At 35.9% G+C, this 125,486-nt stretch overlaps 2 protein-coding genes across 2 annotated transcripts; both read left to right on the forward strand.

The window, feature by feature from the left end:
* The first annotated feature begins 67,645 nt into the window (after window positions 1-67,645).
* On the forward strand, window positions 67,646-82,595 carry LOC123549922 (sentrin-specific protease 1-like). The gene is made up of 4 exons (XM_053546925.1): window positions 67,646-67,702; window positions 67,942-68,055; window positions 77,383-77,437; window positions 80,388-82,595. Exons 1-4 carry the CDS (start codon window positions 67,646-67,648, stop codon window positions 81,035-81,037), a joined length of 876 nt encoding a protein of 291 aa, XP_053402900.1. The 3' UTR covers window positions 81,038-82,595.
* Window positions 82,596-93,880: 11,285 nt separating this feature from the next.
* LOC123549921 (sentrin-specific protease 1-like) lies at window positions 93,881-120,736 on the forward strand. Its single transcript, XM_053546927.1, has 3 exons — window positions 93,881-94,392; window positions 95,742-95,809; window positions 119,988-120,736. The coding sequence occupies exons 1-3, from the start codon at window positions 93,881-93,883 to the stop codon at window positions 120,734-120,736; spliced, it is 1,329 nt and encodes a 442-aa protein (XP_053402902.1).
* Window positions 120,737-125,486: the final 4,750 nt, after the last annotated feature.

Genomic DNA, 125,486 nt, shown 5'->3' on the forward strand with positions numbered 1-125,486 from the left:
AAATGTATATCTTTTGATCGAACGTATCCCGTCAGTGTTCCTGGATTCTATACCAGTATCAGCCTGTTCTCCACAAGTAACTGTCAACTTTTCTACATGAGTCAGACGTAGAGGACGAATGGTTTCAGAAACAATTGTATTTTATCAAACCATCACAGTGTACAAACTCCTCACCCATGAATCGAACTCACGACCCAGCTAATAAAATGGACCGCGGGGTTGTGAGTTCAATTATGTTGGTAAATGACATCATGTCTGGAACTATACGTCTTTCACACCTGTTCCATCATTATAACCAGTTTGTTCAATAATTCATGTCCCGTTTGTTTATTAATCATAATCGTTTGTTCCATTATTAAATCTGCCGCATGAGTTCCATTATTTCACACATATGTGTTTGACGAGCAGAAAAGTTCTGTTTGTTGTAGCTCTTCGCGACTGCAATAATGTAGTTTATGCCAAGACCCGCGGTCGAAAAATGATCAGTAACTGGGTGAAGTCCGTACATATAAGAATTTAAAATCCAGTTGTAAGCTATGTCGCGCTTCTTAATACCAGTTGAGAATTTTTGTTCCATTTTCTTTAAGAAAGAGGGCCAAGGACTAACCTAGGGAAGTTTGATTTTTAGCCATGGAATTCCATATCGGACAATGTAGTAATACTCTTTCAAAACTAGTCATAGCAAAAATCTGAGTTGTGGTGCAGAAATATGAACAGCGTTCAAGAAAATATATCGTATTCCATATGACATACATGTATCACTGTATAACACCGCACGTTCGGTCGAATTGTTATCCTAGTGTAGCAGGTAACGGCTGGTGAAAGTGTAGTCTAAAGCTAACCAAAGTGCGAATCACGTGACTTATGTTGGGCGTGAACTCATCTTCATTCAGTAGGCAGTCAGTAAAGCACGGCGAAGCATCGAGGAAGGACAAAGGTAAATATATTAAAAAAGAAATGTTTAATTACTGTTTCTCTTGTTAGACTTCTATTTGTATTCGATTTTTTTTGTTTTTTTTTTTTTTCATCACTTTTCAGATTTTTCTCGAGGTGATTTAGGGGGAAGAATTTTTTTTGAGATGTTTAGGCTTGAACCAGTTTCATGGGGGCAAAGGTTGATGGTAGCGGAAGTGATTTTGGGGGAGAGAAATTTTAGAAATTTTTTATAAGCTTTATTTATGCTGGGTGACGCAAGGCATTTGGGTTAAAAAAATTTTTAAAAGTGTTTTAACGGGAAAGGCGAACTTTTTTGCTTTACTTTTTTCAAAAAGATTGGGGTGACCGCGTGGAACGGTCCGAAAAGTCACAAAATAGCTATATAGCAAATTAGCTATATATACTAGAAAAAAAATAAAAATTGTTTTAAATATGTGTATACAAATGTAAAATAATCATTATCCCATTTAAAAAGGTTTTTGAACAGGAACAATCCAAAGAATGGAGATCGCGATTGTCATTTATAAATTTGTCTTAAAATTTCAATGATAATCACAATTTAAAAAATTTAGTGATATTTACGCAAAAAAAAAGCCCCCAGTTTTTGGAAAAAGTGAATAAAAAAATCTTGTTTGTGTTATTGTCTTCCCTTTTTTTTTTCTTTTTGCTCATCGATTTTTTTTTCACTGATTTTTTTAAAAAAAAATGATGAGTTTTGTCATCCTTGGGGTTGTCGGGGGCTGGGTCGGCGTCGGGGTTTCGTCGTCGTTGTGGTTTGTTTTTGTTTTTGGTCAGCTTTTCTCCTAAACTATCAAAGCTATTTCTTTAAATTGGAAACTGTTCCATATAACTACCCCGTTAGCAAGAAAAAACCCATCTTTCTTTTTTCAAGATTTATGGCCCCTTTTTTATTAAAAAAATATCAGATTTCTTGGTTAAGTTTTATGTTTTGGGCAAATTTTCTCCTAAACTATCAAAGCTATTTCTTTGAAACTTTGGAAATACTTGTTCACATCATAACGCAGACCCTGTAACATAAAGAAAAATAACTCCATCTGCTTTTTTGCAGAATTACTTACCCTTCTGGATTAGAAAATCAGTTTTCTTGGGTTAAGTTTTATGTTTAGATTAGGTCAGTTTTAATCTATACTATCAAAGCTATTGCTTTTAAAAACTTGCAACACTTGTTCACCATCTTAAGCTGACCCTTGTACAGCAAGAAACATTAACTCCATCCTGCTTTTTGCCAAGATTTTGGCCCCTTTTGGTCTTAGAAAAATATCAGATTTCTTAGGTTAAGGTTTTATGTTTAGGTCAACTTTTTTCTCTTAAAACTATCAAAGCTATTGCTTTGAAAACTTGCAACACTTGTTCACCATTCATATAGCTGACCTGTACAGCAAGCACCTAACTCCATCCTGCTTTTGCAATAATTATTGCCCCTTTTGGACTTAGAAAATCATTTTCTTTGGTTTGAGTATTTATGTTTAAGTACTACTTTTTTCATAAACTATCCAGCTAGCTATTGCTTTAAAACTTGCAACAGTTTTTTCACAATATTAAGTGGAAATGTACATCAAGAAACATAAACTCTATCTGCTTTTTGCAATAATGATGGCCTTTTTGACTTAGAAAATCATGGGTTAGGACAATATTTCTAATTATACAAAAAAAATAGATGAGCGTCAGCACCCGCAAGGCGGTGCTCTTGTTGAAAAAAAAAATGATGAGTTATTGTCATCACTTGAGCGGGTTGTCGGCGTAGGTGTGCCTGGTTAAGTTTTTGTTTTAGGTCAGGCTTTATCCTAACTATCAAAGCTATTGCTTTGAATCTTGATACTTGTTCACCATCATAAGCAGACCTGTACATCAAGATAACATAACTCCATCTTGCTTTTTGCAAGATTTAATGCCCCTTGGGGACTTAGAAAATCAGTTTTTCTTGGTTAAGTTTTATGTTTAGGTCAGCTTTTATCCTTAAACTATAAAGCTATTGCTTTAAATACTAGCAACACTAGTTCACCATCATAAGTTGACCTGTAACAGCAAGAAACATAACTCCGTCCTGCTTTTTGCAAAGATTTATGGGCCCCTTTTGGGACAGAGAAAATAATCTGATTTCTTGGTTAAGTTTTATGTTTAGGTCAACTTTTTCTCTTTAAACTATCAAAGCTATTGCTTTGAAACTTGCAACACTTGTTCACCTCTAAGCTGACCCTGATACAGTAAGCAACATAACTCATCTGCTTTTTGCAATAATTATTGCCCCGTTTGGACTTTAGAAAATTCATTTTCTTGGTTGTGAGTATTATGTTTAAGGTAGTGGGATCTAATGGACTGTTTCTCCAGATTTCTATATCATATAACATTTTAAAATCTATATGCAATTTACAGAGATTGTATGTGAAATATTAAAAAGAATTTCACCAACAGTTACGGAAAAAAATACGATTTAATTTGCCCCCCTATTACTGTAAAATCCGTATAATTGTTACCACGCGGGTGCAGTTGCAAAATGGACTATTTTTTATGAATTTTCACCCTTTTTATTTAGTATATGATTCATTCATTCAAAATACATTATATCTAATAAACAAGTGCAATTAAAAGCAACAAAACTATGGTAAACAGTATTTTTGAAAAATTTTCCACCCTTTTTATATATTATATGATTTCATTTCATTCACAATACATATAATCTAATGTAACAAGTGCATATTAAAAGCACAAACTATAGTAAACAGTATTTTTGAGCTAAACGGCATGGTTACCCAAAAAAATCACAGACAAATTTTCACAAATAATCAAAAATACATGTTTTTTTAATTAAAAAAAATCAGATATTTAATACTAGTCAATTAAGGTACCTTTCTATTTTTTAGTTATAAATTATTATTTCAAAAAAAACTGTACAAAGAAAAAATGTTTTAAATCCTGTTCATTTAAGGAAATATAATTTTGATTTTGGCTACCCCACAAAACAAGATTTTCACAAAAAATGACGGAAATACACCCCCCCCCCCCCCCCCCCCCCCAATGTCTCAAATACTGATCAAACTATGATTAAGGAAAGCAACATTTTCTACTATGTAATATATATTTAACTGTTTAAGTTATAAAAAGACAGTTAAGATATCAAAATATTTAAAAATTTCATTTCCTGTTGACATTGTAGAGATCTGGTCATCAGTGTCTTTGAAAAATTAGTGTGAATTTTGGCCTATTAGAACTTCATAAAGAAGTTGTGTTTCAATGATACTGACCAAGTTTCATTCTTTGGATGAATTGACATTATGTCTTGTTAATTACATGTATCTGAATAAAATAGAGAAAGTCTCCTGACTGAAAACAAAAACAGGGAAATATTTTTTTCCACGCTGGAAAATACTGAGCCAACTTCAGGCAAGTACAATGAATTTGACCTCTTCTAAAGACAGAAAAAATTCTGAGTTTTAGTTTCATGCATAATTATTTATTTTTTTTAATTTGATTATTTCACTGATAATCAGTGCAGATTAGAATTTCATGTCTAATGAAATGGTTACCTGTTTAGGGGGTAACGAGGCTCTGCCGAGTTAACACATTTATACAGATAAAACGAGAGCCGGATATTCTATCAACATCGAAACCAGAGATCGAATCTTTTTCTTGCTTACCATATTCAAATAATAATAATAAAAAAAAATGATCAAATTCTTTCTTTGTAAGGGAACTCGTTCTGTATAGTAACTAGTTCTGTATAGTAGTGTATTCCTACAAAGTAGGGGAAACCAACATCATAAACAGGCAAAGACATCACAACATTTCGGAAGACAAGTAAACAAGATCTAGTTCCAGTTTTATTTTATCAGTTTCTGCCTACTTTCTGTATTTTGTGATAACAATAGTGTTTCTTGAATTGAGTAATATACATCAATCATAAGCACAAACAGTGTCTTCTGACACCCGAGGTGCAGGATAGAATTTCCATCACCAGCAAAAATACCGGAAATCTTGGTCTTGTATGCAAGAAAAGTTACATATTTGGCAGCAATTATATTTGTTTTCTATTAAAAGACTGAATCTTGCTTTTGTATACACCTTGTAAAAATTCATAATCAAAATGCCAAATACTTCAAAATATACTAATCAGCTGTCATCGGGATGATTCAAATAAGGTTTCTTTCTGAATACAGATCTTTCATACAAGTAACCTATGTCTATGAGGTACATTTGATGAAAAATACTGACAAAACTTGGGAACAGTTCCTCTAGAACTTTTTTTGTGTTTGTTACTCTCGGTAGCCATCACAGGTTACAGCTGTTAAATGTATCTCTAAGTCCATCTTCACCTTGAACACTAAATATAACTTTCAGATGTTCAACACTCAAACCCAGAAAGCCTGCAAGTTTCTGCTGATGGACGTTTGCATATCACCTTGCTTATTAATGGATCGAAGGAGCGCAGATTTTTCGATTTTTTCACAATTGAACAGTAAAGAATATTTCTCAGCCACAGGAAGAAAAACTGAGTTTAGGAGATCAGACACTTCCATAGTTTTAGAAGATGTTCCAAGGCCTCAACATCAGCCTCTGCATTGTGGGCATTGTATGTCATACCAGAAGTTGTACGTGCAAGGAGTTCCTGTTTTAATGACTCTCCAGGGTACTTACTTTCTAACACAGAATACTTCGACAAGCAAAATACTGATTTGCAAAAGACATCTGTGGTTTTTGGGTTTCTGTACAGCGTCATGAGAATTGGAGTCAAATCCCCTTCGTTATGAGCAATGAGAATCACATTGGAAAAAATGGTCAAGCACATGCACGTTTCTCAATTGCAGACTGAATTGAATTGACTCTACCAGATTTCCATTTCACAAACATATCCGCCGTTGTCATCAACACATTATTCCAGTTACCTTTGGGGCTTCAGATGTATAACTGTCATCTTTGGTTTTGTGTAAACTGCAAACTGGGCACCAGACTTTACCTCCACTGCTGCAGCTGTGTGATGTGCGGCCATAACAGAAACCAAGTACTGAAGCAAACAATGTGAATGATCAGTACAGAAAACTTGTGAAGAATTAATTCTATCGAGGAGATTTTGTTTGGTACAGTGTAAGATCCGAATTTTTCAGGTGAGTGAACACAGAGCATTATTTGCACAGTAGTGTAACCGCAAGATTTAATGTACACAGTGAAATATATCTTATCTTGCAGGTAAAACAAAAAGTTTTCTTTTTTCTGTTTAAAATTGTATTTCCAGTGATTAGAAAAATATTGTGATAAACAAAAAGAAGGGTATAGGTATTTGTTAGAGTATTGCAATACTGACCAGCAGACTGAATTTAGAATAAATTTGACAAGAAAGAGGAAGTGCTTTATCCGTTTAAATTTTTTGTTCTTATTTAGATCTGTAGTTTCCAGGTCTATGGCTATGATGAGGTTTGTCCCTATTACACTTTCACGGGTTGAAAATTGCCACGCGGGACAGCATATGGAAGTTTCTCATTATCAAACTGGAGGAATGGCCAACTTCTGCAATGACAATATCTTTCAACAAAACCTTAACCACAATATATTAGATTACAATGCAGCATTTTAAAAAGTCTAAGATCATGTACGATTTTACTTTTTTGGAGCACTTGCTATCTGGTATTGCAAAAATTAAGACTTTCAGTTACACCAAAAAAAAAATAAAACCACATCAACATTTCTGGTTGTTATTTAAAATTATAAAACAACTCATTACCCAAGGGATTGAAATAATTCTCTATTTACGTATAGAAATAATTTCTTAATATTACAATGTTGCAATTACTTACAGGTTAATCTATCAAAGCCTTTTTTTTGCGCCAGGCAGTATCGACAGCACAAAGTCATCCCCTTTCTGGTCTAACAAGGAATTTCTTAACCAAAAATCTTCTGCTTGAAGAGCCTGTATCTTGGATATGCGTGTTTCTTTGTCTTTTTTCTGACAGACTGTGGTTATGCCATTTGTTCTTTGGAGTCTAAAGGAAAAGGTTCAGTTTAAATTAACATAAAAATTACTGCATTTCGTGTCTATGGATATTATTACAATTTCTCTGGTTAGCAACTTGCATATTTTCCGGTAACAGAGGCCGTGGTAAGTGTGTCTGTGTTGTTGTGTGTTGGGGGGGGGGGGGCATCCAGGGTGCTGACCCCTAACAAATCTAACCAATTATGGTAATTATCAAAGTAATTTTTTGGACAGCGAGTGTATGTCATTTATCTGGGTCTGTTATAAATCGACTCTGATTTCAAAAATTGTGAGTGCCCCCAATCTGAAGATGCATCTATAGTCTGGGTCATTTGGAATATTTCACAGCTTATACTGGAGGAGAATGACCAGAGATTAATTAGCAAGCTAGAATGGCAAATAATAATCTTTAATTTTTCTACACAAAATAGATTAGTCAGAACCTGGAAAATAAATTGTTTTAAATTCACACAAATACTATATGATATTTAAATCTGTTCACCTGAAGGGATCGTCTGTAACAGGTCTATAGCTCTGAATGTTGACAGCTGGACATCATTTCTTCTTCAGTCTCAGACTGAACATCAGTCCAGCTCTGACTCCCCACTCAACAACTGATGTATCTTGTAACAGTCAACTTGAAAAAAACACAAAATGTTCCTCAAATTCAAATTTTATATGTTTTGCACAGTTTTGTACAACTTCAGACAATATATTACACAGAAGTTTAGATGCCTATGGGCAACATGTGGAGCCTACTTTTGTCCCCCATAACTGTGACCTTGACCTCTGAAATATTAAACCTAGGGTTTGCAAATGACAATGCTCATGAGTTAAACATTCATGCCTTCCTCATTGAAATGTCAAATTTATCCATCGATTTTGACCTGACATGACTCTGACCTCAACTAAGAACTTTTACCTTGTAGAGAGATACTAGAACCTGGGAGACTGTGTGCATGCACTGTCTCACTGAGGTTAACATTCACATCAAATATAAACAAGATTGCCACCATTGCATGCCAAAGTTATGAGTTCGGACAAAGAAATAGGATGGAGGACACACACACACCGAAACAGCCATTTAGACATCTATGTACTATTTCACAAGCCGGGCTTAACCAAAAAAGGGCTATAGTGATTTCTAGTAATGTCCACAAGTTTAAACATGTGGCCATAAATTTTAGATGGCAACAAGTTATAGTGTAAAACTAGTGATATCTAGATTTTTTTTCTTTACTATAGTACTTTGTGTATAAAGTCACACACTCACCGAAGGATTGGTTGATTTTCTGTAGTGGACAAACCCCAAGATCATCCAATAAATCCTTCATTGAATTTTCCGGGTCCTCTTATGATTCTTGATGTGCCCTATGTCTCTGTAATTAATTGAAAAAAATTTTCCAAGTCCATGTAATCTATGAGGCAGAAATCTTTTTATAACATTTTAGTCACTAATAATACTACAAACTGGGAAAAATTTGCCCCTACAGACTGCGCTCCGATTAAAGTAGCATGTAAAGTTAATATCACATGTCAGTGAGGTGAATTGAATATCTTTTATTTATAATAAAATTTTGGAGAACATTTTATTTCTTCTTTAAAGCCGTTTTTGCAAGTTAAATCTCAGGTTTACATTTCATTCACTGTATCACATTTCATGGCATTTCATATTTATATGATAATTGCACTTACTCAATTTCTTTCTAAGAATGCTTGGAGAGCAGCTTGGATTTGTTAGAATGCACAGAAGTGCCTAATGGCCTCGCCCTGCCACGTTCCTCCATTTTCTTCAGAATCCTGTTACATATAGCTTGGACATTTTTAGAGTGGATAATAAATTGTTGACACGGACTGTGGCCGCCCAAACTCGTCAATCATAGTGAAAAATAAACAATAAAAAATATTGCAAATTTATTCCCAAAAACTAGAACATGACTGCAGGCATAAAACGCAATCAATATGAATAAGTCATGCACTGTTATTGCTATGTGTCTAGTTATTGTTACTTTAATTACAAACAATATTGACTTATTGAAGTTAGAGTAATTAGATAAACACAGTAAAGATAAGCTTGAATGAAGGTCACACTAGCAATTATCATACACACAGGTAACATTTCAGTAAATACCATATCTCAATAACAAGACTTTATTAGCTTTAAACCTGGACTATTATACTTGTACCTTTTTTTGACAGGACTCTTAGTCACTACCAATTATGTTGATTATTTATTTAAGCAATGATGAGGTACATTGCCTACATGTAGCAATCAAAGAAAATGAGCCGTGCCATGAGAAACCAACATAGTGGGTGGGTTTTCGGACTAGCATGGATCCAGAACAGCCTGACGCATCCGATGTTGTCTGGTCAGGATCCATGCTGTTCGCTTTCAAAGACTATTGTCATAATTAGAGAAGGAAACCATTAGCGACCAGCATGGATCCTGACCAGATTGGGGAGATACGCTGGCTGGTCTGGATTCATGCTGGTCGCAAAACCCACTATGTTGTCTTTTCTCATGGCACGGTCAAATACTCCTGACATTCTGACCTCTTGTTTTAGTTACATATTAGTTGAAGCTTATACTAAACGTCAAAACAGCATGTATCATCATCATCATGCTTCTGTTGCATAACAGCGACCAAAGGTTAGTAGCTGATTTTGGTGGTTGGACTATAGTATAGGTTTAATGACATTTATAAAAGACATACTGGAATCGAAAAACACAAAGCCACATTATGTTGCGAGGTAAACAAACAGTCTCATTCGGTGGTGGTAATGTAGCACGTGACAAAGGGTAATGGTTCAGCAATGGTATTGTTAGCAAGGGGTTGTTAGCTACAGTCCAGGTGGCCTAAATTTTTCTCCCAATGAAACAAGAAATACTGCTCCCACTATTCGAAATGTTTCAAAAAGAACGAATGACCTTTAAGTTTATTATTTAAAACAGCCCAGGCTGCGTGGCACTTCATCTGTCCCATGGAATTTACAAGTGGCATACAAAATTTATTAGCTTCTATCGTAGGGCATAGCAAGAGTCGGGCCATTGAAATGGGGTCCTGGGTTGTGAGTGGTAGAACCAAACATTTTTCTATCTCTTTATACTGGCCTTACACCCTCTCACGAGTATTATGGCAATTGCTTTAAACATGATAATGCTATTGATTATTTATTATCTATAACATACCTGTACCAAGTTTATTTTGACATCAAAACATGGCATTCCATTTGTTTTTCATCCGGTTGTTACTTTGCATATGCCAAACTCTGTTGACGAAGTTGCAGTCAGGATTTGGCAAACACATTAAATTATCCACCAAGCCCCCTTTTGCAACTCAACCAACAACATTATAAGCTGTCAACGGCAACAGGTCGTCTAACTTCAAGAGCGACATTACTTAAATTGTTCAACATAATGTCAAGTTCAATCAAAGTCTTTGCCTTCCCTCCACCATCACGGCGAACACTAGCGCCAAGTTCAAAGTGAAAGTTGCTGCAATGGTAGCAGTGCAGTCACTACTGTTACATAACCAGTTTTTTGTGTAATTATGTTCAATAGAATTATTCGCTTGGATACTTCATTTCTCCTCTTTTTCTCACCAAATTTGCGGTATCTTCCTCGCAACCGTCTCGATCTTTCATGTTTTCACTTTCATAAGGAATTCCTTGTATGACGTCATTCGAGGGGAATCCCGCTATCATCCGTTGGAATATTTTCAAAAAAATGGATTTTTATGTTTTAGCATTATTTGGCAGCTTTTTTACCAAGATAAATAATGAAATTTTATAAGACTTTTGACAAAAAAACAACGTTTAATTCGAAATTATATTTATATTCCGAGTCATGCGTCCATAGACGAAAGGTTCCGATCACGCCACGAAAAATAACGACATCGCCCGATTACTGCCGATTCCATTAGGCTCCCGCTACCTTAAGTCAACTTTTCTCATAAACTATCAAAGCTATTGCTTTAAAACTTGCAATAGGTTTTCACCATCATAAGTGGACACTGTACATCAAGAAAAATTATTCTACTCCTGCTTTTTGCCAGAATGATGGCCCTTTTTAGACTTAGAACAATTCTTGGGTAGGACAATATTTCTATTACACAAAAAAATCAGATGAGCGTCAGCACCCGCAAGGCGGTGCTCTTGTTTTTTGTTGGGTTTTACGTCGCACCGACACATGATAGGTCATATGGGTCTTTCATCCTATAAACCTTTTGGACGTAATTATGACCATTTTGCATCTTGTTTTCACATATTTTGCATTACTGGTATTGGTTTTATAGCTACTTCTAGCTTTTTATAGCCTATATTTCGCTATATAGCTATTTTGTGACTTTCTGGGACTGTGGAAAGCGGCATCATTTGAATTTTTCGTTATAATAGATTTTTATTAATCACAGGTGGCTTTTCATTGCATTTGTTCTCCTTGGTATAATGTTATCACTTGTTGAACCTTGCCCTTCTACCATTTTGTCTAAGTATTACTGTACTGTAATTGAGCAGTGGTTTAGTATACGAATAATTTAATAGAGTTACGAAAAGGAATTAGTTCCTTTGTTTCCATTTGTTTTACCCGTATTTACAGATTTTGACCTGCTAGGGTCAATTGATATACTCGTGATTATGAAGACAGCTAAAGTCATGATTTATTTTAGTGTGTTATGATTTGTATAAACATCTGATTTTAAGAAATACAGGCATGAATTTTTGCAACTGACTGTCAGCTCATTTGGATCACTTTTTTTGTGTTTGAGACATCAGGTTCAAACATATCTATTAAATGTAACAAATTTGGTCACGAGCTAGTAAGAAGTGATAGTGGCTTTTTGTGGCCAAGGACATATTGTCCTCTAGACTGCAGATAGTACAGGTCCATGATCCTTTATCCGCTTATCTTTCGTGTGTTGGTGTTCCTGAAACCCCCGAATTAGCTGCGCTACTCTATAGTTATTTAATATGCTAGTATATGTGGTGCATCGTGTGTAAACTTCATCTGTTAGCAAGGGTAAACGTTTGTCTAGTGTCTCTCCCGTACATCTATGTAAATGAAAAGGAGTCTCGGTTGTGTAATTGTGAATTTGTTCCTTCTTATTTCCATAAATCAGTATTCTGTAACTGTTTTCAGTACTTCGTAACACCCTGATATACCTAGTGCAATTGCATAGTGTTTGTTCTTGTTACAGTGTTCTAGCGCCTAATTCGAAGGATATGGTCATATTTTGGGGATCAAAGGGAATTAGCATGTCCAAACTGTAACATTGACATGCATGGAGCAGTCGTCATATTATTTCGCATAAAATACTTACTGAGTCAGTGTTTACATTTAGGAGTCAAGTAATGTAAGATATTGTCGGGCCATAACTTTTACAGGTATAGCGCATTTTTAGCTGATTTTTAAAGAAAAAGTAGAGCTTTTCACTCGCCCGTTGTTAGCATGGGATCGCCATTGGTTAAAGTTTTTGATAAAGTCAAATATCTCTGTTACTATCAAAGATATTGACTTGAAACTTATTTACCATAAAAGTCTACACCAGGAGAAACAATACCCATAACTCTGATTTGAATTTTGACTAGTTATGCATCTTTTTAACTTAGAGTTTTAATTTGGTTAAGTTTATTGTAGAAGTCAGTATCTCTGTTACTATCAAAGTTATTGACTTGAAACTTGAAATAGTTATTAGCTATCAACAGTGTACACTTGGACAAACAATCCCCATAACTTTCTTGGAAAGTTGTCAGAGTTATGCACACTTTTTAAATTAGAATGTTTGTTTTAAGTTTACTCCTGGCAAAGCTCTAATTTTGGAGTCAAGCATGAGAAAAGGATTTGAGCGCACGACTCTTTCGGACAGCTCTTGTTAGCTTAACTGTTCAAAGAAGAGTCTTAGTTATTCTGTTACCCAGGCCATTGGCTCGTGTCTCACCTTGGTTAACTGCATGCAATACATGGCTATCATTTAAAGGCATATTTTTGTACTTTTTTTGCTTTATTATTTCTTGTACTATGTCAAGTAAAAAACCCTCCGTATATAAGGTCATGGTCTATAAAATGACTGTTATTTGGCCAAATTACTCCCCCTTTGGACTTAAAAAAAATCCGTTGGGGTTAAAGTTTAAACATGCAAGTTACTATCTCCAAAACTAATGCTGATATTGAATTGAAACTTCACATTGTCCTTCTGGGTTTAATAAAACAAAGGTTGATAGAATCAAGTCCCATAACTTGACCTGCATTGACCAAATTAATGCCTTTAAAACTCTGGTTTAAAATTTTGCATGCATGTATATTCTAGCTACTAAACAATATGCATATAAGTTTTTATGAAACTGTTTTTTTTTTACTTTTTCCTAGGTCAATTTCCAACCATACTGGGTCAAGTCACATAGTATGCCTCTGAATTGTTTGTATTTTGGGCAAGATTTTGTCCACTTTTGGGACATGGAAAGTCCTGTAATTTAACTGTCTCAAAAGCGACATTGAATTGAAATTTTCACATGTGTCTTAGGTTATAAAAACAAGGTGATAGCATCAAGTCTTGTAAGTCTGACATGCGATTTTGGACAAATTATGCCACTTTTGTGCTTAGAAAATCGATTTAAAGTTTTAAATGCACCTCACTATTCCAAAACTAATAATGCAGATATTGTTTTAAAAAGTCTAGATATCTAAACTTCAGGTTACATATTCATGCTTCTGGGACGTAAACAATTGAATAGTCAAGCATTGGCTCAGTCTTAGTAACGTGCTTTGTCAAAGGTTTTCTTAAGTGCCATGTTACTTGGCGTGCAGATTAGTTCTACCCTAAAGTCATTGAATTAGATATTTATCCCCCAGTTATGGAAAGAACATATGTCAATGCAAAAAAAAAAGTTGTCAAAATACATGCATATTGTAGTTATGACATAAGAAATGTATAATAAAAGTTACTAAAATAAATTCAGATTCTCTTTTTAAGCTTAAATTTAAGTACATGTACAATGCTGTTTCTACCATATCGCACATTGTATATAAAACGGTTTAACCAAGAAAGACTGTGAAAATGAACAATAGAATGAAATGACTAAACACTAACTTTTTAACTGTAAAGGTGTTTCATTCTTCCTCATACAGGTGTATACATAGTACAAGGTATATTGATTAAATATCTAGTACTATGTCTACAATGTCTAAAGCCATGTTCAAGAACAATAAACAATTTATTTTCAGGGCTGAAAGTCTATGGATTGGTGATCTACACCTTCTTCATAACCAAAGTTTTTTCTGATGTCCGCATCATTCCAGTTGACTCTCACAGTGTGTGAAACTATAAAAGCTGTCAGAATGGGAACCAGAACAATTCCTCAGTGAAAGCCAAAACATTTTCATGTTCAAGTGGAGTACCATGTAGATAAGTTTGGACAGAAATCTGTATGCTTTTCTAGAGATGGTATGTAAAAGTCGATGTCTTTACTAATATTAGCTCGACTATTCGAAGAAATAAGAAGAGCTATCTACTCACCCGGCGTCGGCGTCACACCTTGTGTATGTTTTTCGTACAGTCCACATTTTGACAAAGTCTTTTGAGATAAAGCTTTTTAAAACTTTCAACACTTGTTTTACCATCACATGACCATTTATAGGGAAGAGCCACATTAACTCCATCAAGAATTTGGCAGAATTTATGGACCCTTTTAGACTTAGAAATCTTGCGTTAAGTTTTTCGTTACCAGTTTATTTTTTGACAAAGTCTTTTGAGATAGAGCTTTGAATTTTTCAAACACCTGTTTACCATCACCAAGGTAAGTTATATAGCAAGAGAACATAACTCCATCAATGATTTTGGCTGAATTATGGCCCCTTTTGACCTTAGAAATCTGGGTTAAGTTTTTGTACCAGTTCATATTTGACAGTTCTTTTGAGGAAAAGCGTTGGAAACTTTCACACACAATTTTTTTTTGTTTTTTGGTTTCTGGTTTTTTTGTTTACCATTCACCATGTCCCGTTATAGGCAAGATACATAACTCATCAAGGATTTTGGCTGATTATGGCCCCTTTTTGACTTAGATAATCTGGGTTAAGTTTTCCGTACCAGTTAATAATTTTGTGTAAAGTGTTTGACATATGGCTTTTGTGAAACTTTTATCACTTGTTCAGTATAATAGTCTCTATCGTAGGAAGAGTACATAACTCTGTCTCTGTTTTGGGATGAAATTATGGCCCTTTTTGGACTTTGAAATTTGTTCTGTTTTCATACAAGTCACGTTTTTTGTCAAAACTATTTGACATATTGCTTTATACTTTCATCAGATTTCAATCTGTAGGCAGAGGACATAACTTTGACAACTTTTTTGGCTAAATTATGGCCCTTTTTGGACTTTGAAATTGGTTCGTACATTGCCATTTAGTGCAAGACTTATCGAAATCCACAAATGCAGGAAAATTATTTGTCTTATCTTTTTTTTTCTTTTTTTTGAATATCTGTGGTAATAGTTGGGCCCCATTCTTCAATCAATTCTTCGAATAGTCTAGCGCGTTGTCATCTGACAGCTCTTGTTTTTTATGCCCCCAGCATCTGCTGATGCGAGAGGCATACAGTGATTGTCCTTTCTGTTTGTCCGTCCGTACGAGGTTATTCAGTTGAGACCGTTTCGTCTAGCATCAGTACCCCTTACTAGAATGACTTGATACTAATGCAGATGTAACCTGTGATCATTCCTCATCTTCAGACATCACCTGACCTTTGTTTGACCTTGACCTCATTTTGGACATTAGATTGCTTAATATGGGCCATCTCTTGGTTAACCAAATGGGGACCATTTCATCTTAGTCAGTACCCTTACAAGAATGAATTGATACTTATACAGATGTATAACTGTGACCATCCTCCATCTTCTGGACATTGCCTGATCCAGTTTGACTTGACATTGACCTCATTGTGCGACATAGGCATCGTGCTTTATATGGACCATCTCTTGGTTAATCAATGGGACCATTTCGGTCTAGCCTCAATACCCTACAAGAATGAATTGATACTAATACAAGATTAAACTGTGGACCATCCTCATCTTCAACATCACCTGACCCACAGTTTGACCTTGACCTTGTGTTGGACTTCGGTGCAAATCTATCAGCAAGGATATACCACTGGGGGCTTCAAGCGTTTATTGACCAGCTCCTATGTTTTTAGCTGGCAAAACTCTAATTCAGAGTCCACAAAGTACTGAGAAATGTCAAGGTGCTGTCTTATGGGATAGTCTTTTTAACTTTTGTATTCATTCAATTGAGCAAGGCTATTGAATAGTGGAGGCATTGCTGCAGCCATACAGCTCGTGTTAATGAATTATGTTCCCCTTTTTAACTTCGAATTAAGGTTAATTGTTGATGCATTGCACTATTTTTATAGTTATATCTAAAGGGATTTGATTAAACTTGAAATAGTTGTTCCCAACTCGCCACACCATACGGCACAGGTGCATAACTCTGCACCAATTATTTTATGATTTAAGATGTTACAGCTCTCAGAAGATTGCTAATTTTTTATAGAACCACTATTAGTAAATTTATTTACTACTGTATACCTTTATTCTACAAGCCAAACCAATGCAAATCATGTGACACTTGCTGAGAGTGCATGTTATTCAGCAGACAGTTGGTAAAGGACCATAAAAATAACCACAAAGCAAGGAAGGAAGGTAAAATGATTTAAAAAAGAATGTTAGGTTTTGCTTTTTTAGACTTGTATTTGTTGTTCAGATTGTTTTTTTTTTCTAGATTTTCTTAGTAGTGATTTGGGGGTTAAGTAATTTTATTCTGATAAAGCGCAGTTGTTATTGTGTTGGCTTGAACCAGTTTTCTGGTAAAATCCCATGATTATTGCTAAGTTTATGTCTATCTAATTTAATGTGGGTGTTAGCTTTGACCTGCATGGGGGGAGCAGTATTTATTTTTATTTAAACAGATTTATTTGCCTGTAGAGCACTGCAGCAGGCTCCTATTTCAAAGGTTTGGTCACACTTAAGGAGTAATCAAAGGGATTACAGCTTGTCCAACTGCAACAATGAAATGCCATGGATTGTCTGCCATATTATTTCTTGAGGTCAAGGTCACATTTAGCGGGTTAAAGTTCATGTAAGGTCTTTGTCAGGGGGCCATAACACTGTTTGCACAGTGAATAGTGTTTCGAGTAAGATGCAGGTTTCTATCTCAAAGGTCATGGTTTTTTTCATTACTAAAGAGGTCAAGGTCAGGATAGATCTTTTTGAGCTGTAACTTTGGAAGCATGGAGCGTCTTTTTTTTTTTTTTAAATTGGTATATTTTTGTCCTCTCAACAAATAAATAGAGTGCCCTTTTGGCCTTTGAAAATTCTGTGTTTCATCTAGATACCATGTACTATATCAAATAATTGTTGAATTCACTAAGAATTCATAAAACATATAAGAGGAGGAAGATAAACTGGTAAATATCAATTTAGAGGTTATGGTTCTTAGCCTATTGCATTTATTCTCATTGCCATCTGTCAATATATTCAGTGTAATTGAGTTCTGTTTAGCCTACCATTAAAATTGTCATCACACAAAGGGGAGATTGAAACTGTACTTTCCTAAAATTCTATTATGGTTCAAGGTCTTTGCATATGGACCATCATTCTATTGGTCCATACGAAAGGTGAATTCAATGATTTGTATGGTTTTGTGTTTACTGTTTTAATATTTCAAGGTGCAAGTAGTAGTTTATGTAGACTGTATATTTTGAAGATTGTCCAAGAAATTTAATTACATGAAGCAGTTTGGTTTTCTATTAATATTGATACCATATTGGATGTGGGAAACCATTAAAAGGGCCATAACTCAATTTTTAAATAGCACATGTATATGCTGATTATATGATCAGGTTTGTTGGTAAATAATTTTTTATTTGTTTGGCCCAGTTCATTTGAAAACTATGACATAGGTTATCTGGAAAGCAAAATGCAAATTTAATTTGCGAGTGGAACGGAAAAAGTATCCTCACAGTATATTAATTGGAGAAAACATATCAGTGCTTTTAAACCAGTGTACTTAATTAATTTATAGTCGTTGTCTTGATTCTTGCAATAGATCAGAACCAGTGTACTCTGAAATATTAACTTGGGTAAAACAATTGATGTTGTGAACATTATCTTAATTAGATATAGATTATAATTTTGTTTGCACTAGATCTGAAACTAGTTATCCTTCAATAATATCTTAATTGGGAAAACCACATCAGGTCCCTAAACCAGTATGCTCTCAGTATTCCAACTTGGTTTACAATAGATTTGAACCGTATCCTCCTTAAATCTAAGTTTAATTGGGAAAGGAAAAAACCATGTCAGGTCTCAACACTCTTACTGTTCAGTCAACATGGTTTAGAATAGACTGCGTGAACCAGTTATCCTTAAAGTTAATTGGGGAAAACATGTCAGGTCTTGACCAATGTCTCTCAATTTCAAGTTGGTTTACACTATATTTAATCAAGTACCCTCAAAAGTTGGGAAAAATATCAGGTCTAACCCAGTATGCACCTCAATAGTTAATTTAATTTACAATAGAATTTGAACAGTATATCCCCTAAAAGTTAATTGGGAAAACCATGTCATGTCTCAACCACTATTCTCTTCATTAGGACAACTTGGTTTACAATAATGTGAACCAGTATCTTTGGGAAATCCGTGTCAGTTCTGTAACAACTATGTCTCTATGTAAAATTGGTTTACCTATATTTGCTAAGCTTATGGGAAAAGTTATGTCAGGCTCTGAGCCAACAATATCACTTTTGAAATCATTTACTTGCACGGTAGGGCTCGAAACAAGTTAAATTTCCTTTGAACAACATTCGTCTTAACTGGGAAAACAGATTTTGGGGTTCCACAATCTAAAAGCCATTGTCATAATTTGAAAAGATTGATTGGCTCTCTGCAACCAGTATCCCTGTTTGGGATTTTATCTTTCTTTATTAAATCTCAAATAGTTTCGATTTTGCAAATTGGTTACACTTTATAGCACATTTTAAGCTGAATTAAATTGCTCTTGTGCTGTTTTAGATAAAAATAATATTTTGTAAAAAATATCAACACTTAGTTAATTGTAGGCAGGCTTTTTGCATAATTTACATCTGCTGTACTTATCTTTTTATGGTTCCACAATTTTCTAAGTTCATTATACTACAATTTTTTTTTTGAACCCTGGGACTTTAGTTTTCCTTCCCTTTGATCTTCCCATGGCATGTTCTCCTGCATTGGTCAGCATCCCAGCATGCTCCTTGCACTAGGCATTGCCATTTCTTCATATAGTTCCAATGTCAAGTTTAGTATTATGTACCATCAAATTTCGACTAATTTATTTTCATGTTCTCCTATAATCGCATGTTAGTTTCTCTAAAACATTTAGTGTAATTTAAATGTAATGCTCAGCTTGATGTTATGGTATGAAAACCAGGTCAGTCTGAGGTCAGTTCATCAAAGGTCAATGGTCACTAGTAGTACACATTAAAACGGACTGTAATACTTACTTTGTGTCTCGCAATATTTAAACTTTTAAACTATTCAATGGGATTCCAATGAAACTTTTATCAAAGTTATGCATAATGAGAAGCTTTGTGAGAGTCACGTTATGTCCCCTCAAGGTTAGTGTCAAAGACAATGGCACATTTCCTCTGATTGTTCATTCAGAAATTAACTTTTAAGATTTCAAGGATTTCACACGACTCATTATCACATGGTCAATTTTGAAAATCCTGGTTACCAAGTCAGGGAGCCAAGCATGGTCCATCTGGTGTTGTAGTTAAAATTGATATTTATCACTAAACTTTTGTTCAGGCCTAGCTTGGGATGGATTGAGGCAGTTGGGGTCACTGTATACAGTTTTCTGCCAATTGGGGAATTGAATTTGGTTTAAAACAGTGGGGGCTAGGTTAACCCACAATCAGAGGGTTCAGGTCAGTAATTTAGTCGTCACCCCAAAACATGGTGTTTGCTAGCAAGTTTGAAATTTGAATTAGATATTGCAATGAAACTTGTTAGAAAGCTTTTGAAGGAGAAAAAGAGTATATAAAGAAAGGCTAAGAATAAAAAGGCTTCTAAACAAAGGTTAAGACTGGGGGTCTCCAGGCAAAATGAGGTCAGGTCACCATTACTAAAACAACCTAATAATTGTCACCAAACTTAGTGTTATAGCAAGTTTATAAGCTTATACAGATTGTATTAAGGGTTACTGGAGTTGGGTCACTGGTACTAAAAGTAGAAAAACAGTTTCTGGTCAATAATTACCCAAGGATAAACTGGCAAAAAAGAGGTACTGGTTAAAGATTATGAAATAAAAACCAATAGTGTCAGAATTTTCATTTAACAAGAATATCATTTAAAAGGGACTGGATTCTTTAAATAGCTTGAAAGGGCTCTAGTGGTGTTAGACTATTAAATACTTTTTTGTCAAATTTCTTTACATACATTACATCAGTAGCTGGGGAAGCGCTTCCAATTCAGGTTTAAATTGCATTTAGGGACAATGTTATTCATTTCGGAGGCATTTGTATTCTTTCAACTGCTTTTAAAGCTGGTACTGGGAAATTGTAAAGGAACATGTGTATGTTAGATAATGTATTTTTTGTTATCAATATTAGATGATTAACTAGAAAATCAATACACTTTTGACCAAAATGCCACCAATCTTTCAAAAACACTGAAAAAGTCATTGACAAGGGAAACAGGTGGAATGGCTGCTGGTTCATGTATCTGCATTTAAAGATACCTTCATTCTTTTCCAGGTCAAGATGTGAACTGTATTACAGGTCATTTTTCAGCTGATAAACACAATTTTAAAAAAGTCACATTTCTTCAGAATTGAGTCAAACATTCTCATGGTGTTGATCATCTTTCAAAAATACTAGCAGCTGGCTATAATAGCTAGCTATGGATTAATGTCAGAACAGTTTCAGTGTCAAACAATTTTAACGTGAAGCTTAGCTGTTTTGAATATCATAGGACTGGGTTCAGAAATATTAGCTACTGACTAATATTAAACTACTGTATTTCAGGATTTAGAGATGGTCTGTTTACCATTGGCCTGCCAACCCTTTTTACCACATATAAATATATCCTATATTTATTCAAGATAGTTTTCATACAAGTTAGAAAAAAATCTGTCCTATCTGCCTTATACTTATACTTGTTTGTTATTAGATATTCAGGAAGTAACAACAGATTAAATTTAAGGGGAAATGGCATATTTTTGTTAATGTTTGCTTTAAGAACTTACTTTATTAGTCCCCTACTGGTTGAAAACCAGTTTCGGGGACTATAGGAATGCACTTTTCCGTCATTCCGTCTTTCCGTCATTCCGTCCGCCGCAATTTCGTGTCCGGTCCATAACTCTGTCATCCATGAAGGGATTTTAATATTACTTGGCACAAATGTTCCCATGATGAGACGACGTGTCATGCGCAAAACCGGACCCCTAGCTCAAAGGTCAAGGTCACAGTTGGAGGTCAAAGGTCAACAGGGCTTTTTTCCTGTCCGGCCCACAACTCTCCCATCCTTGAAGGGATTTTAGTATTACTTGGCACAAATGTTCCCCATGATGAGATGATGTGTCATGCGCAAATCCCGGACCCTAGCTCAAAGGTAAAAGGTCAAAATTTGGGAGGTCAAAGGTCAACGGGGCTTTTTTCCTGTCCGGTCCATAACTCTCCCATCCATAAGAGATTTTAATATTACTTGGCACAAATGTTCCCATGAGGAGACGACGTGTCATGCGCAAAACCTGGACCCCTAGCTTAAAGGTCAAGGTCACAATTGGAGGTCAAAGGTCAACAAGGCTTTTTTCCTGTCCGGTCCATAATTCTCCCATCTATGAAGGGATTTTAATATTACTTGGCACAAATGTACCTCATAATAAGACGATATGTCATGCACAACTTTCAGACCCCTAGCTCAAAGGTCAAGGTCACACTTAGCAGTCAAATGTTAACATAGCATGAACAGGTCTGTTTCGTGTCCGGTCCATAACTCTGACATTCATTAAGGGATTTTAATATCACTTAGCACAAGTGTTCCTCATGATGAGACGACGTGTCATGCGCAACCCCGGACCCCTAGCTCAAAGGTCAAGGTCACAATTGGGGGTCAAAGGTCAACAGAGTTTTTTTCCTGTCCCGTCCATAACTCTGCCATCCATGAAGGGATTTTAATATTATTTGGGCACAAATGTTTCCCATGATGAGACGACACCAGTACCCTAGCTTAAAGGTCAAGGTCACACTTTGAGATCAAAGGTCAAGAGGATTTTTTCCTGTCCGGTCTATAACTTTGTCATGCAAAGCAGGATTTAGATATCAGTTGGCACAAATATTCCCCTGGATGAGACATGTCATGCGCAAGAACCAGGTCCCTGGGTCTAAGGTCAAGGTCATATTTAGAGGTCAAATGTCAAATTCAAGAATGACTTTGTACGGAACATTTCTTCTTCATGCATGGAGGGATTTTGATGTAACCTTGGACCAAATGTTCACCCCCATGAGGCACCCTTGTTTTTAGAATACGCCCCTTTGTTTTTACTATAAATAGATTTAATTGTAACTTTTTTATTACTGGCGGTAGAGAAAAATCGAGACCACTTTTCTGTGGTACAGCATGCATGTTACATCCAATTTTTAGGTGTATTTTGACCTATCTCTACCTGGTAAAGAGTTTCTTGTGGACTTATATTATATTATTTTTTTTTTTTTTTTAAAGATTAATTTCCCTTTGTTGTTACTATAAATAACTTACATGATAACATTTTTATAATCAGCCAAAAAAATTCAATATGAAAACAACTGTGGGTTTTTATATATGCACATTTTAATCCAAGTGTGTTGTTATAACATATTGTATATGTAGTACAATATTGTTTATACATCATTGACAGATATCAATTCATTATGTTATACTGCAGTAGAGAAAATTAGGTGCCTTCCAGTAGGGGACTTTGTATTGCATGGCAATACTTCATTCACTTGTTTTGAATAGTATTTCTTTCACAGACATTGCATGGTTCTTAAATTTGTAGGTCATGAATACTCTTCTTTAAAACTACTTTTTGATAATTTAACAGATAAATAAAATAAATTAATACAATTACACCTTTCTTTCATGATTTTTATTTTTATGAAATTCAAAGTATATATTTGTAAGACAGATTCCTGTCAGCAACAACTGAAGGATTTTTAATATAGAACAGTTTTGATAGAGCATTTCTGTCTTTGCAGTGAAAGTGTCTGTTTGAAAATCTTTGAAAAATTAAAATCTTAACATCTTTTGAAAACTGAAAATGCTTTGAGCAAAATTATAGCCGAGTCCAGCACTGACATAAGCAAAGCAAATGTTCAGGTCTTCACTTCCCTTAATGTTACATCTTAGTCTGCTTACTTCAGCAGTATTCATCAGTGTGGTTCAATTTGTACTATGAAATAGAGACCAACGTTTCACTAATTTGTGCTTGTAAATTTAGAGCTAAAAATAAAAGTATGACTTTTAATGAAATTCTAGGATTGACTTTGCTCATAAATTTTTGTCATAATGATTGGGGAATGTTTTTAAGTCCTATCAGTTCAAGGTCAAGGTCACTACATGTGGTATGGTGAGATCAAAGGCCACACAGGCACCATTTTATTATGTGTGCTGTTTTTTCTCTTTTTTTTTCCAATTTGAAAATTTTTCAAGAAGTTGGCACACAGTTTACCAAAGTAAAATGACCTGCAGGACACATCTTTCAGTCATGTTGGTTCAGTACCAAGGTCATATGGTGAGATCAAAGGTCAAATAGGCAGGTTTTAGTGTGCATTAGATATCTTTATATAGCTTAGCAAAATTGTTTGCGTTCTGCACCAGTCAATGTTGTACATTTTGGGGTCAAGTTTACACTTTGAAAGGTCAAGGTAAATGTCATATAGGCAGTATTTCAGGTGTAATTTGTAGTTTTATGGAAATATTTTCAAATAACTTGGGAGACATGCATATTTCATAAGTTACAGAATTGCTCTTTAAATTTAATGAAAAGTGTATGTGTTGAAAATCACAGAAAATGATTGAATTTAGCTTATTAATAAACATTATAGTTTGTCTTGATACAAGATAATATTATGATATGAGAATAACCATTTTAGTGCAGATTTGAAATATTTTACAACAGAAAGAAAATACATGGGAGGTCAATTTTGTATCAAACTGCTACAGCTTAAGTCTTTAAAATGAATATGCTTAAAAATTGGAAAAATGTATAAGAACATTCTGTGGAAACCTACTAGCATACTTGGTACATATGAGATAAGTTTTGAGAGGTAATGAAATGTGCTGTACCTCACATGCCCCCTTAGCATAAGCACTGGTTACTGTAAGTAGGTTTTCGTATATTTTGTTGAATTTGAGTGAAATATCTATTGATCACATGAATTATTGATTGTACTACATGTATTTTGAAAAAAGCTCTATATTTAAAGACTGAAAGATGAGATCAAATTTCTTTATTCTACTCTGTTGCTTTTCTATCAATGCAGCTTGTTCGCTGTGCTTGTATCTGCATTTAGCTAACTTTCCCATCTAACTTCTTTTCCTATCCTATTTCACTATGATATCCACCTAACTAGCTAGCTATCCCATGGTGTTCCCCCATGATGCTACTAGGGTATATATTTCTTCGTGCTATCATATCCACCTAACTCTAGCCAGCTATCCTATGTTGCTGCCTCCATGATGCTACTAGGGTATATGTCTTCAAGCTAACTATAATATCCACAACTATTATATAACTCTAGCTAGCTATCCCATGGTGTCCCACCGTGATACTAGTATGGTATATATTTCTACCTTGTAACTACCATTAGGACCCATATTATATCCATCTAGCTCTCACATGTGCTGCCAGGTTGTATATTTCATCCACCAAGCTAGCTGAAGCTGCTACTGAGAGAGATGCTGAATACTGCCAGCCAGCCCATGTTTCTTCTAGGGAGCATTTAACATTCTTTTCTTCTTATAGCCTACCCTATATATTCCTATAAGCTCATCTATCCTATAGGGTCTTATTGGTAGTATATTTCATTATGGTCTATACATTACATCTAACTAGCTCTCCTGTGTGCTTCCAGGCTGTATATTTCATCCATCAGACTAGCCAAAGCTGCTACCTTGTATGGTTGTATACAGCAAGCTGGCTTTCTTTTCTTCTTACAGGCTGTATAACTTCCAGTCTTCTACCTGTTGCTCTTGACCGAAGTCTTTCAGTATTTAGCAAATTCTGATTGCATAATTGTTTAAACTAGAAGATTATAAGTTAATCATTATGGAAATATGGAACCTATCAAGTTAATATTAAAGTAACACTTAAATTTAAGCCTACCACAGAAAGTAATTCAAAACAATTAAGCCTGTATGATTTTTCCATGTTTGATAGGATCCTTTTTTTAGTAAATGTAAGAAAGCAAAACTTGCTTTTAAAATCTGCATCATAATGGTTGTTTTCTAAAACTTGTATGAGAGCATTATTTTCAGTTATTTTAATAATGAAACTTTACAGGTGATTATATTATAGGGTTATAAAAATAGATGATAGCATCAAATTCCATAACTCTGGCATTCATTTTAGCCAAATTGCCAAATTATGCACCCCCCCCCCACCTCCACCTTTCTTGGACTAAGTAAATCCTGGTTAAAGTTTTGCATTCAACTCTGTAGGTATTTTAAAAATTAGGGTAATATGCCTGATTCAAATAGTAGAGCATTAATGTCTTAGGGACATCTCTTGTTCTTTGATCTCGTGCATACCGGATATTTCTAGGTCATTTCTGATAATTTGCTAGTCAGGACCAGTTGCCCTTGAATAAATCAAAATTGCAAAATTTAAATCTATTAAGAAGAGTATTATAGAAAATATAAATTAATTTGAAGGGTATATATTGTGACTTCTACACTTTTGGTATCTCTAGCTTTGTTTGACAAGTTGCACTTAAGTGAAGTGTTTGTTGCTATTTCTTAGTATTTGTACTATTCTCAATGGCTGATGTTTAAAAGCAAGCAAGGCATGAACTTCATTTGATTCATTTTGGTTAATGGTGCATGTCATTTAAACAGGACTAGGTTGGGGGGGGGGGGGGGGTGGTTACTAGGCCAAGAAAAAAATTAATAAGATAGAAAGTTGCTGTATCCAGGCTTTAATTGGTAATAGTTTCCTTTATGAATCAAATTTACTGAAATGAATTATGTTTTTAAATTCAATGGCATTTGCAATGTCTGTTTGAGGAATAATTTTTTAAGGTAAATTGGCAAGGTCTAAAGTTGATATAATATGGAAAGTTAAGTGGCAAGGTGAATGAGATGAATGGATGCAAGAGTTGATCTTAACTTTCTTCAACATTAAATTTTAATCCTATAGGCAACTTTTTGTAAAGCCAATCAAAATTTTAAGATATTTGTAATTAGATATAATAAAGTATTTTGTTTAAGTTCAGTAGTAGACAAAATTGTTCAAAAACTCACCAAGGTTACATGTTACATATCCTAGAATGTTTGTGATAAGATTTTTGGTAAGATCATTTTTATAAAACCAGAGTTATAAACCTATAACAATCTTATAGAACATAATACAGAATACAAATTGTTGCAAGACAATATAAATTGGCAAGGTTGATCCAATAACCCATGAGTCATTGGCTCTTGAGTAATGTCTTGATAGTGTAATTTCATATTGTTTTCCTGTCCTATTAATAGGAAACCAAATCAAACTATTTTTTTTTGAGAAGCAGATACACAGTGCAGTGTATTTATTTTGTCACCAGCTATAAACTGGGCCAATCGTAAAAAAATCCATGTTAGCACCATAGAGGAGACATCTTCTATCTATCTTGCAGAAAGCTTGTCAGAAATAAAGTCAATATATAAGTTTGGTTATCTTGGGTAAAAAAAAAAAAAAAAAAAAAAAAAAAAAAAAACCTGTAAAAATGGTATTGGATAGAAATCCCATGTAAAGGCAAAAGTAGAGATATTTTCTTCTGGTGTAAAGGTCAAAGTAGAAACTTGGTTATTTTTGGAATTGAATTAAATTTATGTTCAACTTGGGCATCTTGTGTTTAAAGTCACCAGGTATTAATTGTAAAGTAGAAGGTTCAGTTGGAAACTAAACCATTTGAGGTCAAAAACTAGATCACAGAAAAAACATTGGTTACACTCTAGTTGTATTACCTTTTAGACAGGAAGCATGGTCAGGCAATCAGCACTATTGTGACCCACTTAGGTTTTGTAAATTTAATCAGAAGTTTTAAGCAATTTTGGTGTAAGTTTCAGTTTGAATAATTTTAAACTTGATGTTGCATTTAGTTATGGTTTGATAGGGTAAGGACATTTTTTTACTTTTAAGACGGTAGGAGTGAGCTGTTTTCCTTTTGTTTTATTTCTCTGCCAATCTTACAGACTGTGGGAGGAGATGCTGCTTCAAAAGATTGGCAGAGTTGCATTTTGTTACAGCTGCCAGGGCCTGACAGATCCCTTTACTATTGATCAAGACATACTAGCGTGACTATCGAGGACAATCCGGTGCCTATATGTCCGCAAGATTTTGGGGTTGGTGTAACTTGTTCTACAATTCTGTACCGCCAGTGTTTAGATGAAGGTTATTCCTTTGTTTTGAGAAATGGGAATCAGGGATTGTGAGGATTTTAATTTTTTTCAGGTGCACAGCCTGCCAGTGACAACTGACTGTATGTCCCGTCCATACATACAGTCGGCAGGATTTTCTTTCAGCGTCAAGACCTGCCTAGGATAACCTTTATGAGGTGGGCAGGATTTCATCTTTTCCAGGTCCAAGGTCTGCCTAAGACTGCAGAAGATACAGAAGCAGCAGAATATTTCTTTCAGGTTTCAAGGCCTTGCAGATCCCTTAACTGTTGATCAAGACTGCTATCGTGACTATCGAGGACCCGGTGCCTATATGTCCGCAAGATACAAGCGTGTGGGGGTGACTGATCTGCAAACCTTGCCGGCGGGTTGCTAGATGATGAGTTGTTCCTTTGTTGAGTGAAACGGAAATCAGGGATTGCAAGGATTTCTTATTCATTTCAGGTCAATACCCTGCCTATGTCTTCTAATGCATGTTTTACTTGGACGGAACATACATTGGGCAGGTTTTGTATTTTTTTCAGGTTCAAGGCCTGCCAGGACCGGGCAGGATTTTCTCTCTTTCAGATTTCTATGAACTTTTGCCTTCCTCTACCAGGACAGGCCAGTCTTTCAGAATTATTTTCATGTAGCTCACTTCTGCAGTATTGATTTCTTTCCTTATTTAAGCAAACTTAACATGAAATAATTTTGCGTTTTTTTCCCCTGTTTTAGCTTATTTAATTTCAGGCTTGAGAGCAGAGACTTTCATTATTTCCATGCATGGAAACTAAAATGATGACGGTCCTTGTGTAGAGATCTAGGCACTTTGTTCCCAAGGTGATGTGAAATGGTGCAAAGTGTTGTGTATGTCTTCTGCCTTCGTTCTACTAAACCACTACTGCATGGATCTTCAGTATCTTCAATTAGTACCGGTACATATATCTTCTTTAAATTTACTGAATTCAGCAATTTTCTAAAACAGACTTGTCCATCATTCAGTTTGGGCAATACCATTTATTAGTCCCCTACTGGTTGAAAACCAGTTGTGGGGACTATAGGAATGCGCTTTTCCGTCCGTCATTCCGTCTGTCCGCAATTTCGTGTCCTGTCCATAACTCTGTCATCCATGAAGGGATTTTAATATTACTTGCCACAAATGTTCCCCATGATAAGACAACCTGTCATGCGTGAAGTCCGGACCCTTAGCTTAAAGGTCAAGGTCACAATTGGAGGTCAAATGTCAACAGGGCTTTTTTCATGTCCGGTCCATAACTCTGCCATCCATGAAGGGATTTTAATATTATTTGGCACCAATATACCTCGTAATAAGATGATGTGTCATGCACAACTTTCAGACCCCTAGCTCAAAAGTCAAGGTCACACTTGGCAGTCAGATGTTAACATGGCATGAACAGGGTCTGTTTCCTGTCAGGTCCATAACTCCGTCATTCATTCAGGGATTTTAATATCACTTGGCACAAATGTGTCATGCAGAAATCCCGGACCCCTGGCTCAGAGGTCAAGGTCACAATTGGAGGTCAAAGGTCAACCGGGCTTTTTTCCTGTACGGTGTATAACTTGTCGTGCCAAACAGGATTTGAATATTACTTGGCATAAATGTTCACCACTGTGAGACTGTCTTGCGCAAGAACCTCATCCCTAGGTCAAAGGTCAAGGTCACACATAGAGGCCAATGTTCAGATACAAGAATGACTTTGTCTGGAACTTTTCATCTTTTTTCATGGAGGGATTTTGATGTAACTTGGCATAAAAGTTCACTAACATGAGATGGATTGTTGTGCGCAAGATTCAGGTCCCTAGGTCTAAGGTCAAGGTCACACTTAGAGGTCAAATGCCAAATTCAAGAATGACTTTGTTCAGAGCATTTCTTCTTCATGCATGGAGGGATTTTGATGTAACTTGGCACAATTGTACACCATCATGAGACAGGGGTCTAGCTAGGTCCAAATTTTTGGGAGAAGTCACTTCTCCCTCAAGCTGATTTTGGGAGAAGTGGGGAGACTTTAGGGAGAAGTGGGAAGACTTTTTCTACCGCAATATGATGTTGAGTGATTCGAAAGGTGGCTGTAAATTTTCTTGTTTCTTGATAAAAAACATTGATGTGATCATTCATTTTCTTAGTTAGATCATTTCCCATACAGTGGTAATCCTTTCGTTACAAAATTCTGAAAAAAAGTAGTTTTCAAAATTCAAGCCAATGCTGTAAATGTAACCTGCCGAATTTTGGTTATATCTTATATGAAGTGTTTATTATTAACACCGAGCATATTTATTTTTATAGCTCTTTGCACCGAGTCATTCACCAAAGAATGTTAGTATCTCACTCGAATTATAAAACTGAAAGTAAAATGTGTAAACTAGAAATACATATTCAAATAAATTCATCGATGGAAGTCAATTTAACGTAGTTAATAGATTACATGTCGTTCTTTTATCATAGATAACAAATATTTGTGTACCATATTCCAATTAATCGCATGGTTAATCAGCAGTTTCTTTAATAAAACATTGTGTTGTTTTGTTTTTTTTTGCACTCGAACATGTTGACAATTAACGCGAAGAGTCAAACACATAAACGCGGCACTGATTGGCTTAACACAAATAGACTCTGGTGTACCGGATAATTTGATTCGCTTTCACACTTCTCGGGAAAATCTCGCAAGTACCTGAGGTAGGCGGAGCTTAAATTATGCTACCAGCGTGTGTTTGTGTATTTGACACTCATTTATGACACCGTGCAAATTGTCAACAGTCCGGGTAGCAGTAATTAGCGAGTGTGGAAATCAAAGAAAATTGGGCGACTTGCATTTCGCTTTGAGGTTAGATTTGAGCCAAGTTTGAAGTTCTAAAGCGCCTATTTCGCTCAAGTCGCCCACTCGCGAGAGCCCTGGTGTCATGCGCAGGTCCCTTTAGAACTACTTCCCTTTGTTGTTACTATAAATAGCTTATATTATAACTTTTTCATTTCTAGTCATAGGGTAAATCGAGACCACTTTTCTGTAGTACAACTTGTATGTTACATCCAATTTTGAGGTGTATTTTAATCTGTCTACCTCAGGTAAGAATTTTTGTGTGGACTTAGAATTTTTTTAGCTCACCAGAGCCAAAGGCTCAGGGTGAGCTATTCTGATCAGTCACCGTCCGGCGTCCGTTGTCCGTAAACTTTTACTTCAAACGACATCTCCTCATAAACCGCTAGGCAAATTTCATCCAAACTTCACAGGAATGTTCCTTGGGTGAAGCTCTACAAAAACTGTTCAAAGAATTGAATTCCATGCAGAACTCTGGTTGCCATGGCAACCGAAAGCAAAAACTTTAAAAATCTTCTTCTCAAAAACCAGAAGCTTAGAGCTTAGATATTTGGTGAGAAGCATTGCCAAGTGGACCTCTACCAAATTTGTTCAAATCATGATCCCGGGGTCAAAATTGACCCCACCCCAGGGGTCACTTGATTTTACATAGGAAAATCTTAAAAAGTCTTCTTCTAAAAAACCAGAAGCCCTAGACCTTAGATATTTGACATGTAGCATTGCCTAGTGGACCTCTACTTAAGTTGTTCAAATCATGACCCCGGGGTCAAAATTGACCCCACCCTAGGGGTCACTTGATTTTACATATGAAAATCTTCAAAATTTTTCTTAAAATAAACCAGAAGGCCTAGAACTTAGATATTTCACGTGTAGCACTGCCTAGTGGCCCTCTACAACATTTGTTCAAATCGCGACCTCCAGGGTCAAAATTGACCCCGCCCCAGGGGTCACTTAATTTTACATAGGAAAATCTTCAAAAAATTTCTTAAAATAAACCAGAAGGCCTAGATCTTAGATATTTGACATGTAGCATTGCCTAGTAGACTTCTACAAAATTTCTTCAAATCATGACCCCTGGGGTTAAATTGGCCCCGCCCCATGGGATTACTTGACTGTACATAGAAAAATCTTCAAAATTTTCTAAAAATAAATCAGAAGGCCTAGAGCTAGATATTTGACATGTAGCATTGCCTAGTGGACTGCTACAAAATTTGCTCAAATCTTGACCCCCCGCAGGGTCAAATTGACCCTGCCCCAGGGGTTACTTGATTTTACATAGGGAAATCTTCATAAATTTGCTTAAAATAAACCAGAAGGCCTAGATCTTAGATATTCGATATGTAACATTGCCTAGTAGACTTCTACAAACTTTGTTCAAATCATGACCCCCGGGGTAAAATTGGCCCCGCCCCAGGGCTTACTTGAATGTACATCGGAAAATTTTCCAAAAAAATTCTAAAAATCATCTGTTTGCCATTTGAAACATGTAGCTCATATTACTCTGGTGAGCCATCCAGGGTCATCTAGACCCTCTTGTTTGGACTTTTTTTTGTTTTTTTTTTTAGGATTAACTTTCCTTTGTTGTTACTATAAATAACTTATATTGTAACTTTTTAGCTCGACTATTCGAAGAATAAGTAGAGCTATCCTACTCACCACGGCGTCGGCATCAGCGTCGTTATCACATTCTGGTTAAGTTTTTCGTACCAGTCCACATTTTGACAAAGTCTTTTGAGATAAAGCTTTGAAACTTTCAACACTTGTTTACCATCACCATGTCCAGTTATAGGCAAGAGTACATAACTCTGTCAAGCATTTTGACTGAATTATGGCCCCTTTTGACTTAGAAATCTTGGTTTAAGTTTTTTGTACCAGTTCATATTTTGGCAAAGTCTTTTGAGATAAAGCTTTGAAACTTTCAACACTTGTTTACCATCACCATGTCCAGTTGTAGGCAAGAGTACATAACTCCATCAAGCATTTTGGTTGAATTAATGCGCCTTTTTTACTTAGAAATCTTGGTTAAGTTTTTCGTACCAGTCTACATTTTGACAAAGTCTTTTGGGATAAAGCTTTGAAACTTTCAACACTTGTTTACCATCACCATGTCCAGTTGTAGGCAAAAATACACAACTCCATCAAGCATTTTGGCTGAATTATGGCCCCTTCTGACTTAGAAATCTTGGTTAAGTTTTTCGTACCAGTTTATATTTTGTGTAAAGTGTTCGACATATGGCTTTGAAACTTTTATATCTTGTTCAGTATTATAGTCTCTATCAATAGGCAAGAGTACATAACTCTCTCATCTTTTTTGGCTGAATTATGGCCCTTTTTTAACTTGGAAATTGGTTCTGTTTTCGTATATGTCCATGTTTTGTCAAGACTATTTGACATATGGCTTTTAAACTTTAAACACTTGCTTATCATTATGATTTCCATCTGTAGGCAAGAGTACATAACTCTTGATAACTATTTTGGCTGAATTATGGCCCTTTTTGGTCTTTGAAATTTTTGTCAAAATATTTGAACTGTGGCTTTGAAACTGTTAACACTAGTATATCAACAAGATTTCCATCTGTAGGCAGGTGTACATAACTCTGTCAACTATTTTGACTGAATTATGACCCTTTTTGGACTTGGAAATTAGTTAAACTATTCATACAAGTCCATGTTTTGCCTAACATATAACTTAATAACATATTTGCCATCATGGTCACACATTGCCACTTAGTGCAAGTGTTGTGCAGTGAAAAATCAGAAAAAATGTTAAAAGTCAGTTATCACAAAAATGTATATTTTTTAATATAGAAACCACAATAAGGATAAATTATTCAATAAGTTTATATTGCTAAAATTTTAAATAATGAAAATTCTTTATGTTTTCATGACACTTGTCAAAACTTTATTGTTGTCTCAACTTTGACACATTTATGCACTTTAATCTCTGATAGTCCAGAATGTGCTAAAAGGCTTCTCAATCTATTTGTGATAGGGTCATTGTGACTGACTTGATAATTTAAATGTTAAGACTTCCTGACTGATAAGGTGTTGATTGCTGTCAAAACTTCTTAATATTTAAAATACTTGTAATTTTATTACCCTGTATGCTTTATTGAATTTGATTGGTTTATACTGTTAATTACACTTACAGTAAGGATCATTTCAATTGGTCAGTTATGATATGCTGAGAAAAAATATATTTTGAAGACAGCAAGTTTGGGAGAATAGATTTGGATTTCCAAGTAGAAACATCGTGGTTCTCCACTAGAACGCTAGAATTGTTAATACTTAAATCTTTTTTCTAATTGTTATATTCTACGGATAACCGTGTGAAAATTGTTATTTGTTGACTGTGTTGTTTTCCACTGAGGAAAAATAAAGAAGATAATCTGGAACTGTGTTTTATTATTTGGACATAATAAGTAATGCCATAGTGCCATAACATAATACCTATAAAAGCATCATAAAATTTCGGCAATACACAAGACTAATCGAAATCCACAAATACAGGAACATTTTTTGTTTAATCCATTTTTTTCTTTTGTCTGAAAATCTGTGGAAATATTTTGACCCCATTCTTCAATTAATTCTTCGAATAGTCGAGCGCACTGTCATCCAACAGCTCTTGTTTATAATTGACCGTAGGGAAAAACCAAGATCACTTTTCTGTGGTACAACATAATGTTACTTTCAAATTTTAGGTGTATTTTAAGGTATCTCTGCCTGGTAAGGAGTTTTTTTGTGGATTCAGAAAAACAAAAGAATTACAATAATTACTACACAACCACAGACTTGTAATTCCATTTGCAAATAGAGGTGCTAGTGTAAAGAAATTTGCTATGACGTGCGTACATTGTGACATTTTGGCACTCTTGTTTTTTTTTTGGTGTTTTTTTTTTTGGGTTTTTTTTTTTTTTTACTATAAATAACTTATATGATACCTTTTTGATAATCGGCCAAACTATAGGTTTTTAAACATAAAAATTGCAGTCCAAGTGTTTTGTTATAACATATTGTATATATAGTACAATTTTGTTTAAACATTATTGACAGATGTCAGTTCATTATGTTATACTGCAGTAGAGAAAATTAGTTGCCTTCCAGTAGGGGACTTTGTATTGCATGACAATACTTCATTCACTTGTTTATCGAAGGGATGTTAACTGAAAATTTTCTGACTGAATAGTGAACAATGCAGAACTTGATCAGCCTGCAAGGATGTGTAGGCTGATCTTGGTCTGCACTAGCTGCAAAGGCACTATCACTTGCTGCCAGCAGGCTAAAGGTTAAGGTTAATATGTGTATTTGTTGTTGGACTTTGAAATTAGATAATATTACTAATATTAAATTCTTTTATTGTATCTGAGGTTAAATGATTCTTCTTGTTTGATGTATCTTGTAGGAACTGTGATGACACTGAGGAAATATTCTACAATCTTCACCATGGTTACGGTTGAATAGGGATTCCCACATAGCAATTGCTGTACAGTGTAATGCCAGCATGTATGTTTTTCTAAGCAAGCCACAGTGTGTCAAGGTGGAAGCTGTGCATCTGGACAGGTAAGGTTTTTTTTTTAAGAATATCATAACTTTGGCTTGATTTTTTATGTTTACAATACAGATTCTCTAAAACAGTTTGATACTTTTTTTCTCAGCTTGAGTGGCAACCACTAAAATTTAAAAACAATGCCTTTGTTAGGCTAAAAAAAAAATTCTTTGTTTCTGGTAACATGCTAAAAAAAATTAGGGTAGGTAGAGCAAAGGAGGCAATTATCGACCCCTTAAGACCATAATCTACCGTACATATTCTTACTTTCACTTTCGGAGACGAAGTGACACATATATTTGAGACAAACTATCATTGGTCGATTTCAACCAATGAAAACACTTGTTACATTACAGAATAAGGTATGGTCAAATATTCTGTCTCGTGACATGTGTCTGCCATTATTGACCCACTTCTGCTATTATCGACCTCCTAGTTTTAAAAAAAAAAAAAAACACTGAAAACACTGAAAATCATGCATAATATTATTATTAAGTTAATTTTTATTTGTCCTTTATTGTCATAATTGCAATTTGAAATTATGCAACTGAGCATATAAACAAACCATAACTTTACTACGATTTCATGGAAAATATTATTTCATGTGTGTTTTTATTTATTTATAAATTTAGTCTTTCATACTATCACAGTTTCATATTTGGTCTTTTGACTGACAAATTGTAAATATTAGATAATAGTTATTTGTAATATAACATTAGCCACACACAAGAGATAAATAATTCAAACACTCAAACAAAGTTGATTATCCATATTATCTACAGCCTTAACAACATATTTTAGCATTCAATTTTTATACATTTAAAATTAACTTTTCGTAAGTCCTCTGGAGTCAACAAGTGAAGTTCTGGTTGCTTAGTACATTTAATGTGCCACCATCCAGCGCATTCATCACAGCCTTTTCACTCATTTGGCTTCCCATTAAACTGACCACACCCCTGACATTGGTCTAAGCTGTCTGCACTGTCCATCATCATTTTGTCCATCAGAGAAATCGTCAAAATCGTCATAACTGTCACTATCATCATAAATGATAGAAACATCAGACTATGACGAACTTTCAGAGACTCTGCGCTTTTTTTTTCTTTTTATTTAAGGAGATTTTTAATCCTTGTGATCAACTAAAAATGTGCATTCATAACTTTATCATGAGTCATCACAGAACATTAGGGGTTCTAACTGACCAATCAGAGAGCTGCATTTTAGAGTACCTGCCAGTTTCCACTTGGGTATAACAAAGTATATTTACAATGAACATATAGTGACTTTAGAAATAAATATCACACTATTTTAGAAATCAAATCAAGATTTTTCACTGCACATGCTTCAGATGATGCTACAAACAACAAAACTTTGAAGTTTCATTGACATGTTATATTGATTTAATACCTTTATTTTAGTTAAAAGTTTGAGATTTTACACTGAGAGTCTAAGATAAAGTCCGAGTAAAATGTAATCAATACCCAAGTGAAATAAGTATCATTCCACAATGTTTTTGGACATGTTAAAGTTATGAATTAAGTGCTTTTCTCAAAGCAACAAGAAATTATATAAATTTAATTAGTTGGGGGTCGATAATAGCAGAAGGTCATATTTTCAATCTGCTATTATCGACCCCCACATAATCCTTCCAGAAGTTGCAAGAGACTACAAAAATGGCTGCTAGAAATGGGTTCTATATGTGTATAGTAGGATTAAATACAAAATTAAACTGATTTGATCCATAAAAACGGTAAATTTGATTTAACAGAAAGATACCTACCTTAACGGACGATGTAGTGGTTGGCACTGAAATTTATCTCATGCAGTCGCACTGTATGTAAACATTCAAAATGGCGCATGAAGAAAATTTGTGACGTAAAAATGACAGTGAATGACATGATCACATGATTTCTAGGAATAAATGTGATTAAGTATCAATTAAGGGTGGGGGTCGATAATAGAAGAGGGTCGATATTAGACTCCTTTGCTCTAGGTGGGAAAAATCTTTTTTTTGGAATTTTTTTTTATTAAGGGAGACTTTTCAGAAATTATTTTTGTGTCAAAAAATGATTGCAAATAAGGGGTTAATGCCTTTAGAGCATCACTAAGTTGATTTCTAACATCACTGGCCATGTTTAAAGCAGAAAAAGTGAAGTTTTGCAACTTTTAGTTAAAAAGTTGAAAGAAATGTTCTCCAAGGCCATAAAAACATTTAGGGTCGGGCCAAAAATCTAGGGTAGGTCGGGATACCGGAAACAAACAATTTTTTTTTTTACGCTTTATTGCCATTCTTTACTTCCTGCCAGTGTATCTGTAGGCATCCTGTGAATTTGTTATTATTACATTTAATAGTATAGAATTTTAAGCAGCCTTTAGGAACTTTGTGTCAACTTCCAGCAAAATCTTAAGCAAAAGTATAGCTGTTTGGAAATTTTGACAAAGTCCTGCCTTATTATCACATAGCAATTTTAGTGAAGGTTTTTTATGGGACTTTGAAGTTTCAGCTATTATTGTACTGAATGACATGTGATTCTGTTAAAATTGAATGTTAAAAGGATAGGTTTATTTATCTTGGCTATAGCAATACATCATAGGATTTTCTGTAAAATGCAAGGATTTTCAGAGTTACTGCCCTTGAATTACTAAATGATTAGAAAATTGTGTATGCACTTAATACAACTTTTGTATATTTTCTTTGATATTGGTCTTACTTATTTCTGCAAAAATTTAGGTCAAGATTGATAAAAATGCCAGTTTAGAGAAGTTACTTCAGAGTTATATCCCTTGAATTTGTAAACAATAACTCCAGAGCAGATCAGTAAGAGTTACTACATTGATCAGCAGTGTTGATAAATTAATACAAAGAAGGATGTTCTAAAGTCAAAATTAATGTGCTATATGTAGTGACTGGCACTATGTTACTGAATGTACAGATATCATCTGGTTAGGTCTTGAGAATATAATCATGGAGAATTCCATTTTGGTAACTCCAGAAAGGTCTATATTATCTTTCACCAAGTACTGAATCCAAGCTTGCTTTGCTGAATCTACAAACTTTTATTTTTGAGCTTTTCTTTCATAAATGCTTTAAAAACATTTTTGCAATCATTTATTCTCTGATCTTTGACAAGGAACATTCAGTTGAGAATGTGGCATGCATTCCTGCCTTGCACAATACACCGCCTTCCCTTGCACTGCACTTTGCATGTTTGCTGCTTTCTCAGTAGAAATTTCAAGTTGAAGTGTTGGAGAAATAAGTATGCCTACATTGGGAGGGAAGATTTTTCTACTTTCTCATAATTATTTAAATTAAGTAAACAAGCAGTTTTAGTATGCGGTGTTTATCAATCTATTATGTGCAATCTGGAGGTATATTGGTGTTACTGGGCTCTAACCAGTAGTCCTTTGGGAAGCGTTACACACTTAGCTACTAGGTCATCATCCGCCATTCAATTCATTTAAGATCATCATGAAAGTAATCTTACTTTCTCTTATTTAATGTAGAACAAAATGGAAAGTTCCATAAAATTCATATATTTAATGATCAAAACTGCCATTCAATGTTCTGGTTACTGGTTATTATGTCTCACCCAGGAGACATATTGTTTTTGCCCTGTCCGTCCTTCCGTACGTCACACTTCATTTCCGAGCAATAACTGGAGAACCATTTGACCTAGAACCTTCAAACTTCATAGGGTTGTAGGGCTGCTGGAGTAGACGACCCCTATTGTTTTTGGGGTCACTCTGTCAAAGGTCAAGGTCACAGGGGCCTGAACATTGAAAACCATTTCCGATCAATAACTAGAGAACCACTTGACCCAGAATGTTGAAACTTCATAGGATGATTGTACATGCAAAGTAGATGACCCCTATCGATTTTGGGGTCACTCCATTAAAGGTCAAGGTCACAGGGGCCTGAACATTGAAAACCATTTCCGGTCAGTAACTTGAGAACCACTTGACCCAGAATGTTGAAACTTAATAGGATGATTGGTCATGCAGAGTAGATGACCCCTAACGATTTTGGGGTCACTCTGTTAAAGGCCAAGGCCACAGGGGCCTGAACATGGAAAACCATTTCCAATCCATAACTTGAGAACCTCTCGACCCAGAATGTTGAAACTTCATAGGATGATTGTTCATGCAGAGTAAATGACCCCTATTGTTTTTGGGGTCACTCCGTTAAAGGTCAAGGTCACAGGGGCCTGAACATAGATAACCAGTTCCGATCAATAACTTGAGAACCACTTGACCCAGAATTTTGAAACTTCATAGGATGATTGAACATGCAGAGTAGATGACCCCTATTGATTTTGGGGTCAGTCTATTAAAGGTCAAGGTCACAGTGGCCTGTTCATGTAAAATCATTTTTTGGAAATAACTTGAGAACCACTTGACCTACAATGTTGAAACTTAATAGGATGATTGGACATGCAGAGTAGATGACCCCTATTTATTTTGAGGTCACTTGATCAAAGGTCAAGGTCACAGGAGCCTGAACAGTGACTTGAGAACCACTAGGCCAAGAGTGTTGAAATTTAGCGGGATGACTGGACATGCCAAGTAGATGATCCCTATTGCAGCCAACCATCAGTGTCTCTTTGACTTTCACTCCTGGCCCCTATTGACTTCTTGCTTATAGGACTTTGCATTGGGGGAGATATGCGCTTTTTTACAAAAGCATTTTCTAGTTTGTAATTATAATGACAGAATAAAGCAAAGAGATAAATAAACTGACTCCTCTTTCATTGTAAAATACCCAACATCAGTGCAGGTAAATGTATGACTGCATTAAGAAGTAAAGATTAAAAATCCCTAGCCATTGTGTTACAAATTGGAATACTGGAATTATATTTTTGTCCAAAATGGAAATTGTTTTCGTTATATTTTGGCTAGAATTAACGGCTCTGTTTTTCAAGATGATTAATCATTATTCAGGCATTTTTATAATGAATCGTTTAATAAATTCATGTCTGATCCAAATATACTGGCTGCTGTTTTTCAAATACTTGAATGATTAAGGCATTGACTATTCATTATTGTTAAATGTTTTTATGACTGATTAAGGCAGACAAAGAGATGTAGGAATATTATCAATTAAGCATACCCTTTATTGTTACAGGTACTGGCAACATTTTATAAGAACTAATTTTATAAGAATTAACTAAATGGTTACCCTTTATTGTTATTTATTTAAATTGTTAATAGGTACTGGCTATATTTTATAAGTATTAATGGTTACCCTTTATTGTTACGAACTTTGTTAAAAGGTACTGGCTAGTCAGTTTGTAAGCATTAACTAATTTCTTGATGGTTACTTTTTATTGTAACAAACTTTGTCATTAAGTACTGGCTACATTCATAAGTATTAACTTGATGGTTACCCTTTATTGTTATAAACTTTGTCATTAAGTACTGGCTACATTTTATAAGAATTAACTTAATTATTATTGCAGAAATGCTTAGTTACTGAACTGCTATTATAGTATTATGCAGGTTGAGTTTCATGCTCATATTTCATGAAGTACATTTATTTTCAACCAATGGGTTTAATACTGAACCACATCAAGAAAAGAAATATTTTAAGAAAAGTTACAACCACTGTAATGTTTTTAGCAAGTAAATTCATATTTTTGAAGAGTCAGACTGTTAGGAGGAAGGTGCCAGCCATTGCGTTAGGGAAGGTCAAAATTAAGTCACTGTAACAATGTTGACTGTAGTTGTTATATCATATCACCACATCAATTTAAATTAGAGCTGGTTAGGTTGAATAAAGCATATAATGTTAATAAATGCAGGCATTGATAATGTTCTAGATTAAATGCAGTAATCATAGTAGTGTTTTAGGAAAGATGCCTGCCAATATGCTTTATGCCCCACAATTAAATACAGTTTAAGTTACTACCTTATCATTTACTTTGTCAACTCTTATAGATAGCCAGGCTGGTTTAAACAAAGTCAAGCGGAGGCCAGGTATTATAACTGACTACAATTAAGACTGAAAAGCTACGACTTTCTACATTTAAAAATAATCTGATAGGGATATGGTAGGATAACACAAAGGCATACTGGCTAAAGGTTTCTAGAAACTACCATATCACTGCATCTTAAGGGTTGTATTTTTGGACTAAATTTCAGTGGATAGGGATGATAAGGTAGAATAAGGTGTTTTCTGCCACTGTTAGTTTGAAAGAGTACTGTATGATACTGTTTTAAGTCAGCCCTCAAAATAACAAGGTGATAGGTACTACCATATCATACAATGTTTGCATCAGTTGTAGCCAGGCCATTTACTTGGTTTAGTGAAAATCCACACATCAAAATCTGAGGGTTGCTGGTCATATCTTTTTTCTTTTTTTTTGCATTTGTAGGACACTTTTTTTTTTTTTTTTTTGCCATCAATTTTTTACCGTATTTTGGTGTGTATAGGTCGCGGTAATGTATAGTCCGCATCTAATTTTTGCTCTGGAAATGGTCGGAAAATTTAACTTCCAGCGTATTAGTCACAGTTAAATTTCGGATTTTTTCCCCAGCAATATTTAATATTTACCAGCAAAAAAGTTATGGCGGCGGCCATATTGATGCCGCGGACTGAATTATTATCAGAACCTGATTGGTGGAAATCGGACAGTGTTATTTTCGTTCCCAACCGTTTCGTACCAACAGTAGTATCGGTAACAGACTACATCAAAGAAAAGCGGCTTTTTGACACTAATTGGCAGCAGACGGTTTGCATTTTCATTCTGTTATCATGCAAGTGTGAATTGTTTGCACAGCAATTATAGCACCTTTCCGTGTCATGTAATTAACAGCGTTCTTTTGATTCTGAGTAAAAAGATTAACAAAATATCTCTGTTTGGATTTTTTTCTTTTATTTAAAAATCAAAAGTAAAAAATTATCTTTCAAATTTTTTAATACGCTAAGAATTAGTATAAACAATGTTTGGAATGGAGGACGGATCTGTCCGGATTTTATCCAACCTTGAATACATGTCAATGGCGTCCAGTAAAACAAAAGTAGAAACAAACGTAATTCAGACTGCAAAAACATCTTTGAATTAATGTCATTCGTAATTTTAATAGTCTGTATGGGTTATTTACGATATATTTTATTGAAAGTAACCGCTATTGGCTGAAAAGCCGCCAATATTGATATTTTTTATCCATTTTGTTCGTTCGTAACAGATGCACGTAATTTTGCGAGAGCTTTGGTCAGAAAATTGGCCCGAAAAAAAACCTGCTGGCAATGTTCTGTCGTATAGGTCGCAGGAACTTTTTCAGGCAGCAAAATGGGTAGAAAAAGTGCGACCTATACACACCAAAATACGGTATTTGTATATGATTTCAGTGTTCTACCTGAACATTTGTTTAAGTCATAACTCACTAATCATAGTGTGTTTTTTTTGGAATTATTGAATGTCTTTGAGGGTGTATTAAGCATTAATTCAAAAGTGAAGGTTACTATAAGTTTATATTTCTGATCAGCAGTATTATAAACAATGGGAATCATCCAAAACTTGTCCAGAATTATGATAATTATACATCACAGAATCTCAGGGAGAACACTGAATTTCATTGCTAAGACTCTGGTACTGGTGATAAAAGCCAAGGAAAAACTGGCTTCTGGTTAAAATTTAAACTGAACTACTTCTTGCATATTTGATAATTTCTTATTAAATCTATTTATTTCTTTTGTCTGAATATCTGTGGAAATATTTTGACCCCATTCTTCAATCAGTTCTTTGAATAGTTGAGCGCACTGTCATCAGACAGCTCTTGGATTGTACCCCCTCGACAACAAAGTTGTAAGTGGGGGGGGCGGGTATACTGGTTTCAGGTTGTCTGTCTTTCTGTCTGTCTGTCTGTCCGTCCGTAGACACAATCTTGTGCGCACCATCTCTCCTCATCCCCTTGACACAATTTAATGAAACTTCACACAAGTGATAAGTAACAACAGTACTTGTGCATGGGCCATGTTAGGTTCTTTCAGAAAAAAAATTTGCAGAGTTATGGGACTTTGTTTTTTTGTTACTGTACTATATACATAGACACAACCTTGTGCGCACCATCTCTCCTCATCCCCTTGACACAATTTAATGAAACTTCACACAAGGGATCAGAAACAACAGTAGTTGTGCATGGGGCATGTTAGGTTCTTTCAGAAAAAAAATTTGCAGAGTAACAGGACTTTGTTTTTTGTTACTGTACTATATACACAGACACAATCTTGTGCGCACCATCTCTCCTCATCCTCTTGACACAATTTAATGAAACTTCACACAAGTGATCAGTAACATGTGCCTGGGGCATGTTAGGTTCTTTCAGAAAAAAAAAATTGCAGAGTAGCGGGACTTTGTTTTTTGTTACTGACTATATACATAGACACAATCTTGTGCACACCATCTCTCCTCATCCCCTTGAAACAATTTAATGAAACTTCACACAAGTGATCAGTAACAAAAGTAGTTGTGCATGGGGCATGTTAGGTTCTTTCAGAAAAAAAAATTGCAGAGTTATGGGACTTTGTTTTTTGTTACTATACTATATACATAGACACAATCTTATACGCACCATCTCTCCTCATCCCCTTGACACAATATAATGAAACTTCACACAAGTGATCAGTAACAACAGTACTTGTGCATGGGGCATGTAAGGTTCTTTCAACGACAAAAATTGCAGAGTTATGGGACTTTGTTTCTTGTTAACATACTATGTACATAAAGTCTGCGTATGCAATCTTGTGCGCGCCTAATCTTCCTAATACTTGCACTCAATTTAATGAAACTTCACACAAGTGATCAGTACCAACCCTAGTTGTGCATGATGCATGTTACGTTCTTTTAGATAAATATTCTGCATAGTTATGGGACTTTATTTCTGTTGCTATACTGTATACATACGGTCTATATACATACAGTCCACATAATTATGCAATCTTGTGTGCGTCAAATTGCAATGTACTGTGTAAGTGCATGTGGGGGGTACATTCATCACCTTTAGTGATAGCTCTAGTTCCCTTATGTCACAAAATAGCAAATAAAACTAATAAAAAAAAATAACAAAAAAAGAAAAATAAATAAAAATAAAACCTGCATATTAACTTATTAGCCAAATTATCCACTTGTTAACCTGTCCGTTTCAAAAAATAATCCTTAAAATCATTGCGCAAATAACAAATTTATTGCACTGTGCATTTCATAAATTTTGCAGGTTTACCAAGCCTTCGTAATATCCAGCGAAAGACAAAATATAGTTCCAGAGCATACTGCTAGTATTTTATTGAGTCGGGTACCTCTGAAAGCAGTTTCTTATCAAAGAGTTTACCACATTGATGAAATTAAATTATGACAGCTTCATTTTAAATGACCCGAATAAGATATGTGCAGTACATTAATTCTTCCACGAGATCGTAGTTAAACGAACTTTTTTTTCAAGGGATGTAGTACATAATTCTACATGTATTAATTTGTCTTGTCCATGTGCAGTGGAAGAGATTAATGAAAGGAGGATTGATTGAATAACAGCCAAATAGTAAATCCTGGACTCCCCTTGCCATATTGGACCAGAACAAGCATCAGTTAAATATTAGAAAATTACATGGGAGTATTAACGTAGATTTAACTAAACTTCGCGGATGAGTCCTAACTACATTCTGGGCACTTGTCAGCGAACTCACGTGACCTGTTTATAACAACACCTCTACGACTTTGCGTTTGAAAATACTATGAAGATCAGCCAGATAGAAATGATGCAAAATCGCGAGTGGCAAAAATGCAAATGTCTATAACTTCATTCTAAATCATAACCTTTCTGGAATTTTGACTGATAAGGATAATTTGCTTACGATTCAGGTCGCAAAAAAATGAAACCGTAAACCGTTCATAATGACACATGCGTTGAATTTTGCAGTCAGTAAGCGTATAATTTATCGGGAGAAGAAGCTCCTTTTGGTTTGTTTAATAATTACTACTGATTTTGAAAATGATTTTATTTCTTATTTTTCAAGAAATAAACAATCTGCGAAACATTAAATTGTATTTTCTTGTAGTTTTCAAAATTGAAAGTAGATCGTCTGTTAGACTGTTTTGAGGAAACTAAACAACTTTTTTATGAAATGATTTAAATAAGAGGTAATTTCTGCCGATTTTTATAATTTATATAGTATTGTGTTTCCAATAAATTGCTCTATAATGTGCCGAAAACCGCATCTAAAAATAACCAGCGGTTACGGAACTACATATGGAGTAACATTACATATTGAACGCCCCTCGTAAGTTAGAAATCACACCAAACGCTGTATCATGGGTGTACATTTTCAAAATTTTCTTGTGATGATACCCCAAACCCTACTTGCAGGAGGCAGTATCCTCCCACACCCTCCCCCCCATATTCATAACTTTTTCATGACATCAGGAGTTTTAACTGACCAATCAGAGAGCTGTGTTTTCAAGTACCTGCCAGTTTCCACTTGGGTAAAATGAAGTATTTTTACAATAAATATATAGTGACTTTAGAAATAAATATCAAACTATTTCTGAAATCAAATCCGCGCTATAAAATTTCAATATTATTATATAAATTGTCATATTCATATTTTATCATGTGCAAATATATACCAGCCGATAATTGCCTGCTTTTGGTAATGCCAGAGGCAAATGTTTACTGGAAAAATATATATAGTCATGGGCAGTATCTTAGTGTCAGCTGTCAAACTGTAGTTTGTGCTTTCAACATATTTATTTTTGCGAACCACTCTTCAATTTTAGAGAAATATATTGGGTTTAAATACTGTATAATGTCAATCAAAGTTTTACTAGGCATCGATTGTATGTCCATTTCATCTATTGTAACAAAATCTCTGTTCTTCTGGGGAAAAAAAACTAAAAACAAACTGAAACTGGTTGATTATACTACCAGTACATCAATCATTAGCCGACTCTCAGGCCTTTGATTTCAAAGTTGTGGTTCACAGAAACCATTATTTTTATTACCATGTAATGTAATGAGTGTTTTCTATTCACTGATGAAGTTTCATGGACCTTGGTCACCTACATTATAGATTTCAGAATCTAGACTATACACAGCATTTTACTGTTTCCATTGCCAAAACAACCAAAAATTTTGTCTAAGAAAAGAATGATGTAACATGAATAATCTTTATGTTGCCCTTATTCACAAAGCATGACTTTTTCTTATATACTTTTGGATTGTCATAGAATTTATTTTTTTCTCGAACGAACGATTAACTTGAAGTCCTCGTTGAAACGTAACGTTACTAGGAATATGTCACTGACTTAGCGGCCTATAACATCTTTTTTCTTGTCATTTTAGGAAACCTTTTTATTAGCTCACCTGTCACGTAGTGACAGGGTAAGCTTTTGGATCGCCCTACATCCGTCGTTAGTCCACAATTTCTTGTGAACAAGATAGAGCCCACATTTTGCAAGCAATTTTGATCAAACTTATACAAAACTTGTACTGGCATGATATCTCAGTTCCTTTCAAAAACTGGCCAGATCCCATCATGGGTTCTAGAGTTATTGCCCCTTAAAGGGCCAGAATTTGCTATTTTTGTGTGTCAACAATTTCTTTTCTGCACGATAGTGGTTTCATTTATGATTTTATTTTAACCAAACTTGCACACAACTTGTATCACCATAAGATCTTGGTTCCTTTCTTGAACTGGCCACATCCTAGTATGGGTTTCAGAGTTATGGCCCCTGAAGAGCCAAAATGAGCTATTTTGACCTTGTCTGCACAATAGCAGTTTTATTTATGATTTGATTTTTACCAGACTTGCACACAACTTGTATCACCATAAAATCTTAGTTCCTTTCTTGAACTGGCCAGAATCCAGTAAGGGTTCCAGAGTTATGGCCCCTGAAAGGGCCAGAATTAGCTATTTTGACCTTGTCTGCACAATAGCAGCTTCATTTATGATTTGAATTTAACCAAACTTGCACAAAACTTGTGTAACCATAACATCTTGGTTCCTTTGTTGAACCAACCAGATCCCATAATGGGTTCCAGAGTTATGGCCCCTGAAAGGGCCAAAATTAGCTTTTTTGACCTTGTCTGCACAATAGCAGCTTCATTATGTCTCCCACAGGAGACATATTGTTTTTGCCCTGTCCGTCCGTCCGTACGTACGTCACACTTCATTTCCGAGCAATAACTGGAGAACTATTTGACCTAGAACCTTCAAACTTCATAGGGTTGTAAGGCTGCTGGAGTAGACGACCCCTATTGTTTTTGGGGTCACTCCGTCAAAGGTCAAGGTCACAGGGGCCTGAACATTGAAAACCATTTCCGATCAATAACTAGAGAACCACTTGACCCAGAATGTTGAAACTTCATAGGATGATTGGTCATGAAGAGTAGATGACCTGTATTGTTTTTGGGGTCACTCCGTCAAAGGTCAAAGTCACAGGGGCCTGAACATTGAAAACCATTTCCGATCAATAACTAGAGAACCACTTGACCCAGAATGTTGAAACTTCATAGGATGATTGGTCATGAAGAGTAGATGACCCCTATTGATTTTGGGGTCACTCCGTCAAAGGTCAAGGTCACAGGGGCCTGAACATTGAAAACCATTTCCGATCAATAACTAGAGAACCACTTGACCCAGAATGTTCAAACTTCATAGCATGATTGGTCATGAAGAGTAGATGACCCCTATTGATTTTGGGGTCACTCCGTCAAAGGTCAAGGTCACAGGGGCCTGAACATTGAAAACCATTTCTGATCAATAACTAGAGAACCACTTGACCCCGAATGTTGAAACTTCATAGGATGATTGGTCATGAAGAGTAATTGACCACTATTGATTTTGGGGTCACTCCATCAAAGGTCAAGGTCACAGGGGCCTGAACATGGAAAACCATTTCCGATCAATAGAACCACTTGACCCAGAATGTTGAAACTTCATAGGATGATTGTACATGCAAAGTAGATGACCCCTGTCGATTTTGGGGTCACTCCATTAAAGGTCAAGGTCACAGGGGCCTGAACATTGAAAACCATTTCCGGTCATTAACTTGAGAACCACTTGACCAAGAATGTTGAAACTAAATAGGATGATTGGTCATGCACAGTAGATGACCCCTAACGATTTTGGGGTCACTCTGTGAAAGGTCAAGGTCACAGGGGCCCGAACATTGAAAACCATTTCCGGTCAGTAACTTGAGAACCACTTGACCCAGAATGATGAAACTTCATAGGATGATAGGTCATGCAGAGTAGATGACCCCTAACGATTTTAAGGTCACTCTGTTAAAGGTCAAGGCCACAGGGGCCTGAACATGGAAAACCATTTCCAATCAATAACTTGAGAACCTCTCGACCCAGAATGTTGAAACTTCATAGGATGATTGTTCATGCAGAGTAAATGACCCCTATTGTTTTTGGGGTCACTCCGTTAAAGGTCAAGGTCACAGGGGCCTGAACATTGATAACCAGTTCCGATCAATAACTTGAGAACCACTTGACCCAGAATGTTGAAATTTCATAGGATGATTGAAACATGCAGAGTAGATGACCCTATTGATTTTGGGGTCAGTCTATTAAAGGTCAAGGTCACAGTGGCTGTTCATGTAAAATCATTTTTTGGAAATAACTTGAGAACCACTTGACCTACAATGTTGAAACTTAATAGGATGATTGGACATGCAGAGTAGATGACCCCTATTTATTTTGAGGTCACTTGATCAAAGGTCAAGGTCACAGGAGCCTGAACAGTGACTTGAGAACCACTAGGCCAAGAGTGTTGAAATTTAGCGGGATGACTGGACATGCCAAGTAGATGATCCCTATTGCAGCCAACCATCAGTGTCTCTTTGACTTTCACTCCTGACCCCTATTGACTTCTTGCCTATAGGACTTTGCATTTGGGGAGACATGCGCTTTTTTTCAAAAGCATTTTCTAGTTTATGATTTGATTTTAACCAAACTTGCACACAACTTGTATCACCTCAAGATCTTGGTTTCTTTCTTCAACTGGCCATATTCCATTATAGGTTCCAGAGTTATGGCCCCTGATAGGACCAGAATTAGCTATTTTGACCTTGTCTGCACAATAGCAGCTTCATTTATGATTTGAATTTAACCAAATTTGCATAAAACTTGTGTCACCATAAGATCTTGGTTCCTTAGTTGAACCAACCAGATCCCATAATGGGTTCCAGAGTTATGGCCCCTAAAAGGGCCAAAATTAGCTTTTTTGACCTTGTCTGCACAATGGCAGCTTCATTTATGATTTGATTTTAACCAAACTTGCACACAACTTGTATCACCACAAGATCTTATTTCTTTCTTCAACTCGCCAGATTCCATTATAGGTTCCAGAGTTATGGCCCCTGATAGGACCAGAATTAGCTATTTTGACCTTGTCTGCACAATAGCAGCTTCATAATGATTTGAATTTAATCAGACTTGCACAAAACTTATGTCACCATAAGGTCTTGGTTCCTTTCTTGAACCAGATTCCATTATAGGTTCCAGAGTTATGGCCCCTGAATGGCCAAAATTAGCTATTTTAACCTTGTCTGCACAATAGCAGCTTCATTTATGTTTTGATTTTAACCAAACTTGCACACAACTTGTATCACCATAAGATCTTGATTCCTTTTTATTCGCCCGAAGGGACATAATTATTATGTTATCGCCTTGGTGTCCGTCTGTCTGTATGTCTGTTTGTTAGCAATTTCCCTTCCGCTCTGTAACTCTTGAACTCCTTGAATGATTTCAAAGAAACCTGACACAAATGTTTACCTCATCGAAACAATGTGCAAAGCGCATGTTTCAGATGGCTCACTTCAAGGTCAAGGTCACACTTAGGGGTCAAAGATCATATGACTCTGTTTTGTGTGTAATTTGCTCTGCATTTGCGTGGATTGCAGTGCTCTTGTTTTTATTTGGCAGATCCTTTTGTTCACTAACAATAATTTTTTTTAATTACTATCCTTTTATGTTCCTATAAATAGCTTATTTAAGAAACTTTTTATTATTGGCCGTAGAGAAACCGAGACCACTTTTCTGTGGTACAACATGGATTGTACCTCCAATTTTTAGGTGTATTTTGACATATCTGTACCTTGTGAGAATTGTTTTTAATTTTGGTTAAATTCTTCCCTTTGTTGTTCCTGTCCTTTGGACTTAGATATTTTTTCTGAGGACCTTGTCCTCAAGTGCAATGATAACAGGTGAGCGATATAGGGCCATCATGGCCCTCTTGTTTTTTTAATGCTTCTTAAAGATCGTTTAGTCAATCTATTATTATGTCTCCCCCAGGAGACATATTGTTTTTGCCCTGTCCGTCCGTCCGTCTGTCTGTCCGTCCGTCCGTACGTCACACTTCATTTCCGAGCAATAACTGGAGAACCATTTGACCTAGAACCTTCAATCTTCATAGGGTTGTAGGGCTGCTGGAGTAGACGACCCCTATTGTTTTTGGGGTCACTCCGTCAAAGGTCAAGGTCACAGGGGCCCGAACATTGAAAACCTTTTCCGATCAATAACTAGAGAACCACTTGACCCAGAATGTTGAAACTTCATAGGATGATTGTACATACAAAGTAGATGACCCCTATTGATTTTGGGGTCACTCCGTCAAAGGTCAAGGTCACAGGGGCCTGAACATGGAAAACCATTTCCGATCAATAACTAGAGAACCACTTGACCCAGAATGTTGAAACTTCATAGGATGATTGTACATACAAAGTAGATGACCCCTATTGGTTTTTGGGGTCACTCCATTAAAGGTCAAGGTCACAGGGGCCCGAACATTGGAAACCATTTCCGGTCAGTAACTTGAGAACCACTTGACCCAGAATGTTGAAACTTCATAGGATGATTGGCCATGAAGAGTAGATGACCCCTATTGATTTGGGGTCACTCTGTCAAAGGTCAAGGTCACAGGGGCCTGAACATTGAAAACCATTTCCGGTCAATAACTAGAGAACCACTTGACCCAGAATGTTAAAACTTCATAGGATGATTGATTATGAAGAGTAGATGACACCTATTGATTTTGGGGTCATTCCGTCAAAGGTCAAGGTCACAGGGGCCTGAACATGGAAAACCATTTCCGATCAATAACTAGCAAACTACTTGACCCAGAATGTTGAAACTTCATAGGATGATTGGACATAAAGAGTAGATGACCCCTATTGATTTTGGGGTCACTCCGTCAAAGGTCAAGGTCACAGGGGCCTGAACATGGAAAACCATTTCCGAACAATAACTAGAGAACCACTTGACCCAGAATGTTGAAACTTCATAGGATGATTGTACATGCAAAGTAGATCACCCCTAACGATTTTGGAGTTACTCTGTAAAAGGTCAAGGTCACAGGGTCCTGAACATTGAAAACCATTTCCGGTCAGTAACTTGAGAACCATTTGACCCAGAATGATGAAACTTCATAGGATGATTGGTCATGCAGAGTAGATGACCCCTAATGATTTTAGGGTCACTCTGTTAAAGGTCAAGGCCACAGGGGCCTGAACATGGAAAACCATTTCCAGTCAATAACTTGAGAACCTCTCAACCCAGAATGTTGAAACTTCATAGGATGATTGTTCATGCAGAGTAAATGACCCCTATTGTTTTTGGGGTCACTCCATTAAAGGTCAAGGTCACAGGGGCCTTAACATTGATAACCAGTTCCGATCAATAACTTGAGAACCACTTGACCCAGGATGTGGAAACTTCATAGGATGCTTGAACATGCAGAGTAGATGACCCCTATTGATTTTGGGGTCAGTCTATTAAAGGTCAAGGTCACAGTGGCCTGTTCATGTAAAATCATTTTTTGGAAATAACTTGAGAACCACTTGACCTACAATGTTGAAACTTAATAGGATGATTGGACATGCAGACTAGATGACCCCTATTTATTTTGAGGTCACTTGATCAAAGGTCAAGGTCACAGAAGCCTGACCAGTGACTTGAAAACCACTAGGCCAAGAGTGTTGAAATTTAGCGGGATGATTGGACATGCCAAGTAGATGATCCCTATTGCAGCCAACCATCAGTGTCTCTTTGACTTTCGCTCCTGACCCCTATTGACTTCTTGCCTATAGGACTTTGCATTGGGGGAGACATGCGCTTTTTTACAAAAGCATTTTCTAGTTTATTTCTGTTTTTTAGCTCACCTGTCACAAAGTGACAAGGTGAGCTTTTGTGATCGTGCAGCGTCCGTCGTCCGTCTGTGCGTGCGTGCGTCCGTGCGTAAACTTCTGCTTGTTACCACTCTAGAGGTCACATTTTTCATGGGGTCTTTATGAAAATTGGTCAGAATGTTCATCTTGATGATATCTAGGTCAAGTTCAAATTTTTTTCTGAGGACTTTGATTTCTTTTTAATTTCTTCCCTTTGTTGTTCCTGTACTTTGGGCTTCATCAGTCAAAATTTTGCTCCTAACCTCCTCTGATGTATCCTTCAGGCATGAAACTACTGGCCTGATTTGAAAATAATTTTATTTGAAGTAACTTTAAAAAAATTTCAAATATATTTTCTCATAATTCTTTTGATTAATCTTGATTATGATTTTTTGACCTTCTTGTCCTTAAGTGCAATGATAACAGGTGAGCAATATAGGGCCATTTTGGCCCTCTTGTTAGCTCACCTGAGCCAAATGCTAATGGTGAGCTTTTGTGACCGCTCACTGTCTGTCGTCAGTCGTTCGTCGTCAGTTGTGTTCCGTCGGCCGACCAAGATTGTTCAAATTGTGCCCCTGGGGTGTAAAGAGGCCCCATTCCAGGGGTCACAAGTTTTTAAAATCTTCTGGTCTAAAACCACAAGACCTAGGCCTTTGATATTTTGTATGTAGCATAGCCTAATGGTCCTCTACCAAAATTGTTCAAATTATATCCCTGTGGTGAAAAGGCCTTACCCCAGGGGTCTCAAGTTTTTCATAAACTTACATATTCTATATAAGAATTTTTTTTAAAAATCTTCTTGTCTGAAACTGCAAGTCCTAGGCTTTTGATATTTGGCATGTTGCATTGCCTTGTGGTTCTCTACAAAAAATTTCAAATAATGTCCCTGAGGTGAAAAGAGGCCCTGCCCCGGGGCACCTTAAGCTTTACATAGACTTATATAAGAAAAAACCTTAAAAATCTTCTTGGCTGAAACTGCATGGCATAGGCTTTTGATATTTGGTATGTTGCATTGCCTAGTGTTCATCTACCAAAATTGTTCAAATTATGCCCCTCTGGTGAATAGAGGCCCAGCCCTAGGGTTCCCAAATAACACAGACATATCTATAGGGGAAAAATCTTATCTGAAAGTTCAAAGCCTAAACCCTTGGATATTGGGTATGTAGCATTTCTTAGTGGATCTCATACAAAATTGTTCATATTATGCCCCTGAGGCCCTGCCCTGAGTGTCACTTGTTATATAAGTTATATAGGAATAAATACCTCAAAAATTATCAAATCATATTTCCTAGAGTGCTTAATCATAATTACCTGATGACCCAAAGTGATTAGGGATCACTTGACTGTGACCTTGACCTACTGATCTACTTTCTTATTTTTTTTTAAGATAAAGCCTTGAAATCTGGATGACATGTACAGTTTTTCACACCAATCTTAAAACTGACTCTCAGTGACCATGAATGTGACAGACTGACCTACTTTCTGATATTTTAGTGTCAGTTTGCCATTTAAACATGTGGTTTAAATTACTCAGGTGAGCAGGTTCATCCTCTGTTTCCATTTCTCTATATTATTATCTTATGTGATCTGTACGACAGTACTATGGTATGATAAGATGATAATGTACAACCACTAGCTAAATATCACTACTCCACTGCTCATCTTTTGTTCATGTGACCATAAATTTACATATTTTATTCATACACTTGGTTGTTTTAATCAAAATGACCACTTCAGTTTATGTTGTTTTATTTGCCAAATATACACTAAATGGTTTTAAGGCATTCCATGCAGGTAGTACATGTTGTGCGCGTAATTAGCTCACCTGAGCATGAAGTGCTCAATGTGAGTTTTGTGATCGTCGTCCGTTGTCAACAATTTGACTGTTAACACTCTAGAGGTCACAATTTTAGTCCAATCTTAATGAAACCTGGTCACAATGTTACCCTCAATAAAATCTTAGACGATTCGATATTGGGTTATCTGGGGTCAAAAACTAGGTCACCAGGTCAAATCAAAGGAAAAGCTTGTTAACACTCTAGAGGTCACAATTTCAGCCCAATGTTAATGAAACCTGGTCTGGATGTTACCCTCAATAAAATTTTGGATGAGTTCCATATTGGGTTATCTTAGTTCAAAAACTAGGCCACCATGTCAAACCAAAGGAAAAGCTTGTTAACACTCTAGTTACAGTTTTGGCCCAATCTGAATGAAACTTGGTCAGAATGTTACCATTAAATAAAATTTTGGACAGTTAAATATTCGGTCATCTGGGGTCAAAAACTAGGTCACCAAGTCAAATCAAAGGAAAAGCTTGTTAACACTGTAGAGGCCAGATTTATGACTATCTTCATGAAAGTTGGTCAGAATTTCAATCTTGATGATCTTTAGGTCCAGTTTGAATCTGGGTCATTTAGGGTCATAAACTAGGTCACCAGGTCAAATCAAAGGAAAAACTAGTTAACACTCTAGAGGTAACAGTTATGATCATATCTTAATGAAACTTAGTCAGAATGTTAATCGTGATGACCTTAAGTTCAAGTTAAAATCAGGGTCAGATGGGGTCAAATACTAGGTCACTAGGTCAAATCAAAGGAAATGCTTGTTAGTCCCCTACTGGTTGAAAACCAGTTTCGGGGACTATAGGAATGCGCTTTTCCGTCATTCTGTCATTCCGTCCGTCCGCAATTTCGTGTCCAGTCCATAACTCTTTTATCCATGAAGGGATTTTAATATTACTTGGCACAAATATTCCCCATGATGAGACGACGTGTCATGTGCAAAACCCGCACCCCTAGCTTAAAGGTCAAGGTCCAATTGGAGGGCAAAAGGGCAACAGGGGTTTTTTCCTGTCCGGTCCATAACTCTCCCATCCATGAAGGGATTTTAAATCACTTGGCACAATTGTACCTCATAATAAGATGATGTGTCATGCACAACTTTGAGACCCTAGCTCAAAGGTCAAGGTCCCCACTTAGCAGTCAAATGTTAACATGGCAAAGAACAGGGTTTGTTTCGTGTCCGGTCCATAACCTCATCCATTTATGTAATTTTAATATTACTTGTCACAAAAGTTCCATGATGAGACGACGTGTCATGCGCAAAACCCGCACCCCTAGCTCAAAGTTCAAGGTCAAAAATTTGAGGTCAAAGGGCAACAGGGCTTTTTTCCTGTCCGGTCCATAACTCTCCCTTCTACGAAGGGATTTTAATATCAATTGGCACAATTGTACCTCATAATAAGACGATGTGTCCTGCACAACTTTCAGACTCCTAGCTCAGAGGTCAAGGTCACACTTAGGGAGTCATATGTTAACATGTCATTAACAGGGTCTGTTTTTCCCGTCCGGTCCATAACTGTGTCATTCAATTAAGGGATTTCAATATTACTTAGCACAGGTGTTTCCCATGATGAGACAACATGTCATGTGCCCAAACCCGGAGCCCTTGCTCAAAGGTCAAGGTCACCATTGGGGGGCAAATGTCAATAGGGCTTTTTTCCTGTCTGGTCCATAACTCTGGGCCCTCCATGTAGGGATTTTGATATTTACTTGGCACAAATGTTTCCCCATGATGAGGCAACATGTCATGCGCAAACCCGGAGCCCTAGCTCAAAGGTCAAGGTCACAATTGGAGGCCAAAGGTCAATAGGTTTTTTTTCCTGTCGGTCCAGAACTTTGTCATCCATCAAGGGATTACAATATTACTTGGGATAAATGTTCCCATGATAAGACGATGTGTCGTGCGCAACACCCAGAACCCTAGCTTTAAGGTCAAGGTCACACTTTGAGATCAAAAGGTCAATAGGATTTTTTTCCTGTCCGGTCTATAACTTTGTCATGCAAAACAGGATTTAAATATCAGTTGGCACAAACATTTCCCTGGATGAGACATGTAGTGTGCAAAGTCCCGGCTCTAGGTCTAAGGGCAAGGTCATACTTAGAGGTCAAATTCAAGAATGACTTTTTTCTGGAGCAATTCTTCTTTATGCATTGAGGGGGTTTTAATGTAACTTGGCACAATGTTCACCACTTTGAGACGAATTGTCGCCGCCAGAACCAGGTCCCCAGGTCTAAGGTCAAGGTCATACTCGAGGGTTTAAAAGGGCAAAATTTAAGAATGACTTTGTCCGGAGCATTTCTTCTTCATGCATGGAGGGATTTTGATGTAACTTGGCAGAAATGTTCTCCACTATGAGGCACACTTTTTTTTTAGAATTATGTCCCTTTGTTGTTACTATAAATAGATTATATTTAACTTTTTTATTACTGGCCGTAGGGAAAAATTGAGACCACTTTTCTGTGGTACAACATGCACGGTACAAACCAAATTTTAGGTGTATTTGATCTATTTCTACCTGGTAAAGAGTTCCTTGTGGGCTTATATTTTATAGATTTTTTTTGATTTTTTTTTTAGGGTTAATTTCACTTTGTTGTTACTATAAATAACTTTTATGATAACATTTGTATGATCGGCTAAAAAAATTCCAAATGAAAACAACTGTACGTTTTTATATCTGCAAATTTTAATCCAAGTGCTTTGTTATATTATATTGTATATATAGTACAATATTGTTTATACATCATTGACAGATATCAGTTCATTATGTTATACTGCAGTAGAGAAAATTAGGTGCCTTCCAGTAGGGGACTTTGTATTGCATGGCAATACTTCATTCACTTGTTAACACTCTAGAGGCCACATGTATGATTGTATCTTCATGACACTTGGTCAGAATGTTAACCTTGATAATCTTTAGGTCAAGTTTGAATCTGGATCATGTTGGGTCAAAAACTAGGTCTCCAGGTCAAATCAAAGGAAAAGATAGTTAACACTCGAGAAGTCACCAGAACTGACAGGTCAATTTCTTTCACCTCCTGATAGGTCAAGTACTGGCTATGGAGGAAAAATTGACCAGTCAATTTCTTCCCCCACCTGACAGGTCAAGTATGTGCCAGGGGGAGCGAAGAACTGACTGGTCAATTTCTTCTCCCCACCGACACGTCAAGTATTGGCTAGAGGGAAAAGTACTGAACGGCAAATGTCTTCCCCCACCTGTCAGGTCAAGTATATGCTAGGGAAAAATGAACTGACTGGTCAATTTCTTCCCCAACCTGACAGGTCAATACTGGCTAGGGGGAAAGAACTGACCGGCCAATTAAGAACTGACTGTCCAATTTATTCCTCCACCTGACAGATCAAGGACTGACTGCTCAATTTCTTTCTACTTGAAATGTCAAGTATATGCAACTGGGAGAGAACTGCCCAGTCAATTTCTTCCCCCACTGAAGAGGTCAGAAAAAGTGAAGAGTATGCTAGGGGGGAAGAACAGACTAGTCAATTTCTTCCCAGCACCTGACAGATATTAACCCCACAAAACCCAGATTTGAACATGACCTATAGATAATCAGGATTAACATACATACCAAGTTTCATTAAGATATGGTCATTAATGTGGCCTCTACAATGTAAACTAGCTTTCCTTTGATTTGATCTGGTGACCTAGTTTTTGATCCTACATGACCCAGATTCAAACTGGACCTTTAGATCATTAAGATTAACATTCTGACCAAGTTTCATGATGATACAGTCATAAATGTGGCCTCTAGAGTGTTAACAAGGTTTTCTTTTGATTTGACCGAGTGACCTAGTTTTTGACCCCACCTGACCCAGATTTAAAAATGACCAAAAGATCATCAAGATTAACATTCCGACCAAGTTTCATGAAGATACAGTCGTAAATCTGGCCTCTACAGTGTTAACAAGCTTTTCCTTTGATTTGACATGGTGACCTAGTTTTTGACCCCTGTTGTGGGTACCCAGTATCAAACTTGTTCAAGATTCCATTGAGGGTAACATTCTGACCAAGTTTTATTAAGATTGGGCCACAATTGTGACCTCTAGGATGTTAACAAGTTTTTCCTTTGATTTGACCTGGTGACCTAGTTTTTAACCCCAGATGACCCAATATCGAACTGGTCCAAGATTTTATTGAGGGTAACATTCTGACCAAGTTTCATTAAGATTAAGCCAAAATTGTAACCTCTAGAGTGTTAACAAGCTTTTCCTTTGATTTGACCTGGTGACCTAGTTATTGATCTCAGATGACCCAATACCAAACATGTTCAAGATTTTATTGAGGGTGACATTCTGACTAAGTTTCATTAAGATTAAGCCAAAATTGTGACCTCTAGAATGTTAACAAGCTTTTCCTTTGATTTGACCTGGTGACCTAGTTTTTGACCCAAGATGACCCAATATCAAACTCATCCAAAACTTTATTGAGGGTAACATTCTGACCAAATTTCAATAAGATTGGGTCAAAATTGTGACCTCTAGAGTGTTAACAGTCAAATTGTTGATGACGGACGTCGGTCACAGGGTGATCACAAAAGCTCACCTTTGAGCACTTTGTGCTCAGGTGAGCTAAAAAAACCAAAAAAAACATTGATTAAAGTTATAAAAAAGAAACATATAGGTGTTTATTCAAATGAAAAAAAAATACCTATTTCTTCTGAAATTTAAATGGAAAATCAATAGACACTAGTATCCCTAATAACAATTCTGAAAGAAACCACTACTTAAAGGGAAAACTTGACTAGGAGGAAAGAACTAACTGGTCAGTTTTTTCCCCCCTAGGGAAAAAAATCTGACTAACTAGTCAGTTTCTTCCCCTATCAGAAAACTAATTCCAAGGGGTGAAAAACTGACAAGGGGGGAAGAAACTGATTAGTCAGTATTTTCCCCAGGGAAAAAGAATTGACTAGTCAGTTTTTAGCTCGACTATTCATAGAATAGTGAGCTATTGCACTCGCCCATGCGTCGGCGTCGGCGTCGGCGTCTGCGTCCGCGTCCGCGTCCCGATTTTGGTTAAGGTTTTGTATGTAAGCTGGTATCTCAGTAACCACTTGTGGGAATGGATTGAAACTTCACACACTTATTCACTGTGATGAACTGATCTACATTGCACAGGTTCCATAACCCTATTTTGCTTTTTTACAAAATTATGCCCCTTTTTCGACTTAGAAATTTTTGGTTAAGGTTTTGTATGTAAGCTGGTATCTCAGTAGTTACTAATGGGAATGGATTGAAACTTCACATACTTCTTCACTATCATGATTTGACATGCACTAAGCAAGTCCCATAACTCTACTCTCTTTTTTTTCAAAATTATGCCCCTTTTTCGACTTAGCAGTTTTTGGTTAAATTTTTTGTATGTAATCTGATATCTCAGTATCCACTAATTGGAATGGATTGAAACTTCACACACTTGTTCACTGTCATGATCTAACATGCACTGTGAAGGTCCCATAACTCTACTTGGCATTTTTACAAAATTATGCCCCTTTGACTTAGCACTTTTTTGTTAAGTTTTTGTATGTAAGCTGGTATCTCAGTATCCACAAATTGGAAAGGATTGAAACTTCACACACTTGTTCGCTGTCATGATATGACATGCAGTACAGAGGTTCAATACCTCTACTTTGCATTTTACAAAATTATGCCCCTTTTTCAACTTGTATTCATTCAATTGACAAGGCTGTTGAATAGTCGAGCGTTGCTGTCCTCCGACAGCTCTTGTTTCCTGAGGAAAGAACTTTTTTTTTTGGTTGGATTTAACGTCGCACTGTCACATGACAGGTCATATGGCGAATTTCTAGCTTTAATGGTGGAGGAAAACCTCAGGTGCCCCTCCGTGCATTATTTCATCACAAGCGGGCACCTGGGTAGAACCAACGACCTTCCGTAAGCCAGCTGGATGAAGAATTCAGCGCCCTGAGTGAGGCTCGAACCCACATCAATGAGGGGCAAGTGATTTGAAGTCAGCGACCTTAACCCCTCGGCCACGGAGCCCCCCCCCCCCCCACAACCAGCTGTCTGATGGATATACATTATTCAGACTTGCATACAAGCACACTTATAATGATATGCTGTAGTATGTGTCACTACCTGTAGATCAATGTCCAAAATAAGGAATTATTGGCAGTTTCATGCAAGATTTAGTGTTGAAAAATCCAGGTCAGTACATTATGACTGGGACAATTTTTAAGTCCCAGTTGTCCATAGACAAGTGAAAAATATCAAGACTTTCACGCCTGGAAGAGTGTACATTGCTTGTGGTCATAGCACGAACTTGACAATAGAAATTTTATTTCAGAACCCAAAAGAAGAGGCACAAGATGGGAGCCTAAGACAGGTTAGTAAGCAAATTCTGCTAACATACACTTGTACAAAACATTAAGTCATTTATCAGCATATACAGCATTTATTGACAGTTAATTAACTTATTTGATCCAAAGTGACCAAAACTCAATAGGATTGTTATTCAGCAAGGGATGTTTTGCACTTGGTGTTTTAAATGGGATCTCACGCAGCCAGACAAGATGAAACATTACGAAAATATTATTCAGCATTTGAAGCTGTGCACCAATGTTTCTGTTAGATATATCACTCAGCCAAACTAGAGTTACAGCCCTAATATTCAGTTAACTAGATGTGTGTCCATAGGACACAGGTGCCCCCACTCCTGCCACTGTAACATGGTTTAATGACTCGGGTTTTCACTTAGTTGGCCATAGCTCTGGTCTAGCTGAGTAAAATCCTAAAGAGAATACTTCATAGGCTATAAAACAATCCTGTAATGTTTTATGATTCTAGGTCAAGTACATTTTAACATACATGTTTCACAAACTTATTTTTTTTGAGTAAGTTTTGAGAAGTCTGGTCTTGTGTAGTGAAATAATGACTGCAGGTAAAATATTTTTGGAGCTAAACGTGACAAAACATTAAAATGACAATTTTTTCCCAGGTCAGGGTCCATAACTTCTACAATACTGAATGAATTCGGACAAGAAACCCCAGGTGCACAACTGCACATGCTGACCACATTCCTGTAAACTTTGGTGACTCTAGGTCAAATACTTTTGAAGCTACGTGCGACACATTAAAATTTTTTACTAAGTCAGGGGCCTTAACTCCTACACAACTGAATTTATCCAGACGCGAAACCCCAGGTGCACAACTACACATGCTGACCAACATTCCTGTAATGTTTTGTGACTCTACGTCAAATAGTTTTGGAGCTAGATGCGACACAACATTCTCAAAAGGATGGACGGATGGACAAGAGAAAATCTATATGCCCCCAGCACTCATGGGGGTGGGCACAAAAATGTGCATAAAAAGGGCATAAAAGTTTGTGTCACACTATATCAAACACTATATCAAACAGAGCTCCGCCAAGCGGGGCAATATACGCCAGAACGATTACATCATAGGATGGGAGCAAAATTTAAAGAACTTGACTGTTGTTGCCCAAAGGAGTGGAACAACAAAAGGAAAATTTCAAAAAACAAATCTAAGTCCACAAAAAAATATTCAAAGTCCACAAAAGAAGTCTATATCAGGAACAGGTATGTAAAAATACACCTAAAAATTAGAGGTACCATCCATGTTGTACCACAGAAAAGTGGTCTGTTTTTACGGTCAATAATAAAAAAGTTTCAAAATAAGCTATTTATAGTAACATAAAAGAGAAGTAATTCAAAAAACAAGAGCTGTCACTAATGGTGACAAATGCCCCGCAGCACCTTGACCTTTGACCTGGTCACCCCAAAGTCAGTAGGGGTGGTGTACTCAATAAGTACTATCAGCATGTGAAGTTTGAAGGTCATGGGTGAAGTGGTTCGCAAGTAAAGTGCCTTCATGCAAAAAGTTAACGTTGGCCCCTGTGACCTTGACCTTTGACCTAGTGACCCCAAAGTCAGTAGGGATGGTATACTCAATAAGCACTATCAGCAGGTGAAGTTTGAAGGTCCTGGGTGCAGTGGTTTGCGAGTAAAGTGCCTTCATGCAAAAAGTTAACGCTGGCCCCTGTGACCTTGAACTTTGACCTGGTGTCCCCAAAGTCAGTAGGGGTGGTGTACTCATTAAGTACTATCAGCATGTGAAGTTTGAAGGTCCTGGGTGCAGTGGTTCGCGAGTAAAACACCTTCATGCAAAAAGTTAACGTTGGCCCCTGTGACGTTGACCTTTCACCTGGTGACCCCAAAGTCAGTAGGGGTGGTATACTCAATAAGTACTATCAGCATGTGAAGTTTGAAGGTCCTGGGTGCCGAGGTTCGCGAGTAAAGTGCCTTCATGCAAAAAGTTAACGTTGTGACTAACGAACAGACGGACATTTGGAAATTAATATGCCTCCCTTTGGGGGCATAAAAATATTAAGTGAACAAAAAAGAGATCTACAAAATAAAAACAAGAGCACTGCAATGCAGAGCAATATCCAAAAAGCAGTCATATATGACCTTTGACCCTTAAGTGTGACCTTGACCTTGAAGCAAGTCATCCGGAACATGCGCTCTGCACATCGTCTCAGTGTGGTGAACATTTCTGTCAAGTTTCTTTGAAATCCTTCAACGGGTTCAAGAGTTACAGAGCGGACATGAAACAAACTGATATGACCTTTGACTCCTAAGTTTGACCTTGACCTTGAAGTGAGACATCCAAAACATGCACTCTCCATGTCGTCTCGGTGTGGTGAACATTTGTGTCAAGTTTCCTTGAAATCCTACAAGGGGTTCAAGAGTTACAGAGCGGACACGAATTTGCTAACGGACAGAGGGACACCAGCGTCATAACATAATACGTCCCTTCGGGCGTATAAAAAGTGTTTATACTTAGGGTCATGACACATCAGATGAATATTATTCAGCATGTTAATTTGTGCACCTGTGATATTTTGTTCTGAATTTCTGCCTGTTAAACCAGAGCAATGGATCTTAGGTGTCAAAAATATGCCTAAGGGCATACAACTTTGTGTTGTGTGTATCTCAAATAAAATGTATCTGTAGGACACAGGGTGTGTCCCCCAATGGTACATTTGTCATAAATAAGGGGAAATAATTCAAATGTTTACAGTCTTAAAGGGGTATATAACCTCAACAAACATTTTATGAAAAGGATTCATTATTCTAGGCCATATACTTTTTGAACTATGAGCATCACAAACAAGAAATCCACTATTTTGGCTATTCAAGGGACGTAACTCTGTAATAAGTGCTTAGATTCTCAAGAAAATGCCAAGTGTGCAAGGTCAAACCATGATCAAGACTCAAGCAAGGTTTCATGAATTTAACTCAAATACTTTTTAAACTAGGCACATAATTAGGTGAAAATGTGATTTTTTTACTATTTCAGGGGCCATAACTTTAAAAATAGAGGGTGGAGCCAGCCAAAAAATATGAGGCATGCAAGTTTATATCATGATAAAAACTCACAGAAGTTTTCATTCATTTATATCATTTACTTTTTGAGCTTGGTGTGTCACAAGGTTTTGACTATATCAGGGGCCACAACTCTGAAAATAGACTCATGTAAGGTTTCATGAATCTATATGAAATACTTATACATACAGATTCATGAAACCTTGCATGAGAAGCTGTGGAAAACTCAAGCTGGATGTCCTATGGTCTCTTCTTGTTTTTTAGTTCAGCAACAAACATGTAAATCTAATGTATTAACGTAACACAAAGAATTAAAGATTTGTTGTGTTTAAGATAGACTGTAAGAATTTAAACTTATAAAATATATTTATTTCAGGTTATTCAAAAATGGTGAAAGACAAGGCAAAAAAAGTTTTATCTAGGACAATTACCTCTATGTTGGGGGGAAGAGGAGGTATGTATGTTCTTTCATCTTAGGTAAACTGTGTGTACTGTGTCATTGCATGATGTTAGAGGCAGCACATATTCCTATTAATAGTGGTTACATGTATTTGAAAGGCACTCAATTTGTCAAGGCAGGTTTTTTTTTACCAGGAGGGGAATGGGCCCAGGCCTCTGATTTGGGGAAAAAAACAACTCGGTATTTGGGCAAAGGGGAATAAAAAACCTGATGTAAAGTCAATTTTTGGGGAAAACTGCATGATTTTAAAGAATTTTCTGAGGGGAAGGGGCCTATAAACGGCCCCTATTATATCATATACTGAGAAATTTCAGTAATGAATACTGCACAGCATCATTAATGACACCTGAAATTTGGTAACCATTTACCAAGAAATTTCAGTAATGAATACTGCACAGCATCATTAATGGCACCTGAAATTTGGTCACCATTTACCAAGAAATTTCAGTAATGAATACTGCACAGCATCATTAATGGCACCTGAAATTTGGTCACCATTTACCAAGAAATTTCAGTAATGAATACTGCACAGCATCATTAATGGCACCTGAAATTTGGTAATGAATACTGCACAGCATCATTAATGGCACCTGAAATTTGGTAATGAATACTGCACAGCATCATGAATGGCACCTGAAATTTGGTCACCATTTACCGAGAAATTTCGGTAATGAATACTGCACCATCATGAATGGCACCTGAAATTAGGTCACCATTTACCGAGAAATTTCGGTAATGAATACTGCACAGCATCATGAATGGCACCTGAAATTAGGTCACCATTTACCGAGAAATTTCGGTAATGAATACTGCACAGCATCATGAATGGCACCTGAAATTAGGTCACCATTTACAGAGAAATTTCGGTAATGAATACTGCACAGCATCATGAATGACACCTGAAATTAGGTCACCATTTACCGAGAAATTTCGGTAATGAATACTGCACAGCATCATTAATGGCACCTGAAATTAGGTCACCATTTACCGAGAAATTTCGGTAATGAATACTGCACAACATCATTAATGGCACCTGAAATTTGGTCACCATTTACCGAGAAATTTTGGCTTAAAATTCTGCACAACATCATTAATGGCAGCTGAAATTTGGTCACCATTTACCAAGAAATTTCAGTAATAAATACTGCACAATATCATTAATGACACCTGAAATTAGGTCACCATTTATCGAGAAATTTCGGTAATGAATACTGCACAACATCATTAATGACACCTAAAATAAGTTCACCATTTACCGAGAAATTTTGGCTTAAAATTCTGCACAACATTATTACACGGCTACTAGACACTAGCGCTACCACCAAATTGTGGTGATAAGGAAAAGAGCTATCGACATTTCCGTGGTGCAACTATCGCTCGTTTCTACTTGTAAACACGTGAGTAAAATTTATATTTTATCTTATATTTTTATTGATAGAACTTTTTTCAAAAATCGGAGAATGTAGTTCTGTATAACAACACTTTTACTACAGGTTGGCTGTAATTTCATTAAAATAATATGCAAATTGTGATGTCAGAAGCTTTTCTCCCGAATCTGACAGTGGCACATTTCCGTATCAGCCAGTATTCGAACACCATTCCGATGAATAGACACACTGTAAGAACATACCTGTGCATGCAAATGGTGTAGAAATGAATTACACGTATTCCCATACACAAAAGAATTACGAAAAACACAGTAAAAAGTTAAAACACGATTTTATTTAGTAAGTGGTGGCGCTATTACTCTAGTGGTGGTTCTATACAGTAGTGGTGGCGATGTTGTATATGATTAGTGGCTAATATATTCAATTTTAATTTATGAAAATGTCTGTCTTCAAGCCACGGAAATTTCTACAATAATTGATGTTATCAACCTATCCCACACTATACCAAAATTATGTTACTCGACAAAATACATGTAGTAACCTCTACATGATCGCAAAATAATCTACATGTATATGGATTCAGATTGTACATCTAAGCTCTATTGATAAATTATTTTTAATCGATTGGAATTGAAAATGTACTGTACTCACTTTTCAGAAAGAATTGTGAAAGTAAGGTCTTTTGTTTACAAATACATGCAAACGACGTATAAAAACAAAGGGAAGTAACTTTCAGAATCTTAGTTAAAAAAATAAATTCTACACTATCTTCAAATTATTTCCTGGACACAAATCTTTGTTTGAAATTAATGTATTGCTACTATTTTTCTTGACCTGAATTTTAAGTACACTTACGTTTGTATTTAAGTAGAATATTTAAAGGTTAGAAGTAATTCTACATTAACATTTTAAACAAAGGAAACTATTTTATTTGACTACAAGAGTCCCAAGGGTCTGTGAGTATTTTGTTCTTTTTTTCTTGGATAGAGAATGTTTCATAAAGGTAAAAAAACTATGATGGTGTTTTTCTTTCTTTCATAACATAATTCCTTGCAGGAAAATTATCAATTAGAGAATATTGGTGTTTGTTTTGTTCTGGATGCGTCAGCAGTTCGTATTTTTGAATGCCGTAACAGTGCCACCACTACTGTATAGCGCCACCACTTTTAACAAGAGCGCCGCCAAGCGGGGCAATATACGCCCGAAGGCTTACATCATAGGATGGGAGCAAAATTTTAAGAATTTGACTGTTGTAGCCCAAAGGACTGAAACAACAAAAGGAAAACTTCATAAAACAAATCTAAGTCCACAAAAAAAAAATTCAAAGTCTACAAAAAAATCATCAGGTACAGGTATGTAAAAATAGACCTAAAAATTGGAAGTACCATCCATGTTGTACCACAGAAAAGTCGTCTCGATTTTTCCCTACGGTCAATAATAAAAAAGTTTCAAAATAAGCTATTTATAGTAACATAAAAGGGAAGTAATTAAAAAAAGATATTGACAGTACAAAAAGATCTGCCAAATAAAAACAAGAGCACTGCAATGCAGAGTAATATACACAAAGCAAAGTCATGTATGACTTTTGACCCTTAAATGTGACCTTGACCTTGAAGCAGGTCATCCGGAACATGCGCTCTGCAAATCGTCTCAGTGTGGTGAACATTTCTCTCAAGTTTCTTTGAAATCCTTCCAGCAGTTCAAGAGTTACAGAGCGGACACAAAACAAACAGATATGACTTTTGACCTCTAAGTGTGACCTTGACCTTGAAGCGAGACATCCAAAATATGCGCTCTGCACATCGTCTCGGTGTGGTGAATATTTGTGTCAAGTTTCCTTGAAATCCTTCAAGGGGTTCAAGAATTACAGAGCAGACACGAAATTGCTAACAGACGGACAGACGGACCAGCGTCATAACATAATACGTCCCTTCAGGCGTATAAAAGCATCATAACATAATACTTCCCTTTGGGCGTATAAAAATCCTTGTATATTTCTTGTAACCCGAGATTCTATTATTCATAATGTGTGCGTATATAATTATTTATCATTTCTATACCATTTGCATGCGCAGGTATGTTCTTACAGTGTGTCTATTCATCGGAATGGTGTTCGAATACTGGCCGATATGAAAATGTGCCACTGTCAGATTCGGGAGAAAAGCTCCTGACTCCACAATTTGCATATTATTTTAATGAAATTACAGCCAACCTGTAGTAAAAGTGTTGTTACACAGAACTACATTCTCCGATTTTTGAAAAAAAGTTCTATCTATAAAAATATAAGATAAAATATAAATTTTACTCACGTGTTTACAAGTAGAAACGGGCGATAGCTGCACCACGGAAATGTCGATAGCTCTTTTCCTTATCACCACAATTTGGTGGTGGCGCTAGTGTCTAGTAGCCGTGTATTAATGGCACCTGAAATGAGGTCACCATTTATCGAGAAATATCGGTATAGAATGCTCCCAATAATGGGAACACTCATTTATCTGAAAGAAAAGTATGAAATTGTCAAAAAATTCTTACCAGTTTGTCTGCAATTTCGATCATCCTACAATTCAGTTTACACTTGAAATTTTTATTTTAATATCTGACTCAATAAGAAGACTTGCCTGTGTTATTGATAAATCTGCACTGACCAGTGTTACTGATAAGCCAGTTTCACTCTGTGTGAGGCCCAAAAGGGATATGGGGTTGATAAAATGTATTTAAAATTAACAGTTCATCTTTTGTTACCAGCTTCTATAACTGTCTAATGCATTTTCAGGTTTACAAGTTGCTGGCCTGCAGCAACATAAAATTTACTGGGATACCATTGAAAAAAGCTCCAGATGGAAAATTCAAAGGATATTGTTTCATTGAAACAATAAACATCGATGAGGTATGTTGCAACCTGACTTTTTCTGCAAAGTGAAATTTAGTTTTTTTGCAAGTTACTATAAAATCATTAATATTTATACAGATATGGTCATAAATGTAGCTTCTAAAGTGTTAACTAGATTTTCCTTTGACTTTACCCGGAAACCTAGTTTTTGATCCCACATGACCAAGATTCGAACTTGACCTAAAGATCATCAAGATTAACATTCTAAGTTTCATGAAGTTACAGTCAATAATATGGCCTTTAGCGGGTTAACTAGCTTTTCCTTTGAGTTGACCTGGTGACCTAGTTTTTTTACCCTAAATGACCCAGATTAAAACTAGACCTTGAGATCATTAACATTTTGAGCATGTTTCATGAAAATACACTCATAAATGTGGCCTTTTCAGTGTTAACAACTTTTTCCTTTGATTTGACCTGGTGACCTAGTTTTTGACCCCAGATGACCCAATAATTTTCTCGTCCAGGATTTTATTGAGGGTAACATTCTGACCAAGTTTCATCTGGATTGGGCCAAAATTGTGACCTCTAGACTGTTAAGCTTTTCCCCTGTTTGATCTGGTTACCTAGTTTTTGACACCTGATGACCCAATATCAAACTCATCCAGGATTTTATTGAGGGTAACATTCTAACCAAGCTTCATTAAGATTACGCCAAAATTGTGATCTCTAGATTGTTAACAGTCAAATTGTTGACGACGGACAGAGGGTGATCACAAGAGCTAAAAATCTGCTTTAAACCAATGAAGCTTCAGAATTCATCTGTTTTGGTTGCGCAATCAAGATGTGCAAAGACAGATAAAAATAATTTCACAAACAAATGAAATTCAATCAGTCATTTACCTGTAAAACTTGGCCTTGGAATCATCAAGATAAATATTCTTAACAAGTTTCATGAAGATAGCAACATAAGTTTGGGCCAAAATTGCAACCTCTAGAGTGTTAACAAGCTTTTCCTTTGATCTGACCTGTTGACCTAGTTTTTGACCCAAGATGACCCATTATCAAACTCATGATTAAAGATTTTATTAAAGGTCACATTCTGACTAAGTTTCATCAAGATTTTGGCCAAAACTGTGACCTCTAGAGAGTTAACAAGCTTTTCCTTTGATTTGACCTGATGATCTAGTTTTTGACCCCAGATGTCCTAATATCAAGGTCGTCCAAGATTATATCAACTCCCTGAGGCCAATATCATAATATACATGCGGCAGCGAGGTAAGAATAACCACCTGACGTCGAAGAACATTATCTGATTTTATCATAATCACACTTGCAGGCAGTCAACCGAAATTATGCGAAATTCACCATTTTTACACACCTGTTGCGTTTAATAAATATTTGAACATTTCCGATTTCATTACTTTTTTCACATGTAAACACATTAAATTCCAATAAATAGAAATACATTGTTATCACAGGGTATTTACATCAGCAGTACTCAAAAGTAACACTCATTTTTGACTGATTATCGATGGTTTATTTTGATGTATAATTATTTAATTTCTAAACATTTACACAAACGTTGTGTGACACGCACTGAGACAGTTAAGTTGTAATATTTACACTCATCTTTGAAGAATTATTAAATTTACAAAAAACGTTTATTTACACACATTTTTATGTATGAAACATGTTTTGAAGTGTTATTTTAATCCATTTGAATTTAATGCGATGTAAGTGTACAAATATTTCAGCTATCTAAAACTTAACATTTTCCGACCATTCACTTTTCTGATAATGAAATTTCATTGTTGCAATCAACAGCCGATGGAACTGATACGTCAAAATCAGCATGATAATGAATATTTTCTTCAATGTAAGAAAAATCTCTGGTAGCCGTCAATATTTTAATCTTTTGAAATACAGTATGAACGAAACACAGCGGAGTTTGTCTTTTTAGCTCAACTATACGAAGTAAAAGGAGAGCTATCCTACTCGCCCCGGCGTCGGCATCTTTCCACGTCCCCACCTTGGTTAAAGTTTTGGTGCACTTTCTCTTTTTTTAACTTATCTCTGTAATTACTTGATGGATTTGATTCAGACTTGAAATGCTTATTCCTCATCAACATCCACATCATCTGACATAAGGGCCATAACTATGGTACCAATATTTCATGAATTATTCCCCTTTATCATAGAGATTTTCAGGTTAAAGTTTTGGTGCACTTTCTCTTTTTTTTAACTTATCTCCGTTATTACTGAATGGATTTGATTCAAACTTAAAATAGTTGTTCAACATCATCACCCACATCATATGACACAAGGTGCATAACTCTGGCACCAATATTTCATGAATTATTCCCCCTTTTTACTTAGAATTTCAGGTTAAAGTTTTGGTGCACTTTCACTCTACCTGTTATTACTGAATAGATTTGATTCAAACTTAAAATAGTTGTTCAGCATCATCACCCACATCATATGACATGATGCATAACTCTGGCACAATTTTTCATTAATTATTCCGTCTTTTTACTTAAAATTTTAGATTAAAGTTTTGATGCACTTTCACTCTGTCTCTGTTATTACTGAATGGATTTGATTCAAACTTAAAAGAGTTGTTCAACATCATCACCCACACCATATGACACAAGGTGCATAACTCTGGCACCAAAATTTAATGAATTATGCCCCTTTTTGCTTAGGATATACTTATATAGTGTTTTGATACATTTTATCTTTACCTCTCTTATTACTTTAAGTTGATATTTTTGACATAGACTCAGGCTATTGTGCAATATCTTCATCCACAACTGGAGTCATTAAACAATCCAGGGACTGCTCTAGTTTCCTCAGATGTGCCCAGTTTCACTATCCAGCATCGAAATAGTCGAGCGCGCTGTCTCCTGTGACAGCTCTTGTTTTATTTCTTTTAATGCATATTTACAAGCATTCATTTTAACAAAACAAGGAAACTAATTATTAGCATAATTAATAATTATAACATCTAAGAAATAATAGCAGGTATGCAAAATAATTTTGCTTTTATCAGGATTATCAAAAATTAACAAGTACGTGACGTAATTGCCGTGACTATACTTGTCAATCGCCGTCCTGGGGAGTCCTGATAACACGCGTATAGTCGGATATCGACGCTACAGGGGTAGAAAATATAGTGCCTTTAGTTGCATTTCGGCCCCTGAAGGAGTTAAGGGTAACATTCTGACCAAGTTTCATTAAGATTAAGCTAAAATTGTGACTTCTAGAGTGTTAACAGCCAAATTGTTGACAATGGACCACTGATGATGGACACAGGGCAATCACAAAAGCTCACCTTGAGCACTTAGTGCTCATGTGAGCTAAAACAAGAAAGTAGGTCAGTTGGACAAGGTCACAGTCAAGTGATCCCTAATCTCTTGTGGTCATCAGGTAATTATAATTAAACAGTCTAGGTATATATCTGAAAATTTTTTATGTATTTTTTTTCCTACATAACTTATAGTTATAACAAGTGACCCCAAGGGCGGGGTCTTTTTTCATCCCAGGGGCAAAATTTGAACAAACTTGCTAGAGATCCACCAGGCAGTGCTACATACCAAATATCAAAGGCCTAGTCCTTCAACTTTCATACAAGAAGATGTTGTTTTTTTTCCTATATAAGTCTATGTTAAACTTGGTACCCCCAGGGCAGGGCCTCTTCTTACTCTAGGGACATAATTTGAGCAATTTTGATAGAGAAACACTAGGAAAGGCAACAGACAAAAAGTATTTTTCCTATACAAGTCTATGTAAAACTTGAGACCCACAGGGCAGGGCCTCTTCACTCCAGGGTAATAATTTGAACAAGTTTGGTAGATGACCACAAGGCAATGCTATATACAAAATATCAAAGCCCTAGGTCTTATGGTTTTAGAAAAGAAGATTTTCAAAGGTGAGCTTTTGTGATCGCCCTGTGTCTGTCTTCATCTGTCTTTAACAATTTGACTGTTAACACTCTAGAGGTCACAATTTTGGCCCAATCTTAATATACTTGGTCAGAATGTTACCCTTGATAAAATCTCAGAGAGTTTGATATTGGTCACTGGGTCAAATCAAAGGAAAAGCTAGTTAACACTTTAGAGACCCCATTTATGACCATAACTTAATGAAACCTGGTCAGAATGTTAATCTTGATGATCTTTAGGGTCAATAGGTCAGGTGAGCAATACAGGGCCTTCATGGCCCTCTTGTTTACAATATAAGTCTATGTAAAACTTGTGACCCCCCCAGGCGGGGCCTCTTTTCACCCCTGGGGCACAATGTGAACAATCTTGATAGAGGATCATAAGATGATGCAAGTATCAAGGCTCTACACCTTTCGGTTTTGGACAAGAAGATTTTTAATGTTTTTAGCTCACCTGAGCAGGAAATGCTCAAAGGTGAGCTTTTGTGATCGCCCAGTGCCCGTCGTCGTCCATCATTGACGTCGTCAACAGTTTGACTGTTAACATTCTAGAGGTCACAAATTTGAGCCAATCTTAATGAAACCAGGTCAGAATGTTACCCTTTATGAAATCTTGGATGAGTTCGATATTGGGTTATCTGGGGTTAAAAACTAGGTCACCAGGTCAAATCAAAGGAAAAGCTTGTTAACACTCTAGAGGTCACAATTTTGGCCCAATCTTAAAGAAACTTGGTCAAAATCTTACCCTTAATAAAATCTTGGATGAATTTGATATTGGGTTATCTGGGGTTAAAAACTAGGTCACCAGGTCAAATCAAAGGAAAAGCTTGTTAACGCTCTTAGAGGTCACAATTGTGGCCCAATTTTAATGAAACTTGGTCAGAATGTTACCCTCAATAAAGTCTTGGACGAGTTTGATATTCGGTCAGCTGGGGTCAAAAACTATGTCACCAGGTCAAATCAAAGGAAAGTTTGTTAACACTGTAGAGGCCACATTCATGACTGGATCTTCATGAAACTTGGTCAGAATTTTAATCTTGATGATCTCAAGGTCTAGTTTGAATCTAGGTCACGTAGAGGCCACATTTATGACCATATCTTAATGAAACTTGGTCAGAATGTTAGTCTTGAGGCTGTATAGGTCAAGTTCAAATCTGGGTCAGTTGGGGTCAAAAACTAGGTCACTAGGTCAAATCAAAGGAAAAGCTTGTAAACACTCTAGAGGCCACATTTATGACTGTATCTTAGTGAAACTTAGTCAGAATGTTAATGTTCATATCTTTAGGTCAAGTTCGAACCTGGGTCATATCAGGTCAAAAACTAGATCACTGAGTCAAATCAAAGGTAAAGCTTGTTAACACTGTAGAGGCCACATTTATGACTGTATCTTTATGAAACTTGTTCAAAATGATAATCTTGATATTCTCAAGGTCCAGTTTGAATCTGGGTCATGAAGGATCAAAAACTAGGTCACCAGGTCAAATCAAAGGAAAAGCTAGTTTATACACTGTAGAGGCCACATTTATGAAATATCTTAATGAAACTAGGTCAGAATGTTAATCTTGATGATCTATAGGTCAAATTCAAATTTGGGTCAGGTGGGTTCAAAAAGTAGGTCACTAGGGCAAATCGAAGGAAAAGCTTGTTAACACTATAGAGGCCACATTTATGACTGTATCTTCATGAAACTTGGTCAGAATGGTAATCTTGATGATTTCAAGGTCCAGTTTGAATCTGGGTCAAATCTGGTCAAAAGCTAGGTCAAATTAAAAGAAAAGCTAGTTTACACTTTAGAGGCCACATTTATACCATATCTTAATGAACTTGGTCAGAATGTTAATCTTGATGGTTTTCAAGTCAATAGGTCAGGTGAGCGATACGGGGCCTTCATGGCCCTCTTGTTCTGTTTAGTAGCCATGGCAACCAGAGTTATAAATGGAATAAAATTCTTTGAACACTTAAAAGCTGTCCACCTAAGGATCATTCCTGTGAAGTTTGGTGTAATTCTATCCAGTGGTTTTCAAGAAGTTTTTTTTTAGAAAATGTTGACGGACGATGGATGACACATGTCACACCATGGACATTGAGTGGACACAAAACTTGTTTTCAGTATCTATTTTAAGACAAGAGGACCATGAGGGTCCTGAAAGATCCATTGAAAAATATGGCCTCTGTAGAGGTCACAAAGTTTTTTGCTCACCTGAGTCATCTTGGGTCAAAAACTAGGTCACCAGGTCAAATCAAAAGAAAAGCTTGTCAACACTCTAGAGGTCACAATTTTGGCCAATTCTTAATGAAACTTGATCAGAGTGTTATCCTCAATAAAGTCTTGGAACTGGATATTGGGTCATCTGGCTTCAAAAACTAGGTCACCAGGTCAATCACAGGAAAAGCTTGTTAACACTGTAAAGGCCACATTTATGATGTATCTTTACTAAACAGGGTCAGAATGTTAATATTAGGGACTGGAACGAATACTGAAATCAATATTCGAATATTCGGTTTGCCATATTCGAATATATTCGAGTATTCGGTTAGTTTAATGTAAGCTTTAAATTTTTACTAAGTGATTGGCATATACACAACGTATTCATTTGTTTAAAGCGTGGATCATCTTAAATAAGGCCAAAAAATGTTTGTTTCGGGTAACCCGATCTTACATAGCAAAACCCGCCGGTCCTAGCGTTTTATTTCACGATTCTGTCAGTATAATCATCAACATATTTAACTAATTCAGTGTTTTAGCTTCAAAATGATACAAAAAATCATAACGATTATAATTTAGACCGTCGCAATTTTATCTAAATATAGCAGGTCGCCCCATTTAAACACGTGACACGCTGTCGTATTACCGCCGCCATTTTGAAAATTTTCAATCGGCGCGTAAAAGCAAGTAAGGCAGACATAAACCTCCTTCAACATGAACTTATGCATCAATCATATGTTTTTCTTGATTTTATTATTAACTACTTCAATGTGTAATTCGAATACGGCCGATTGCTTATGAAAACCGATTCTGCGGATGGTCTGAAACGTCGTACAAAATATTGTGAAAAGATCGACAATATCTACAAGTTTGGTATTGTTTTGGAAAAAAAAAATCTACAACTTATTACATAAAACAGGCGCCAATAAAAATGAACAAAAGATAAAAATATATCACATTTGCGCCTAATACAAACTGTTAATCCGTAGCGATGATCCCAGGTAATTATGCATTGCAATTTTCTTGTTAATTGGACATCTTTTGACATGCATCTGACACATTGACGCCTGTTGCAAACTGTTAATCCGTAACGATGGCCCCTGCCAGTTATGCATTGCTATTTTCTTGTTAATTGGACATCTTTTGATACGCGATAAACTAACATGACATGGTTTTATTCTGTAGAATTAGCATGCCCATATTGCCCAAAATCAATGATACTTATTTTGAAAAAAATAATTACAATAATTTACGAATATTCGAATTTGATTTTCATGTTCGAATATTCGTTCCCATCCCTAGTTAATATTGATGATCTTAAGGTCCAGCTTGAATCTCGGTCAGGTGGGATCAAAAACTAGGTCACCAGGTCATATAAAAAAAAAGCTTGCTAACACTTTAGAGGCCACATTTATGACTGTATCTTCATGAAACTTAGTCAGAATGTTAATCTTGATGATCTTTAGGTCAAGTTTGGGTCATGTCAGGTCAAAAACTAGGTCACCAGTTCAAATCAAAGGAAAAGCTAGTTAACACTTCAGAGGCCACATTTATGACCATATCTTAATGAAACTTGGTCAGAAAATTAATCTTGATTATCTATAGGTCAAGTTTAAATCTGGGTCAGGTGGGGTCAAAAACTAGGTCACTAGGTCATATGAAAGGCAAAGCTTGTTAACACCTCAGAGGCCACATTTATGACTGTATCTTCTTAAAACTTAAGTCAGGATGTTAAACTTGATGATCTTTAGGTCAAGTTCGAATCTGGTTAATGTCGGGTCAAAAACTAGGTCACGGGGTCAAATCAAAGGAATAGCTAGTTACTAATAAGCTTTGATAATGTGGCAGTTGAGTTCAGTAAGTTCAGGGGTGTTCGAAGATAATCCATCATAGATCAATTGTAAAGCAAATATTGGATTGACCTGAACTGAAGAATAAACAGTGTCGATTGTATTGAGGTCAACTGCCACATTATCAAAGTTTATTAGAAACACGTTAGAGGTCACATTTATGACCGTATCTTAATGAAACTTGGCCAGAATGTTAATCTTGATGATCTTTAGGTCATTAGGTCAGGTGAGCGATACAGGGCCTTCATAGCCCTCTTGTTCTATTATTTGACCTAAAGACCTAGTTTTTGCAGGCATGTGACCCAGTTTTAAATGTGACCTAGATATCATCAAGGTGAACATTCTCACCTATTTTCATGAAGATCTCATGAAAAATATGGCCTCTGGAGAGGTCACACGGTTTTTTCTATTTTTATACTTACTGACCTAGTTTCACAGGTGACCCAGTTCTGAATTTTACCTAGATACCATCAAGGTGAATATACAGACCAATTTTCATGAAGATCCATTGAAAAGTATGGCCTCAAGAGAGGTCGAAAGGTTTTTCTATTTTTTAGACCTACTGACCCTAGTTTTTGACCGCAGTTAACCAAGTTTCGAACTTGACCTAGATATCATCAAGATGAACGTTCAGACTGACTTTCATACAGATCCCATGAAAAATATGGCCTCTAGAGAGGTCACAAGGTTTTTTATTATTTGACCTGCAGACCTAGTTATTGACGGCACATGACCTAGTTTCGAACCTGACCTAGATATCATCAAGGTAAACATTCTGACCAATTTTCATGAAGATCCATTCAAAAGTATGGCCTCTAGAGAGGTCACAAGGTTTTTCTATTCTTAGACCTACTGACCTAGTTTTTGACCGCAGTTGACCCTGTTTCAAAACTGACCTAGATATCATCAAAATAAACATTCAGACCAACTTTCATACAGATCCCATGGAAAATATGGCCTCTAGAGAGGTCACAAGTTTTTTTTATTATTTGACCTACTGACCTAGTTTTTGATGGCACGTAACCAAGTTTCAAACTTGACCTAGGTATTATCAAGGTTAACATTCTCCCAACTTTTATGAAGATCATTGAAAAGTATGGCCTCTAAAGAGGTCACAAGGTTTTTCTTTTTTTAGACTTACTGACCTAGTTTTCGACTGCATGTGACCCAGTTTCAAACTTGACCTAGATATCATCAAGATAAACATTCTGACCAACTTTCATAAAGATCCCATGAAAAATGTGACCTCTAGAGTGGTCACAAGCAAATGTTTACACACAGACAAACAGACGGCTGATGCACAATCACAAAAGCTCACCTTGTCACTTTGTGACATGTGAGTTAGAAAAGCAATATTCCATATCAATGCTGACTTCTTTTATTTTCAGACACTGAAAAAACTCAGGGTGAAAGGATACAAGGCTGAAAGAACATGTGATAGAGGTAAGGTTTAGTGGTGTCTTTTAAGTATGATTGATATAATTAATGTGTAAAAACAAGTGCTGTAGTAAGTGCTGAAACGACTACCTTGCAAAGCAATATTATCAGCTCCCTTCCATGTTTTGCAGAAGTTGGTCGGTCTGTCGGTCGGTTGGAATGTAGACCAATCTGTTTCCAGATCATAACTCAATAATGCTTGGGCTTAGGATCATAAAGTTAATACAGAGGTTGGTCATGACCAGCAGATGACCCATATTGATTTTGAGGTCAGTATGTCAAAGGTCAAGGTCACAGTGACTGGGAACAGTAAAATGGTTTCTGGGCGATATCTCAAGAATGCTTTGGCCTAGGATCAGGAAAATTAATAGGAAGATTAGTCATAGCCAGCAGATGTCCCCTTTTGATTTTGAGGTCCTTAGGTCAATGTTCAAGGTCACACTGGCCAGGAACAGTTAAACGGCTTCTGGATGATAACTTGAGAACGCTTAGACAAAGGGTAATGAAAGATAATTGAGAGGTTTATCATGACCAGCAAATGGCCCCTACAGATTTTGAGGTCAGTAGGTCAAAGATCAAGGTTACAGTGACCTAGAACATTTAAACCTTCTCCAGACAGTAACCTGAGCTTGCTTAGGCCTAGGATCATGAAATTTGATAGGGAGGTTGATCATGACCACTAGATGACCCTGTAGGTTTTGAGATCAGAAGGTCAAAGGTCAAGGTCACAGTAACCAAGAGCAGTAAAATGGTTTCAGGGCGATAACTAGAATCAGGAAAATTGATAGGGAGATTGGTCATGACCAGTAGATGACCTCTACAGATTTTGAGGTCAGTATGTCAAGGGTCAAGGTTACAGTGACCTGGAACATTTAACCCTTTTCCAGACAATAACGTGAGCATGCTTGGGCCTAGGATCATGAAACTTGATAGAGAGGTTGGTCATGACCAGTAGATGACCCCTGTAGATTTTGAGGTCAGTAGGCCAAAGGTGAAGGTCACATTGACCCAGAACAGTTAAACCATTTCCGGACGATACCTTGAGAACGCTTGGGCCTAGGATCATGAAACTTAATGGGGAGGTTTATCCTGACTAGCAGATGAACCCTGTTCATTTTTAGGCCAATAGGTTATAGGTCAAGGCTGAACCAGAACAGTAGAACTTCTGTTTATAGTGAGGATATAATTTCTATTCTTTGTACAACTACTGAATGCATCAAGGTTCAATGAGCTCCTGTTCAAATTAAGTATGGATTAGGTCATATCCATTTGTGAAGCAATAGGGTGGTAATGCAACAGAGTTAGAATATGTTTATTGATTTTGTGAATTGTTTTTTAGTACAAAAGTTAAGGAAGGGTTATATATTCAGTAATCATACACTTTATAGCTTAATTATCTATGGTCTGGATAACTGAAGGGAAAAGGTAATTTTATATAGTTAGTTCTTACTAGTCAAACACATGCTTTTAGTCCATGCATAAATTGGTGTCTGCAAGAACACAACATCCAGTCTGTTCATACATAATGTTGGTCAAGAAGGTGTTATAATCTTTGATCTTGTAGTCTTGCACATTGGGTAATTAATATAGATCTTTAGGAATATCATTTTGAATAGAGAGCTTTGATTGGATAGGAGAGTTAGGCATGCATGTTAGGAAGATGGGATTTAGGTTTTGGTGCAAAGTGAGGAGGTTTTTAACAAGGTTTCAGACTGTATAGGCTAAAAAGGAGAATTTAGAAATTAAATTAAAATTTCAGTTGCAAATTGATATTAGGAAATATTAATGTGGAATCACAATGTGGAATAAGGACATTGTAAATTTAGGAGACGGACACTGTATCGAAACAAGAGTTCGCGGAACTTGGTCCTCCCTATCAAGTTTCCTGATCCTAGACGCAAGCATTCTCAAGTTATCATCTTGAAACAGTTGTACTGTTATGGATCACTGTGACCTTGACCTTTGACTTACTGACCTCAGAATCAAAAGGGGTCATCTGCTGGTGCTCCCTATCAAGTTTCCTGATCCTAGACTCAAGCATTCTCAAGTTATCGTCCAGAAATGGTTTAACTGTTCAGAGTCACTTTGACCTTTACCTTTAACCTACTGACTTCAAAATCAACAGGAGTCATCTGTCATGACCAGCCCCCCTATTTACTTTCATGATCCTAGAACCAAGAGTTTTCGAGTTATCATCCGGATATCGAATAACTGTTCCATGTCGCTCTGACCTTGACCTTTGACTTACTGATTTCAAAATCAATAGGGGTCATTTGCAAGTCATGATCAACCTTCCTATCATGTTTCATGATCCAAGGCACAGGCGTTCTTGAGTTATCATCCAGAAACCCTTTAACTGTTCTAGGTCACTGTGACCTTGACCTTTGACTGACTGACCTCAGAATCAATATGGCTCATTTGCTGGTCATGACCAACCTTTAGGGGGCCAAAATTGTTATCTCTAAAGAGTTAATAAGCTTTTCCTTTGATTTGACCTGGTGACCTAGTTTATGACCCCACCTGACCAAGATTGGAACTTGACCTAAAGATCTTCAAGAATAACATTCTGATCAGTTTCATTAAGAAATGGTCATAAAAATATGGCCTCTAAAGTGTTAACTAGCTTTTCCTTTGATTTAACCTAGTGACCTTGTTTTTGACCCCATATGACCCAGATTCTAGCTTGACCTAAAGATCATTGAGGTCAACCAAGTTTCTTGAAGATATAGTCATGAATGTGGCCTTAATGGTGTTTACAAGCTTTTTAAAAAAATTTGATCTGGTGACCTTGATTTTGACCCCACATGACCCAGATTCAAACTTGACCTAAAGATCATCAAGATTAACATTTTGGCAAAGTTTCATGAAAATACAGCAGTAATACAACTTACAGCCATACCAGTTATACCGTCAGTACAGACAGATATACAACAAACAGATACTATTTATCTTACAGATGAAAAAGAGCCAGATAAACCCGAGAAAGATTGTGTCAGGGACAGAAAGTTTAAATCACATACACCCGATTACAGTGCTCAAGCCCATAAACAAGAAGGACAACTTCCTGAGGCACAAGATGAAAGGAGAAAGTCATTGTCGGAAGATGAAGTCGAGATTGTAGAAGAGGAGCAGGAAAGTTTACCTGAACTGACAAGTGAAATGGAAAATGTGATCAACAATGCATTGTCACCAGGAAATCCTGATCAAGTTCTGGTAGACAAGTTCCACCTTCAGATCACCAAGGGTGATATTGCCAGATTATCTGGTTCAAACTGGCTCAATGATGTGGTTATCAATTTCTACATGAATCTACTGATGGAAAGAGGTGAGCAGGAGGGATGTTCCAAGGTGTATGCCTTTAATACATATTTTTATCCTAAAATGATGAGTGGAGGTCACTCTGCAGTAAAAACATGGACAAGACGTGTGGATGTTCTGGCTGTGGATTACATTCTCATACCAGTACATCTTGGCAAACACTGGTGTCTTGCAGTCATTAACTTTAAAAAGAAAGATATCCAGTATTACGATTCATTGGGAGGTATTAATCAAAATGCCTATGTTGTGGGGAATAAAATTTTAGTTTACTTAACGCTGTCTTTTTGAACAGCCTGTCTGTACGTTCGTTTAATAGTTTGCTTGGAAGCAGTGGTCTAGCAGATTACTAGTAGTAAATTATTACGTCAGAATAACTGACACGTCAGGATGAGACCACCCTTTACTTTGAAAGGGAAAATAAAAACACAAATGCTGAATAAATTTGAAAACCAACCAAATTTTTACTTAACTTTTTAAACTAATATTTTACAAAAAGATCTAAATATACATATTAGAAAAATGCCAAAAATACTGATAAAGATGACAAATCAGCTTAATGAATAAAAAGATTGAAGTTTCAAGTTCTGCCTAAAAGTAAATAATATTCACTTTAAGGCCACACCAAATTAAAAAGTTGTTCATCGGATTTAGCCGCTCGTATATTTTCAGAAACACAAAAAAAAATTATTTTTTTTGTTTTTGGCTTGCGCTCGCCCCATTGAAAAAATTCAAGGCAAATTTTTTTTTGGTGCGCTACATTTTACGGACGTAACAGTGTACAAATGCTTATAATTCCAGTTCCAGAATGTTCTAAAATGGACTTTAATCACAATAAATACATTTCGTCTATAATATATTAGGACACTTATATTTAGTTGCATTAAAGTTATTTCCCCTTATGCAGTCACGTAATTTTCTTCCAATGTTTACCAAATTGAGTTGCTACAAAAATTGGACCTATTTCATTGAAAATCGGATGAAAACGCACACTAATTTATTTGATAACATCAATCTACATTATTTTGGTAAGGGTAAATACATACTAATGCATATCACTTTTCTGTTTTCTGTTTTTTGTCGTCAAAATGATCAGCATTTAATACGAAAGTGGGTGGGGTAAGGAATTTACATTATGAGTTGTGTTCAGACCAATTTAGATCTTCAAATTTTTCAATCCTCGAGTAGAATAATGTAAATTCACGTTAATCTCCATTTCAGACCTTAATTGAGACTTTATTTCAACAAATTTAATCCGTAAAGAAGGTTTAAAGTTAGAACAAGAGCTGTCCGTAAGACAGCATGTTCGACTTTTCTCAGTGCTTGATTCTGAATTAGAGTGCCAGTATAAGGGGCATAATAGTCAATAGCTTTGAAAGTAACAAAGTTATTGGATGTTATGTAAAACCTTAACCAAAAAAATCTAAGTTAAAAAGTGGCATAATTCTGTCAAAATTCAAATTAGAGTTATGGACACTGTTCTCCTGGTGTAGACTTTGATAGTAAATAGCTATTTTAAGTTTCAAGTAAGATACTTGACTTTATCAAAAACTTCGAAAATCGGATTCGGAAAAGTAGAGCTAAAAATGCTACATTTTCATAGCAGTAAATATTCAAGTCACATATCTATTTCATGATTATGGTTTAAGGTTATGCATTGTTGTATATTACATATTTTCTAACAGCATTTTCAAACGCATACATTATTTGATTACACTATACTGTATTCCAATACTATTACCTTTTTCCACGAGTTCGCTTTGTTGTGCTTCTGCAGGTCAAAATGTACTCAAACCAAAATGTACCCATGTTTTCTCAATCCCTGGTGAATTATTTCTAATGTAAAAGGGCTGTACATTCTATTCTAAGGTTTTTATTAGTTAATCGAGAGCCAAAACAAGACAAATATATTTCTTCGCTCTTCGCTCGCTCCTGATTTTCTCAAAAACAAAAACAAATATTTAAATTATTTTTTCGCTCGCCGCCTCAATATTTTCAGAAAAAAATCCGATGAACAACTTTTCAATTTGGTGTGGCCTAATGATTAAATCCTGTAGTTGTTAGGGATATGGTAGAATAAGGCAAAGGTTCAATTCTGGCTACTGGTTTTGTATGAAAACTGCCATATCAACACATTGTAAGGGCAATGTAAATTTGGCCATCATGTATTTTTGGACAAAATTTCAGTGAATAGGGATGATATGGTAGAATGTAGGAAGATCATCAGCCATTCACTTCTTTCTGAAGCTGTATTATATAAATATCTGCGAGGAATTCTACCATGCCAGCTGTCCCATCCAGCTATTGCAGGAGGAATTCCACCAAGCTGTCTAATGTCCTATACTTATAGCCAAGTAGGCTGTCAAAATAGCTTCTAAAGGTCCCAACCAACTGTTGAGGAGGAATTCCACTAAGCCATCTGTCCCAGCCAGCTATTGTGGGAGAAGAGCCATCTGTCCTGTACAACTAATTGGAAGGATTCTAGTAATCCGTCTGTTCAATACAGCTATTGAGGAGGAATTCCACTAAGCCAGCTTGCTATTACTGTTGCCATGAGGATAGATTAACAGTGGTAGATGGGAGAAAAACATTTTGCTTAACTTGTGTTTAGATTTGATACTTCATGTAATATCAAGGGCCAGTCAGAAAGGATTTTTTTTGTTTTCTAAGCTGGAGTTGTTAAAAGAAATTAAAATAATTACATGTTACTAAACAAAGTAAAATTTCAATTTAGAGTCAGTTCCTCAATACACTGAATTACTGTCTAGTTGTAGAAACACAACAAAAGAACATTTTCATCAGCAGGTCGGTTTAGTACATATTTAGTCCTGCATTGTGATTGGCATAATAACTTAATTTAATGACAAGTGTTCTGGAAAAATATAGTCTTGTAGATACCAAGTCATCATTTCATTGTAACAGAAAAGATTGGGGTGTTTGTATAGTTTAAGGTAGTCCAGCAACCTGTTGCCTAAATGACATATTTACTTAAAATCTTTGGGCCTGTAATCATTTTCATCATTTTCACAATGTGTTCAATAGTGTATCAAAAATTGGTTGTGCCGTGTCTCAAATATAATATAATACAATAGAATGCATTTAAGCTTTTGTTTAGTTCAAAATTCTTCATGTGCTAGACACTGCTCCAAGATTTTTCCTCCACATACTGCCTGCACATCTGTTTAGGAATGGCAGCATTTTGGCAACTGAGTTTCTAGTTTTCCATTTTAAAGACAATCTTGATACTTATTGAAGGTTAAGTACAAGTATGTTTGGTTGTGGTCTTCCTACAGACATTTTTTTATTCATTATTTGTGTGTGTTTGAGCTGTATGATTGTGTTGCTTATCATTTTGACTGCTGAGGAAATACTTCTGTGAGGTTTACCTATCTCCTGGACTGTACTGCGGACTGTACTGTTTTATAGCCACTGTCAAACTTGACAGTCCAAAGACACTAGAGTACCATATCATTATTGCTCAATTCTGTAACTGTAGCCAGTTCAGAGAAAATCCAAAGCTGATATTAGCTTAATTGAAAGCTGTTTAGTTCTTTTAATAAAATCTGTTTTATCAGTAATATCAACTGTTTAAATTTAATTAGGAATATTGTGTATTTTTGGAGTAAATTTCAAGAAATAGGGATGGTAGGTACAATAAAGGAAAAGATTAGCTTAAGAATGTTTGTTAAAACAGAAATCTTTTGAAAAAAAAATCGTTTATCATGAAGTGAATGTTAAATGAAAATAGTTAGTAGAATAATGTTGTGCAATGTAATGCTTTTGTGCATTGAATGTCAAAAAATTACCTTGATGCAGTGAAAGAGTGCATACAGATTTGCTCTTGTCCGTCCGTCCTTCCGAAAATGTTGTGTCGCGCGTAGCTCTGAAAGTATTTGACGTAGAGTCACAAAACTTTACAGGAATGTTGGTCAGCATGTGTAGTTGTGCACCTGGGGTTTCGCGTCCGGATTCATTCAGTCATGTAGAAGTTATGGCCCCTGACTTTGTAAAAATTGGTCGTTTTAATGTTGTGTCGCGCCTAGCTCCAAAAGTATACTACCTAGAGTCACAAAACTTTACAGGCATGTTGGTCAGCATGTGTAGTTGTGCACCTGGGGTTTCGTACACACAAGGCTAGTGCACACCATAGCAAAATATCGCTAATATTATTTCACTGAAATTCCAAAATCACAAAAGGCTATAAAAAAAACTGTTTTGTGCCCAAACCTCGTTACACGTGATTAGAAATAGAATTATGAAATTTCGCTCTATCTGCTGCAACTTTGAGGAAATTTATGATTTGCCTCTTCAACCAGTTGCACAATAAACATTCTCTGAGAGTTGGACACTATTTTTCAAGAAAAAGTTTGCAACAGAAATTGCTTGAAGTACAAGTTTGCAACAAAAAATAGCTTGAACAAGATTTATTTGGGTATAGCACTATCCCTAAAACATGCAGCGCCAAACGTTTATAGAATTCTTCACAATTAGTTGTTTTGCCTCGTTTAAGGGCCCAAAAACAGGCTAGTTTGATCAATAGAATGTTACAAACGGCAAGAAACGACGCAATTCAAATATCAAAACATGGACATGACCATTTTATAACTTCAATAACTTCGAGAATTCGAAATCTACAACGCTGAAACACAAAACCGAGTGTGGCATAGACATAGAACTGATGCATGCACATTTCCATAGAGTTCAAAATACCATAGAAACCCACTTACCTGATAAAAAAATAAGCGAACAAGAGATGATTTCAGAAAATATCTGCCATTTTGTAAGTTTGCAACCATTTCGCTTGCTTGAACCAAGTGTGCAACCACTTCACGTCCTGCCCCTTGTTTCATGATGGACCTGTGAATTCTTTATTTATGGGTGAAACAGGTCTCATAAGCGTAAATACGACTAGCTTCTACTGATTATAAAACATACCATACTATTTGTTGTGAATTAACTGTTGTTGTACTTTTAGTAGTTCAACCGCCACCCTTGTTTAAGAGCAACATTTAAAAAACACGTTTTTTTTTTCATCCTCAAGTAATAAGTAAAAAGACTCGCCCAGTTTAATCAATCTAGACGCACAATCTAATCTTATACATAGAGCGCGTACTTCACCCGATTTACATTCGGAACATTTTCACGCGTTTCGGGCTTTATCGTATGTTTAACATGGGATTTTTGAACTGTCCAAAGATGTTGGAAATGTTTGTCTCATTGTTTATTTTTTTTAATAAAACTGTTACTGCTTTCATTGTCTACCACTTTTTTTCCACCCTTGCCTGAAAAAACAGTAATGAGTTTGTACACTGTTCAGACAATTGTGCTCTGTTGAAATTTAACCAAACACAAGTTTACCTGCATAAACAGAAAGCATGATATGTGACCATGCGCGGATCCAGAAGTGTGTGTGGGTGGGGGGGGGGGGGGACCGGGGGTCCGGACCCCCTCTGGAAAATCTTTAAAAAAGGAAAGAAGACAAGAAGGAAAGAAAAATGTTTTTCGAAAAAGGCAACATAAGGACTGCATGTAAAGTATATGCGGCTGCTGCTACATACGACCCCGACATAATTCATATTATTTATCTAAAAGAAACTAAGAATTTTACCTTCAATAAAGCTTGATTTTATCATTTTCCCAAATTTAACAGTTTAGTCCATAAAACTGTCCCTGAATGCAAAAAATGAAGTGCTAAATTTAAAAATTTCCAGGAGGAGGGGCAGGGGATCGGACTCCCTCTGAGAAAATTGGCTGTGTCCGTGCATGGTCACTATACCTGTCCAATACTGGACATTATGGTAAACGCTTCTTTCCTGCACAAATGACAATTTCGCAACTTCTGTCCGGTTTCTACAAATTTCTGGCCACGATAAACCATTTGACTTGTTTAGCTTCTGGAGTGTGCCTGTCATTCTTATCAGTCCCACTCTATCATTAGGATTGCTGACCACCAGCTAGCTGGTCATGGGATATTAGATCAAAGGGCCTGTAGTTTTGTTTGTTTTGGGTTTAACGCCGTTTTTCAACAGTATTTCAGTCATATAACGGCGGGCAGTTAACCTAACCAGTGTTCCTGGATTCTGTACCAGTACAAACCTGTTCTCCGCAAGTAACTGCCAACTTCCCCACATGAATCAGAGGTGGAGGACTAATGATTTCAGACACAATGTCGTTTATCAAATAGTCACGGAGAACATACGCCCCGCCCGAGGATCGAACTCGCGACCCCGCAATCCGTAGACCAACGCTCTTACCTACTGAGCTAAGCGGGCGGGCCAAAGGGCCTGTAGAGTAATTATAACTGTGTTCATGCTGAGGTGTTACTGCTCAGCTCTGAGCAGTGTCTGACCAAGATTCCTCTGACTGTACTGTTATAATGACCCTTTTATTATATACTTCTACCTTTTGGTTTGTTGTTTTATTATTGAATGGAATTTTCAATGTTTATCAATATTAAAATGGAACTAAGTGAAGTTTTTATGTGCATTTTTATAGAACTGTGTCAGGTCATCAAGTCATGCACATTTATGGAAGTAGTCTGGCAGCATACAATATGGAAGGTACTATATGGAATTTAAAAGGTACAATACAGATTTTTTTTCTGCCTGCTCATATTTAATTGTGAAATACAAGCTGTCTTTTTTTACAGAATTTATATAGGTATATAATAAATAGCTTTCTTCTGGTGTTCATTTGTGAAAACACACAGAACTCATTTGATGCTGAGAAGTCTATACAGGCTACACAAGGAAAACAACTAAAGGGTCATAACTCTTGACAGTAATAATGGATTCTTCTTGGTGATGCAATTATGGTAACAAACACCCCTGGTTGTGTAACCACTGTGTAAAACAAGTGAATGAAGTATTGCCATGCAATATAAAGTCCCCCTAGAAGGCAACTAATTTTCTTTACTGTAATATAACATAATCATTTGATATCTGTCAATGAAAAACAACATTTTACTATATATACAATATGTTATAACAAAACATTTGGATAAAAATTTGCATATAAAAAATCTACAGTAACTGTTGTTGATTGTTTCATAACATTCAATTCTGATAACATTCATTTTGAAATTGGTGGGTAATTATGAAAAACAAGAGCTGTCACTATTGGTGACAAATGCCCCCGAAGTAGGCCCAAGAATGCCACAGTTGTATGCGCAAAAAAAATCACATATCATTTTGTGACCTTGACCTTGACCTAAGAGGCTATGGTAATAAGCGTGACAAATCTTCTCAATATGGTTAAACTTTGTGTCAAATTATTAGTTATGGACCAGACAAGAAACACCTTTGACTTCTGTGACCTTGACCTTGGAGCTAGGGTTCTGGGTCTTGCAAATGACAACTCATCTCATTATAGGGAACATTTATGCCAAGTAATTTCAAAATCCCTTCATCAATGGCAGAGTTATGGACTGGACAAGAAACAGATCATGTTAACCTCTGACCTCTAAGTGCGAGCTTGACCTTGGAGCTAGGGGTCTGGGTCTTACTCATGACACATCGTCTCATTATGCGGATCATTTATTCAAACTAGGGGTCTGGGTCTTGTGCATGACACGTCGTCCCATTATGGTAAACATTTATGCCAAGTTGTTTCAAAATCCCTTCATGGATGGCAGAGTTATGGACCGGATACGAAACAGACCATGTTAACCTTTGACCTCTTAATGTGACCTTGACCTTGGAGCTAGAGGTCTGAGTCTTGTGCATGACACGTCGTCTCATTATGGTGAACATTTATGCCAAGATATTTCAAAATCCCTTTATGAATGGAAGAGTTACAGCCAGGACAAGAATTTACTGGACGGATGGACAGTGCGACTTTAATATGCCCACCTTGAAAGGGAGCATTAACAAGAGGACCATGATGGTCCTGAATCGCTCACCTGCCCCCACATGAACTGAGTATGATGTCGTTTTTTTCTATTATTTGACATAGTGACCTAGTTTTTGAGCCCATGTGACCTACTTCTGAACTTGACCTAGATATGATCAAGATAAAAATTCTGACCAATTTTTATGAAGATCTATTGAAAAAATATGGCCTCTAGAGAGGTCAAAAGGTCTTTCTATGTTGAGACCTAGTGACCTAGTTTTTGACCGCAGTTGACCCGGTTTCAAACTTGACCTAGATATCATCAAGATGAACATTTAGACCAACTTTCATGCAGATGAAAACTATGGCCTCTAGAGTGGTCACAAGGTTTTTCTATTTTTAGACCTACTGACCTAGTTTATGACCGCATGCGACCCAGTTTATAACTTGACCTAGATATTATCAAGATGAACATTCTGACCAATTTTCATGCAGTTCCCATGAAAAATATGGCCTCTACAGAGGTCACAAGGTTTTTCTATTATTTGACTTACTGACCTAGTTTTTGACCGAACGTGACCCAGTTTCGAAATTGATCTACATATCATCAAGATGAACATTCTGACTAATTTTCATACAGATCCCATGAAAATTATGACCTCCAGGGAGGTCACAAGAATTTTCTATTTTTAGACCTACTGACCTAGTTTAGGAATGCAGTTGACCTAGTTTCGAACTTGACCTAGATATCATCAAGATGAACATTCAATCCAACTTTCATGCAGATCCCATGAAAACTAAGGCCTCTAGAGTGGTCACAACGTTTTTCTATTATTTGACCTACTGACCTAGTTTTGGATCAGACGTAACCCAGTTTCAAACTTGACCCAAATATCATCAAGATAAACATTCTGACCAATTTTCATGCAGATCCCATGAAAAATATGATCTCTAGAGAGGTCACAAGGATTTTCTATTATTTGACCTACTGACCTAGATTTTGATTGCAGTTGACCCGTTTTCAAACTTGACCTAGATATCATCAAGATAAAAATTCTGATCAATTTTCATGCAGATCCAATGAAACATACGGCCTCTACAGAGGTCACAAGGTTTTTCTATTATTTGACCTAATGACTTAGTTTTTGATTGCATGTGACCCAGTTTCAAACTAGATCTAGATATCTTCAAGATAAACATTCTGACCAATTTTCATGCAGATCCCATGAAAAATATGACTTCCAGGGAGGTCACAAGGATTTTCTTTTATTTGACCTACTGACCTAGTTTTTGACGGCACGTGACCCAGTTTCGAACTTGGATCGGACGAGACCCAGTTTCGAACTTGACCTAGATATCATCAAGATGAACATTCTGACCAATTTTCATGCAGATCCCATGAAAAATATGACCTCTAGAGAGGTCACAAGGATTTTCTATTATCTAACCTACTGACCTAGTTTTTGACCGCAGTTGACCCGGTTTCAAAACTGACCTAGATATCAACAAGATGATTTTTCTGACCAATTTTCATGCAGATCCAATGAAAAATACGGCCTCTACAGAGGTCACAAGGTTTTTCCATTATTTGACCTACTGACCTAGTTTTTGATGGCACATGACCCAGTTTCGAACTTGATTTAGATATCATCAAAGTGAACATTCAGACCAACTTTCATGAAGATCTCATGAAAAATATGGCCTCTAGAGAGGTCACAAGGTTTTTCTATTTTTAGACCTACTGACCTAGTTTTTGACCGCACGTGACCCAGTTTCGAACTTGACCTAGATATCATCAAGATGAACATTCTGACCAATTTTCATAAAGATCCCATGAAAAATGTGTCCTCTAGAGTGGTCACAAGCAAATGTTTACGCACGGACGGACGGGCGGGCAGACGGACGGACGGACAGACAGGGCAAAAACAATATGTCTCCCCCAGAGGGGGTAGACATAATGAGTAAAGTAGCATAATATTGTTTATTTTTTCTTTGATGACATATTACAAGTACCCTTTATTCTAGATCTTAAACCTTGCTAGGCGCTACGGTTACATGAAGGTGGTGAATGAGTACGTTCATGAAACGATGGTTCCTTATTACAAACGCCAGTTGTCAAATGCCACACTACCGAGAGAGCCAAATGTACAAGCCCCAACAAACAATGACGTGCAGTCTGTGATTTATGTAGAGGTATGTAATCAATACAAATTTGCCTAAACATATGAATAAAATATTTATCCAACAGAAATTTAAACATGTTCAGTGAAAGTTAAGTAGTTTGTTTGATTACTTAAATGCTCTGACCTCTTAATTTTGACTAAAATGACTTCTCTTTAAAGCTGAAGTGTTTTCATATTATGAACATTAGAATTCAAGTTTTGGTTTCTAATAATAACTTTCTTAAAATGTCAAATCAACAAAAGCAAAGATGCCTGCTTTGGGAAGCAAACCTGAATTATAACTTTCCTGCAACATCTTATCCACTGCCACTATGAAGGATTATTTGTTAAACATGTTACATATAGACGAATCTGAAGTTTAGCGTTACCGTCCTTTTCAGTTTTCAGAGAAAAATTAGAATAAAAAAACTTTAATTTTCTCATGCGATTTCACAGCATATAGACTAAAGTTAAATATTGAAGGAATTTTACGATAATAATGGTCCTTATTTCTCTAAATAAAAAATCACCATGAACACAGCTGCAATCATCAAAGGTGGAACTATTCTGGCAGTGGATCAGTCTATAATAAGGGAGATAGATACCATTGGCAACTACGGGGCAGTCCTAAACAAGCCGACAAAGGTTATAATGGAAGGACCAAAAAAATGGTTCATATCCCTACCAAGAACCTTCAACCAGACCTAGTCAGAGGTAATAATAAAAATTCATTAACTTAAAGAACTCATATTTTACTAAGTTTTAATACTGCAGGGCTTAGGCAGTTATACTAAGTTTTAAAGACAATACTGCAGGGCTTAGGTCATTATAATCTCTTTTAATAACAGTGAAAGTAAGCAGAATGGCTGATTAAGGCAAATGGCTGCTAAAAATAGGTGGTTGCTGAGACAAGTTTGACTGTAAAGAGACACTTTCATGCACATTTACAGTTTAAAGGGCAATGCTTTTTGCCAATTTTAGTGTATTGCAATGAGAAGTATGTTAGTTATGAAATGCATACACCATGTTTAATTGGTAAATTTTCACTGAATAAAAAAATAACTGTTTGAAAAAAAATGGTTATTTAATGATGGTCTGTAATGTCTAGCAAGTTATCATAGTATGGAACACAGCGAAATCATTCTCTTTAACATAGGTTAACAATGAAAAAAAATGATCTTTTATTATTTCAGAGGTATAGGAATGCCCGAGACCAGCTGAAACAACAGCACCTTCAACACCTACCACATCTTCAACAACAACAACTCCTGAAATCGAGACAACATCACATACACCTAGAACTACCTCTAAACCTCAAGATTCACCACCTACCACATCTTCAACAACATCTACAACAACAACTCCTAAAATCAAGACAACATCACATACACCTAGAACTACCTCTAAACCTCAAGATTCACCACCTACCACATCTTCAACAACATCTACAACAACAACTCCTAAAATCAAGACAACATTACATACACCTAGATCTACATCTGAAACTTAAGAATCACCTGTATCCACTTCACTGACTGATCAAAGACATACACCACCAGCTGCAACTCCATTACAGACAGTCACCACTCACTCAAATACAGCCCCAGTGCAGCTGGTAAAGGGGAAAAGGAAATTAGACATGCTATTGCTGCCCACGGAAGTGTCTTCCGACGAGTTATGTAAAAAGTGCTATAAGCGAGGGAGAAGTGGCATGCGTTGGGTTGAGTGCGAGATATGTGAACAATGGTATCATGCAACATGCATGGAGATAGGATGGACACAGTATATGAAAATTCAAAGGAATGAAATGACTTGGGAATGTTGTTGATCTATTATGAATAGTTCAGTGTTAGGTTCTCTAATCATTGCAAATTTATCAAAATTTAGTGCCTAAAAATTTTGCACCAGTTTACTGAATATATTGCTGATTATTCTTCTATGTAAATAAAAACTGAAATATTTGGTATACAAAAAATGACCTTTTCAAAATATCTGAAAGCAAAATGGACAACTCTTATATTGGCAGTTTTTCAATGATTTAAGAATTCCCCAATTGTAGTTTATATCAAACGTTTCCACAGCTTAATAAATTCAATACAATATTGTGTATCTTTCTTCTACTATCAACATTTTGAAAGAGGCTATACTGAACTTTCTTGAAAATTAAAAACCCAAGACTAGCCAAGAGTCCAAAACACATGGAAAAAATCTAGTGAAAGAAAATGACATGCTTTTCATTATAAGCTTTACAAACCATTTCAAAAACTGACCTGAAAGAAATTTTTTACAAACCCCTTTAACATTTTACCATCAATATTTTCAACTTTTATGAATACACTCAATTTAGGTGATAATTGTTGATATAATTGTAATTGAGAAGTTGAGAAGGCCCAACAAAAAACTTGTGTTAACAGTTTGTATATATCCCGCACAATAACTCAAACAATAACTATGTATTATGATTTTTCATCATTAAAACATTTCAATACATAAATATTTTTGTATAACATTACTGACAATTTTTTGGAGTATGAGAACCATGACAATTATTTCGATCACGTGACTGAACACATTGAGAACATGGTTTTTATCGTCTCGTAAAAATTAAAAAAAATACGTGTTTTAAAGAAGATTTATACGATAAGAAATATGATTATGTGTTGTTAAACTATCTTATCTAATGCCGGATAACAAAAATGTTGGAAAAAAAGAAGAAACGTTGGATAAAAAAGCAAAATATAAACGAGAAGCGTCGTCACCTTTGTTAGAGGACAATGAGTTAGTGCGCACAGACTTTTTGCATGGTGGATTACAAACTCAAACACATAAAGATAATTGTAGGACAAAGAAATGTCGATATAATAGTGGAGTGAGTAGTGATACTTTATATCCACAAACTGTAAGTAACCCTTTTTTTGACTGGCGTTCAGTTACAATGGCATACCAACAGCCTCCATTTGGAATGTTACAGCAACCCTACATACCTAGCTCACCTCCACCTAATCTAACGGCAGTATGACTGCTGCCGGCGCCGGCACCACCGCCATGGGTCTCTGAGTTGATAGAAGATATTAAATCCATAAAAGAAAAGCTGCACTCAGTAGAGAAAATTGAGAAAACTGTTAATTCCATTAGTTTAAAAATGTCTGACATGGAAACAAAAATGAAAAGCATCCAGTCTAGGATATCTGAAACGGAGAAGTTTTGTGAATTCGTAGCCAAAGACAGTGATTCTATTAAAACCGAAATCAAGGATACAAAAAATGAAATTAAAAACGTTAAAACAAGCTTTAAAAGCTTTCAAAATAAGTCATCAGATTTATATGAACAACAATCTAGACTAGAAGAACAGATGACTAATCTAGAGTTACAGTCACTTAGAAACAATCTATTATTCTATGGAATTCCGGAAGGGAGCGCAACAGAGAATTGCGAAGCATTAGTCAAAGACATGTGCAAAGAGTATTTGAAAATTGAGGATGCAGACTCCTTTACATTTGAAAAAGTTCAGCGACTGGGGAAACGGACTGGCTCAAAAAATCACCCGACTCTCGCAAAATTTCAGTTTAGGCATCAGCGAGAACACGTTAGGACTGTTTCGTTCGACTTGGCAGATGACTCGGAGGCGGCCAGACACGGAGTAGGAGCACATCTGTAAGTAACCCTTTTTTTGACTGGCGTTCAGTTACAATGGCATACCAACAGTCTCCATTTGGAATGTTACAGCAACCCTACATACCTAGCTCACCTCCGCCTAATCTAACGGCAGTATGACTGCCGCCGGCGCCTTGCTGTTCATATAAATCTGATGACTTATTTTGAAAGCTTTTAAAGCTTGCTTTAACGTTTTTAATTTCATTTTTTGTATCCTTGATTTCGGTTTTAATAGAGTCACTGTCTTTGGCTACGAATTCACAAAACTTCTCCGTTTCAGAAATCCTAGACTGGTCGCTTTTCATTTTTGTTTCCATGTCAGACATTTTTACTAATACTTTTACGTCAGTTTTAAACATCAACGCACCACATATAACAAGGCGAGTTAAACATGCTAATCAACTGGATTGGTTCAATAATACAATAGCTGAAACAATTAAAGAAAGGGATAAAGCAAAGAAGTCTGGTAATTATGAGAATTATGAAATACTTCGTTCAAAAGTAAAGCCACTAACAACAGATGCTTAAAAAACTTTTTTCAACACAGTGGTCAACGAAAATAAAAAAGACACAAAGAAAATGTGGCAAAATTTAAAGCACTTATCTGGGAAAAATACTAGTATTCAAACTCATTACATAAATGATGATAATGGAGATCCAATTACTGATCCTTATCAAAGTGCAGCACAGTTTAATGAATTCTTTACCAATATTTTCAAAAGAGCACCTAATGTTGATAGCTATCCTGAATCATACAAAACCCTATTAAGGAATCATAATTCACATTGTCTAAAAACTGATCAAAAGTTTCAAATTCCCCCAGTTTCCGAAAAATTTGTGAGGAACATGCTTGAAACCCTTGACTGTAGCAAAGCAACTGGCCTTGACCAAATAAGTGCTCGTTTCTTAAAACTAAGCTGCCATGTTATTTCAAGACACTGAGTTAAAATCATTAACCTCAGTATTGATACAGCTAAATTCCCTACTGCATTTAAAATGGCTATAGTTATCCCAATCCACAAAAAGAGTCTAAATCTGATAAAAATAACTATAGACCCATTTCTATTTTACCAGTTTTATCAAAACTCATTGAAAAGCATGTCTCTGTTAACCTTAAACAATTTCTTGAAGACAGTAACCTTTTTCATAAAAAACAATCTGGGTTTAGAACAAAGCACTCTTGTGAAACTGGTCTAACATCCATAGTAGACAACTGGATTGAGCAAATCAATAACAATAATCTTGTTGATACCATATTTCTAGACTTAACAAAAGCCTTTGATCTGGTAAACCATACACTACTCATTGAAAAACTTAGTTGTTACAATATCTCAAACCATACACTACAGTGGATTCAATCTGGAACAACTGATAGACCTTCCTGATTCAATCATACTTAACAGAAAGATCTCAGAAAGTATCTGTGTCAGGCACCTTTTCTGAGGCTCTGGATGTATCTTCTGGAGTCCCTCAAGGATCTGTCTTAGGACCCATCTTATTCCTTACCTATATAAATGATTTACCCCTACATCTTGAACACTCATAAATGGATATGTTTGCAGATGATGCTACCATAAGTGCTACGGGGCATTCAACTGAAACATTAAACTTAAAACTTCAAAAAGACCTAGACTCTATTCAAGAATGGTGCAATCATAGTGCAATGATACCTAATACAGACAAAACCAAAGCTATGTACATACCAGCCTCCAAAAAGACCCAAAATGACATTCAAGCACCAACAAATACACCTCTTCAGTTACTTTACACTGATATAGCGTTCACTAAATCTGAAAAACTTCTTGGAGTTCAAGTTGACAATTGCCTAAACTGGAAATTACAAGTGGAACAAACAATAAAGAAATGCAACAGTAATCTCTATCTTCTTTTACGGATAAAACAATTCCTTAATATACATGCCAGGAAACTTTTCTACAATGCTTACATCTTACCCAATATAGACTATTGCTGTTCAATATGGGGAAACTGCTCAAATGAACTTCTTGAGAGAATGATAAAATTTCAGAAACGTGCAGCTCGCATTATTCTTGATAAAAAGGCAGATGCACCATCTGAACCTCTTTTCAAAGAATTAAAATGCATAAAATTTAACGACAGAGTTGAGTACAAAAAAGCTATTTTAATTTACAAATCATTAAATGAAGAAAACTCGCCATGCTACATGAAAGAAAAATTTCAATTTGCTTCAACTTTACATAACCGAAATCTCAGATCAACAAATAATCTTAATCTACATATTCCTAAGCCTAATCTTGAGTTTTATCGAAAAACACTTTCTTATTCTGGAACTAAAATTTGGAATAATATACCTCTCTTTGTACGCCAATCTGAAAATACTGAAAATTTCAAAAAGCTTATTTAAAGTAGAAGTACTCTGGCTAACTTTCCTTCAATCAAAATCATCATTCCATGCTTATATATATGTTTGTAATTTTGTTTCTGTGATTTTTCTTACTACTGATTAACATTTTGTGTTTATTTCATTTTGTAATTATTTAATTCTGTATTTAATATTATTGCTACTGTTATTTGATGTAAATGTTGTAAAAATGTTGAGGCACATATGGAAGATCGTTTTGGTGAATATGTAGCCTCGTTATATAAAGTCTTTATTATTATTATTATTATTATTATTATACATCTCCCGAGAACTATACGTGATGCACCCAGTGATGGATGAGGCAATTAAAAACGGGCAAACTGTAAAATTCATTGGCACAAAAAACTATTCATTAACAACGAGGAGTACAAACCAGAATCTGAAGCATAGGAAGGTCGTGAAGAGCAACTGTTAAAGGTTTTATTCTGGAATGTTAATGTCCTTAAAAGGAATATTGTTGACAGTGACTTTCTTTCATTTTTATCCGAGTATGACCTTGTTTTCTTGAATGAAACATGGATTTCAAAAACTGACCAGATTATTTATGATATAGACGGTTTTTCTTGTACTCAGATTCCTGGAAATAAATCTAATAATGCCAGGAGAGGAAGATATAGTGGTGGAATATCTTTTTATTATAAAAACAGTTTAAGAAAATATGTTTATGTATGTGAAAAAAATCAGTACGGTTCTATTTGGATAAGATTAAGCTGTGAACTATTTTTGTTTGAGGAAGATGTTTATATATGCCATATTTATGACCACCTATGAACTCAAATGTAGTAAAAGAGGATGAATTTTATTTTTTTGATAGCCTCGAAAGTGATATTTTGAAATATCATGAGCTAGGCAAGATTTACATAACTGGCGATTTTAACAGCCGAACTGCTTCTGCTACAGATTATTCTGAATTTGATAAGTACTTAGATAAAAACCTACCATTTGTTAATAGGGTTCAAATTTCAGAATGCGCCAATAAAGATCACGTGATCGACATGTACGTTAGTCTTCTGAGAAAATATGGAAGTGCTCCAAAAACATCCGCACAACCTGAAACTTTTACTCATAAGATCGTATGGGATAGTTCTAAAGTTAGTGATTTCATTGACAGGCTTTCGAGTAAAAATGATATAATTTCACATCTGTCTGAAATAGTAAATACGGAACCGGTAGAATCTATAATCAGCAATTTTTCCTCGATTTTGTTGGAGGTAGCTTTTGATATTTTTGGCCAAGAAAGTAAATCGAAAAATACAGATCCTTTAAAAAAAGAATGTAAATGGTTCGACGATAGATGCTATAATGAAAAGAAAGATTTTAATAGTACAAGGAACAATTTTACACATAATAAAACTGAAATTTCTAGATGCAACTTTATACATGCACGAACAAGGTATAATAAGGTAAAGAAAATTGCAAAAAGAAAATACAAAATTAACGAAGGTAAGCGACTGGAAAATTTAGCCGATAAGAATCCCAGGAAATTCTGGAAAAATATAAATAAAAAAAATGAAAAAACAATCTGAAAGTTCGGAATCACTATCATTAAATGATTTACATATGCATTTTAAAACGTTATTTGGAGAAACGCTAACAGATGAAAATGAAAGAGATATTTTTACAGAAAATCAAGATGATGAATTAGACACTTTTTTCTCTGAAAATGAACTACGTACCGCCACCTACTCTCAAAATAACAATAAATCCCCAGGTAGTGACAATATTACAAGCGAAATGTTAAAAGCGTCATTTAATATTATCTCCCCCTTTTTGCTTAAACTGTATAACAGATTATTTGATACAGGAGACTACCCATTATCATGGGGAGAGGGAATTATTGCATCAGTTTTCAAAAGGGTAATATCCATGAAGCAAAAAATTATAGAGGGATTACACTGATTAATACAATGGCAAAGATATATTCACAATTATTGCTAAATAGACTAAATTTATGGTCAAAACAAGAGGGCCATGATGGCCCTATATCGCTAACCTGTTATCATTGCACTTGAGGACAAGAAGGTCCTCAGAAAAAATATCTAAGTCCAAAGGACAGGAACAACAAAGTAAGAAATTTAACCAAACAGAAAAACAAAATTCTTACAAGGTACAGATATGTCAAAATACACATAAAAATTGGAGGTACCATCCATGTTGTACCACAGAAAAGTGGTTTCGGGTTTTCCCTACGGCCAATAATAAAGAAGTTACTAAAAATAAGCTATTTATAGTAACGTAAAAGGGAAGTAATAAAAAAGAAAATTATTGTAAGTGAACAAAAGAAGGATCTGCCAAATAAATCTGTTGACATAAATGAAATTTCAGATCAGTATCTTCATTAGTTACGGAGATATACCCATTTTAATTTGAAATAAAGGGAGGTAATTTGACATAAAATCAGTCCATAGTTATCTACCCTGATTGGCTCAGTCCAACTAATGACAATAATGGAATTTCAAATAAGTCCTAAGTACTTACTGATATAAATCCATTTTGACTACAATCAGGGGAGGTAATCAGATATAAAATAACTCTGGAAACTATGACTGGATCTGATTTGTCATGGAATCTAAGATTTATTGTTGTTGAAGATATTTCGGAAGTTTGTATCAAATTAAACCATAAATGAAGTCTCTATATGGCTGCAAAAGCCAAAATAGCCAATTTTGGACCTTTAAGGGGCCATAACTCTGGAACCCATGATGGAATCTGGCCAGTTCAAGAAAGGGACCAAGATCTTGTGGTGATACAAGTTGTGTGCAAGTTTGGTTAAAATCAAATCATAAATGAATTGTGCAGACAAGGTCAAAATAGCTAATTTTGGTCCTTTCAGGGGCCATAACTCTAGAATCCATTAGGGGATCTGGCTAGTTCAAGAAAGGAACCAAGATCTTATGGCAACACAAGTTTTGTGCAAGTTTGATTAAATTTTAATCATAAATGAAGCTGCTATTGTGCAGAAAAGGTCAAAATAGCTAATTCTGGCCCTTTTAGGGGCCATAAATCCGGAACCCATAATGGAATCTCGCCAGTTCAAGAAAGGAACCAAGATCTTATAGCGATACAAGTTGTGTACAAGTTTGGTTAGAATAAAATCATAAATGAAGCTGCTATTGTGCAGACAAGGTCAAAATAGCTAATTCTGGCCCTAACTCTGGAACCCATAACGGAATCTGGCCAGTTCAAGAAAGGAACCAAGATCTTATGGTGATACAAGTTGTGTGCCAGTTTGGTAAAAATCAAATCATAAATAAAGCTGCTATTGTGCAGACAAGGTCAAAATAGCTGATTTTGGCCCTTTCAGGGGCCATAACTCTGGAACCCATAGTGGGATCTGGCCAGTTCAAGAAAGGAACCGAGATCTTATGGTGATACAAGTTGTGTGCAAGTTTGGTTAAAATAAAATCATAATGAAACCACTATCGTGCAGACAAGAAATTGTTGACGGACGGACAGACGCACGCACGGACTGACTACGGACGAAGGGTGATCACAAACGCTCACCTTGTCAGTATGTGACAGGTGAGCTAATAAAACAATAAATGAAGTCTCTTTATGGCTGCAAAAGCCAAAATAGCCGATTTTGGACCTTTAAGGGCCATAACTCTTGAACCCAAAATGGAATCTGGCCAGTTCAAGAAAGGATCCAAGATCTTGTGGTGATATAAGTTGTGTGTAAGTTTGGTTAAAATCAAATCATAAATAAAGGTGCTATTGTACAGACAAGGTCAAAATAGCTAATTTTGGCCCATTCAGGGGCCATAACTCTGGACCCCATTATGGGATCTGGCCGGTTCAAGAAAGGAACCAAGACCTTAAAGTGACACAAGTTTTGTGTAAGTTTGATTAAATTCAAATCATAAATAAAGTTGCTGTTGTGCAGACAAGGTCAAAAAAGCTAATTCTGGCCCTTTCAGGGGCCATTACTCTGGAACACATAATGGAATCTCGCAAGTTCAAGAAAGGAACCAAGATCTTATGGTGATACAAGTTGTGTGCAAGTCTGGTTAAAATAAAATCATATATGAAGCTGCTATTGTGCAGACAAGGTCAAAATAGCTAATTCTGGCCCTTTCAGGGGCCATAACTTTGAAACCCATAATGGGATCTGGCTAGTTCAAGAAAGGAACCAAGATCTTATTGTGACACAAGTTTTGTGCAAGTTTGGTTAAAATCAAATTATAAATGAAGCTGCTATTGTGCAGACAAGGTCAAAATAGCTATTTTTGGCCCTTTCAGGGGCCTTAACTCTGGAACCCATCATGGGATCTGGCTAGTTCAAGAAAGGAGCCAACATCTTATGGTGATACAAGTTGTGTCCAAGTTTGGTTAAAATAAAATCAATAATGAAACCATGTGACAGGTGAGCTAAAAATACGATAAGATTTCTGATAATCAGTTCGGATTTCAAAAGGGGAAGTCAATCAGTGACTGCATTTTCATATTACACTCGATAATCTCAAAAGTGCTTAATTCGGGGCATAAACTTTATTGCATTTTCATTGATTACCAACAGTGTTTTGATCAAATTGATAGGTCATTTCTTCGGCAAAAACTTATCTCGGCAACCGTTAGCTCTAAATTAGTCCGCGCAATGGGTGATATCGGTCTCAGTTAATTTCCCTGATAAAACAGGTGCGCGTATAGGTGGCGCTACATGCGAATAGGTCCTAGAAAAGTGTGTATACATTATTTACATCGTTATGACACTTCAAAATATTAGTAGATTTGGAAAGTATCCGACAAAGTCATCAATGTTAGTTGTTTATCACTTGAGCAAAATTTTGATTGAAGACCTTTATTCATATCTATGGATATTCTATGCTGCAGACTGTTTTAAAGTACATTTTCTGTGTGTCAGTTAATTCATGGACTGTATGATTGTCATATTTGTTAATTGTGGCAATAAGTGCTTTATTTAGCTTTAAGGGGACGCATACTTTGAAATTAGAAAAAAGTGGGTGGGGTATTATAAAATTTACCTGCAAAAAAGTACAAGGTTTTGGTAAATGAAATGAAATGAATACTGTTTCAACTGTTATAAGTACACAAAGGATTGCTCACTAAAATAAAAATGAGAAAAACTGAAACAAGAAAGTTATTTTTGAATTACATAAGACTTCTTGTGTACATTCAAAGTCAACAATTAAGACTTTTTGGTGCGAAAATAATAGTGCTTCACTTTGTCCAAACATTTATCAATGTCCTACAGATTCTAATTTAAAGAAAGAATGTGAAATAAGTTCACTGTCTTGCTTTTCATTTGGCATATGTGAGCTAAAACACATTATTTAGTTTGTTTACAAAGTAGTGCATAAGAAAAGATACGGTGGTCAATGAATGCCACATTACAAAACTAAAAGAGTATATTCCCCTTAATACATTAAACATTTATCATTACAGAAGTCTAGTGGCTTACAATAAAGGCCTAGAAATGTTGCCATTATTAATTTTTAACTTGGTATTCATGAACTGCAATGCACTTAAATATCAAAACACATTCAACAAACTTCTGAAAATGTACTGTCTTAAAAAATCCCTAAAATAAGTTATGAAATTTGGTTGAGAGGTCCAATCAATGTGTATTTGTGCAAAAGCAACATTCTAATCTTGTTCACAAAAGTTACTAATACACAGCAGGAATGTCAATGATCAAAACTGGACGAATATACAGTTATCCTCACTTTAATGTCATTTATAATTTGTCCTTGAATTCTCCACCATACTTTTCATAACTCTGTTTGCACGAGTTGCACGAGAATGCTGTCATTCACGTAAAAAAATGGGGTCAAAGAAGTTGTAAATGCAATATCATGTAAACGTAGTTAATGGATTATGCAGTTCAAGATAAACTTTATCTCATAACGTAACGAACATGTATAATGTTGTAACAACAACTTTACTTACACTGATTTAAGTAGCAGTCGGTTTATAAGTGACTTTATTGATTCATTTTGTGTTTTGTTATTGTTGTCAAAAGTATAACGGAAGTGCCTCACAACTGAAGCGGAAACCAGTTTGATGCGCAAAGTAGTCCACTGTAAGTAATATTTTTTGACAAATGTCCACAGAAATTAATAATTTTCTAATATTAAAGACGAATATCTGAATAGGATTCATTATTTGATAAGAAATAATAATCATCGACATGTTTTTTTAAAAATCATACACGTGCTGACACCTAAGTTGTCTCCCGTTGTTTATTAGAGTTACCTTTCGTCCGGCGCAGTAATACATTTGCAGTGAATCGCCGAGAAGTCGTGGGAAAATTAAAAACCATGTAAACAAACTAAAATTAACCACCTTTTCAAGATGAATTTCAAGTGATCGACATTATGCATTTAACCCGCCTGACCTGTGTAGCATCTTAGATATCTGTTCTAAGGTATTCATTGTGTAGAATGTCGTGTTATGCCCTTGCAATGCTAATCCCACTCTGATTTTTTTATCAATGAGAAATATGGCGTCCATCCCGAGATGAACTGACGTGGCGTTAAATTTTTACACGTTTAAGCACACCTGGTGTGTTAGAAAGAAAATCTCATCCCTTCAACATTATTTGGAACACTGTTATTGTAAAAAACCTGTTTTTTCCTTATACAAAAGCTTAATATTTTGTGTTGAATGTACTTTCACAAACACCTCTGTTTTCCTATTACATTCATAGTACCACATCCTTATCCACAAAATACTGTACATTACAGGTGTCCATCAGTATTATATCAGTTTAGGAATATGTTTTTTATTTTCCCACCATCGATTTCTTGAATATGCACCCCTTCCGCATTGCTGTATGAACTGTGAATGTAGCAATATGCGTCCCCTTAAAGTTTTTTTTTTCAATATTAAATGCCCTCCTTGGAAAATCCATTTATCATTTTGCAAGTATTCAGACTATATTCTTTAAATAAGGATCAGTATAGACAGTATATAGTTACAATTTAATCGGGAAGATCTGCATACGCAGCTTAATGCAATGAGGTCTTGAATAATATAGAAATTATAATAATAATTACTGTAAAACGTTAAAATATACGCCCTCGTGATAAGATGTCCCTTCAATTTTCCATTAGCCCAGATAATTATCACAGTTGTTTTCTCATATATTTTATGAAAATATCATCCATGAGGCATAAATGATCTCTATTGACAAATTAACTTATCTCGTGTTAATTTTAATTTTATGGTGCTGCTTCTTTAATTTTCAGTCAATTCAAATTCACAGCAACTTGCCCACATAAAGTGAAAAACAAATTTCCAATAAAATAGTCATTGGTTCAATCTCAAATTTTTGTCTGGCCTAAAGCATCGCTTTGAGATAACACCCTAACAATCAGTTGAAATGTTTTTAATCAACAAAAAACCCTGACACGTTTGTTTCTTAACCATAGAAAACAAAGTAGAAATATCACAAGAATGTCAAAATATGAATCTTTTGAAGATTTTTAGTAAACAGACCACAGATTTGTATAGCTTTGGAAATAATAAAAAGAAAACAAATGTGAGACCTATTAGACATTATGTCAAATCAGTGTTAAAAGTATTAAGAAAACTTATTATACACATTATATTAACACCAGACTGTCCAATATGTAACACTCACGTGGGAGCAGGAAATGTTAAGTCTGCTTCAAGGACATATTCTTTAACCCCCTAGAGTTAACAGGACACATGTCATGCACATTTTTATGATAACAATCAGTATGCAGTGGATAGGAAATTTTATGCAATCTTAATATCCAGAGTAACCATTGTCTATGTGAAACAAGGCATCCATAGAGGGGTAAATTTAGCAATATTTTTAGCTAGCTAAATTAGCTAACCCAGCTTTGCTAAAAAAATAAATAGAAATGTGACTCGCTTAAAGATAAATGCTACGACATAATTTCAGTTATATATTACTGGCCAGCATTTTGAAGTGAGGCTATAAATTTCCTGTTAAAAACAGAAGAAACAGCTATCTAAATAGATGATATTGATAAATTACATGATTCTATCTTTTTAAATAATCTAAACCTAATCACTTTTTTAACACTATGATAAAAGCCGAGAGTACACCGCATGATATGACCTATTCGCCCGTAGCGACACCTGTTAAATGACTTGGGAAGATAACCCCCCGAATGCTGCTATTATATTTAACTACAATGGTAACTTCAATAAAACTAAAATGTATTTGGTTGACCAAGATAGAAATGCTATGTATGCTCTGTTGAAAAAAAATCTAGAAGTTGCAGTTTAGTTTTGATTTACAGTTACATTTATTTAAGTCTATGGTTCAACCAAGATTATTGTATGGATCATAGGTATGGGGATGTGGTGATGTTAGCATTGTTAAAAGTTTTCAGCTTAAATTTTCAAAAACATTACTGAAGGTTAAAAAGTCAACACTTTATGTCATGGTTTTTGGTGCTTGGGGTATTACCAATAGATATTATAATTAGAAATAGAATACTGAACTACTGGTGTACAATTTATTAAATGGTAAACAAGAAAAGAACTGTATACTTTACAGGTTCATGTATAGACTTCATCAGCAAATGTAAATTATTGTTCTTGGATTTTCATATGTAAAAGAATCTTTAGGACAATTTGGATTTGCTGAATTCTGATTGAATCAGTCAGTACTTTCACCAGTGTATTTAGAGCAATATTCTTATTTTAAAATGTCCCTACTTTGATTTGGACAGAGTAAAATTTATACCAAATGACTTTCAGCTGTCAAATGCAATGTCATTTCAACGTTTATTTCAAAGTAATGATAGTACTCTTCTTTTTAAGTTAGCATTTTTTGTACAGAAAATTCTTAAATTTTTTAGGCAGGGATTGGTTTTTGTCACTGGCAGTTATTTGCTGGCCATTTAGAACACTGTTTTTCAACCTGGTTAATTCTAAATGTACACCATCTGTATCAGATCTATTATGACCGTAAAACTAATGTTTTATTTTATGTTTTAGTGTTTGTTTTGTTAAATTTGTTGTCATTATAATGCTGATGCCTGTATGGGCCTAGTTATAAATAAAATCTTGAAATCTTGAATCTCAAAGATTTCCTCCCTTGACGTACATTTAACGTTTACAACCGCTGTGAGGGGTGTGTGAACAAACACTAAAAAGAGACAGAATCTGATACCCAGACTTCCATATCTGCTTCTGTTTCTTCAGTTAGTCACCTGTAAGATACTTATACAGTAGTGTATATTGTATGCACTTGTAAACAAGTCGCGTCATTAGCACTACCTTAATGGAAGGTGCGCCTATGAACAGAGGCGAATTTAACAAGATACGATAAAAGACAGATTTATGAAACCGGAGCCTCTCCCTAAAGAAGGTCTTAACATTTAACATCAGCTCTTCTGCTCGGTGTGCGACAAGTTTGGTCGTTTTCATAATGAGACTGAAGGAGAAAAAGAAGAACTTCAAGAAAGCAAGATGATAGAATGCGTAGAATAGAGGGTGGGTGTGAGGGAAGATTTAGTATTGGTGAAATACTGCTAACACGGTCCACTCACATTCTTTGCATCTTTAAAGTTAAAATTCTAATCAAATAGATCTACTAAAGGTCAGGTTTCACATTTCAAGTTCTTATTTCCAGATCCTCAAAGCAATTACCTTCACTTGCGTTTATTTAGTGTACCGTATGCGGAAGCAATCGCTGCGGGGAGTTTTATAAATGTTCACTGATATAACGAGGACAGTACCCATGTGCAAATGGGTAGGTATCTTTGTTTATTTTCATCCATCATCAGAGGTACCATCAAAAACAGCAACAGGACGCACATAATTGAAATTTTATCAACAAAAATAACTTGCAGGTACATGATCCAAATGTTTTGTAGTTGAGTATGTATAGTTCTACCAAGGAGAGTGGCAAATTCAGTTATCTCAACTTTGAACAAAGAAAAATACGTCTCAAAACGTCAAAATACATACATTTCGCTACATTTCTTCAAATTTTATAGTCATATCAATATTATTGAGGACTGATATTTAATGCATTGCCTCGGACAAATCTGTCTTTAAAATGTTCAACATTCTTAAATATGTGTCATACGTTGGCATTATTTTTATATACCCTAAACAACCTACATGTACATAAATCACACAAGGGCGGTATTGCTCACACGAGTAGGTACCCAAATAACCAGTGTGCTCAATATAGCATACTTCTAATTAAAACTGCTAGATTTTTGGCAGAACGAAAAAAAAATGCACCTACACCAATACCCAGACATGTTTGATAATTAACATTCGGGCTTTGAATTTAAGCCCCTTTCTAAATACAGTACACTAACACCTATCTTCCTTTCATTCAAATATTAAAAAAGTTTATCACACTAAGATATTTAATTTATCACGTTTTCATAAATTGAATACAAATGAAAATTATCGCTAAATACTTCCTTTCTTTTCAATCTTATGATCATTGTGATTATCTAGCGTGTCAAAATAAACACGGGCCGTTGATAGATAAACAAAAGAACATGTTGACAGCGTTTTTGGATTAACAGGTGACACTTTTAACTCAGCAAAAATTTTTAAGTCAATTTTAGTGTTGAAATATAAACTCCTTCAAAAATCGTCCGGTTTTCAGAATTCGGAAGTTCCGGTTTTCAGAAGTTAAAAATATATAGAAATAAGAACAGAAAAAATCGGGACCTTGAGTTTCATGCGGTTTTCAAAGGTCCAGTTTTCGGAAGTTACACTGTACATACTTTTAATGAATATTGTACACTATGGAAGTTAGACTTGATAAAACTAAGGTTATGGTTTTTGGTGATCGATTTCATAGAAATAGAAATATTGTTGTTAATAATCACAAGATTGAAGTTGTAGATACATTCAAATATCTTGGTGTGGTTTTCTCAAAAAATAGAAATTTTGCAACAGCTAAAACGCATATTGTGGAACAAGCAGGAAAGGTTTATTTAGCCTGTATAGAAAGATAAGAAATTTAGATTTATCAATAGATTGTCAACAAACTATTTGATTCTACATTATTACCTATCTTGACTTACGGATGTGAAGTCTGGGGTTACTCAAATGTTAACTTGTTAGAAAAAGTGCAAACTGACTTTATGAAACACATATTACATGTTAAACGTACTAATCCCCAATGATAACGTGATTCCCGCCGAAACGCGAGGACGAGTCTATCTCATGATAACTGATGAAATAATAATTCATAATGGTTACACATTACTTGACAATTAAACATTAGTATTTCTTTCATTTTAAATATTCACTGTGTATATGGCAACATAGCTCAGTTGGGTAAACTGCAGACAACAACTGGACATAAGCAAATCGTTTTGTGGGTTCGAATCTTCGTGAGGTTTTTTTTTCAGATTTTTTTTTCTATTCGTTTTCATTTTTGTTTCATTATTTTTGTTTCTTTCTTTGATGGTTTGAATTTGTATATATGTCTTTATATAACACAATAGCATGTTCATTATTCGCATGGCTTGAGTGCATGCGTTTAATCTATCATCTTTGATATATAATAAACTATTCTGATCTGCCATATCGGCTTTAGATACCTCTCTGTCGTATTGTCACAGAGCTCATGAAGGAAACTTGATTTTTTTGCAAAAGTGAAATAAAAATTCTCAGTGCTGAGTTTCGAACACACACGGCAAAAGATCTGTTGACCATGGACAGTATGCTTTACCACTGAGCTAATTTGTAATTGGTACAAAATCTAGAAATATTTAGGTTGTAACGTGCTAGAAAAATGCTGAATTTCCTATGTTCCATTTTAATCTATTTATAGTCATGTTTGTAAATATCAAGTTATCGTTGGGGCATAGTAGTATTCCACACATTATGCTTTATGGTGACCTTGGTAGATACTCTATTTGTATATCAATTAAAAAGAGGATAATTGGATTTTGGTATAATGTTATTACAAATATTGATAAACTATCGCCTTTTATGTATAAATTTATGTATTCGGACTACATAAAAAACGACAAAATGTATAGTTGGTTATCATATGTAAAATCTATTTTAGATGAATGTGGTTTAGGTTATGTATGGCTGAACCAAGGTTTCAATAGTTCTAGAGAGCTTTTGTTAGCTAAAATTGAAAAAATGTCTTCAAGATCAGTATATGCAAACCTGGCATAGCAACGTTTTTGAATCAAATAAATGTTAAAATTACAATGTACCATGTGTACAAAACCGAACATAAATATGAACATTATTTTGATGCACTATCACCATACTATGTTCAGACAATTGTCAATTTTAGAATGTGTAATAACCATCTACCTATTGAAAAGCTAAGATAGGCAAATATAGAACGTAATGACAGAATTTGTAATGTTTGTAATTTACGAGAAGTAGGTGATGAATTTCACTGTTTATTTAAGTGTGCTGATTTTAATCAGTTACGCAAAAAGCTAATTTCTGTGGGGTATCAAAGAAACATTAATTGTGTAAGTTTTGATTCTTTGATGGATAAAAAGGATGAAAATATTCTTTAAAAGTTAGGCAATTTTTAGCTCACCTGTCACAAAGTGACAAGGTGAGCTTTTGTGATAGCGCTGCGACCGTCATCCGTCCGTGCTTGCGTCCGTGCGTCCGTAAACTTTTGCTTGTGACCACACTAGAGGTCACATTTTTAATGGGATCTTTATGAAAATTGGTCAGAATGTTTCCCTTGATGATATCTAGGTCAAGTTGGAAACTGGGTCACGTGCCATCAAAAACTAGGTCAGTAGGTCTAAAAATAGAAAAACCTTGTCACCGCTCTAGGGGCCATATTTTTCAATGGATCTTATTATGTGCCTAAAGCTTAACTAGAATGTGTCTGTAGGACACAGGGTGTGCCCCCCACTGGTACATTTGTCACAAATAAGTGGCAATAATTCAAATGATTGCAGTCTTAATGGGGTATAGCCTCAACAAACATTTTATGAAAAGGATTCATTAATCTAGGCGCTATACTTTTTGAGCTATGAGCATCACAAACAAAAAATCCACTCTACTGGCTATTTCAAGGGCCATAACTCTGTAATAAGAGGTAAGATTCTCAAGAAGAATGCTAAGTGTGCAAGGTCACATCACGATAAAGACTTCAGCAAGGTTTCCTGAATTTACATCAAATACTTTTTGAGCTAGGTATATAATTAGGTGAAAAAGTGCATTTTTTTACTATTTCAGGGGCCATAACTTTAAAAATAAGAGGTGGAGCCAGCCAAAAAATTAGAGGTGTGCAAGTTAATATCATGATAAAGACTTATGCGAGTTTTCAACCATTTATATTAAATACTTTTTGAGCTACGTGTGTCACAAGGTGAAAATGTACATTTTTGACTATTTCAGGGGCCATAACTCTAAAAATAGGGGGCGGACCCAATGAAAAATAGAAGTATGCAAGTTCATATCATGATTAAGACTCATGCAAGGTTTCATGAATCTATATCAAATACTTTTTGAGCTAGGCATGTCAGAAGGTGAAAATGTGCATTTTTGACTACTTCAGGGGACATAACTCTGAAAATTGGGGGCAGACCCAAATGAAAAATAGGAGGTGCGCAAGTTCATACCATGATTAAGACTCATGCAAGGTTTCATGAATCTATATTAAATACTTTTTGAGCTAGGCGTGTCACAAGGTGAAAATGTGTATTTTTTACTATTTCAGGGGCCATAACTCTGAAAATAGGGGGTGGAGCAGATGAAAAATAAGAGGTGCGCAAGTTCATATCATGATTAAGACTCATGCAAGGTTTCATGAATCTATATCAAATACTTTTTGAGCTAGGCATGTCACAAGGTGAAAATGTGCATTTTTGACTATTTCAGGGGCCATAACTCTGAAAATAGAGGGCGGAGCCAAATGAAAAGTAGGAGGTGTGCAAGTTCATATCATGATTGTAACTCATGCAAGGTTTCATGAATCTATATTAAATACTCGTTGAGCTAGGCGTGTCACAAGGTCAAAATGTGCATTTTTGACTATTTCAGAGGCCATAACTCTGAAAATAGGGGGTGGAGCCAGACGAAATATAGGAGGTGCGCAAGTTCATATCATGATAAAGACTCATGCAAGGTTTCATCAATTTATATCAAATACTTTTCGAGCTAGGCGCATCACGAACTTCGGACGGACGGACGGATGGACGGACGCTCGGATGCACGGACAAGACCAAATCTATATGCTCCCACCACTCATGGGGGGCACAAAAAGTATTAGATGTAAATTCAGGAAACCATGCTGAAGTCTTAAACATGATGTGTACTTGCACACTTGGCATTCTTCTTCAGAATCTTAGCTCTTATTTTTTGTTTGTGATGCTCAAAAGTATAGGGCCTAGAATAATGAATCATTTTCATAAAATGTTTGTTGAGGCTGTACCCCATTAAGACTGCAGACAATTGAATTATTGTCCCTTGTTTGTGACAAATGTAACAATCATCCAGTGGTGGGTACACCCTGTGTCTTACAGACACATTCTAGTTTTAGTAAATGACTTTATGGGCAAAGAAAGAAACCTGCTATCATTTGATTTGTTTCAAGGAATATATGAAATAGAAGGAAACAATTTCTTGTAACATAATAATATTGTAGTGGCAATCCCAGCTTATTTACAAACCTTGCATGTTTCACATAAGGCAAAGAAGAAAAACTTTCCATTACAACATCTTTTGCCTAAAATTATTCTTAAACAAAACATGGATGTAGGTTTATGTACAATTCACTTGTGGTAACGAAACACAAACTGATATCTCAGCAAAAATGGATATTATTAGCTCACCTGAGCATTAAACTGATATCTCTGCAAAAATGGATATTATTAGCTCACCTGAAATGCTCAGGTGAGTTTATTCTGATCGCTCGTTGTATGGCGTCCAACGTCTGTCTGTCATCTGTCAACAATTAGCTTGTGTATGCGATAGAAGCTCTTTTTATACGTCCGTTTGAAAAACGGGACGTATTATGGGAACGCCCCTGGCGGGCGGGCGGGCGGCGTCCACAGACTTTGTCCGGAGCATTTCTTCTACATGCATGAAGGGATTTTGATGAAACTTGGCACAGTTGTTCATCATCATAAGACGGAGTGTCATGCGCAAAAACCAGGTCCCTAGGTCTAAGGTCGAGGTCACACTTTGAAGTCAAAGGTCAAATTCAAGAATGACTTTGTCCGGAGCATATCTTCTTCATGCATGGAGGGATTTTGATATAACTTGGCACAAATGTTCACCACCACGAGGAAAAGTGTCATGCGCAAGAACCAGGTCCCTAGGTCTAAGGTCAAGGTCACACTTAGAGGTCAAAGGATACCAGAATGAAAACCTTGTCCGGAGCATTTCTTTTTCATGCATAGAGGGATTTTGATATAACTTTGCACAAATGTTTACCACTACGAGGCGGAGTGTCATGCGCAACAACCAGGTCCCTAGGTCAAAGATCAAGGTCACACTTAGAGGCCAAATGTCAGATACAAGAATGACTTTGTCCGAAGCATTTCTTCTTCATGCATGGAGGGATTTTGATGTAACTTGGCACAATTATACACCATCATGAGACGAAGTGTCATGCGCAGTTCCCTTCTTTAGAATTACTTCCCTTTGTTGTTACTATAAATAGCTTATATTGTAACTTTTTTATTACTAGTCGTAGGGAAAATCGAGACCACTTTTCTGTAGTACAACATGCATGCTACATCCAATTATGAGGTGTATTTTGACCAATCTTTACCTGGTAAAGATTTTTGTGTAGACTTAAAAAAAATTTTGGATTTTTATTTTTTTTTTTAAGATTATCTTCCCTTAGTTGTTACTATAAATAACTTATATTGTAACTTTTTTATAACTGACCTTAGGGAAAAAACAAGACCACTTTTCTGTGGTACAACATAGATGTTACTTTCAAATTTTAGGTGTATTTTAAGGTATCTCTACCTGGTAAGGAGTTTTTTGTGGACTTAGAAAAACAAATGACTTACAATGATTACTAAACAACCACAAAATTGAAATTCCATTTGCAAATACAGGTGCTAGAGTAAAGAAATTTGCTGTGATGGGCGTATATTGTGACATTCTGGCACTCTTTGTTTTCAACTGATCTTCATGAGATTTGGTCAGAATAAATACCTTGATAAAATCTAGGCTGATTTCGAAAATGGATTATCTGGGGTCAAAAACTAGGTCAAGGAAAAACCTTGTGTATGCAATAGAGGCTGTATTTTTCAATTGATCTTCATGAAGTTTGGTCAGAATGATTACCTTGATGAAATCTAGGCCGAATTGAAAATAGGTCATCTTGGGTCCAAAACTAGGTCACTAGGTCAAATCAAAGAAAAACCTTGTGTATGCGATAGAGGCTGTATTTTTCAATCAATCTTTATGAATTTTCTTCCGAATGATTACCTTGATGAAGTCTAGGCCGAGTTTGAAATGGGTCATCTAGGGTCAAAAACTAGGTCACTAGGTCAAATCAAAGTAAAACCTTGTGTATGCGATTAAGGCTGTATTTTTCAATTGATCTTCATGAAATTTTGTCAGAATGATTACCTTGATGAATCAAATTTGCACATACTTTGTATTGGAATATTCTTTTGGACTTTTCAGCCTTACAGAGGTTTCATTTATGCTTTGATTTGATACAAACTGCACAGAATGATTATCTTGATGATCTCTAGGCCTGGATCACAACTAGGTCATGTTGGGTCAAAAACTAAGTAATCTAAATCAGGACAAATCAAAGCTTTAAACAACCTAGATGCCCCATCTATGACCCTATCTTCATGAAACTTGGTCAGAATGTTTATCTTGATTGTTCTTTAGGCCAAGTTTGAGGGTCAGAAATTAGGTCACCCAGTCAATTCAAAGGAAAAGTGTGTTAACACTATTGTTTATTTGATGTGCATGAAACTTGTTGAGAATATTTGTCTGCATGAAATATTTTTATCCGGGTCATATGGGGTGAAAAACTAGGTCTACAGGTCAAATCAAAGAATAGGTTTGTTTACACCCAGGGGGGGGGGGCACATTTTTAGCTCACCTGTCCCATAATGACAAGGTGAGCTTTTATGATGGCATTTTGTTTGTCGACCGTCCACCGTTCACAGTTTCTTGTGAACGTGATAGAGACCACATTTTGCAATCAATTTTAACCAAACTTGTACACAACTTGTATTGGCATATCTTGGTTACTTTCAAAAACTTGCCAGGTCCCATCATAGGTTCCAGAGTTATGGCCTCTTAACAGGCCAAAATTTGCTATTTTTGGACTTTGAACACAATAGATACCACATTTTGCAATCGACTTTAATCAAACTTGCACACAAATGATTTGAATATTGAATACTGCTTAAGCCGTTGCTAGGGTAAGTGGACAGTGTTGCATTTTCCATTACTGCTCATGAACAGATTCAACCAAGTCCTCAATTTTCACTGTTTACCTTGTTATTGGTGCTCCCAATTTTTAATTGTATTGGCATAATATCTTGGTTTATTTCGAAAACTGGCCAAATGCCTTCATTGGTTCCAGAGTTATGGCCCTTTAAAGGGCCAAAATTTACTATTTTTGGCTCATGAACATGATGAAGACCATATTTTGCAATCAACTTTAATCAAACTTGCACGCAATGAGTATTAGCATATTACCTCAGTTCCTTTCTAAAGCTGGCCAGAACCCATCATGGGTTCCAGAGTTATGGCCCCTTAAAGGGTCCAAATTTGCTATATTAGGCTTTTGAAAACTTACAAACAACTTGTATTGGCATTATATCTTAGGCTCTTTCAAAAACTGGGCAGATCCCATCATGGGTTTCGGAGTTATGGCCCCTTAAATGGTCCAAATTTGCTATATTAGGTTTTTGAACACAACAGATACCACATTTTGTGATCAACTTTAATCAAACTTGCACAAAACTGATTTGAAGATTGAATGCTGCTTAAGCTGTTGCTAGGGGATGTGGGCAGTGTTGCATTTTCCATTACTGCTTATGAACAGACTCATTCGAGTCTGCAATTTTCACTGTTTGCCTTGTTTTCGGTTCTTCCTGATTTTACTGTATTGGCATAATATCTTTGTTCCTTTTGAAAACTGGCCAAATCCCTTCATGGGTTGTATTGGCATAATATCTTGGTTCCTTTCCAAAACTGGCCAAATCCCTTCATGGGTTCCAGTGTTATGGTGCCTTAAAGTGCCAAAATTTACCATTTTTATACACCCATTTGAAAAACTGGACGTATTATGGGAACGCCCCTGGCGGGCGGGCGGCGTCCACAGACTTTGCCTGGAGCATATCTTCTACGTGCATGGAGGGATTTTGATGAAACTTGGCACAGTTGTTCACCATTATGAGATGGAGTGTCATGCGCAAGAACCAGGTCTCTAGTTCTAAGGTCAAGGTCACACTTAGAGGTCAAAGGTCAAATTCAAGAATGACTTTGTGCGGAGCATTTCTTCTTCATGCATGGAGGGATTTTGATATAACTTGGCACAAATGTTCACCACCACGAGGCGGATTGTCATGCAAGAACCAGTTCTCTATGTCTAAGGTCAAGGTCACACTTAGAGGTCAAAGGATACAAGAATAAAAAGCTTGTCCGGAGCATTTCAAGAGGTGCTAGAGTAAAGAAATTTGCTGTGACGGGCGTATATTGTGACATTCTGGCACTCTTGTTGGCTCATCAACATGATAGAGACCACATTTTGCAATACACTTTAATAAAACTTGCACACAACTTGTATTGGTATAATATCTTAGTTTCTTTTAAAAACTGGCCAGATCCAATCATGGGTACAAGAGTTTGGCCCCTTAAAGGGCCAAAATTTGATAATTTTTGCTTGTGAACACGATAGACAACATTTTGCGATCAACTTTAATCAAACTTGCACACAACTTGTATTGGCATAATATCTTGGTTCCTTTCGAAAACTGGCCAGATTCCATCATTGGTTCTAGAGTTATTGTCCGTTAAAAGTCCAAAATTTGCTTTTTAGCTCACCTGAGCAATGCTCAAGTGAGTTTTTCTGATTGCTTGATGTCCGGCATCCTGTCTGTCAACATTTAGATTGTGTATGCGATAGAGGCTGTATTTTTCAAATGATCTTTATGAATTTTGATCAAAATGATAGCCTTGATAAAATCTAGGTCAAGTTCGAAAATGGGTCATCAGGGGTTAAAAAATAGGTCACTAGGTCAAATCAAAGAAAATACTTGTTTATACTTAAGATTTTTGCTCCAATTTTAATAATAATTGGTCAGAATATCTTTTTCCATGAAATCATTATGTCAAACATTGTATTTAATTTTGACACACACACACGCGCACACGCACGCACACACACACACACACACACACACACACACACACACTGAAGCTCTTGCAGCTGAGACCAAATTATATAAACATGCATGAACAGACAACACTGGTGGTCACTCAAGATGGCCTTTATGCTAGGTAAATGAGACATGATAGACACAGTAAAGTAAGAAACAATAACTAGGAATATTTATATTTATTTAGTTTTATAGCCTTTATAGATATTAACAAATGTATTAAGAAAAATAATACACTAATGAGATGATGACTTTTAACATATTTATGACAAAAATTTGATAAACAATTGAAGCATGCCCTTACAGTACAAATTCAACTAGAATTACCTCAACTGCAGTATAACCTTATATATATACATTATGTTATAACATACATGTACAATGTTTGGACTATGATTTAAACAAAAACAAGAGCTGTCTATAAGAGCCAATGCTTGACTATCACAAATATTGTCCCAGAAGCAGGAAAATATTATCCAAAATGTCAAAATATCTAGAATTTTAAGTTCAAAAGAAGACATAATTTGACCCAAATGCATATCAGAGTTATGGGACTTGATGCTACCAACTAGTTTTATAACCATGAAGGCACATGAAGTTTCATTTTAGTATCTGCATTTGTTCTGCAGATAGTAACTTGCATGCAAAACTTTAACCAGAATTTTCAAAACTTCAAAAGTCTAAAAGTGGGATTAATTTGCACAAAATACATGTAATAGTTATGGGACTTGATCCAGTGAGGTTAGTAATTGATCTCGAAAATGAAAAATAAGTTTCAAATCTAAATGTCTTTAAGTAATAGCTGTATGTACTTGCACACAAAACTTTAACAAGGATTTTCTAAGTCCAAAAGGGGGCATAATTTGTCCAAAAACATCTCCAAGTTATAGAACTTGACCCAGTGAGGTTGGTAATTGATCTAGAAAAAGTAAGTTTCAAAGCTTTATGCCTTTAAGTAATAGCTGTGTATACTTGCACGCAAAACTTTAACAAGGATTTTCTAAGTCCAAAAGGGGGCATAATTTGCCCAAAAACATCTCCAAGTTATAGGACTTGACCCAATGAGGTTGGTAATTGATCTAGAAAAAAGAAAAAATAAGTTTCATAGCTATGATTATGCCTTTTAGTAATAGCTTTATGTATTTGCATGCAAAACTTTAAGCAGGATTTCGTAAGTCCAAAACGGGGCATACTTTGGCCAAAATGCAGGTCAGAGTTAAGAGACCTGATGCTATGAACTAGTTTTATAACCCCGAAGACACATGTGAAGTTCCAATTCAATATCTGCATTAGTTTTGGAGATAGTAACTTGCATGTAAAACTTTAACCAGGATTTTTTAAGTCCAAAAGGGGGCATAATTTGCTTAAAATACATGTCAGAGTTAAGAAACTTGACCCAGTGAGGTTGGTTATTGACCTAGAAAAAGAAACTAGAGCTGTCCGTAAGACAACCTAGCTGGACTATTATAAATATTGTCCTAGAAGCAGGAAAATATTACCCAAAATGTTAAATATCAAAAGAGTTTGAAGTTCAAAAGGGGACATCATTTGGCCAAAATGGATATCAGAGTTATCGGACTTGATGCTATCAACTAGTTTTATAACTCCGAAGGCACATGTAAAGTTTCAATTCAATATCTGCATTAGTTTTGGAGATAGTAACTTGCATGTGAATTTTTAACCACAATTTTTTAAGTCAAAAAGGGGGCATAATTTGCCAAAAATATATGTCAAGAGTTATGGGACTTGACCCAGTGGGGTTGGTTATTGATCTAGAAACAAAAATATTATGTTTCAAATCTATATGCCTTTTGGTAAAAGCTGTATGTACTTGCACACAAAACTTTAACCAGGATTTCATAAGTCTAAAAGGGGGCATAATTTGGCTAAAATGCTGATCGGAGTTATGAGACCTGATGCTATCAACTAGTTTTATAACCCCAAAGACAGATATTAAGTTTTAATTCAATATCTGCATTAGTTTTGAAGATAGTAACTTCTATGTAAAACTTTAACCAGTATTTTTTAAGTCCAAAAGGGGGCATAATTTGCCCAAAATACATGTCACACTTATGTAACTTGACCCAGCGAGGTTGGTAATTTATCTAGAATCCATGAAGGCCCTGTACCGCTCACCTGACCTAGGAATCATCAAGATTAACATTCTGGCCAAATTTCATTAAGATATGGTCATAAAGGTAGCCTCCAGAGTGTTAACTAGCTTTTTCTTCGATTTGACCTGGTGACCTAGTTTTAGACCCTACATGACCTAGACTCAAACTGGACCTTGACATCATCAAGATTAAAATTCAGACCAAGTTTCATGAAGATACAGTCATAATTGTGGCCTCTACAGTGTACACAAGCTTTTCCTTTGATTTGACCTGGAAACCTAGTTTTTGACCCAGAATGAACCAATATCTCACTTGTCCAAGATTTTATTTAAGGTAACATTCTGACCAAGTTTCATTAAGATTGGGCAAAAATTATGACCTCTAGAATGTTAACAAGCTTTTCCTTAGATTTGACCTGGTGACCGAGTTTCTGACCCCATACGACCCAGATTCGAACTTGACCTAAAAATCATCAAAATTAACATTCGGACTAAGTTTCATGAAGATACAGTCATAAATGTGGCCTCTAGAGTGTTAACAAGCTTTTCCTCTGATTTGACCTAGTGACCTAGTTCTTAACCCTATTGGACCCAGATTTAAACTTGACCTATATATAACCAAGATTAACATTCTGACCAAGTTTCATTAAGATATGTTCATAAATGTGGCCTCTAGATTGTTAACTTGCATTTTCTGTGATTTGACATGGTGACCTAGTTTTTGACTCTACATGACCCAGATTCAAAATGGACCTTGAGATCATAAAGATTAACATTCTGACCAAATTTCATGAAGATACAATCATAAATGTGGCCTCTACAGTGTTAACAAGCCTTTCCTTTGATTTGACCTGGTGACCTAGTTTTTGACCGTAGATGTCCCAATATCTAACTTGTCAAAGATTTTTTTTAAGGTAACATTCTGACCAAGTTTCATTAAGATTGGATCAAAATTGTGACCTCTAGAGTGTTAACAAGCTTTTCCTCTGATTTGACCTGGTGACCTAGTTTCTGACCCCATTAGACCCAGATTTAAACTTGATCATCAAAATTAACATTCAGACCAAGTTCTACGAAGATACAGTCATAAATGTGGCCTCTAGAGTGTTAAGTAGAATAGCTAGACTATTCTTTGAATAGTCGAGCTAATAAATGAGTTCTCACAGGAGACAGTGGACTTAACTATTTCAGTGTTGGATAGTGAAACAAGATACATCTCAGGAAGCTAGAGCTATAATTTTAGATTCTATAGGGACTTACCCACACATTTTAAGAAAAAAAAATTCTCACAAAAAAAAAGAAAACAACAAAAACAAAATGATAACTCCAAAAGTGACTGGTGGTACAAGGGTTAACATAAACAAATCGCAAGATATTCCAATAAACAACCAAAAATATTGTGCAGATTTAAGGTAGTACACCATCGCAACACTTGAAATCATGCAGAATTTTACATTCCTCTTGCATTTTACCATTATCTAACTTTTATTTTCACCCATTTTTCAGTGTCATATTTACATTCTTTACAAAACTTAGAGGAAAAAAATATTTGGGAAAAAAGCAACAACAACAAAAAAAACAAGAGCTGTCCATAAGACAGCCAAGCTCGACTTTTCGAAATATTGTCCCAGAAGCAGGAAAATATTACCCAAAATGTTAAATATCAAAAGAGTTTTAAGTTCAAAAGGGGACTTAATTTGACCAAAATACATATCAGAGTTATGGGACTTGCTGCTATCAACTAGTTTTATAACCCCGAAGACACATGTGAAGTGAGATGAGGCACAAGATGAAAGGAGAAAGTCATTGTCGGAAGATGAAGTCGAGATTGTAGAAGAGGAGCAGGAAAGCTTACCTGAACTGACAACTGAAATGGAAAATGTGATCAACAATGCATTGTCACCAGGAAATCCTGATCAAGTTCTGGTAGACAAGTTCCACCTTCAGATCACCAAGGGTGATATTGCCAGATTATCTGGTTCAAACTGGCTCAGTGATGTGGTTATCAATTTCTACATGAATCTACTGATGGAAAGAGGTGAGCTGGAGGGATGTTCCAAGGTGTATGCCTTTAATACATATTTTTATCCTAAAATGATGAGTGGAGGTCACTCTGCAGTAAAAACATGGACGAGACGTGTGGATGTTCTGGCTGTGCATTACATTCTCATACCAGTACATCTTGGCAAACACTGGTGTCTTGCAGTCATTAACTTTAAAAAGAAAGATATCCAGTATTACGATTCATTGGGAGGTATTAATCAAAAATGCCTATATGCTTTAAGACAGTACCTCTGTGATGAAAGTATGAACAAAAAAAACACTGAATTCAACTTAAATGGATGGAATTCAACTATTATGAAAGATTTACCTCAGCAGATGAATGGCAGTGACTGTGGTATGTTTGCTTGTAAATATGCAGAGTACATCGCAAGAGATGCTCCTATTATATTTACCCCGGAAGACATGCCATACTTTAGAAGAAGAATGGTATATGAAATTGTGTCAGCAAATCTGTTACAGTGATACTGGTTATACTGGTTGTTGGTAACTGACCTGTTCCATGTTATTTACATACCAAACAGTCAGTTGTTACCATTCATGATTGAGTGTGTCATAATTATAAGGTTTTATCCTGTCAATTGCAGTATTTTCGACCCGATATCAGGGTGCCGTATATCTTTCTTGATATACCGTCAGTTGATCATGTGACCAGTGATATACGGTCAGTTGATCATGTGACCTTATGATCGATATTGTTGTCATAAGAAATTTTGCAACGAAACCATCATCATTGTGTTGGAAATGTCCGAACTAAGAAAATGAGTGGTCAAATAATGAGTTTTTATTAAAAAACGAAGAAGTTATTGCGATTTTGCCGGTAATCACGTCATTATATAAGTGATGTCATCACGAATATGACGTCATTAAAGCGGTTGTCGCACACTTATTTTTGTAAAATGAATTGCCAAATATCGGAAAATGAAGTAATGACAAGATAAATAGAATAATAGGTTAGTGCCTAAGATGGAGAAAGTTTATCTGGCTCGGCTCCGGACGTTATCAGGTTCGCCTTCGGCTCACCCGATAACCTCCTCCACCTCGCCAGATAAACTTTCTCATCTACGGCACTAACCTATTATTCTCTATATAATGCAGTAAGAGCTGAAAGAAGACTTTTCTCGAAACACATCACAATTAGTGTTAAATGTCACGAATCGATTGTATATGTTATAAAATGATGTTTTCAATGCAAAATAATCATTAAATTTGAAAAATTTTGATTTTTGACCATATTTTGAGTAGATGCGCCTATTTCTGCAGCAATTTCTGTAATGGAAAGGCCAACATTTTGTCTTCAGAATGTGTGAAAATGCACAGAATGCATCCATTTGAGTCATATTCATGACTGAATAAATGATATTTCAGAATCAAAGTGAAAAATAATGCATACAGGTAAAACTTTTACCAAAATTTACAATGAAGCGGCCATAGAGCCTAAATCTGGCCCAGAAAATGGGTAGGGGGTGGCCCCACTTAAATGTTTATATTTCTCTAAAATCTCGAATTTTCACAAAGAAACTTGTTAACCTGTTCGGTATTACATCTTTCTTGAAAATAGGGATGAAAATGTTATGAAATTTGATAAAAGATATTTCTTATAGGTTATTACCTTGACTATTCAAAGAATAGTCTAGCTATTCTACTCACCCTGGCGTCGGCGTCGGCGTCACACCTTGGTTAAGTTTTTGCATGCAAGTACATACAGCTATCATTTAAAGGCATACACATTCTGTAGCTTTGAAACTTATTTATTCTTTTTCTAGGTCAATTACCAACCTCACTGGGTCAAGTCCCATAACTCTGACATGTATTTTGGGTAAATTATGCCCCCTTTTGCACTTAGAAAATTCTGGTTAAAGTTTTACATGCAAGTTACTATCTCCAAAACTAATGCAGATATTGAATTGAAACTTTACATGTGCCTTCGGAGTTATAAAACTAGTGATAGCATCAAGTCCCATAACTCTGATATCCATTTTGGCCAAATGATGTCCCCTTTTGAACTTCAAACTCTTTTGATATTTAACATTTTGGGTAATATTTTCCTGCTTCTAGGACAATATTTATAATAGTCCAGCTAGGTTGTCTTACGGACAGCTCTAGTTTCCTTTTCTAGGTCAATAACCAACCTCACTGGGTCAAGTTCCTTAACTCTGACATGTATTTTAAGCAAATTATGCCCCCTTTTGGACTTAAAAAATCCTGGTTAAAGTTTTACATGCAAGTTACTATCTCCAAAACTAATGCAGATATTGAATTGAAACTTCACATGTGTCTTCGGGGTTATAAAACTAGTTCATAGCATCAGGTCTCTTAACTCTGACCTGCATTTTGGCCAAAGTATGCCCCGTTTTGGACTTACGAAATCCTGCTTAAAGTTTTGCATGCAAATACATAAAGCTATTACTAAAAGGCATAATCATAGCTATGAAACTTATTTTTTCTTTTTTCTAGATCAATTACCAACCTCATTGGGTCAAGTCCTATAACTTGGAGATGTTTTTGGGCAAATTATGCCCCCTTTTGGACTTAGAAAATCCTTGTTAAAGTTTTGCGTGCAAGTATACACAGCTATTACTTAAAGGCATAAAGCTTTGAAACTTACTTTTTCTAGATCAATTACCAACCTCACTGGGTCAAGTCCTATAACTTGGAGATGTTTTTGGACAAATTATGCCCCCTTTTGGACTTAGAAAATCCTTGTTAAAGTTTTGTGTGCAAGTACATACAGCTATTACTTAAAGACATTTAGATTTGAAACCTATTTTTCATTTTCGAGATCAATTACTAACCTCACTGGATCAAGTCCCATAACTATTACATGTATTTTGTGCAAATTATTCCCACTTTTAGACTTTTGAAGTTTTGAAAATTCTGGTTAAAGTTTTGCATGCAAGTTACTATCTGCAGAACAAATGCAGATACTAAAATGAAACTTCATGTGCCTTCAGGGTTATAAAACTAGTTGGTAGCATCAAGTCCCATAACTCTGATATGCATTTGGGTCAAATTATGTCTTCTTTTGAACTTAAAATTCTAGATATTTTGACATTTGGATAATATTTTCCTGCTTCTGGGACAATATTTGTGATAGTCAAGCATTGGCTCTTATAGACAACTCTTGTTTTTGTTTAAATCATAGTCCAAACATTGTACATGTATGTTATAACATAATGTATATATATAAGGTTATACTGCAGTTGAGGTAATTCTAGTTGAATTTGTACTGTAAGGGCATGCTTCAATTGTTTATCAAATTTTTGTCATAAATATGTTAAAAGTCATCATCTCATTAGTGTATTATTTTTCTTAATACATTTGTTAACATCTATAAAGGCTATAAAACCAAATAAATATAAATATTCCTAGTTATTGTTTCTTACTTTACTGTGTCTATCATGTCTCATTTACCTAGCATAAAGGCCATCTTGAGTGACCACCAGTGTTGTCTGTTCATGCATGTTTATATAATTTGGTCTCAGCTGCAAGAGCTTCAGTGTTTTGTGTGTGTGTGTGTGTGTGTGTGTGTGCGTGTGCGTGTGCGTGTGTGTGTGTGTGTCAAAATTAAATACAATGTTTGACATAATGATTTCATGGAAAAAGATATTCTGACCAATTATTATTAAAATTGGAGCAAAAATCTTAAGTATAACCAAGTATTTTCTTTGATTTGACCTAGTGACCTATTTTTTAACCCCTGATGACCCATTTTCGAACTTGACCTAGATTTTATCAAGGCTATCATTTTGATCAAAATTCATAAAGATCAATTGAAAAATACAGCCTCTATCGCATACACAATCTAAATGTTGACAGACAGGATGCCGGACATCAAGCAATCAGAAAAACTCACTTGAGAATTGCTCAGGTGAGCTAAAAAGCAAATTTTGGACCTTTAACGGACAATAACTCTAGAACCAATGATGGAATCTGGCCAGTTTTCGAAAGGAACCAAGATATTATGCCAATACAAGTTGTGTGCAAGTTTGATTAAAGTTGATCGCAAAATGTTGTCTATCGTGTTCACAAGCAAAAATTACCAAATTTTGGCCCTTTAAGGGGCCAAACTCTTGTCAAGTTCAAGTGTCAAGTGATATTATCAAGGTTAACATTCTCCCAACTTTTATGAAGATCATTGAAAAGTATGGCCTCTAAAGAGGTCACAAGGTTTTTCTTTTTTTAGACCTACTGACCTAGTTTTCGACTGCATGTGACCCAGTTTCAAACTTGACCTAGATATCATCAAGATAAACATTCTGACCAACTTTCATAAAGATCCCATGAAAAATGTGACCTCTAGAGTGGTCACAAGCAAATGTTTACACACAGACAAACAGACGGACGATGCACAATCACAAAAGCTCACCTTGTCACTTTGTGACATGTGAGCTAGAAAAGCAATATTCCATATCAATGCTGACTTCTTTTATTTTCAGACACTGAAAAAACTCAAGGATAAAGGATACAAGGCTGAAAGAACATAGAGCTAAGGTTTAGTCGTGTCTTTTAAGTATGACTGATATAATTAATGTGTAAAAACAAGTGATGTAGTAAGTGCTGAAAGGACTACCTTGCAAAGCAATATTATCAGCTCCCTTCCATGTTTTGCAGAAGTTGGTCGGTCTGTCGGTCGGTTGGAATGTAGACCAATCTGTTTCCAGATCATAACTCAATAATGCTTGGGCTTAGGATCATAAAGTTAATACGGAGGTTGGTCATGACCAGCAGATGACCCATATTGATTTTGAGGTCAGTATATATCATTTTAAATAGAGAGCTTTGATTGGATAGGAGTTAGGCATGCATGTTAGGAAGATGGGATTTAGGTTTTGGTGTAAAGTGAGGAGGTTTTTAACAAGGTTTCAGACTATACAGGCTGAAAAGGAGAATTTAGAAATTAATATAAAAATTCAGTTGCAAATTTATATTAGGAAATATTAATGTGGAATCACAATTTGGAATAAGGACATTGTAAATTTAGGAGACGGACACTGTATCGAAACAAGAGTTCGTGGAACTTGGTCCTCCCTATCAAGTTTCCTGATCCTAGACACAAGCATTCTCAAGTTATCGTCTTGAAACAGTTGTACTGCTATGGATCACTGTGACCTTGACCTTTGACTTACTGACCTCAAAATCAAAGGGGTCATCTGCTGGTCCTCCCTATCAAGTTTCCTGATCCTAGACTCAAGAATTCTCAAGTTATCGTCCA

Source organism: Mercenaria mercenaria, chromosome 6 (assembly GCF_021730395.1).
Source record: "Mercenaria mercenaria strain notata chromosome 6, MADL_Memer_1, whole genome shotgun sequence".
Classification (NCBI taxonomy): domain Eukaryota; kingdom Metazoa; phylum Mollusca; class Bivalvia; order Venerida; family Veneridae; genus Mercenaria; species Mercenaria mercenaria.

Coding starts and splice junctions, on each gene's coding strand:
- LOC123549922 (XM_053546925.1), top strand. CDS start 67,646: ATGGGAACACTCATTTATCTGAAAGAAAAGTATGAAATTGTCAAAAAA. Junction 68,056..77,382: donor AAACAATAAACATCGATGAG/GTATGTTGCAAC, acceptor TTTTATTTTCAG/ACACTGAAAAAACTCAGGGT. Junction 77,438..80,387: donor TGAAAGAACATGTGATAGAG/GTAAGGTTTAGT, acceptor TTTATCTTACAG/ATGAAAAAGAGCCAGATAAA.
- LOC123549921 (XM_053546927.1), top strand. CDS start 93,881: ATGTCTGACATGGAAACAAAAATGAAAAGCATCCAGTCTAGGATATCT. Junction 94,393..95,741: donor CACGGAGTAGGAGCACATCT/GTAAGTAACCCT, acceptor CATACACTACAG/TGGATTCAATCTGGAACAAC. Junction 95,810..119,987: donor TAACAGAAAGATCTCAGAAA/GTATCTGTGTCA, acceptor ATGTGAAGTGAG/ATGAGGCACAAGATGAAAGG.